The following is a 144,179-nucleotide window of genomic DNA, read 5'->3' as shown; positions in this document are numbered from 1 at the left end:
TCAGATTTGAGAGAAAGATGAACGGAGCAGCTTTGCACACTCTTGGCGTTCTCTCAACCAGCTTCATGAGGTAGGCACGTGGAATGCATTTCAATTAATAGGTGTGCCTTGTTAAAAGTTAAATTGTGGAATTTCTTTCCTTCTTAATGCGTTTGAGCCAATCAGTTGTGTTGTGACAAGGTAGGGGTGGTATACAGAATATAGCCCTATTTGGTAAAAGACCAAGTCCATATTATGGCAAGAACATCTCAAATAAGCAAAGAGAAACGACAGTCCATCATTACTTTATTAAGACATGTATGACAGTCAATTTGAAAAATGTCAAGAACTTTGACGGTTTCTTCAAGTGCAGTTGCAAAAACGATCAAGCGCTATGATGAAACTGGCTCTCATGAGGACTGACACAGGAAAGGAAGACCCAGAGTTACCTCTGCTACAGAGGATAAGTTCATTAAAGTTAACTGCACCGCAGATTACAGCCCAAATAAATGCTTCAGAGTTCAAGTAAGACACATCTCAACATCAACTGTTCAGAGGAGACTGCATGAATCAGGCCTTCATGGTCGAATTGCTGCAAAGAAACCAGTACTAAAGGACACCAATAAGAGGAAGAGACTTGCTTGGGCCAAGAAACACGAGCAATGGACATTAGACCGGTGGAAATCTGTCTTTTGGTCTGATGAGTCCAAATTTGGGATTTTTGGTTCCAACCACCGTGTCTTTGTGAGGCGCAGAGTAGGTTAAAACCTCTTGGGGCTAGGGGGCTGTATTTTCACGGCCGGATGAAAAACGTTCCCAATTTGAACAGGTTACTACTCTGGCCCAGAAACTAGAACATGCATATTATTAGTAGATTTGGATAGAAAATACTCTGAAGTTTCTAAAACTGTTTGAATGGTGTCTGTGAGTATAACAGAACTCATATGGCAGGCAAAAACCTGAGAAAAAGTCAAGCAGGAAATTGAAAATCTGAGGTTGTAGTTTTTTCAAGTGATTGCATTGACTGTATACAGTGACTTAGGGTTCATTTTGCACTTCCTAGAGCTTCCACTAGATGTCAGTAGTCTTTAGAACGGTGTTTGAAGATTCTATGGTGAATTTGATGGGAATTACAGCACAAGGAAGTAGGTGTCCCATTATAAGGCATGGGCTCAGTCACGCGCAATGACTTGGGAGCGAGCGGAGTTCATATTCACTGCTAAAGAGAACGTATAGGTCCGGTTGGAATTTTATTCAAGATATATGATAAAAGCAACCTAAAGATTGATTCTATACATTGTTTGACATGTTTCTACAAACTGTAGTATAACTTTTTTGACTTCGTCTGGACTAGGTAAGCATGCGCGTTGTGGATTTGGATAGTGAACCTAACGCGCAAACAAAATTGATTATTTGGACATAAATATGAACTTTATCGAACATTTATTGTGGAGCTGGGGTTCCTGGGAGTGCCTTCTGATGAAGATAATCAAAGGTAAGTGAATATTTATAATGTAATTTCTTAGTTTTATTGACTCCAAGATGGCGGGTTTCTGTTTGCTTGTTACTGGTGTCTTCTGGGCTGTACTCAGGTTATTGCAAATTGTGCTTTCGCCGTGAACCTTTTTTGAAATCTGACAAAGCGATTACATTTAGGAGAAGTGTATCTATAATTCTGTGCATAACACTTCTATATTGATCAAACATTTTGATGAGTATTTCTGTAATATGTGTGCTCATTGTGCTGATTCACCGGGAGGTTTGGAGGGAAAACATTTCTCAACATTACGCGCCAATGTAAAATGCTGTTTTTGGATATAGATATGAACTTTATCGAGCAGAACATACATGTATTGTGTAACATAATGTCCTAGGAGTGTCATCTGATGAAGATCGTCAAAGGTTAGTGCATCATTTAGCTGTTTTTTTTTTTTTTTTTTTATGCATCTAGTTTCTTGGAAAATGGCTGTGTGATTATTTTTGTCAATGCACTCTCCTAACATAATCAAATGTTATGCTTTTGCCGTAAAGCCTTTTTGAAATCGGACAATGTGGTTGGATTTACGAGAAGTTTATCTTTCAAATGGTGTAAAATAGTTGATTGTTTGAGAAAATGGAATTATGAGATTTTAGCTGTTTTGAATTTGGTTTTTGAATCTGATTTTCCACTGGCAGTTGTCAAAATCAATCCCGTTAACGGGATAAGAACGGGAAGGGGTCCCCTAGAGGTTAACGGATGATCTCCACGTGTGGTTCCCACCAGGAAGCATGGCGGAGGAGGTGTTATGGTGTGGGGGTGCTTTGCTGGTGACACTGTCTGTGATTTATTTAAAATTCAAGGCGCACTTAACCAGCATGGCTACCACAGCATTCTGCAGCAATACGCCATCCCATCTGGTTTGCGCTTAGTGGGACTGTCATTTGTTTTTCAACAGAACAATGACCCAACACACCTTCAGGTTGTGTAAGGGCTATTTGACCAAGGAGAGTGATGGAGTGCTGAATCAGATGACCTGGCCTCCACAATCACCAAACCTCAACCCAATTGAGATGGTTTGGGATGAGTTGGACCGCAGAGTGAAGGAAAAGCAGCCAACAAGTGCTCAGCATATGTGGGAACTCATTCAAGACTGTTGGAAAGGCATTCCAGGTGAAGCTGGTTGAGCGAATGCCAAGAGTGTGCAAAGCTGTCATCAAGGCAAAGGTTAGCTACTTTGAAGAATCTAAATGATAAAATACATTTTGAGTTGTTTAACACTTGTTTGCTAACTACATGTTTCCATATGTGTTATTTCATAGTTTTGATTTCTTCACTATTATTTTACAATGTAGAAAATAGTAAAAATAAAGGAAAACCCACGAATGAGTAGGTGTGTCCAAAACATTTCGCTGGTACTGCATATTTTACTCTGTTTGAGAAGATTGCCATATCCCTGAAATGGCCACGTGATATCTGGTCACTGCTCCTCCGAAGTGTTCTGGTGGGAAAAGTTCAGAAATTGTAAGTGATGAAAAAAGTACCCAATTGTCATACTTAAGTAAAAGTTAAGATGCATTAACAGAAAATTACTCAAGTAAGAGTCACCCAAGTGAAGAACTTATTGAGTAGAAGTCTAAAAGTATTTGGTTTTAAATTTACTTAAGTATCAAAAGTAAATTTAATTGCTAAAATATACTTCAGCATCAAAAGTAAAAGTCAAAATAATTTCAAATTCCTTATATTCAGCAAACCAGACGGCACAATGGTATTTTATTTTAGGATAGCTCGGGGCACACTCCAATACTTGGACATCATTTACAGTGATGCATTACTGAGTCCGACCAGATCAGAGGAAGTAGGGTTTACCAGGGATGTTCTCTTGATAAGTGCGTGAATTGAACCATTTTCCGGTCCCGCTAAGCATTCAAAATGTAACAAGTACTTTTGGGTGTCAGGGAAAATATATGGAGGAAAAAGTGCATTATTTTCTTTAGAAATGTGTGAAGTAAAAGTTGCCAAATTTTAATAATGAACGACAGTACAGATACCCCCATAAACTACTTAATTAGTACTTTAAAGTATTCTTACTTAAGTACTTTACACCACTGGAAAGTGTACGCCACTTTATCTCTTGACGAGAGTTTAGATTATGACATTGTTAAAGCTGCTGTCCTTCGGGCTTACGTGTTGGTTCCAGAGTCATACAGACAACAGTTATGTAAATTACTAAAGACAGAATCACAAAGCCATGTTAAATTCGCATAAGAATCTTAGCATGTCTTTTTGATTGGTAGTGCTAAGGTTAAGGACCATGAGAATTTAAAGTCAGTCATACTTCCCCATTTTGTGTTTAAAAAAGTATTCAGACCCCTTTACTTTTCCACATTTTGTTACATTACAGCCTTATTTTAAAATGGATTGCATTTTTTTCCCCTCATCAATCTACACACAATACCCTATCATGACAAAGCAAAAACTGGTTTTTAGAACTTTCTGCAAATGTATAAAACACTGAATATCACATTTACATAAGTATTCAGACCCTTTACTCAGTACTTTGTTGAAGCACCTTTGGCAGCAATTACAGCCTCAAGTCTTCTTAGGTATGACTCTACGAGCTTGGCACACCTGTATTTGGGAGGTTTCTCCCATTCTTCTCTGCAGATCCTCTCAAGCTCTGTCAGGTTGGATGGGGAGCGTGGCTACACAGCTATTTTCAGGTCTGTACAAAGATGTTCATTTGGGTTTAAGTCTGGGCTCTGGCTGGGCCACTCAAGGACATTCAGAGACTTGTACCAAAGCCACTCCTGCAATGTCTTGTCTGTGTGCTTAGGGTCGTTGTCCTATTGAAAGGTGAACCTTCGCCCCAGTCTGAGCGCTCTTGAGCAGGTTTTCATCAAGGATCTCTGTACTTTTCTCTGTTCATCTTTCCCTCGATCCTGACTAGTCTCCCAGTCCCTGCCGATGACAAACATCCCCACAGCATGATGCTGCCACCACCATGCTTCACCATAAGGGATGGTGCCAAGTTTCTTCCAGACGTGATGCTTGGCATTCAGGCCAAAGAGTTCAATCTTGGTTTCATCAGACCAGAGAATCTTGTTTTTTTATGGTCTGAAAGTTCATGAGGTGCCTTTTGGCAAACTCCAAGTGGGCTGTCATGCCTTTTTACTGATTCGTGGCTTCTGTCTGGCCACTCTACCATAAAGGCCTGATTGGTGGAGTGCTGCAGATATGAATGTCCTTCTGGAAGGTTCTCCCATCTCCACAGAGGATCTCTGGAGCTCTGTCAGAGTGACCATCGGGTCTTGGTCACCTCCTTGACCAATGCTCTTTTCCACGGATTGCTCAGTTTGACCCGGCGGCCAGCTCTAGGAAGAGTCTTGGTGGTTCCAAACCTCTTTAATTTAAGAATGATGGAGGCCATTGTATTCTTTGGGACCTTCGAATGCTGCAGAAATGTTTTGGTACCCTTCCCCAGATCTGTGCCTTGACACAATCCTGTTTTGGAGCTCTTCGGACAATTCCTTCGATTAATGGCTTGGTTTTTGCTCTGACATGCACAGTCAACTGTGAAACCTTATATAGACAGGTGTGTGCCTTTCCTAATCATGTCCAATCAATTGAATTTACCACAGGTGGACCCCAATTAAGTTGTAGAAACATGTCAAGGATGATCAATAGAAACAGGATGCACCTGAGCTCTCATAGCAAAGGGTCTGAATACTTATGTAAATACGTTATTTCTGTTTTTATTTTTAATACATTTGCACCAATTTCTAAAAACCTGTTTTAGGTTCGTCATTAAGTGGTATTGTGTGTAGATTTAGGAAATATGTACTTAATATATTTAGGAATCAAGCTGTAATATAACAAAATGTGGAAAAAGTATTCAGACCCCTTAACTTTTTCCACATTTTGTTACGTTACATGCTCATTCTAAAGGACATCAATGAGAAGAAGAGACTTGTTTAGGCCAAGAAAAATGAGCAATGGACATTAGACTGCTGTAAATCTGTCCTTTTTGTCTGATAGGTCCACATTTGAGATTTTTGATTCCAACCGCCATGTCTTTGTGAGACACAGAGTAAGTGAACGGATGATCTCCGCATGTGTGGTTCCCACCGTGAAGCATGGAGGACGAAGTGTGATGGTGTGGGGGTGCTTTGCTGGTGACTCTGTGATTTATTTAGTATTCAAGGCACATTAACCAGCATGGCTACCACAGCATTCTGCAGCAATACGCCATCTCATCTTATTTGCGCTTAGTGGGACTGTAATTTGTTTTTCAACAGGACAGTGACCCAACACACCTCCAGGCTGTGTATGGGATATTTGACCAAGAAGGAGGGTGATGGAGTGCTGCATCAGATGACCTGGCCTCCACAATCACCCAACCTCAACCCAATTTGAGATGGGATGAGTTGGACCGCAGAGTGAAGGAACTCCTTCAAGACTGTTGGAAAAGCATTCCTCATGAAGCTGATTGAGAGAATCTAATTATAAAATATATTTTGATTTCTTTAACACTTTCTTGGTTACTACGTGATTCCATATGGGTTATTTCATAATTTTGATGTCTTCACTATTATTCTACAATGTAGAAAATAGTAAAAATAAAGAAAACCCTTGAATGAGTAGTTGTGTACAAACTTTTGACTGGTACTGTACAGAAAAAGGTGGCTGTTTTGTCTTGTATTTAAGTGTTGACCGCCAGTAGACACCATGTTTGTATTGGAGAAGGTGACGCGTTTAAATAGTGACGCATTAACGTTGATCATGTTGTGAAATGGTAGTTGTTTTCTGATGGTTGTGAGAACTTGTCCAACCAAAAAAGTAGGAGATATTTGTTGTCTTAAGGGGGGAAGGTGTTACGAGCTTTGGTTTTTCCATTTATATTTTGAGGTTGGAAGTTAGCTAGTTGGGCACATCGATTAGTGTCACCTCGTTAGTCAGTATATGTTACACCTGTGCTGCCTTGTCATCTCATATGTCAGAAGGTGTTTCACCTGTGCCGGCACAGGTGAGATTTAAGATCGGCTGGCTCAGTGCTTCAGTCGGTGTGAGTGATGTGGAGGGTTAACACCTTAAGTTGGCTCTCCTTTATTGGTTTTTCCCTGTTTTCATTTTGCTCCACATTTTTTGGTTTGCTTCCTGTCTTTTAAGTTTGGTGTGAGTTTCAATTTAGTTTGCCTTCTCTTGGGAAAATTTAGTGGGCCCTCAATGTGGGTGTCTTTTAGGTCCCAGTTGTTGTTGCTAGTGGACACCCCCATGAGTGTCTTTCAGAAGCCCTCCTATAACTGCACTTGTTTTGTTTGTTATTGGTGACTCTGTTAGTTGCCTCCCTTCTGTTTGAGTGACAATTTTTGGTTTCTTGCTTGGAAATGTAACAAGGATAAAAAAAAATGCCATTCTAATCTGAGCACTTCTGGTGTTTTCAATAAGAAACTCAAATGTTTGTTTTCCATGCCCTATTGAACATCTGTCCAGTTGAAATTATGGGGACACAGCTGGATTGTCACAGAGAAAATGCATTGTTTCCTTCACAATGTTACTGTGTGGGTGAAACAGTGTAGGGCTAATGGACATACAGTGGTTCTTTTAAGAATTGTGTCGTATTGCAGAACACCTTGCGGGCTGCCGCAGAATTCTATGGCACGTTATTTAAGTGTCAGCCATTGTTGCCATAATGCTGATTAGTGTTAGTTAGACCACCAGAAGGCATCTTTGAGAAGCATTTGACTGTTTTAATATTGGCTGTACTAAAGAATTTAAAACTTTTTGTAAGAACATAGTATATGGGATTGATTTTAAGAAATGTAGCTTAATTCATTTGATTATTGTTTCTTTTCCAAGAAAAACGAAACCCTCAGGAAAATATGGCGCTGTACAACGTGACTGACCCAACCGGAGATTCAGTGAACATAATAATCTCATTGATTTATCAAGACCAGTCCCCATGCTTGTCTCAGAGCAGCGAGAAACGGTGCTGAAATAGTTGACCACACGTGGGTAGGCTATTGCTGCAAATCCTATTATAACAATTGTGTGTTCCAACTATTTGTTGCCTTCATTAGCCTACTTTATTCCAATATTTCTGTCATTCAGTGATATTTATTCCCATAGTAATTCGTTATGGGTCCATCCAGATGTGGTTAGAAAACAATGCATTTGATTAACTTGGTAAGGGTCTATTGTCCTGCTGATAGGCCATCAAGGTTGGATAGAATGATATAATTATTCAACAAGAGTTTTGTACTCAAATTCATATTTCATGAATCTTGGCTTAACAATTCTGTTTAATTCACCATATTTCAGTACATTCGCTCCATTACAATTAGCTGCCATGTCTTTAACATGAAACAATAATGCAGTGCACCATAATTTGCTCATTTCCTCATTATTCAGTAGTGTAATGAGTCTTTAGTAGTTGCAGGTAGAAACGATTGACTCTTTCTCAGTGTACATAATGTGTGGGTTGGTTGATGAAATGTATCTCCTGTGTGGCTCAGTTGGTAAGAAGATGTCACCAGCAATTCTGAGGTTGCGTTTCTATTGCCACAGATTCACATACTCTAAAAATACATGTCCCAAAAAATGTAAGCAATAAGGCACGAGGGGGTGTGGTATGCGGCCAGGGATGTTCTAAGGCACAATGCAACGCCAATCAGCATTCCGAGCTTGAACCACCCAGTTTATAATATGGAATCTACAACACAGATGTGGAAAATGTTTAGTGGTGTTAAGTACATATAAAGTATAGTCCTCGGGGGCCTGATTGGTCTTACACTTTTCCCCCATCCCTAGCAAACACACCTGATTTCAACTAATTGCATTTTTAACTGAAGATCATTATTAGTTCATTATTGGAGTCAGGTTTGTTAGCTGGGACTGGGGAAAAAGTGTGACACCAATCAGGCCCCGAGGACTGGAGTTGCCCAGGCTTGTGCTAGGCAGTAGTATATTCATAAGGCTATATTCTGTGTCCTGGCTGGTTTCTCCTCAGACTAGGGCTCCTGCTTCTTAATCAACACCTCTCTCTTTATCTCTCTCTCTCTGTGTGTTTGAGCCTCGGAAGGCTATTTTACACAATATGGGAAATGTGACTCTTCAGCTCTATCTGGTAATTACATTTAGATATGAAGCTGTTAGAAGCCCCAACACACACACACACACACACACACACAGCAGCCAGCTAATATCAAATTGACTAGTATAGAAATATATTCTCCAAACTGCTGTTTTGATCCTCAGTATTGATTTGGTATCCTCATGCGAAGGCCCCTTTTGCCTTGAATCGATAGCATTAAAATTGGATATAGGCTCCCCATGGTCTAATTGCAAACTTTCATAGATGAATGGTGGTGCACACAGACTGCGTACTATCAGAAACAAACACAGACACATACGGGAAAGCGCTTCCTCCCTGAGGGTCTGTTAAATCTCCTGCTAACTAACCTTTCTGCTATGATGGGCCCCAATGATGTTTCATTAGGCAGGTTCCTCTATACTGATTAGAGTCGTGACTATAAACCCCTCGGGACAATATATATCTTTGGTTCACATTTCTGTCAACCAGTCTAAATGGTTTGACTTGCCTAGTTAAAGGTTACATTAAATAAATAAACAATTCATTGTCAGGCTTTCAGTGATTTCAGTGTCTCATTTTGATTTGTGATTTTCTTTTTCTCTCGTTCTTTGAAGTTCCTGCCATCATTGCCACCAGCAGCTCAAGACAAGGCTCCCAGGTAAGGATACTTTTTTTGGTTCATTTTGTCATGGTGCCACAGTTATGCTAATTTCACTCAGATTTTATTTGGGTGCCTGTTACTAATTTGGGCTGATTGGTATGCTTCTCATATTTCTACCCAGTTCCCTCATCAACCCCTATTAAAGGTTTTGATTTCTTAAGCAACCTGAATCAAACCCAAAGATTTTCTGTCCTCTATCAACCGCTTGATCAATGGCCTCCCGGTCAAATCACCGCTATCACTACAAATCCATACCTTTTTTTCTCTTATTTTTCTCCCCCTCAAATAGTGGATCCTTTACTGTTGCTCTTGCTGTTCTTTTCCTTTTTTGTTTTCAATCAGTCCTGTGTACTCGCCTCTCAATAAATGAGGGTGTTCAGCCACTATAATTGTTATCAGTGTGAGGGGAACTCTGACAGAAGCGCTTGTGGCGGAGCTGCTTAGCTTCACACTCTCCCCCGAAAATTCTCTTTGTTTACCTGCTGTCAGCAGTTTCTGCCTCCCCCGTTCTCCGCCTCCCCACATGTTCAGTTTTATATAATATTTTTTCATTTGACTTTTATCAGTTTAAAACGGTGCCAGGCAGAGGAAAAAAATCACAAGGTGTAAAAAACTAGAGTGGAATCTAAAGGAGGGTTGCCTCTTGTTTGCATTTGTCTATGCGGCTCGAGCTGCAGTCACAGCCAACAGACTTTGACCACTGGTTTAAGCTTCAAAGGATCTTTATTTGACTCCAAACTTTGTTTGCTTTGAGAATCCATTTCACTAACGTTTTTTTTTTATGCGAGTAAAGTCCTACCGTATAAAACAAAATCATGACAGCTGGGATGGAAACAGGAAGTTTCGGTACAATTTGATAAATGCCAACAGATAATTAGTTTGTTCGACACGGTGGGATCGTTTTGTGTCTGTAAAATTAATTATGGGAGAAATGGAGGTGGAAAGACTTATGCGCAAAAATGTATATACTGAACAAAAAATATAAGTGCTACAATTCCAGGAATTATGTACAGATCCTTGTGACATGGGGTCGTGCATTATCATGCTGAAACATGAGGTGATGGCAGCGGATGACCGGCACGACAATGGGCCTCAGGATCTCGTCACGGTATCTCTGTACATTCAAATTGCCATCAATAAAAGGCAATTGTGTTCGTTGTCCATAGCTTTTGCCTGCCCATACCATAACCCCATCGCCTCCATGGGGCACTCTGTTCACCATGTTGACATTTGTAAACCGCTCGCCCCCACGACCCCATACATGTGGTTTGCGGTTGTGAGGTTGGTTGGACGTACTGCAAAATTATCTAAAATGACGTTGGAGGCGGCTTATGGTGGCGAAATTAACATTACATTCTCTGCCACCAGCTCTTGTGGGAATTCCTGCAGTCAGCATGCCAGTTGCACACTCACTCAAAACTTTAGACATCTGTGGTGTTGTGTGACAAAAGTGGCCTTTTATTGTCCCCATGCACAAGGTGCACCTGTGTAATGATCATGCTGTTTAATCTTGATATGCCACATGCTGTCAGGTCAATTATTATCTTGGCATAGGATCATTTTTTTACATTTTATTTCACCTTTATTTAACCAGGTAGGCCAGTTGAGAACAAGTTCTCATTTGCAGCTGCGACCTGGCCAAGATAAAGTAAAGCAGTGCGACACAAACAACACAGTTACACATGAAATAAACAAATGTACAGTCAATAACACAATAGAAAGTCTATACAGTGTGTGCAAATGGCTTAAGGAGGTAAGACAAATAGGCCATAGTAGCGACGTAATTACAATTTAGCAAATTAACACTGGTGTGATGGATGTGCAAGTAGAGATACTGGTGTGCAAAAGAGCAAAAAAGTAATAAAAACAATATGGGATGAGGTAGGTTGATTGGATGGGCTATTTACAGATGGGCTGTGTACTGTACAGCTGCAGCGATCGGTAAGCTGCTCAGATAGCTGATGCTTAAAGTTAGTGAGGGAGATATGTCTCCAACTTCAGCGAATTTTTTTTATTTTTTATTTTATTTTGTTTAATTTTTTAATTTTAAATTTTTTATTATTAAAAAAAAAATAAAAATTGCAATTCGTTCCAGTCATTGGCAGCAGAGAACTGGAAAGAAAGGCGCCAAAGGAGGTGTTGGCTTTGGGGATGACCAGTGAAATATACCTGCTGGATCGCGTGCTACGGGTGGGTGCTGCTATGGTGACCAGTGAGCTGAGATAAGGCGGAGCTTTACCTAGCAAAGGCTTATAGATGACCTGGAGCTGGTGGGTCTGGCAACGAATATGTAGCGAGGGCCAGCCGACGAGAGCATATAGGTCGCGGTGGTGTATGGGGCTTTGGTGACAAAACGGATGGCACTGTTATAGACTGCATCCAGCTTGCCTAGTAGAGTGTTGGAGGCTATTTTGTAAATGACATCATCGAGGATCGGTAGGATAGTCAATTTTACGAGGGTATGTTTGGCAGCATGAGTGAAGGAGGCTTTGTTGCGAAATACATTTTTATTTTGGATTGTAGATGTTTAATATGAGTCTGGAAGGAGAGTTTACAATCTAGCCAGACACCTAGGTATTTGTAGTTGTCCACATATTCTAAGTCAGAACCGTCCACAGTAGTCATGCTAGTCGGGCGGGTGCGGGCAGCGATTTGTGCACAACAGTTGAGAGAAATAAGCTTTTTGTGCGTATGCAACATTTCTGGGATCTTTTATTTAAAGTCATGGAACATGGGACCAACACTTAACATGTTGCGTTTATATTTTTGTTCAGGGTAAATTAACATCTGCTGCTGATGGCGCGGATGTGTGTGTGTGTGGAACATTTCTGGGATCTTTTATTTCAGCTCATAAATCATGCGTTTTATTTTTGTTCAGCATAATCATTATATCGAAATAAACTTGAAGTTGAGCGATGATGTGGTGTGTGGTCCTCCCGCTACGACTTGGTAAAGCATGCAGTTTATTAGGCGATAAGGGAAATAAGTTATGAGGAACTTCACGGGGTGATGAGCTTGATGCTGCTTTCCAAAAAATATCAAGGGTCTTATTCTGGTGACATGATGATTGATGTTGGACTGCCATTTGACAAATAAAAATATCCTCTTTCTTATCCATAATAATCTCATGTTACTAGACTAGTTTACCTGCACAGTATCTACTAGTTATTGGCTAGAGCGCAGGTTCCCAAGACCAGAGTAAGCACAGTTTGTGACAAAACTATCGGTATAATTGAAAATGTGATGGAAACACAAACTTTAATTTTTATTCGATACATATAATACATTGTTACGTTACAGCCTTATTCAAAAGTTGATTAAATTGTTTTTTTCCCCCTCATCAATCTACACACAATACCCCATAATGACAAAGCCAAAAAAATAAATGATATCACATTTGACATAATTCAGACACTTTACTGTTGAAGCACCTTTGGCAGCGATTACAGCCTTGATTATTCTTGGCTATGACGCTACAAGCTTGGAAAACCTGTATTTGGGGAGTTTCTCCCATTCTTCTCTGCAGAGCCTCTCAAGCTCTGTCAGGTTGGATGGGGAGCATCGCTGCCCAGCTATTTTCAGGTCTCTCCAGAGATGCTTGATCGGGTTCAAGTCCGGGCTCTGGCTGGGCCACTCAAGGACATTCAGAGACTTGTCCTGTTGGAAGGTGAACCTTCGCCCTAGTCTGAGGTCCTGAGCGCTCTGTAGAAGGTTTTCATCAAGGATCTCCTCTGTACTTTGCTCCCTTGATCCTGACTAGTCTCCCAGTTCCTGCCACTGAGTGACCATTGGGTTCTTGGTCACCCCCAAAACTTCTTCCATTTAAAAAGGATGGAGGCCATTGTGTTCTTAGGGACCTTCAATGCTGCAGACATTTTTTGGTACCCTTCCCCAGATCTGTTATTCGACACAATCCTGTCTCTGATCTCTCTGGACAATTCCTTCGAACTCATTTCTTGGTTTTTGTTCTGACATGCACTGTCAACTGTGGGACCTTATATAGACAGGTGTGTGCCTTTCCAAATCATGTCCAATCAATTGAATTTACCAGAAGTGGACTCCAACCAAGTTTTAGAAACATATCAAGGATGATCAATGGAAACAGGATGTACCTGAGCTCAATTTTGAGTCTTACAGCAAAGGGTCTGAATACCTATTTACATAAGGGATTTCTGTTTTAACTTTATTATACAGTTTCAAAAATGTCTAAACCTGTTTTCGCTTTGTCGTTATGGGGTATTGTGTGTAGATTGAGGATTTTTTTGTATTTTATTTAATCCATTTTAAAATAAGGCTGTAACGTAACAAAATGTGGAAAAAGGGAAGGGGTCTGAACACTTTCTGAATGCACTGTAGGTACACAGGTCGGGAGAGAAATTGGAGTAATCAATGTCAGTGACAGACAGTGACACATTCAACACCACTTTGCACTCTTGCATGCATCTAGCTGATCTAGGGTGTAATTATTAATCGAACTGTTGCAAACAAGAGTTTCTATTTGACAAATTCAGTTATGTTTTTAACAGAATCAGTGGAATGAATACACCCCTGATCACACGCAAATACAGTTCACTTTCATAGCAGCCACATACACATTACAGTGGAAAAGCAGCCAACAAGTGCTCAGCATATTTGGGAACTCCTTCAAGACTATTGGAAAAGCATTCCAGGTGAAGCTGGTTGAGAGAATGCCAAGAGTGTACAAAGCTGTCATCAAGGCAAAGGTTGGCTACTTTGAAGAATCTCAAATATAAAATAAATGTTGATTTGTTTCTTGGTTACTACATGATGTGTTATTTCATAGTTTCAATGTCTTCACTATTATTCTTCAATGTAGAAAATAGTAAAAATAAAGCAACCCTGGAATGAGTAGGTGTTTTTTGACTGGTGCTGTATGTTGTGCAGAAAAAAGTTGATTATTAATCCTTTTGTTTTAGTTAAGAACACTTTGTAATCCAGTATGCTTTGATAAAATTGCCACTATCCCCGTCCACATGGAAATTCTGTACGAGTTAAATGGAGGCCAATTTGGTATCCTATTAATACTTTTGATGCCAGCAAGAATGAGACCAGGAAGTATTTAAGAAGGCTAACTTCATTAAGCCTCCTCCATGTATATCTCACTAGGCCAGGGTTTTTCAACCTCTATATATCCACTAGTTCTAATGTATCCATGATCTTCATGATCTCCTTCAGTGCTTGAGGGTGATAGTTTGTAGAGTGATTTCCTTTACGATCTATTGAGGTAATTAAAACCGTATTATCATCTCCCACCATAATAGATTCATACGTTGCTTGTGAGCTCAATAGATTATTATATATATTTTTGAGGAAGTGTGGATCATCATTATTTGGCCCATATAGATTAATTAGCCAGATCTGTTTTTGGGCCAATAGCATATTTCAAAGGATCCTTTTTCCTTGAGGATCTGTTTTCAGAGTTTGCACAATTAGATCAAAATTGTTGTTAATTAACTCCTTTTGAGTTTCTTTGCCCATGACAACATATATTTCTCCCTCCCAGTCCTTTTCCCATCCAACCTCATCTATATTTGTAGATTGAGTTTCCTATAAACAATATATATATTATTTCTCTTTTTGCCAGGAAAACCTGTAGCTTCTTTTTTTTATGATCTGCTAAGTCATTGCAATTTTAACTGGCTATACTTATTTCCCCATTTACCATAATACCCAAGTGTCAATTATACTTAACACAACCAATGTTTTTAAACTTAACATTAAAAAGCACCATGATGATTAAGTGTCCATATAGTTGTACCATAGTACTTGCCCTGTTAAGAAAACTGTATCTGGAACTGTGTAAACCTCCAATTGTCTTTAATATTCAACCCACTGAAACCTCCCCCATATCTAGGGGTCTGTTGTCACTAAGACCTAAGAGAACTAACCAAATAACATGGCGAACAGTCACAAAAATAAAATAATAATAAATAATATTATAATTAATAAGAGCACAATATTATAGTTTCATGCTCATATTGAGAAAGTCCTAGCAAAGGCTATGAGCATGTCAGCCCAGTCTTGTTAGTTCATTGGATCCAATTGTTTGAAAACATTAAGATAAATGCCTATAAATATCGCAAGACCTTTTCTTTTGTCCGTTTACATGCACGCTGCCTTTCGGCAGAGAGACATATTTCATGTAGTCCTTATTATATCCTGTTATAGTCCAACAAGAAGGAATAAGGAACATGCATTCTAACAGCCGCTAATGACTGCAAGTAAAAATAAGTCTTAGTCATCACACTACCCATAAAGGGAAAATAATTTTAACTCGCAATCGACCCTGGCACGATAGCAAAGAATACATGCAGTACTGACAATCCAGAGCGAGTAAACCTGTAAATCCAACCCTCTCTCCACCCATACACATTTTGCTTTTTATTCCAGGTTCGTTGCTCTATCGCCTCGGCTGTTTTACACATACAGTTGAAGTTGGAGGTTTACATACACCTTAACCAAATACATTTGAACTCAGTTTTTCACAATTCCTGACTGTTAATCATAGTAAAAATTCCTTGTCTTTGTCACGGTTGTCGTAAGGAGAAGGGGACCAAAGTGCAGCGTGTGTGTCGTTCCACATTTTATTTACACTGTGAAACTATGCAATACATAAACAAAACAGCAAACCGTGACGCAGAGGTGAAACATACACTACTCAAAACACAATCTCCCACAAACCCAGGTGGGAAAAACCCTTACTTAAGTATGATCTCCAATTAGAGACAACGAGGACCAGCTGCCTCTAATTGGAGATCATCCCAAACAAACACCAACATAGAAATACAAAGCTAGAACCTAACAACATAGAAATAGAAAACATAGAATACAACAAAGAACTACAAATCTCAAATGCCCACCCATATCACACCCTGACCTAATTAAAATAAAGAACCAAAACGTCTTTCTCAGGTAATGGCATGACAGTCTTAGGTCAGTTAGGATCACCATTTTATTTTAATAATGTGAAATGTCAGAATAATAGTAGTGATTTATTTCAGGTTTTATTTCTTTCATCACATTCCCAGTGGCTCAGAAGTTTACATACACTCAATTAGTATTTGGTAGCATTAGCATTGCCTTTAAATTGTTTAACTTGGGTCAAACGTTTCGGGTAGCCTTCCACATGCTTCCCACAATAAGTTGGGTGAATTTTGGCCCATTCCTCCTGACAGAGCTGGTGTAACTGAGTCAGGTTTGTAGGCCTCCTTGCTCACACACGTTTTTTCAGTTCTGCCCTCAAATCTTCTATAGGATTGAAGTCAGGGCTTTGTGATGGCCACTCCAATACCTTGACTTTGTTGTCCTTAAGCCATTTAACCATAACCCTCATGATGCCATCTATTTTGTGAAATGCATCAGTCCCTCCTGCAGCAAAGCACCCCCATAGCCAAACAGTTCTATTGTTGTTTCATCAGACCAGAGGACATTTCTCCAAAAAGTACAATCTTTGTCCCCATGTGCAGCTGCAAACTGTGGTCTGTTTTTTTTATGGCGGTTTTGGAGCAGTCGCTTCTTCCTGGCTGAGCGGCCTTTCATGTTATGGCGATATAGGACTCGTTTTACTGTGGATATAGATACTTTTGTACCTGTTTCCTCCAGCATCTTCACAAGGTCCTTTACTGTTGTTCTGGGATTGATTCACACTTTTCTCACCAAAGTACGTTCATCTCTAGGAGACAGAACGTGTCTCCTTCCTGAGCGGTATGACGGCTGCGTGGTCCCATGGTGTTTATACTTGCGTACTATTATTTGTACAGATGAACATGCTACCTTCAGGCGTTTGGACATTTCTCCCAGGGATGAACCAGACTTGTGGAGGTCTACAATTTTTTTCTTCTGATGTCTTGGCTGATTTCTTTTGATTTTCCCATGATGTCAAGCAAAGAGGCACTGAGTTTGAAGGTAGGCCTTGAAATGCATCCACAGGTACGCCTCCAATTGACTCAAATGATGTCAATTAGCCTATCAGAAGCTTCTAAAGCCATGGCATCATTTTCTGGAATTTTCCAAGCTGTTTAAAGGCACAATCAACTTCTGACCCACTGGAATTGTGATACAGTGAAATAATCTGTCTGTAAATGATTATTGGAAAAATTACTTGTTGTGCACAAAGCAGATGTCCTAACTGACTTGCCAAAACTATAGTTTATTAACAAGAAATTTGTGAAAAAACAAGTTTTAATGACTCCAACCTAAGTGTATGTAAACCCCCGACTTATTTATTTATTTATTTATTTATATATATATATATACACATACACAGTTGAAGTCGGAAGTTTACATACACTTAGGTTGGAGTCATTAAAACTCGTTTTTCAATCACTCCACAGATTTCTTGTTAACAAACTATAGTTGTGGCAAGTCGGTTAGGGCATCTACTTTGTGCATGAGACAAGTCATTTTTCCAACAGTTGTTTACAGATTATTTCACTTACAATTCACTGTATCACAATTCCAGTGGGTCAGAAGTTGATTGTGCCTTTAAACAGCTTGGAAAATTCCAGAAAATGATGTCATGGCAAACATCTCAAGACATCAGTCAGGAAGTTGAAGCTTGGTCGCAAATGGGTCCTCCAAATGGACAATGACCCCCAAGCGTACATGGCTTAAGGACAAAGTCAAGGTATTGGAGTGGCCATCACAAAGCCCTGACCTCAATCCTAATAGAACATTCTTCAGCTCCCTACCCTGTTGTAACAAGGCAATCTCCATTTTGTTGTGAGTTAGCATAGGTGAGTGGTGGTTTTCAGATTGAACACGGGTGGGCGTGAAAAATACATCCCTTTATGTGAATCGGTGAAAGCTGCCGAGGGGAGGACGGCTCATATTAATGGCCGGAACGGAGTCAATGGAATGGTTTGATGTATTTGATATCCTACTACTCATTTCGCTGCAGCCTTTACCACAAGCCTGTCCTCCCCAATTAAGGTGCCACCAACTTCCTGTGATGTGAATAGGCCTGTGGCCAGTCACAGGTAAAGATCTGAAGGAAGGAAGTGGGGTTGCATCCCAAATGGCACCTTATTACCTACAACGTGCACTACTTTTGACCAGAGTCCTATAGGCCCTGGTCAAAAGTAGTACACCCTATAGGGAATAAGGTGCCATTTGGGATAAACACTAGGTCTCAGCATCAGAAGGTGTCCTTGATTGGAATGCACGTATTAACCAGGCTCTGGAAGACGTGGCTGTCAGCTGACTCGCCATTAACCCCAATTTCAATAATATTGAAATTTAGAACTACTTTCTCTCCAGGCCTCCTAGAAGTAATGCCCCTGATCTTTCTCCACCCCTGTAACCCCAATTTATATATAGATTGCAATAGATGTATTATAGATGTGTAGTATGTATGCGATGTATAGGCTGCATCCCAGAATGGCACCCTATTCCTATAGTGCACTACTTTGGACCAGAGCCCTATGGGCCCAGAGTAGGAAATAGAGTACCACTCTCTCCAGCCCTGTCTGTGCCATGGGTGAGGGCTATACAGATACATCTTCCCATGTCAAGAGACACTGCAGATTAACAGACTACAGTCAATCAGTCCTACATTTTGCTACTAGCCATGTTTTGAGGCTAACATTCGATGGGTGTCAGAGATAGTCAGCCTCCATCTGTCTCTCTCTGTTTCTCTTTCTCTCTGTATCTTCACTGCAGTGGCCGACACTCTCACTACTCCCCCGCTCGATGGATAACCATTCCAGGGGGGGAGAGAGATGGTCAAGGAAGAAATGTTTTACTGAGAGATGTATCTAAGCCTACGAGATGGGTTGAGTGGTGTGGACTCAATCTTATGTGTTTTTAACACCACAGGTTCCTGCAAAATGGCTGACAACCTCCTGTCAGATAGGATTACCAGGCCTAGATAGATAGATAGATAGATAGATAGATAGACAGACGGAGTGCTATCTATGCTCCAGCCCTGGCTGGCAGCAGACACTGGCTCCAGACGCTGAGAAAAAAAGTAAAAGGAGCCGATCGGCTACAGCTCTGAGCCGAGAATAATCCATCTCTGGGATAATGGTGAAAATGCTGCTGGATTTGACCTCAGCGCTCTCTGCCACTGTCCATCAAATCATTTACTGTGAGGGAGATTTGCACGCCAGTGTTATGCCAGTCCGCCTGTATGAGGTCTGCAGAGAGGTGCACTCCTGGAATGTGCTCTGAATGGACCGGCGTTTCTTTGCTTTAACGATGCCGTCCAGATAGCAACTGCACATCGCCTTGATTCAGCAATACTCTGGCTGCCGACTTTGTGCTAAACGCCTGCCGGGGGGTGAAATTACCCCCCCCCCCCAGACTTTTACTGAAGCCAAGCAGAGGAATATTCAGATCACTTAATTGCTATCCTGCAATAACAGATTAATATAACTATTCAGTTCTCCAAATGACTGGAGTGTATTCTCAGTGATGGGTCAAGGTTGTCTGTTAACTAAGCCCTTAGATCGCACATGGTTTTTTATTGTTATTTAACTTGTATTTAACTAGCAAGTTAGGTAACAACAAATTCTTATTTACAATGACAGCCTACACCGTCCCAATCCTGACCAGGACGACACTGGGCCAATTGTGCGTCGCCCTATGCGACTCCCGATCACAGCCAGATGTGATACAACCCAGGATTGAACCAGGGTCTGTAGTGACACCTCACCCACCACATTTCCCTCCATTAAAATGCAAATCAATTTAACATTTTTGACATGCGTTTTTCTGGATTTTTTTGTTATTATTCTGTCTCTACCATTAAAATTATAGACTGATCATTTCTTTGTCAGTGGGAAAACGTACAAAATCAGCAGGGGATCAAATACTTTTTTCCCTCACTGTACATACACATACCTACATACATAGAAATATACACACACAAACTCTTCCACTCCCCCCTAATTGGAGTAAACTAATAAATAACAGCACTTAGGCTTCTACTTCCAGCTTATACATACTAAATCAATTTTACAATAGTTATATTTTGTTTGTTTTTAGTCCGTCCACCTCTCCTCATCTGTCCATTCAGTTTGATTTCCATTTGCCAAATGTTTTTTAATGTGCTGTTTCAAAGTTCTGAACCGATTTACATTTTACGTACACAGTCTTTTACATGTGTTATCTTGTTATTAGTCCCACCCTTCAGCTCCATTCAACCCCTCCCATCTATCTCTTAACACCATCCATATTGGATTTCTATTTGCCATATATTTCTGACGCTAACTTTATATCGGCGGAAAGAGGGGATTGAGCTGCAGCCACTACAAGAAACGTTAAGTCTGTAGCATCAACACAGGGCGCTATTCAATATTCTAAATTATGTCTCTGTGTGATTCTAGGGGGTTTAATACCTGAACGTCTTTAAAACTAAGAGCATTGTATTTGGTACAAATCATTCCCTAAATTCTAGACCTCAGCTGAATCTAGTAATGACTGGTGTGGCTGTTGAACAAGTTGAGGAGACTAAATTACTTGGTGTTACCTTAGATTGTAAACTGTTATGGTCAAAACATATAGATTCAATGGTTGTAAAGATGGGGAGAGGTCTGGCCGTAATAAAGAGATACTCTGCTTTTTTGACACCACACTCCAAAAAGCAAATTCTGCAGGCTCTAGTTTTGTCTAATCTTGATTATTGTCCAGTCGTGTAGTCCAGTGCGGCAAGGAAAGACCTAGTTAAGCTGCAGCTGGCCCAGAACAGAGTGGCACGTCTTGCTCTTCATTGTAGTCAGAGGGCTTATATAAATCATATGCATGCCAGTCTCTCTTGGCTAAAAGTTGAGGAGAGACTGACACCATCGCTTCTTTTATAAGAAACATTAATGTGTTGAAAATCCCAAATTGTTTGCATAGTCAACTTACACACAGCTTTGACACACACTTACCCCACCATGCCCCCAGGAGTCTTTTCACAGTCCCCAAATTCAAGAAAGCGTACTGTATTACATAAAGCCATTATTGCATGGAACTTCGTTCCATATCATATTGCTCAAATAAACAGCAAACCTGGTTTAAACAACCCAGATAAAGCAACACCTCACGGCACAACACCTCTCCCCTATTTGACCTAGATAGTTTGTGTATGTATTGATATGTAGGCTGTGTGCCTTTTTTAGTTCTGTCCTTGAGCTGTTCTTGTCTATTAATGTTCTTTATTATGTCATGTTTTGTGTAGACCCCAGGAAGAAAGCAGCAGCTAATGGGGATCCTAATAAAATACCAAATACCTTATCTGTATTCCCCACCTGTCTTATTTTTTTCCTCTCATTGCAGTCTCACAGGATTGGGTTTTGGGGAGAACAACAGAACGAGAGGCCACACTCACACTCTGTCCATTTACTGGCAGCCCCTCTCTAACCAGTCAATGTATCATCGTCCTCACTTTGATTCACTCTGTGGCAGAGCAAAAATCTGCCATCTCTCTTCTGCTTTCGAGGCTGTGCTGCTGCTAAGGGAGATAGAGAGAGAGCACTGTCAGCTTGTGTGTGTGGGGTTGATGATAGTGGGGGGGATCGGTGCGCGCATGCGAGACTGGGACTCTGGCACAGATGGGATTATGGCTCCTGCTCTGCTCGGGCTCATCTGTGACAACTGTGAACTCCATCTGGGGACACAGTGAAGGACAATGACCTTTTCACCTCATTGGTATTCCAGTACGTTTTGAACTCATCAGAATTTACTGGCTTTATAGTGTTTCACCACTGTCTGTCGAAGCACTGTTGCAACATGTTATATTTTACCTCGAAGGCTGCAGCAGAAGCAAACTCCTTTGTCGGCGACTCTTTCGCACGCGACTGGCTGGGGAACAACACTTGTGTGTTGGTGGCTCCATGCACTTGTGAATGCTCTCGTATCTCTTCCGTGTGGAAACTCGCTTAACCTGTCTGAAGGCTCTCATATATATTGGTTAACTTATGCCCCTGGATACATTTGTTCATATGGGCAGAATATTGTATACAATAAATGCTGCATTTACCTTTCTTTTAGACAGAATAAATCAAACGGGGTTGGATGAAAAACTAGGTTTTAAAAAATCCATAAATCTACTAATACATTCATTAATAAAGTAAAGATGTGCACATAAATAAATGTTATTTCAACCTTGTAATAATTAGTAGATATAGAATCTAATGATCAATATAATAACACTAGGCCTATGATATTTTCTTGAATAGGCTTAGCCTACTCAAATATCACAATTGTCTTTAGCAAGAGCTGTGCAGATTCATTCATTTTCAACACATGACAGATTATAGATTCTGTCTGCACTGCAGTTTGTCAAAGTATTACCTGCTGACCACACTCCTCGGGTCGCAAAATCAATTTACACATGTTAGTCAATCATTGCACCCACACTGCTCGCACGCGCCAAAGAGCATCTGCGTAGCCAGGCGCTAAAATAGAACTTGATTCTATTTATGACGCTTGATGCGCTGCAAGTCCCACCTCTCCCATCTCATTGGTTTTTAGGAGCATATTCCCACGTGGGTGATTGAAAGTTGAAACTGAGGTCCACACTCCAGTCCAGTTGTTGGTGGTAATGCACCTTAAAGTTAGTTGTCAACTGCCATTTTAAGTCCAAAGAAGAATCCTGAAGTAGAGATTAATAGAAACAAACTCGGTTGACGGTTTTATCTGTGGATTAATTGTCGGAGTAGAGGACCTTGTGCATTTTCGGTAAAATAACAACCCAATGTTTATATCCCAGGACAACTTAGCAAGCTAGCTAGCTAAATTGCCATAAATGTTTAATGCTTTTTGACCTCTCTCCAAATGTTATGATATTTCAACCTGCGTGTCCTGTTCGCGTTTTGGTGGACAAAATCAACATGCGTGCTGTCTGGTCAGCATGTTAGGATATATTGATTGGCACCAATAGCTTATGCAAAGTCTGTATCAATAGGCTACCAGTTGCATTTTTTTTATGAAAAGGAGAGGGAAATATGACTGACCTGCACTGCACGTAGGAACCTGTCCATACGACTGTGAGCTTATTGACCAGTTGTGAATGTTCTGAAAGCTTATCTGAAAACAAAACCCATCGACCCCTTATGGGCCATCAGCGGGACAAAAGTATGAGATGGTGCGCTATTAACTCTAGCACTGCTTCATTAAATGTTCAAATTAATATTTTAGGCAACACCATATTTGTTTTCATGGGCACAGAAATCCAAAATTATGTACAGTCATGGCCAAACGTTTTGAGGATGACAAATATTAATTTTCACAAAGTCTGCTGCCTCAGTTTGTATAATGGTAATTTGCATATACTCCAGAATGTTATGAAGAGTGATCAGATGAATTGCAATTAATTGCAAAGTCCCTCATTGCCATGCAAATGAACTGAATCCCAAAAAACATTTCCACTGCATTTCAGCCCTGCCACAAAAGGACCAGCTGACGACGTCATGTCAGTGATTCTCTCGTTAACACAGGTGTGAGTGTTGACGAGGACAAGGCTGGAGATCACTGTCATGCTGATTTGAGTTCGAATAACAGACTGGAAGCTTCAAAAGGAGGGTGGTGCTTGGAATCATTGTTCTTCCTCTGTCATCCATGGTTACCTGCAAGGAAACACGTGCCGTCATTGCTTTGCACAAAAAGGGCTTCACAGGCAAGGATATTGCTGCCAGTAAGATTGCACCTAAATCAACCATTTATCGCATGATCAAGAACTTCAAGGAGAGCGGTTCAATTGTTGTGAAGAAGGCTTCAGGGCGCCCAAGAAAGTCCAGCAAGCGCCAGGACCGTCTCCTAAAGTTGATTCAGCTGCGGGATCGGGGCACCAACAGTAAACAGCTTGCTCAGGAATGGCAGCAGGCAGGTGTGAGTGCATCTGCACACACAGTGAGGCGAAGACTTTTGGAGGACGGCCTGGTGTCAAGAAGGGAAGCAAAGAAGCCACTTCTCTCCAGGAAAAACATCAGGGACAGACTGGTATTCTGCAAAAGGTACAGGGATTGGACTGCTGTGGACGGGGGTAAAAGTCATTTTCTCTGAATCCCCTTTCCGATTGTTTGGGGCATCTGGAAAAAAGCTTGTCCAGAGAAGACAAGGTGAGCACTACCATCAGTCCTGTGTCATGCCAACAGTAAAGCATCCTGAGACCATTCATGTGTGGGGTTGCTTCTCAGCCAAGGGAGCTCACTCACACTTTTGCCTAATTATACAGCCATGAATAAAGAATGGTACCAACACATCCTCCGAGAGCAACTTCTCCCAACCATCCAGGAACAGTTTGGTGACGAACAATGCCTTTTCCAGCATGATGGAGCACCTTGACATAAGGCAAAAGGTGATAACTAAGTGGCTCGGGGAACAAAACATCGATATTTTGGGTCCATGGCCAGGAAACTCCCCAGACCTTAATCCCATTGAGAACTTGTGGTCAATCCTCAAGAGGCGGGTGGACAAACAAAAACCCACAAATTCTGACAAACTCCAAGCATTGATTATGCAAGAATGGGCTGCCACCAGTCAGGATGTGGCCCAGAAGTTAATTGACAGCATGCCAGGCCGGATTGCAGAGGTCTTGAAAAAGAAGGGTTAACACTGCAAATATTGACTCTTTGCGTCAACTTCATGTAATTGTGAATAAAAGCATTTGACACTCATGAAAGGCTTGTAATTATACTTCACTATTCCATAGTAACATCTGACAAAAATATCTAAAGACACTGAGGCTGCAGACTCTCGCATTAAATGTTTATTTTCATTAATTATGTAGCCTATGCTACAAAATATTATATTCTGCCCATATGAACATATTTATTTTAGGCCATTGCCTAATGAACAGCTACATGATTTAATTAAAAGCAGGAAATAGACATTGTTTCACATTCTTTAATAAAAGACTCAAACACAAACAGCCAATAGGCTACAGCTCACTTCAGTTTCCCCCGCCAAATATGCCTAAGGAAACTCGGTGTCTTGATGACGTTGAGTGCGCGAGGGGAGAGGTCTGTACGAAGCTTAGTACCTTCCACAAAAGTTTTGCTTGACAAAAAGACACGTAAACGTCTGTATATAGAATTGGCATCAATGGTGTATAATAAAATTAGGTGGGAGCTTTTGTGTTTTGTGTGTTAATACGCATGTGTGAATTGGAAATGTTTTTTTTTTTTTATCTTGGAGAGTGGAGTCATGGCCAGGGTCTGCCATTCAACGGCGACCCTGGAGTAATTAGGGTTATGTACCTTGCTCAAGGGCACATCGACAGATTTTAACCTTCTCAGCTCGGGGATTTGAACCAGCGACCTTTTGTTTACTGGCCTAACGCTCTAACCACTATTCTACTTCCTCATTTCTCTACCCCAAACATACAATTATCTGTAAGGTCCCTCATTCTAGCATTGCAATTCAAAACACACATTCAACCACAAAGACCTGGGATGTTTTCCAATGCTTCGCAAAGAAGGGCACCTATTGGTGGAAAAAAACCCAGCTATTGAATATCCCTTTGAGCATGGTGAAGTAATTAATTACACTTTTGATGTTGTATCAATACACCCAGTCACTACAAAGATACAGGTGTCCTTAACTTGGTTGTCGGAGAGGAAGGAAACCGCTCAGGGATTTACCATCAATCAATCAAATTGATTTATAAAGCCCTTTTTTACATCAGACGATGTCACAAAGTGCCATACAGAAACCCAGCCTAAAACCCCAAACGGCAAGCAATGCAGATGTAGAAGCACGATGGCAAGGGGAAAAACTCTGTAGAAAGGCAGGAACCTAGGAAGAAACCTAGAGAGGAACCAGGCTCTGAGGGGTGGCCAGTCCTCCTCTGGCCATGCCGGGTGGAGATTATAACAGTACATGGCCAAGATGTTCAAACGTTCATAGATGACCAGCAGGGTCAAATAATAATCACAGTGGTTGTAGAGGGTGCAACAGGTCAGCACCTCAGGAGTAAATGTCAGTTGGCTTTTGATAGCTGATCATTCAGTTAGAGACAGCAGGTGCAGTAGAGGGAGAGAGTCGAAAACAGCAGGTCCGGGACAAGGTAGCGCATCCAGTGAACAGGGTAGGGTTCCATAGCCGCAGGCAGAACAGTTGAAACTATTAGCAGCACGACCAGGTGGACTGGGGACAGCAAGGAGTCATCAGGCCAGAGAGAGAATTAGAGGGAGCATGCTTAAATTCACACAGGACACCAGATGACAGGAGAAATACTCCAGATATAACAGACTGACCCTTGCCCGCCGACACAAACTTTTGCAGCATAATTACTGGAGGCTGAGTTAGGAAGGGTCGGGAGACACTGTGGCCCTGTCCGACTATACCCCCGGACAAGGCCAACCAGGCAGGATATAACCCCACCCACTTTGCCAAAGCACAGCCCCCACACCACTAGAGGGATATCTTCAACCACCAACTTACTACCCTGAGACAAGGCCGAGTATAGCCCATGAAGATCTCCACCACGGCACGAACCCGAGGGGGGCGCCAACCCGGACAGGAAGATCATGTCAGAGACTCAACCCTCTTAGGGATGGCATGGAAGAGCGCCAGTGACTCAGCCTCCGTAATAGGGTTAGATAGGCAGACCATTCCATAAAAATGGACCTCTAAAGGAGAAAGCCCTGCCTCTAGCTGTTTGCTTAGAAATTCTTGGGACTATAAAGAGGCCTGCGTCTTGTGACCGTAGTGTACGTGTAGGTATGTACGGCAGGACCAAATCGGAAAGATGGGTAGGAGCAAGCCCATGTAATGCTTTGTAGGTTAGCAGTAACAACTTGAAATCAGACTTCCTTAACAGGAACCCAGTGTAGAGAGGCTAGCACTGGAGTAATATGTTCACATTTTTGGGTTCTAGTCAAGATTATAGCAGCTGTGTTTAGCACTAACTGAAGTTTATTTAGTGCTTTATCCGGGTAGCCGGAAAGTAGAGCATTGCAGTAGTCTAATCTAGAAGTGACAAAAGCATGGATACATTTTTCTGCGTCATTTTTGGACAGAATTTCTGATTTTTGCAATGTTACGTAGATGGAAAAAAAGCTGTCCTTGAAACAGTCTTTATATGTTAGTCAAAAGAGAGATCAGGGTCCAGAGTAACGCCGAGGTCCTTCACAGTTTTATTTGAGACGACTGTACAACCATCAAGATTAATTGTCAGATCCAACAGAAGATCTCTTTTGTTTCTTGGAACCTCGATCAAGCATCTCTGTTTTGTCCGAGTTTAAAAGTAAAACATTTGCCTGAATGTCTGAAACACAGGCTTCCAGGGAGGGCAATTTTGGGGCTTCACCGTGTTTCATCGAAATGTTCAGCTGTGTATCGTCCGCATAGCAGTGAACGCTAAAATTATTTTTACGAATGACATCCCCAAGAGGTAAAATATATATTGAAAACAATAGTGGTCCTGAAACGGAACCTTGAGGAACACCGAAATGTACAGTTGATTTGTCAGAGGACAAACCATCCACAGAGACAAACTGATATCTTTCCGACAGATAAGATCTAAACCAGGCCAGAACTTGTCCGTGTAGACCAATTTGGGTTTCCAATCTCTCCAAAAGAATGTGGTGATCGATGGTATCAAAAGCAGCACTAAGGTCTAGGAGCACGAGGGCAGATGCAGAGCCTTGGTCTGACACCATTTAAAAGGTAATTTACCACCTTCACGAGTGCAGTCTCAGTGCTATGATGGGGTCTAAACCCAGACGGAAGCATTTTGTATACATTGTTTGTCTTCAGGAAAGCAGTGAGTTGTTTCGCAACAGCTTTGTCTAAAGTTTTTAAGAGGAGTAGGAGATTTGATGTAGGCCTATAGTTTTTTTTCAAGAGAGGCTTTATTACTGCCACTTTTAGGTTGGTAGAGTTTGGTACACATCCAGTGGATAGGGAGCTGTTTATTATGTTCAACATAGGAGGTCCAAACACAGGAAGCAGCTCTTTCAGTAGTGTATTTGGAATAGGGTCCAGTATGCAGTTTGAAGGTTTAGAGGGCATGACTGATTTCATCAATATGTGAAGATAACTTGATTCTCTCCCTTGATTCTAGGTCCTGGCAGTGTTGTGCAGACTCAGGACAACTGAGCTTCGGAGAAATACACAGATTTAAAGAGAAGTCCGTAATTTGCTTTCTAATGATCATGATCTTTTCCTGAAAGAAGTTAATGAATTTATCACTGCTGAAGTAATAGCCATCCTCTCTTGGGCAATGCTGCTTTTTAGTTAGCTTTGCGACAGTATCAAAAATGCATTTAGGATTGATACTGCACGGTACTGTCTTTCCAAGCTAGTCGGAAGACTTCCAGTTTGGTGTTGCACCATTTCCGTCCCAATTTTCTGTAAGCTTGCTTCAGGGCTCAGGTGTTTTATGTATACCAGGGAGCTAGTTTCTCATGACAAATGTTTTTCGGGGTGCGACTGCATCCTTCTGTTTGTTGTTTTCAATCTTTCCTGTGACCTGCCCTGTCTGGAACTGCAAGGAGTAACAGTGTAACCTACATTACTAGCTACCATGACAAAGACCGAAGCCGGAGGGACTACCGTTGAGGACAGTGGTGTCTCTATCACAGGTGAAGGATCTTTTTAAACAAACAAAAATAGTTATACAAGCAGTTGTTACAACATCAAGAAAATTGCATGAAGTGTTTTGTCCAAATACTGGTTGATTCAACTAATAAAAGAATGGACGACCAGACCAGAGAGGTCCAGGGCCTGAAGAACAGTTTGCAGTTCTAGGGTAAGCTCAATGAGTTGAAACCAGAGAACAGCAAGATGACAGCAATCTGTAAGACATTGAGAGAGGATCTCGATGGACGATCAAGGAAAAACAACATGGTTGTGGATGGAATTGCAGAATCTCCACATGAGACCTGGACGGAGTCTGTGGACAAAGTGAGGGATATGATCTCTGAGAAACAACAGAGAAATTGAGGTGGAGCACACCACAGGACTAGAAAACCCATCACCGGCCAAGGTGACAGGCCCAGGCCGATAGTGGTCAAGTTCCTGAGGTTCAAGGACAAGGTACCTGTTAGGAAAAGAGTCAAGAACTTGAGAGAAACCTACTTTATATCTTCCGCAACGAGGACTATCCTGAAGCTGTGCACCAGAAGAGGAAATAACTTATCCCAGCCATGAAAGCTGCCAGAGCGCTACGACAGGCTCATTGTCCACCCTCCCTCCCAGAAGCCTGGAATGGAACCCATAGTCAAGCCTGTGGGTTTGTAACTTTAACCACAAAGCACACAAACACACCTGCTGGATGTATATTTCTTTGTCTTACTTTTTTAGCTTGTTTCCATATCTCATTTATTTATTTAATTTATTTAAAATTGTATATATATATATATATATATATATATATATATATATATATATATATATATATATATATATATATATACAATTTTAAATAAATTAAATAAATAAATGAGATATGGAAACAAGCAAAAAAAGTAGAGCCATGCGTCCTCCGAAACACAACCCTGCTAAGTCACACTGCTTCTTGACACTCCTCAGAGCCACACAGTACAATGGAAGTCAGTTTGCAGGCGCCCGGCCCGCCACAAGGAGTTGCTAGAGCGCGATGGGACAAGAACGTTACGGCCGGCCGAACCCTCTCCTAACCCAGACAATTGTGCGCCGCCTCATTGGTCTCCCAGTCACGGCCGGCTGTGACAAAGCACTAAGGTAACCTGCCTAAATGACTTCCCGACCCGTAGCACTAATGTCTGTAGCCATGAAGTGCTTTGAAAGGCTGGTCATGGCTCACATCAACACCGTTATCCCAGAAACCCTAGAACCAGTCCAATTTGTGTACCGCCGAAACAGATCCACAGATGATGCAATCTCTATTGCACTGCACACTGCCCTTTCCCACTTGGAAAAAGGAACTCCTACGTGAGAATGCTATTCATTGACTACAGCTCAGTGTAGTCAATGCTCATCATTAAGCTAATGGTCCTGGGACTAAACACCTCCCTTTGCAACTGGATCCTGGACTTCCTCATGGGCCGCCAGGTGGCCTTGTCGTGCCAGGATAACAACCTTTCCCTCAACGTGATCAAGACAAAGGAGATGATTGTGGACTACAGGAAAAGGAGGACCGGGCACACCCCCATTCTCATCGACAGGGCTGTAATGGAGCAGGTTGAGAGCTTCAAGTTCCTTGGTGTCCACATCACCAACAAAGTATCGTGCTTCAAACACACCAAGACATTTGTGAAGAGGGCACGACAAAGCCTATTCCCCCTCAGGAGACTGAAAAGATTTGGCATGAGTCCTCAGATCCTCAAAAAGTTCTACAGCTGCACCATTGAGAGCATCCTGGCTGGTTGCATTACTGCCAGGTATGGCAACTGCTCACCCTCCAAACGCAAGGCACTACCTAGGGTGGTGCGTACGGCCTAGTACATCACTGGGGCCAAGCTTCCTGCCATCCAGGATCTCTATACTAGGCGGTGTCAGAGGAGGGCCCTAAAAACTCTGACTCCAGCCACCATAGCCATAGAACCTTCTCTCTGCTACCGCATGGCAAGTGGTACCAGAGCGCCAATTCAAGGTCCCTGAGGCTTCTTAACAGCTTCTATCCCCAAGCTATAAGACTCCTGAACAGCTAATCAAATGGCTAACCAGACTATTTGCATTGTGCCCCCCCTCCTTTTACGTTGCTGCTACTCAAATCAAATTAAATGTATTTATATAGCCCTTCTTACATCAGCTGATATCTCAAAGTGCTGTACAGAAACCCAGCCTAAAACCCCAAACAGCAAGCAATGCGGGTGTAGAAGCACGGTGGCTAGGAAAAACTCCCTAGAAAGGCCAAAACCTAGGAAGAAACCTAGAGAGGAACCAGGCTATGAGGGGTGGCCAATCCTCTTCTGGCTGTGCCGGGTGGAGATTATAACAGCACATGTCCAAGATGTTCAAATGTTCATAAATGACCAGCATGGTCAAATAATAATAATCATAGTAGTTGCCGAGGGTGCAACAAGTCAGAAACTCAAGAGTAAGTGTCAATTGGCTTTTTCATAGCCGATCTTTGAGAGTATCTCTACCGCACCTGCTGTCTCTAGAGAGTTGAAAACAGCAAGTCTGGGACAGGTAGCACGTCCGGTGAACAGGTCAGGGTTCCAGCAGGTCTGGGACAGCAGGTCTGGGACAGGTAGCACGTCCGGTGAACAGGTCAGGGTTCCATAGCCGCAGGCAGAACAGTTGAAACTGGAGCAGCAGCACGGCCAGGTGGACTGGGGACAGCAAGGAGTCATCATGCCAGGTCCTCCGAGAGAGAGAAAGAGAGAATTAAAGAGAGCATATTTAAATTCACACAGGACACCAGATAAGACAAGAGAAATACTCCAGATGTAACAGACTGACCCTAGCCCCCCGACACATAAACTACTGCAGCATAAATACTGGAGACAGGAGGGGTCAGGAGACACTGTGGCCCCATCCGTTGAAACCCCCGGACAGGGCCAAACAGGCAGGATATAACCCCACCCACTTTGCCAAAGCACAGCCCCCACACCACTGGAGGGATATCTCCAACCACCAACTTACCATCCTGAGACAAGGCCGAGTATAGCCCACAAAGATCTCCGCCACGGCACAACCCAAGGGGGGGCGCCAACCCAGACAGGAAGACCACGTCAGTGACTCAACCCACTCAAGTGATGCACCCCTCCTAGGGACGGCATGGAAGAACACCAGTAAGCCAGTGACTCAGCCCCTGTAATAGGGTTAGAGGCAGAGAATCCCAGTGGAGAGAGGGGAACTGGCCAGGCAGAGACAGCAAGGGCGGTTCGTTGCTCCAGCCTTTCCGTTCACCTTCACACCCCTGGGCCAGCTACTCTGTTTATTATCTATGCATAGTCACTTCATCCCTACCTACATGTACATATTACCTCCATTACCTGTGCCCCCACACATTCACTCTGTACCGGTACCTCCTGTATATAGCCTCACTACTGTTATTTTACTGTTGCTCTTTAATTATTTGTTTATTTTTATTTTTACTTCACTTTATTTTTCTTAACTGCATTGTTGGTTAAGGGCTTGTAAGTAAGCATTTCACTGTAAGGTCTACACCTATTGTATTCAGCGCATGTGAGAAATACAATTTGATTTGATGTAAACAAAACTACTTTCTTGGGGACCTGAATATTGACTGGTTCTCATCAAGCTGCCCGCTCAAGTGCAAGCTTCTCACAGTAACCAGTGCCTGTAATCTGGTCCAGGTTATTAATCAATTTACCAGGGTGTTGACAAACACTACAGGAACAAGATCATCCACATGTATCGATCACATTTTTACTAATACTGTAGAACTATGTTCTAGCTGTTTCCATACCCGTTGGATCACAGTGATCGGCAGTTAGCCTAGTGGTTAGAGCGTTGGGCCAGTAACTGAAAGGTTACAAGGTAAAAATCTGTTGTTCTCACCCTGAACAAGGCAGTTAACCCACTGTTCCCCGGTAGGCCATCATTGTAAATAAGAATTTGTAATTAACTGACTTGCCTAGTTAAATAAATAAAATAATTGTGGCTATGTCCAGTACTTTAAATGAAATTCATTCAACTCCATCTTTCATCGAATCATAAGGCTTATTCATCACAAAACCATTTGATGTTGCCAATTATTTTAATGATTACTTCCATCGTATTCATGCATAAAAATGCATTAAAAAAAACTAATAATGAAAGAAAAGCATTGCACGTTACAATTTTGTAAAGTTAGTGTGGGAGACGTGGAAAAATTGTTTCGATCAGTAATGACAAAGCTCCTGGCATTATTAACTCAGATGGAACGCTACTGGGGATGGTAGCTGACTCTATTGCCACTCCTACAGTATATGTCATATCTTTAATCTGAGCCTAGAGGAAAGTCTTTGTCCTCAGGCCTGGAGGGAAACCAAAATAATTCCGCTACCCAAGATTGGTCAAGTGGCCTTTATCGATTCTAACAGCAGACCTATCATCTGTAAACAAATGAACAACAGACTTTCAGCAAGTTTATAGAGAAGGGCACTCACCATGTACAGCACTGACACAAATTATTGATTGGTTGAAATAAATTGATAATAAGATTGTGGGAGCTGTACTGTTAGATTTCAGCGCAGCCTTTGATATTATTCACCATAACTTGTTGTTGAAAAAATTTATGTGTTATGGCTTTTCAACCTCTGTCATATCGTGGATTTAGAGCCATCTATCAAATAGAAGTTCTAGACCTAAGCTGACTCTGGTAATGAATGGTGTGGGTGTTGAACTTGTTGAGGAGACTAAATTGCTTGGCGTTACCTTAGATTGTAAACTGTCATGGTCAAAACCTATAGAATCAATGGTTGTAAAGAGTCTGTCCGTAATAAAGAGACGCTCACCACATGCCAAAAAGCAAGTCCTGTAGGCTCTAGTTTTGTCTTACCTTGATTAGTGGGCGGCAGGTAGCCTAGTGGTTAGAGCATTGGACTTGTAACCGAAAGGTTGCAAGATCGAATCCCCGAGCTGACAAGGTAAAAACAAGGCAGCTGACAGGCAGTTAACCCTGTTCCTAGGCCATCATTGAAAATAAGAATTTGTTCTTAACTGACTTGCCTAGTTAAATAAAGGTCAAAAATAAGGAAAGACCTAGTTAAGCTCAGCTGGCCCAGAACAGGGTGGTACCTCTTGCTCTTCATTGTAATCAGAGGGCTGAATTTAAATGTTATGCATGCCAGTCTCTCTTGGTGTAACAGTATAGCTTCCGTCCCTCTCCTTGCCCCAACCTGGGCTTGAACCAGGGACCCTCTGCGCACATCAACAACTGACACCCCACTAAGCATCGTTACCCATCGCGCCACAAAAGCTGCGGCCCTTGCAGCGCAAGGGGAACAACTACTTAAGGTCGCAGAGCGAGTGACGTCACCAATTGAAACGCTATTAGCGCGCACCACCGCTAACTAACTAGCCATTTCACATCGGTTACATTGGCTAAGAGTTGAGGAGAGACTTACTGCATCACTTTTTATTAGAAACATTGTGTTGAAAATATTCTAAAAGGCAGAGATGGGATGATTATTATATATAGGCTATTCTTCTCATATAATGCAGTCTGAGGATGTTAGCGTCTCTCCTTAGAAACGGGCTTCAGAGGAAAGCAGTATGAGGATTGAGAAACCCATGGGCCTGACTGACTTAAGCTACTGAGCCCAATTAAGCCAATGTCTTTTTATCCACCAATGGCACTGAATTAAATCAGCTCTGGATGTATCTTGTCTTCAGATGCATAAATCTCTTTCTCACTCTGATCACACCCAAATCTGACAACACAAAGTTCATGCAAGTGAACAAGCATCATGGAAGATATGTCATTCTTTTGCTCCCTGCCGCTTGTCTTCAATCTTAGCATCCTATTATTCAAATGTCTCTGCTATATACAGTACTTGTTAGACTCATATTATGGTTTGATGAATATTATAGGGAATGAAGGGAATAGGGAGAAGCAAGTGACAGGTGAGTAAAAGGGAGGTGCTGTTGTGACAGGAGCCAGGCAGCAGCTCAGCCAGGGTTAAGACATCTCTCTCTATGAGCTAAATGACCATCTCTGGTCGGTGTTGTTCTAATAGTTCTTAGTGGTCATCTCCTGAGGGAAGGTAATAGATGGCTTTCCTCTGATGGCTCCGTTGACTGTCCTCACCCCTCCCCTGGTCGCCCCGGTGATGCCAAAACGAGGTGCCACACCCGCCTCACTTTGAATTTACGACTTGTTTAAATTGTGCTCCTCTCCAAAGGGACCTGCCGAGCCCAGGAGGGGAGTAATTGTTAGTCTGGAGGAAGTCATAAATCAAAACATTTCTTTCTCTCTCTCCTCATTATCTGTTACTGCTCTGCTTTTGCTGCAGAGTTCCTGAGACTTAACAGAACTGTAGGCTATACAGTCTTCCTTCCTCCCCAAAGACTGAAACCTGACTTCTGAAAGATGGGAGGTGAAAAGACTCTTCAAAGCTGTGATTGATTTCCTCATTGTTCCATGGTCTGTTGCAGGCAGCTACAGGTTGACAGCCATGGTGGAGGAATTGCTCTCTGACTGTGTCTTAATTGAGCCGAGTGCTGGTTTGTTTTGCTGCTGGTTTGTTTTGTTACATTCAATTGAAAAGTCAACCGTGCCACTAGGCCTTCTAATAAGTCTTTCTCTCCTCAGAACCAAGATGCAAAGGCAGTCCTCTATGACAGCCAACCTGGTGAGTCTCATTGATTATTCCCCATTCAGCTAGAAATGGTTCAATAGAAAGGACCACTTTTAAAGGTGCAGTAAGTATGAATTTATTTAGCTGTTTGCTAATCTAATCTTCTGAAATGTCTCACTTGATTCAACCAATGTTGCATACATTATGATTGCACTGAACAAAACCTATTTACCTGTTGTCATAAGACAATGTAGTACAAAACGAAAGTGAAACAACGGAACTGCCAACTTCCTGAATCAGAAGCCCATAGGGGGTGAAAATGAAAACCAAACCCAATTGCAATCCGTAGCAGAGTTAGACAAACAACTGGGCAGTGAAATAAGAAAACAAGTTGCTGCTAGCCTAGCAGGGGCTGCTCCATTCCCTCCCCAGCCCATAAGACAAATACCTGAATGATCAAATTTCAACCTAATTCTGAAATCAGACGTCAAAGAACCACCACTTCAGGGGTGATTGCACATTGACTGAATGGCAAGAAATGATGCAAGCTTACTTGAAAAATAAGGGATGCAGTATATTAGAACAGGGGCAAGAGATACAGGACAGACTAATGGGGCGGTCTAAAGACATAGTCAGGATTGGGCACCGTGGAAACCCCCTCGTTAATATAAACAGAGACCCTGAAGCCATATACAACATCCTGAGCGCCACTTTGGAGGCAATCTAATCCACAATTCCATTAGGATACTTCTATGAAACCTTCCCAAGACAGTCAGCGAGCTGCTTGGATTATTGGGTCAGACTGAACAAAGCAATTGACCTTGCCAATGAGTGCTTGCAAAGACAGGGAAAAAGAGTGGCTGATCCAGGTCATGAGGTGACAATGTTTCTAATACACTAGCCTGACCCATCACTATACGTGCACTAACAGTGATCAGGCTTCATTGAACAAAGTGATTTCTCTCCTGGAAAAGCTTCTCTCAAACCAGGAACATTTCACTGTTACGGACAATTTATGTTTCACGAGAGCCCAAGCAATTCCCCAGTGTTTCCCCAGATCAAGTATGAAGACATTGCACACCTCTAGTCAGAACAGGCCTTGCACAAACTTTTCCCCCCTGGCACATTTTCTGGCTAGCGCCCACATTGCCTTCATTGTTGTTTTCCTTACTTTGATAGGAAGTTATTATTTGTAAGTGCCTTTTTTTCTGTATATCGTGTTGTCGTTTCTACTGTAGCATACTGTATGCTACATTCGGAAAGTATTCAGACCCCTTTTCCACATTGTTACTTTAGTCTTATTCTAAAATTAATGAAATATTTTTTTCACCCTCAATCGACACACAATACCTCATAATGACAATAATTTTGCAAATATATACAAATCTGAAATCACAGTTTAAATAAGTATTTAGACCCTTTACTCAGCACTTTGTTGAAGCACCATTGGCAGCGATTACAGCCTAAAGTCTTCTTTGGTATGACGATACAAGCTTGGCACACCTGTATTTGGGGAGTTTCTCCCATTCTTCTCTGCAGATCCTGTCAAGCTCTATCAGCTTGGATTGGGAACGTTGCTGCACAGCTATTTCCAGGTATCTCTGGAGATGTTCGAACGGGTTCAAGTCTGGGCTCTAGCTGGACCACTCAATGACATTCAGAGACTTGTCCCGAAGCCACTCCTGTGTTGTCTTTGCTTTGTGCTTAGGGTTGTTGTCCTTTTGGAAGGTGAACCTTCCCCCAGTCTAAGGTCCTGAGCCCTCTGGAGCAGGTTTCATCCAGGAACTCTCTGTGCTTTGCTCTGTTCATCTTTCCCTTGATCCTGACTAGTCTCCCAATTCCTGCCGCTTAAAAACATTCCCACAGCATGATGCTGCCACAACCATGCTTCACCGTAGGGATGGTATTGGCCAGGTGATGAGCGGTGCCTTGTTTCCTCCAGACTTGATGCTTGGCATTTAGCCCAAAGAGTTCAATCTTGGTTTCATCAGACCAGATAATCTTGTTTCTCATGGTCTTAGAGTCCTTTAGGTGCCTTTTGGCAAATTCCAAGCGGGCTGTCATGTGCCTTTTACTGAGGAGTGGCTTCCGTCTGGCCACCCTATGATAAAGGCCTGATTGGTGGAGTGCTGCAGAGATGGTTGTTCTTCTGGAACGTTCTCCAATCTCCACTGTCAACTGTGGGACCTTATATAGACAGGTGTGTGCCTTTCCAAATCATGTCCAATCAATTGAATTTACCACAGGTGGACTCCAATCAAGTTGTAGAAACATCTCAAGGATGATCAATAGAAACAGGATGCACCTGAGCTCAATTTCAAGTCTCATAGCAAAGGGTCTAAATACTTATGTAAATAATGTGTTGATAGTAATGATGGTGCAGGAGGGGATGGCTGCTGTTTTACGGGCTCCTAACCAACTGTGCTATTTTGTGTTTTTTTTTAAAGTTTGAAACTTATTTTGTAAATAATATTTCTGCTACCATCTCTTATGACAGCAAAGAGCTTCTTAATATCAGAACAGCTATTACTCCCCTCGAACTGGACAAAGATTTTTTTCTTTAATGAGTTGGAAGCGAAGGATATACTCCTTCTCCGAGACCAGGCCCAAATCCCTGTCATTTGCGTGAAGAAAATATGGAAATACAGGGGGCGGAGATCAGGGTGCTATGTGAGAATTCGTCGGCGAGTGGGTAAGCCGCCTCTACCATCTGTTCTATTGGCCAATGTGCAATCACTGTAGAATAAACTGGATGATCTCCGTTCGAGACTGTAATATCTTATGTTTCACCGAGTCGTGCTGAACGACGACACAGTTAATATACAGTTGGCTGGGTTTTCCGTGCATCAGCAGGACAGAAACGCTACATCTGGTAAGACGAGCGGTGGGGGTGTGTATTTGTTAATAACAGCTGTTGCGCAATGTCTAATATTAAGGAAGTCTCTCAAGGTATTGCTCGCTTGAGGTAGAGTACCTAATGATAAGCTGTAGACCACACTATCTACCAAGAGTTTATCTGTATTTTTTGTAGCTGCCTATTTACCACCACAAACCAGTGCTGGTACTAAGACCTCATTCAACGAGCTGTATAAGGCCATAAGCAAACAAGAAAATGCTCATCCAGAAGCGGTGCTCCTAATGGCCGGGAATTTACTGTAGGCAAACTTAAATCCTTTTTACCTAATTTCTACCAGAAAGTCACATGTGCATCCAGAGAGGAAAAAAACTCTAGACCACCTTGACTCTACTTCACATAGAGACACGTACAAAGCTCTCCCTCGCCCTCCATTTGGCAAATCTGATCATAATTCTATCTTAAAAGTAGGAAGTACCAGTGACTCGCACAATACAGAAGTGGTCAGATGATGCTAATGCTATGCTACAGGACTGTTTTGCTAACACAGACTGGAATATGTTCCGGAATTCATAAAATGGTATTGAGGAATTTACCACCTCAGTCACCGTCTTCATCAATAATTGCATCGACCACTTGTCACGGCTCCTCCTCTGCAGTGCAGTGCCGTTCCTCCTGCAGGCAGAGGAGGGTCATTAGTGATTGGAGCTGGTGTGATTGGAGCCACCTGGGCTCAGGGTATTTAAAACCTGTTGGGGAAAGGGGGCAGTATTAGCACGGCCGGATAAAAAACGTACCCGATTTAATCTGGTTACTACTCCTGCCCAGACACTAGAATATGCATATCATTAGTAGATTTGGATAGAAAACACTCTAAAGTTTCTAAAACTGTTTGAATGGTGTCTGTGAGTATAACAGAACGCATATGGCAGTCAAAACCCTGAGACAAATCCTAACACGAAGTGGAAATCTGATGTGTGGAATCACTTCAAGCCTTTGCCATTGAAACACACAGTGAGTTAGGATTCATTTTTCCACTAAATGTAAACAGTCTTTACAAAGTGGTTTGAGTGTTCTGTAAAAACTGACCGAACGGGAAGGCTGTAAACTAGGTCACAGGGGGATGGCCATGTCTACTATGACGCGCATGCGTGTGGGGACCCTTTCTTTCTGAAACGTTTTATAAGACAATGCAATCGTCCGCCTTGAATATTATTGAAGTTCTGATTGAAAAAGGCCCTAAAGACTTATGCTATACAACGTTTGACATGTTTGAACGAACGTAAATATTTTTTTTTTGCTCTTTCGTGGCGACAAGTCCCGCGCGCTTCGGTACATTTTGAGTAGCCTACAGAACGCGCTAACAAGAAGGAGCTATTGGGACATAAATTATTAACTTTTTCGAACAAAACTACATTTCTTGTGGACCTGGGATTCATGGAAGAGCCTTCTGATGAAGATAATCAAGGGTAAGTGAATATTTACAATAGTATATTTGATTTTAGATGGTTCCAAGATGGCGCTAACCTGTATCGCCTAGCATAGCACCTCGTTTATTGCAAAGTGTGATTTCCCAGTAAAGTTATTTTGAAATCTGGCAATGCGGTTGCATTCACGAGATGTTAATCTATAATTCTTTGAATGACAATATTATAATTTACCAATGTTTTTGAATAGTAATTTTGTAAATTGTAGCGCTGATTCACCGGCAGCATTTGAGGGAAAATATATTCTGAATTTCACCGCCACTGTAAAATGCTGTTTTTGGATATAAATATGAACTTGATAGAACAAAAAATGCATGTATTGTCTAACATAATGTCCTAGGAGTGTCATCTGATGAAGATTGTCAAAGGTTAGTGCATCATTTTAGCTGGTTTTCTGCTTTTGGTGACGCCTGTCTTTGCATTGAAAATAGCTGTGTGTAATGTTTTGTCAATGTACTGTCCTAACATAATCTAACTTTATGCTTTCGCCGTAAAGCCTTTTTGAAATCGGACAACGTGGTTAGATTAAGGAGATGTTTATCTTTCAAAGGGTGTAAGATAGTTGATTGTTTGAGAAATTTAAATTATTCAATTTATTCTGTTTTGAGTTTCGCGCGATGTATCTTGTGAAACAATCCCGTTAACGGGATCCGAACGGGAAGGGGTATCCCCAACAGGTTAACAAACTGCTCCACTAACCTCTGTCTCGCTTGGCTTGCTCCCTCTCTCCCTGCTCCTCCAGGTATGATCCTGTTTTGTTTGTTCCTTTGTTGGTTTATTTAGTTTCCACACACATATTCACACATCCATGCACCCTACATACACCCTACATTATGACATTTCCACACCTCATTCCTTTTTCTTTGTTTAGAATTAATAGTTTTGTTTTATAATAAAGAACTTTTTGAATTGGCCTATACCGGTTGTTGATGTCCTCTCATTTTTGCCACAGGCTATGAGCCGGCTATGAGCCCCACAGTGACCATACGTACATATCCCAACCAGAAGCAATGGATTACAGGCAACATCCGCATCGAGCTAAAGGCTAGAGCTGCCGCTTTCAAGGAGCAGGGCACTAATCTGGACGGCTGTAAGAAATTCTCCTATGCCCTCAGACGAACAGGCAAAGCGTCAATACAGGACTGAGATTGAATCCTACTACACCTGCTCTGACGCTCGTTGCATGTGGCAGGGCTTGCAAACTATTACAGACTAGAAAGGGAGCTGCCCAGTGACGAGAGCCTACCAGTTGAGCTTAAAGCCTTTTATGCTCGCTTCGAGTCAAGCAACACTGAACCATGCATGAGAGCACCAGCTGTTCCTGACGACTGTGTGATCACTCTCCCTAGCCGATATGAGCAACACCTTTTAAACAGGTCAACATTCACAAGGCCGTGGCACCAGACGGATTACCAGGACGTGTACTCAGAGCATGTCTGGACAAACTGGCAAGTGTCTTCACTGACATTTTCAACCTCTCCCTGACTGAGTCTGTAATACCTACATGTTTCAAGCTGACCACCATCCCTGTGCCCAACAAAACGAAAGTAACCTGCCTAAATGACTACCGCCCCGTAGCACTCACATCGGTAGCCATTAAGTGCTTTGAAAGGCTGGTTGTGGCTCACATCAACAGCATCCTCCTGGATACCCAAGACCCACTCCAATTTGCATACCGCCCAAACAGATCCACAGATGATGCAATCTCTATTGCACTCCACACTGCCCTTTCCCACCTGGACAAAAGGAACACTTATGTGAGAATGCTATTCATTGACTACAGCTCAGCGTTCAACACCATAGTACCCTCAAAGCTCATCACTAAGCTAAGGATCCTGGGACTAAACACCTTCTGTAACTGGATCATGGATTTCCTGATGGGCCGCCCCCAGGTGGTGAGGGTAGGTAGCAACACAGGGGTGTGTGCTCAGTCCCCTCCTGTACTCCCTGTTCACCCATGACTGCATAGCCAGGCATGACTCCAACAGACGACCACAGTGGTAGGCCTGAACAACGACGAGACAGCCTATAGGGAGGAGGTCAGAGACCTGGCCTGGTGGTGCCATTCTCTTCGACGGGGCTGTAGTGGAGCAGGTTGAGAGCTTCAAGTTCCTTGGTTTCCACATCACCAACAAACTAGAATGGCCCAAACACATCAAGACAGTCGTGAGGACGGCACGACAAAGCCTATTCCCCCTCAGGAAACTAAAGATTTGACATGGGTCCTGAGATCCTCAAAACGTTCTACAGCTGCAACATCGAGAGCATCCTGACTGGCTGCATCACTGCCTGGTATGGCAATTGCTTGGCCTCCGACTGCAAGGCACTACAGAGGGTAGTGCGTACGGCCCAGTACATCACTGGGGCTAAGCTGCCTGCCATCCAGGACCTCTACACCAGGCGGTGTCAGATGAAGGCCCTAAAAATTGTCAGACACCAGCCACCCCAGTCATAGACTGTTCTCTCTGCTACTGCATAGCAAGCGGTACCGGAGTGCCAAGTCTAGGACAAAAAGGCTTCTCAACAGTTTTTACCCCCAAGCCATAAGACTCCTGAACCGGTAATCAAATGGCTACCAGGACTATCTGCAATGTGTTCCCCCCCCAAACCCCCCCAAACCCCTCTTTTACGCTGCTGCTACTCTCTGTTTATCATATATGTGTAGTCACTTTAACTATACATTCATGTACATACTACCTCAATCAGGCCGACTATCCGGTGTCTGTATGTAGCCTCGCTACTGTATATAGCCTCGCTACTGTTTTTCAGTCTTTTTATTTTATTGTTTTATTTCTTTACCAAATACCTTTTTTGCACTATTGGTTAGAGTCTGTAAGTAAGCATTTCACTGTAAGTATTGTTGTATTCGGCGCACGTGACAAATAAACTTTTTGATTTGAGTAAACATGAGAGGACATAATGTCCGGAGACACGGCTACCTCAAGCACATGGAGCTCCTCAAGGATGCCTAGTGATGATTCAAGTGCTCTTTCTGAAGATGACACAAGTAGGAAAGAGACATCAGTGAGCATTTGAGGTGGCGTCAGCAGTAGAAGTGCATCAGTCAGCGGCTCTGGATGCATCAGATCTACTAAAAAGAGCACGAGTAACCAGAGAGAGGAAGAGCACAGAAACGGCCCAACAGCTGAGCTCACTGATGCAGTCCTGAGACCCAGTGAAGGCACCTTGAGAACTCGAACTGTAAGAGTCAATGAGTCAAGTGATCGTTGAGCCTGAAAAAAGAGCATCTTGCTGCCCTGATAACGTTTTTATTGTTTTTAATTTAATCTTTATTTAACTAGGCAAGTCAGTTAAGAACAAATTCTTATTTACAATGACGGGCTACACCGGCCAAACCCGGACGACGCTGGGCCAATTGTGTGTTGCCCTATGGGACTCCCAATCACGGCATTGAAAATAAGAATTTGTTCTTAACTGACTTGCCTAGTTAAATAAAGGTAAAATAAAATTGCCTTTTCCTTTTCAATTAGGATAAAACATTTTGATTGCACTTCGTCTCACGTTGGTTGAGTGCACACCACTTCTTTCAATGATCAATATTTATTTACAGACAGTGTAGGAAACTACGCTCTGATCATATTCAAGTTAACTGCCACGTGATTCTCCGCCCATATAGGCAGCCTACTCTATTTCAATGAGACCACACATACTTGGCGCACTTGAACTTTCATGCCCAGGTAAAATGCAGACTGCGCTGCAATGATCTCTGTTGGGACCCGCAGCCCTCTAATGCAGTCAGTACACAACACTATGCTCATCATGTATTAGCAGGATCAGATGATGACAGGGGTCCCAGCAGGATAAGACACCCAGGGGAAGACCAGTCTACGGGGGTCAGGTGAATTTTGCTGTATATTAACTATCAGTGAATGATACAAAGTTCCATCTTGAATTGATGGGTAGCTACAGGAAAGCAGTTTAAGCTTAAAGCTACAGTCTGGGATCTGGGAATAATCGTAACTTCAATTATTTAACAACTGATTCTATTATTGGATAATATGATGTATAAATGTACACCAAGGTAATTGTCATGCCTCATCTTAGGTGGATCAGATGATGACGGTTTAAGCAGGGTCAGGCAGCCAGGGAAGACCAGTCTGACGGCGCTGAGGTGAATTTTTGCAGATACAACACATTATTCTCTCTGTGAAGAAAATGTTAGACATGCCAGAAGCTATTTTAATGCAAACCTCCAAAGTTGATTTCCAAACTGAATCAAGGCTTTTCCCAATGACACAAAACATGTAAAAACAAATGTGAGGAAGACCTGGTATAAGCTGTTTGAATGACCAGTCATGTTCGTATAATCTCAGGCATAAATTACTGCAGTTTAAGGCCATCCATAGAAAGTACTATATGCCAGTGAAACTGAATTACATGCACTCCGAAATGTCATTCCTCTGCTGAAGGTGTAAACACAAAAGGGGAACCATTTGCATATGTTATGGTCTTGTGAAGGCTGGCTGAATTCTTTCAAAGAGTATGTTCTTTTATCTCTGGATGTCTATAGATTCTCCCTGTTTTTGTTTGCTTGGAAATGTTGATACTGGAGACTTATCTGAAGAAACTGTTTAACCAAGCATTTATAGCAGCTAAGAAACATGCCCATTAATTGGAAGGTTGGTTATGTATCACTAGCTTTGATTTATTACCAGATTTAATATATACTGGGCAACTTTCATAAGGTCTGGATGCCTAATATGGAATACATTATGACTGAAGGAGTCTGTATTGAAAACATGCCTACTTCAGGGGAGATACCTATTTAAGCAATCCCTAGCTGCTGGGCTGCTCAGTACGTGCCCTGTGGGTTGTCTCACTGGCAAATGAACTGAATCCCAAAAAACATTTCCACTGCATTTCAGCCCTGCCACAAAAGGACCAGCTGACATCATGTCAGTGATTCTCTCGTTAACACAGGCGTGAGTGTTGACGAGGACAAGGCTGGAGATCACTCTGTCATGCTGATTGAGTTTGAATAACAGACTGGAAGCTTCAAAAGGATGGCGGTGCTTGGAATCATTGTTCTTCCTCTGTCAATCATAGTTACCTGCAAGGAAACACGTGCTGTCATCATTGCTTTGCACAAAAAGGGCTTCACAGGCAAGGATATTGCTGCCAGTAAGATTGCACCTAAATCAACCATTTATCGGATCATCAAGAACTTCAAGGAGAGCGGTTCAATTGTTGTGAAGAAGGCTTCAGGGCGCCCAAGAAAGTCCAGCAAGCGCCAGGACCGTCTCCTAAAGTTGATTCAGCTGCGGGATCGGTGCACCCCCAGTACAGAGCTTTTTCAGGATGGCAGCAGGCAGGTGTGAGTGCATCTGCACGCACAGTGAGGCGAAGATTTTTGGAGGACGGCCTGGTGTCAAGAAGGGCAGCAAAGAAGCCACTTCTCTCCAGGAAAAACATCAGGGACAGACTGGTATTCTGCAAAAGGTACAGGGATTGGACTGCTGTGGACGGGAGTAAAGTCATTTTCTCTGAATCCCCTTTCTGATTGTTTGGGGCATCCGGAAAAAAGCTTGTCCAGAGAAGACGAGGTGAGCACTACCATCAGTCCTGTGTCATGCCAACAGTAAAGCATCTTGAGACCATTCATGTGTGGGGTTGCTTCTCAGCCAACGGAGTGGGCTCACTCACACTTTTGCCTAAGAACACAGCCATGAATAAAGAATGGTACCAACACATCCTCCGAGAGCAACTTCTCCCAACCATCCAGGAACAGTTTGGTGACGAACAAAACCTTTTCCAGCATGATGGAGCACCTTGACATAAGGCAAAAGTGATAACTAAGTGGCTTGGGGAACAAAACATTGATATTTTGGGTCCATGGCCAGGAAACTCCCCAGACCTTAATCCCATTGAGAACTTGTTGTCAATCCTCGAGGCGGGTGGACAAACAAAAACCCACAAATTCTGACAAACTCCAAGCATTGATTTATGCAAGAATTGGCTGCCATCAGTCAGGATGTGCCTCAGAAGTTATTGACAGCATGCCAGGGCGGATTGCAGAGGTCTTGAAAAAGAAGGGTCAACACTGCAAATATTGACTTTGCATCAACTTCATGTAATTGTGAATAAAAGCCATTGACACTTATGAAAGGCTTGTAATTATACTTCAGTATTCCATAGTAACATCTGACAAAAATATCTAAAGACACTGAGGCAGCAGACTTTGTGAAAATTAATATTTGTCATTCTCCAAACTTTTGGCCACGACTGTACTATTAGTCCGATGAGATTAATTATATTGAGGATTTGCTGTTTATGTGTGTTAATGTACATTTGAGGTGTATGTGTTTTTTTGTTTCCAAAACCTTCCCTTGGTAAAAAATGTTTTTAAGGTGTGAACTGGGAAGGAACTTGTGTTGCGGCGAGAGTAGAGTTTTTGACTAGACTGGTGGGGGTCGGGCGTGCAGGTGGCTCGGGCTGGCTGGTCCCCTGCCGATTTTGTTCGTTTGCCCACTGACAAAGAAAGGTTCAGTCTATAATTTTAATGGTAGGTTTATTTGAACAGTGAGAGACAGAATAACAACACAAATATCCAGAAAAACGCAAAAATGAATTAATGCATTTTAATGAGGGAAATAAGTATTTGACCCCCTCTCAATCAGAAAGATTTCTGGCTCCCAGGTGTCTTTTATACAGGTAACGAGCTGAGATTAGGAGCACACTCTTAAAGGGAGTGCTCCTAACCGCAGCTTGTTACCTGTACAAAAGACACCTGTCCACAGAAGCAATCAATCAATCAGATTCCAAACTCTCCACCATGGCCAAGACCAAAGAGCTCTCCAAGGATGTCAGGGACAAGATTGTAGACCTACACAAGGCTGGAATGGGCTACAAAACCATCGCCAAGCAGCTTGGTGAGAAGGTGACAACATTTGGTGCGATTATTCGCAAATGGAAGAAACACAAAAGAACTGTCAATATCCCTCAGCCTGGGGCTCCATGCAAGGTCTCACCTCGTGGAGTTGCAATGATCATGAGAACGGTGAGGAATCAGCCCAGAACTACACGGGAGGATCTTGTCAATGATCTCAAGGCAGCTGGGACCATAGTCACCAAGAAAACAATTGGTAACACACTACGCCGTGAAGGACTGAAATCCTGCAGCGCCCGCAAGGTCCCCCTGCTCAAGAATACATATACATCTCCGTCTGAAGTTTGCCAATGAACATCTGAATGATTCAGAGGACAACTGGGTGAAAGTGTTGTGGTCAGATGAGATCAAAATGAAGCTCTTTGACATCAACTCAACTCACCGTGTTTGGAGGAGGAGGAATGCTGCCTATGACCCCAAGAAGACCATCTCCACCGTCAAACATGGAGGTGGAAACATTATGCTTTGGGGATGTTTTTCTGCTAAGGGGACAGGACAACTTCACCGCATCAAAGGGATGATGGACGGGGCCATGTACCGTCAAATCTTGGGTGAGAACCTTCTTCCCTCAGCCAGGGCATTGAAAATGGGTCGTGGATGGGTATTCCAGCATGACAATGACCCAAAACACACGGCCAAGGCAACAAAGGAGTGGCTCAAGAAGAAGCACATTAAGGTCCTGGAGTGGCCTAGCCAGTCTCCAGACCTTAATCCCATAGAAAATCTGTGGAGGGAGCTGAAGGTTCGAATTGCCAAATGTCAGCCTCGAAACCTTAATGACTTGGAGAAGATCTGCAAAGAGGAGTGGGACAAAATCCCTCCTGAGATGTGTGCAAACCTGGTGGCCAACTTCAAGAAACATCTGACCTCTGTGATTGCCAACAAGGGTTTTGCCACCAAGTACTAAGTCATGTTTTGCAGAGGGGTCAAATACTTATTTCCCTCATTAAAATGCAAATCATTTTATAACATTTTTCACATGCATTTTTCTGGATTTTTTTGTTGTTATTCTGTCTCTCACTGTTCAAATAAACCTACTATTAAAATTATAGACTGATCATTTCTTTGTAAGTGGGCAAACGTACAAAATCAGCAGGGGATCAAATACTTTTTTCTCCCACTGTAGAAGATGTCTTTATTAAAGTCAATCAAAAGTCTTTGTAGTTTTTCAAGAGTTGTTCATTTGTTAGTCTGTTGGTTTAAGGTGCAACAATATTTATTATTGAATTACCTTTGATCTAGTTTAGTCTGATTAATCACATTAAACATATTTAATAATGATCTCTTACCTAGCTTGATGACTGTGGGCTTTTTGTTCTAAATAGAGACGGCATATTGGATATAGAAAATAGCTTTAGATGTCCAAAACAATTCTGGGGGAGGACCACCAGACCCCCTGCCAGGTTATGTCCCCCCCACTTCTAAAACCAAAGTGGTGCCCCTGGTGTACAGTAAGTGTATATTTTTGCATTTGTGAAATTATTTTGACGTGATAGTATAGGGCTTTATATTTCTAGAACCATATTGCAATTGAGAAATCAATTCATGTTCAGATGGAGTAATTGGCTGTTTTGGCTGCCAGTCTACCTCTGAAAATAACCATGGACCTTAAAATTAAGGATACCTCTTGGGCTAAGTGGTTCCCAACCTTTATCGGTTACTGTACCACTGTCGGGTAAATACATTTTGGTCCCTCATGTGCATTTTACCAGTAGACTTAAGATCTCATGAGACTTCTCAATTACCCACTGTGGCTAGGCCAAGTACCCTTGGTTGAGAACTAGGCTGGAAACAACTGCATTAGTACATATACTCTAGCTAGCCTAAAGAAACCGCTCTACGTTAAAACTATAACCACAAATTCAACAGAGAACATCTTCGCGTAGCATACTCACTTAAATTTGTATCGCGTTCAATCGGCAACATTGTAACAATTTAACATCATAATTACCGTAAATACTTCTGCTGGCCAATTTATCATGTTGGCTACATGTCAGCAATGAAGGAAAGATGTACAAATAGGTTGGCAGCGTTGACAAAGGCTGAGTGAAATTGGCGTTCTGATTCAGTCCTATTTTTACTAGAAGGGATACAGTTTGTCAGAATTGACTTTCTGTAGCAGGTTAGGATAATTTACGCTGCAGGTAAAGCAAATTAATGTAGCAGGTTAGGATAATTCGATTAAGGTTATGAAAATGGTTCTGTTTAGCTAGAATGAAAAATTATTCAACTTTATTAGACGTCAATTTGACAGTCTCCCATCTAGTCATGACCATTATGTCCGCGGTCAAGGCACACTGGCGGCGTCTAATCCACGACTGCCATTGGTTAGCTGTCTCACATGACCAACACACACACAGTGCCTATAGAAAGTCTACACCCCATGAATTTTTACATTTTGTTGTGTTACAAAGTGGGATTGAAATATGTTGACATGACAAGACATTACAATTAAAAGTGAAAATAAAATTATACACATTTTTACATTAATATCTAATCTGAGAACATAGCAATCATGTTCTGTGTACGTTTGGTGGAACGTTGATGGGATATTCTCCTAACCCACAGAGAACTGGATACATGAATATTCTTGCAACATTCTCATGAAACGTGTAATATTAATATCTTAAATTCTGGGAACATGGTAACCACACTGTGTAAATTCAACTTGGAATTGAGGAGATGGTCTCTTGGAAACATTACTTGCACATCACAGTAACATTCCTATGAAAATGATAGTTAATGACCTAATGAGACTCTTAAAGGAATGTTCTCTAAAATTGTGGGAAAGTTTGTTGTTAACTGGGAACTCACCGGTCCTGTCAAACAAAACTGTTCAAAGGAGCATGGTTTATGCTCTCTCTCTCCCTCAAATGCACACTGATCTGCATGTACAATCATCACAATACTACAGGAACAATAAACAAATCACTGCTAATATGCAGGAAGGTGCTTTTCCGTGAACCAAGGCTGGGATTACCAATTACTAGCACGAGATTAGAATATATACCTGGCAGGTTAAGGACATTCCATTAAGACGTGCCATACACATTCTGGGATGTTTGGCCGTTAGTTTTGTATTCAAGAAGGCAAGTTATATCTGCAGCAACTGGGGCAGTGATGTTGTGTCCCTTGTAATGGCAGTGATGTGAGTGTTCAGAACACAAGTTGCGTCCCAAATGGCACCCTATTCCATATACAGTGCATTCAGAAAGTATTCAGACCCCTTGACGTTTTCCACATTTTGTTACGTTACAGCCTTGTTCTAAAATGAATTACATTGTTTTCCCCCCTCATCAATCTACACACAATACCCAGAATGGAGTACGTTTATAAAAAACACTGACATATTACATTTACTTAAGTATTCAGCCCCTTTACTCAGTACTTTGTTGAAGCACCTTTGGCAGCGATTACAGCCTCGAGTCTTCTTGGGTATGACGCTATAAGCTTGGTACACCTGTATTTGTGGAGTTTCTCCCATTATTCTCTGCAGATCCTCTCAAGCTCTGTCAGGTTGGATGGGGAGCGTCGCTGCACAGCTATTTTCAGGTCTCTCCAAATATGTTCGATCGGGCTCTGGCCGGGCCACTCAAGGACATTCAGAAGACACTGCTGTCTTGGAGAGAGAGTTCAATCTTGGTTTCGTCAGACCAGAGAATCTTGTTTCTCATTGTCTGAGAATCTTTTAGGTGCCTTTTGGCAAACTGCAAGCGGGCTGTGATGTGCCTTTTACTGAGGATTGGCTTCCGTCTGGCCACTCTACCATAAGGCCTGATTGGTGGAGTGGTGCAGTGACGGTTGTTCTTCTGGAAGGTTCTCCCATCTCCACAGAGGAACTCTGGAGCTCTGTCAGAGTGACCATTGGGTTCTTGGTCACCTACCTGACCAAGACCTTTCTCCACCGATTGCTCAGTTTGGCCAGGCAGCCAGCAGAAGGAAGAGTTTTGGTGGTTTCAAACTCCTTCCATTTAAGAATGATGGAGGCCACTGTATTCTCATGGACCTTCAACGCTGCAGACTTTTTTTGGTACCCTTCCCCAGATCTGTGCCTCAACACAATCCTGTCTCGGAGCTCTATGGACAATTCCTTTGACTTTATGGCTTTGTTTTTGATCTGACATGCACTGTCAACTGTGGGACCTTATATAGACTGGTGTGTGCCTTTCCAAATCATGTCCAAACAATTGAATTTACCACAGGTGACTCCCAGTGAAGTTGTAGAAACATCTCAAGGATGATCAATGGAAATAGGATGTACCTGAGCTCAATTTCAAGTCTTACAGGTCTTATACCCCAATGAGGTACTGGGGTATTGTGTGTAGATTGATGAGGAAAAATATGTATTGAATACATTTTAGAATAAGGCTGTAACTTCAAAAAATGTGGAAAAAGTGAATGAGTCTTAATACTTCCCGAATGCACTGTAATTGTATCTGTGTGGATCTCCTTTAGCAATTGTAAATGTGCTTATGGCCCTGAAGATAATTAGGCCAGGCTAAGCCTGGCCAGGCTTAGCCATCTATTGTTCTTCGAGCCAGCGGCCTCATATCCATGCTACTGTATGACAGGGAGCCAGCCCATGATGAGAGTTCTCCGTGATGCCCTCCTAGGATGCACGCTCACAAGTTGCTGACAGAAACCTTATTGTAGGCTACACCACCAAAAGCTCTCGTCTAAAATATGTAGCAGCTTACAATAGTCTAACATGTTTCAACACACTACACATCAGGGCCACTGTGGGAGTACTTGTCAAAAGTGCTCGGCTGTGTGTGTGCCTCTCGAGGAAAAATCATACGAATAAAATCTCGCCTCTCATGTCTTCCCACTCGGTTTGTCTCCTGTTTTTTTCCTGAACTCATCTGACCTTCGCTTTATTTCTTAGATCAAGGCATCAAGCACTCCCACCAAACACAAAATGTTAGAAACATTATCCCACACTAGTCTATTAAGGAAACACTCTCCCCCTGTACTTCCTCTGTGTTCTCTCTCTCTCGAACTATGCAGAAACATGCTGTGTCGGTACTAAGTGGCGATGATGTTGACTAGATCCACAGTGCTCATATAAGGCGTTGAGGTTTAAAGCAGATGATGGGAATGAGGATTTGGAATCTGTTAAAACTGAATAGCCTCTGGGTCCTGAATTATTGATGCAAAGTAGGGGGTTTAAAGCTGCCTTCAACACTCATTTGCTGAGTTGTCCACGGAGACCTGGACTGCAGCATTTATAATGAGTGTGATTAAAGTAGGCGTACAGACCCCTCTGAACTCCAGGAGTTGATTCTGCCCGGCTCTCATTCTGTGCCCATTACTCTCTGAGAATCGTAATAAGGACCTTGTGTTTTTCTCTCTCCCCAATAACGAGTCAGGGGGAGACTGACTCATTCTCTTTCTCTCTCCCAATCGCTCTCTCTGTCCCCCAGCTCCCTATCTCCCTCCTCTCCAAATCACGGAGAGATATTTATGACACTGACCTTTCCCGCTGTAAACTGAAAGTTAAACACACCACGCTTCTATTGGTCCCTGCGCCGGGCAATTAGAACTCGCTATGAGTGGAAATCGTTTGCACTTTCTGTATGACACATGGGCCGGTGGCCTGCCGAAATGCCCCTATTGGAATATAAATTCTCTTCATCCGACTGAATCGAACCCCCTCAGCAGGCCTGAAAGTTGGCCATATTGAATTTGTACTTTTGGATAGAATATCCCTTAGCGCCTGGGGATCGGTATTAGATTGTGGCGCTATCTGGCGTAACGGACACGCTTGAGCAGCTCAATTCTCTCCTGTGTGCCCTATCTCTTTGGAGCTCCCAATTGGATCCCTAGCAACAGAGAGAGACATGCAGTGGGTTTTTATGGCGAGAGATGGATAATTCCGGAGTGGGATAATTCCAAAGTGCCAACTGATGCAAGCCATCGGAACGCGGCATCTTCCTACACCGACCCAATCAGAGGCGGCGGCGAGGACGCGGGGCCCTCCGCTTATGGAAATCAGCTATTGACATCCTCCGTGTCTGTCTGCGCTGATGGCTCCAATAGAGAGCTTTACATCTGCAATGACACATCTATTGTTCTCCACACAACACACTAATGGCCTCAACGGTGGCAGTGGAGCTCTGTCCTTCTCAACAGAAGCCGAATGTCATTTGACAAAGAAATCGGTCTCATTGAAATCGCACGATTGATCTGCCTCGATCTTTCCCTTTCTGTGTTTTGTCTATGCTTTGTGCAGTCAGAATTTTCTGGCAGGCTACACCGCTATTGTCACATCCTGACCAGTAAAAGTTGTTTGTTATTGTAGTTTGGTCAGGGCGTGGCAGGGGGTGTTTGTTTAATGTGTTTTGGATTTTTTTGGTTAATGTTCTATGTTAATATATTTCTATGTTCGTTCTAGTTTTTCTATTTCTATGTTTAGTTTATTGGGTTGACCTTCAATTGGAGGCAGCTGTTCCTCGTTGCCTCAAATAGAAGGTCCTATTTAGTAGGTGTTTTTTTCCATGGGTTTTTATGGGTAGTTGTTCCAAGTGTAGCTGTGTGCCTCACAGGACTGTTTTTTCATCGTTGTTTTTGATTAAGTGTTTGTTTTGGTTTTCTTCGAGTTAAAGAAGATGAGTATACACATTCCCGCTGCGTTTTGGTCCCATCCTTAAGATGAACGTGACAGCTATAGCTGTCACACAGTTAGTCATGCTATTTCATCCCTTTTTCTTTTCCCCCCTAGTTGTGCTGCTGTGTGTGTTTAACCACTCGCGGGGGGTGAAGTTGGGCCCTGAGCTGTGTGAAGGGTTAAACGCCAGTGAGCTGTAGTTAGGACTACCACACCTGCAGCACTGATGGGGTGACCCGTCCCCTCTCTCTACCCTCATGCTGCACTGTTTCCTGTCCCCTCACCCCCTGCCACTCTGTCCCTCCCTGCTCAGTTGACACAAATCCATGTGTCAGTATGGATTTGTGTCAACGAGGTGACAGCACTGCAGGGCCAGGCAACCACATGCACAAACTCAATTTGTATGCTACATTTTAGCATGTATGTGTGCCCACGCATGAACACAGACTTACTTTACAGTGCAGTCATGATCTGCTCTTGTGCATAGTCGACTGATCATCACCATAAACACACTTGGCTTTGCTTTTCCATCTTCTTCTTTCTATCTATTTCTCTATCTCTCACTCACACCCAGAGCGCATCGAGTATCAACTCTAACACACTCCACTGGCTTCACTGACCAGAGAGGGTGATTGTGTTTTTGCCATTTATCAGAGTGTGATATTGTAGGAAGGCTGGCTCCATGTGATGAGAAAAAGTATAGGAATGGAGAGGGGCAGAGCTTTCTGGTCTCTCCTTCCAGGCTATATATATATATATATACTGCTCAAAAAAATAAAGGGAACACTTAAACAACACATCCTAGATCTGAATGAAAGAAATAATCTTATTAAATACTTTTTTCTTTACGTGGTTGAATGTGCTGACAACAAAATCACACAAAAATAATCAATGGAAATCCAATTTATCAACCCATGAAGGTCTGGATTTGGAGTCACACTCAAAATTAAAGTGGAAAACCACACTACAGGCTAATCCAACTTTGATGTAATGTCCTTAAAACAAGTCAAAATGAAGCTCAGTAGTGTGTGTGGCCTCCACGTGCCTGTATGACCTCCCTACAATGCCTGGGCATGCTCCTGATGAGGTGGCGGATGGTCTCCTGAGGGATCTCCTCCCAGACCTGGACTAAAGCATCCGCCAACTCCTGGACAGTCTGTGGTGCAACGTGGCGTTGGTGGATGGAGCGAGACATGATGTCCCAGATGTGTTCAATTGGATTCAGGTCTGGGGAACGGGCGGGCCGGTCCATAGCATCAATGCCTTCCTCTTGCAGGAACTGCTGACACACTCCAGCCACATGAGGTCTAGCATTGTCTTGCATTAGGAGGAACCCAGGGCCAACTGCACCAGCATATGGTCTCACAAGGGGTCTGAGGATCTCATCTCGGTACCTAATGGCAGTCAGGCTACCTCTGGCGACCCCACAAAGAAATGCCACCCCACACCATGACTGACCCACCGCCAAACCGGTCATGCTGGAGGATATTGCAGGCAGCAGAACATTCTCCACGGTGTCTCCAGACTCTGTCACGTCTGCTCAGTGTGAACCTGCTTCATCTGTGAAGAGCACAGGGCGCCAGTGGCGAATTTGCCAATCTTGGTGTTCTCTGGCAAATGCCAACCGTCCTGCACGGTGTTGGGCTGTAAGCACAACCCCCACCTGTGGACGTCGGGCCCTCATACCACCCTCATGGAGTCTCTTTCTGACCGTTTGAGCAGACACATGCACATTTGTGGCCTGCTGGAGGTCATTTTGCAGGGCTCTGGCAGTGCTCCTCCTGCTCCTCCTTGCACAAAGGCGGAGGTAGCGGTCCTGCTGCTGGGTTGTTGCCCTCCTACGGCCTCCTCCACGTCTCCTGATGTACTGGCCTGTCTCCTGGTAGCGCCTCCATGCTCTGGACACTACGCTGACAGACACAGCAAACCTTCTTGCCACAGCTCGCATTGATGTGCCATCCTGGATGAGCTGCACTACCTGAGCCACTTGTGTGGGTTGTAGACTCCGTCTCATGCTACCACTAGAGTGAAAGCACCGCCAGCATTCAAAAGTGACCAAAACATCAGCCAGGAAGCATAGGAACTGAGAAGTGGGGGTGTCTTGCTAATTGCCTATCATTTCCACCTGTTGTCTATTCCATTTGCACAACAGCATGTGAACATCTATCTATCTATCTATCTCTATAAATAATCTTTGGACTGCCCCCACCTCCTGTAGAATACAGAGCGAGAGGAAGAGGAGATCAACAAACAGACTCATATGCTCGGTGATCAGACAACGACCTGGCAAAATAAATAATCTGAATATGGTGTGAGGTTAACGACTCTGCCTGTGCGTGTTTGCTTGCGTGCATTTGTGTGTCTGTGGTGTCTCTGTCCGTCTGAATGTATGACCGTGCGACCGCACAACCAGTGCCAAGGGTCTCTACTATCTCCCTAGCCACCTTCTTTCCTCTTCAGCATCGCTCCACACCCCTCTCAGCCGCTAGCCATCACAGAGCAAAGCGGGGAAATCCACTTACGTTTGTCATTGAGAGGCATCTCTTTGTGTTTTGAAGTGTCTTTGGGATGGGAGCCGCCATTTTAAATCAACTCTGCCGTAATTCGATAGATTTATCGATCCCTCACTTCCCCTGGGCCTGCCTGCTGTGGCTGTCGGGATATTAAAAGAGGAATGTGGAGAGGCATTCGGGGCTAAAGGGCTAAATGGAGAGGACGGGAGGACAAGGCATGATGGAGATCAGGTTTGAAGGGGGACTGTACCAGGATTCATCATTTTCCTCCCTTCATGTGTGTACTGCAAGGCACCCTATCCCCTAAATAGTGCTCTATGTAGGGACACATCCTCCGCACATCCGGCGTTGAAAGAGATGGCTGCCTCGCTTCTCGTTCTTAGGAAACTATGCAGTATTTCGTTTTTTTATGTATTATTTCTTACTCTGTTACCCCAGAAAATCTTAAGTCTTATTACATACAGCCGGGAGGAACTATTGGATATAAGAGCAACGTCAACTTACCAACATTATGACCAGAAATACGACTTTCCCGAAGCGGATCCTCGGTTTGGTCCACCACCCAGGACAATGGATCGGATCTCAGCAGAAGACCCAAAACAATGGCGCCGCAGAAGGGGCAGACGGAGCGGTCTTTTGGTCAGGCTCCATAGACGGGCTCACCGCTCCTGAGTATACTACTTGCCAATGTCCAGTCTCTCGACAAGGTAGACGAAATCCGAGCAAGGGTTGCCTTCCAGAGAGACATCAGAGAATGCAACATTCTCTGCTTCACGGAAACATGGCTCACTCGGGATACGTTATCGGAGTCGGTACAGCCACCTGGTATCTTCACGCATCGCGCCGACAGAAACAAACATCTCTCTGGCAAGAAGGGCGGGGGTGTATGCGTTATGATTAACGAGACGTGGTGTGATCATAACAACATACAGGAACTCAAGTCCTTTTGTTCACCTGACCTAGAATTCCTTACAATCAAATGCCGACCGCATTATCTACCAAAATAATTCTCATCGATTATAATCACAGTCGTGTATATCCCCCCCCCAAGCAGACACCTCTGGCTCTGAAAGAACTTCAATGCACTCTATGTAAACTGGAAACCACATATCCCGAGGCTGCATTTATTATAGCTGGGGATTTTAACAATGCTAATCTGAAAACAAGGCTCCCTTAATTTTATCAGCATATTAAATGCGCAACCCGGGCTGGCAAAATCCTGGATTATTGTTACTCTAACTTCCGTGACGCATACAAAGCCCTCCCTCGCCCACCTTTCGGCAAATCTGACCACGACTCCACTTTGTTGCTCCCAGCCTATAGACAGAAACTAAAACAGGAAACGCCCGTGCTCAGGTCTGTTCAACGCTGGTCCGACCAATCTGATTCCACGCTTCAAGATTGCTTCGATCACGTGGACTGGTATATGTTCCAGATAGCGCCGAACAACAACATTGATGTATACGCTGATTCGGTGAGCGAGTTTATTAGCAAGTGCATCGGTGATGTTGTACCCACGGCGACTATTAAAACCTTCCCCAACCAGAAACCGTGGATTGATAGCAGCATTCACGTGAACCACTACTTTTAATCAGGGCAAGGCGACCGGAAACATGACCAAATACAAACAGTGTAGCTATTCCCTCCGCAAGGCAATCAAACAAGCTAAGCGTCAGTATAGAGACAAAGTAGAGTCGCAATTCAATGGCTCAGACACGAGAGGTATGTGGCAGGGTCTACAATCAATCACGGACTACAAAAAGAATACCAGCCCCGTTGCGGACCCCGATGTCTTGCTCCCAGACAAACTAAACAGCTTCTTTGCTCGCTTTGAGGACAATAGTGCCACCGACACGGTGCGCTACCAAAACCTGCGGGCTCTCCTTCACTGCAGCCAACGTGAATAAAACATATAAACGTGTTAAACCTCACAAGGCTGCCGGTTCAGACGGCATCCCTAGCCGCATCCTCAGAGCATGTGTAGACCAGCTGGCTGTTGTGTTTGCGGACATATTCAATCAATCCCTATCCCAGTCTGCTGTTCCCACATGCTTCAAAAGGGCCACCATTGTTCCTGTTCCCAAGAAAGCTAAGGTAACTGAGCTAAACGACTATAGCACTCACTTCTGTCATCATGAAGTGCTTTGAGAGACTAGTCAAGGATCATATCACCTCCACCCTAGACCCACTCCAATTTGCTTACCGCCCCAATAGGTCCACAGACGACGCAATCGCAATCACACTGCACACTGCCCTAACCCATCTGGACAAGAGGAATACCTATGTAAGAATACTGTTCGACTACAGCTCAGCATTTTACACCATAGTACCCTCCAAACTCGTCATTAAGCTCTAGACCCTGGGTCTCGACCCTGCCCTGTGCAACTGGGTCCTGGACTTTCTGACTGGACGCCGCCAGGTAGTGAGGGTAGGAAACAACATCTCCAACCCACTGATCCTCAACACTGGGGCCCTGCAATGGTGCGTTCTCAGCCCTCTCCTGTACTCCCTATTCACCTATGGCTGCGTGGCCACGTACGCCCCCAACTCAATCAAGTTTGCAGACGACACTACAGTGGTAGGCTTGATTACCAGCAACGACGAGACGGCCTACAGGGAAGAGGTGAGGGCCCTCGGAGTGTGGTGTCAGGAAAATAACCTCACACTCAACGTCAACAAAACAAAGGAGATCGTGACCTTCAGGAAACAGCACAGGGAGCATCCCCCTATCCACATTGACGGGACAGTAGTGGAGAAGGTGGAAAGTTGGGTTCCTCGGCGTACACATCACGGACAAACTGAAATGGTCCACCCACCCAGACAGCGTGGTGAAGAAGGCGCAACAGCGCCTCTTCAATCTCAGGAGGCTGAAGAAATGTGGCTTGTCACCTAAAACACTCACAAACTTTTACAGATGCACAATCGAGAGCATCCTGTCAGGCTGTATCACCGCCTGGTACGGCAACTGCTCCGCCCACAACTGTAAGGCTCTCCAGAAGGTAGTGAGGTCTGCACAACGCATCACCGGGGGCAAACTACCTGCCTTCCAGGACACCTACACCACCCGATGTCACAGGAAGGCCAAAAATATAATCAATGACAACAACCACTCCGAGCCACTGCCTGTTCACCCCGCTATCATAAAGAAGGCGAGGTCAGTACATGTGCATCAAAGCTGCGACTGAAAAACAGCTCAAGGCCATCAGACTGTTAAACAGCCATCACTAACATTGAATGGCTGCTGCCAACATACTGACTCAAATCTCTAGCCACTTAATAATTAAAAATTGGATGTAATACATGTATCTAGTCACTTTAAACAATGCCACTTTATATAATGTTTACATTTCTCATCTCATATGTATATTCTGTACCATCTACTGCATCTTGCCTATGCCGTTCGGCCATGGCTCATCCATATATTTATATGTACATATTCTTATTCATTCCTTTACTCTTGTGTGTGTATAAGGTAGTTGTTGTGAAATTGTTAATTACTTGTTAGATATTACTGCATGGTCGGAACTGGAAGCACAAGCATTTCGCTACATGTGGCACCAGGGCCTGTGAATTCACTATTAATGAGTTAATTTTTTTTACCCCCGCTTTCTCCTCTTCTTTGACATGGGGGGGGGGGGGGGGGGATTTATTTACACAATGGGAGATTGGCACACAGCTTATCTGATGATTGAACTAGTCGCAGGCAGCTGGTGTAAAATTGCTGTTTGGTGTAGTATCAGGACGCTAAGCCGCTGTGGAACGGCACCTAGGGTTTTAGAATACAGTACAAGGATGTGCGTACACACAGGCACAGAGTCAAACAGACATTACACTCAAACTAAGTGAACTGAGCAGAAGGGCGTTTAGAGGTGATCTAGAGGTACAAGAGACGGATTTTGGCTCTAACCTGATCTTTCAGAGGTTGTGTGTGTGTGTATAGGAGAAACGGTAAACAAAAGCCTTTTAATCTATTGGGGATCTTTGATGGGGTGTGGGTAACCATGGTGGAGAAACAGGTTGCACACCCAGAGCAACACGCACTACATTAAAAAGATATGACACCGATCCAGTGTTTTACCCTTTGTTATGTTTGTTCCTTGTATAATGACAAACCGGGGGCGTAGGTGTAACTACTTTTAATGAACCTATACTTCAGCTAGAAAACTCCTTGTTTAGCCATGCAAGGCATTCTTCAACCACCTGCCCCCCTCCCGTATAGCCTGCTGGGTAACAAAGTCTAAATGTTATTAACACAACAACACATCTTTATTCCTTTAATAGAAAACTACTTTTCTATGTAACTACACATGTCACATCATGTTTGTTTAATCAACCTGCATAACACACATTTCTTTTCCCCCAAGTTTTTTTGTTTTACATTGCTCTCATCCACTTGAGGCAATAAACATATTCTGATGTATTTTGTTTTCAACTAAATATAGTCTGTCCAACAGTACTCTATTGTGGCTCTATTTCTTTTCACATAAACAAAACATTCAGTCCAGGTGCCCCTTTTTTAAGCAATTCACAATAATCAGGGGCTCTGACAGTCCTTTTTGGTCATTCTGCTGAAGTGCTTCCTGAAACAGTTGGACAGCTTTCGTTGTCAGTCAGGGTGTTCTGACTGAATTGTCCATTGCTAAAGGCATTTGATGCTTCAGCAGTATCCTCCTGATAATCCTCAGTCCCTTGAGTGAATGGCTGAAGCCGTAGGTCCACTCTGTTTCATCTGTTGTGATCCATGCTCTGTTTGGATCTCATAGGATCGTGGTGCAACTTCTCTCTGCACACACCCTTGCTGCATCCAGGTTCCTGTAGTGATGTCTCGGAGTCGTACATGATCTCCAGGTTTCAGTTCAGGTAAGTGTCTTGCACTTTTGTCTTGTTTTTGTTTGTCTTTCTGTTTTTCCTTGGTGAGTTTGACTTTGTGAGCACCTCTGGGTGTTAGCAAGTCCTCATGGATGGGTAGGTTGGTTCTGATGCGACGTCCCATCAACATTTGTGCAGGAGAAAGTCCGTTCTGCAGCGGTGCGCTGCTGTAGAGCATCAGATTTTTGAGGAAATACTCCTTTTCATCAGACCTTTGACAATTTTGACTGAACTCTCTGCTAAGCCCTTTGGACCTTGGGTAGTTGGGGCTGGAGGTGTTGTCGGAATCCCCAGTCGTTAACGAATGATCGGAACTTGAGAATTGCGGGCCATTGTCCGAGTACAGTTCAGACGCAACCCCATGTGTTGCAAAGACTGATTTCAGGTAGGTGATTACAGCTTTGCTGGAGGTAGTTGGCACTGTTGCTACTTCAGGATAGTTTGAGTTGTAGTCGGTAACAACAATGGGACTTTGCAGTCAAAAAGGTCAACTCGACCTTTGTGGTAGGGTCTGTTGTGTACTGGATGAGGCATTAGCGGCTCTGCGTGCTGCTTTGGCCAGTAGGTCAAACACAGTTCACATGAAGCAGTGGTCTGGCTGATTTCCTGGTTCATTCTTGGCCAGTACATTACTTCTCGTGCTCGTCATTTGCATTTTTCCTCACCCAAGTGGCCCTCGTATTTTCTGTAGCATTTCTTTGCATAGTGTCATGGGAATGACAATCTTGTTGCCTTTGAACACTGTTATCCAACATGGTGAGCTCTGCTCTGCACATCCAGTAATCCTGTATTCTCCTTGGAAAGTTGTTTTTCTGTGCGGGCCATCCTGTCAGTGTTGTTTCTTTCAACTCTGTCATTGTTTGGTCAGCTGCGGGGTCTCTTTTGATCTGCTCCATTCTCTCAGAAGACACAGGAAGTGATGCTGCGATCATGTTGACGTAGGCCTGAATCTCAGTGTTTTTCTGTGTGTCGAAGCTCTCTTTCTTGTCGACTGCTTGAGAGAGTGTCGGTGGCAAACATGAACTTTCCCGGGGTATAGATCATCTTCACATCATACTTTTTCAGTCTGATCACCATTCTCTGGATTCTCATTGGACAATCATTCAGTGGCTTATACATGATTGACACCAATGGTTTGTGGTCGGTTTCTACTTCGAAGTCTCGTCCGTAGACGTATTGGTGAAACCTTTCGCAAGCGTATGTGCTCGCCAGTAGTTCTTTCTCTATTTGTGCATACCTTGTCTCTGTGCCTGTAAAGGCTCTGGATGCATAAGCGACGGGTTGCCATCTGTCATCATGCTGTTGCAGAAGATCTGCTCCCAGGCCAAACTGTGACGCATCTGCAGAAATCCTTGTGCTTTTCTCTGGATCATAGAACCTGAGCACTAGCTCTTCTGTGATTGTCTTCTTTAGGTTTTTGAAGCAGTTTTCCTGTTCATGGGACCATTCCCATTCATTTTTCTGTTCCAGAAGACATCTGAGTGGAGCGGACTGTGCTGACAGTTGAGGTAGGAACTTTTCAAGGTAGGTGATCATGCCCGTGAAGCGTCTCACGTCGTCCTTGTTCTTCGGGTGCTCCATGCTGTTGATGGCTGACGTTTTCCTCGGGTCTGGTTTGACTCCATCCTCTGAAAGTACGTCTCCCACGAAGGTAAGTGTTTTCACACCAAACTCGCATTTGTCCTTGTTTAGTTTTAGGTTGACTTTCCGTGTCAGGTCCAGCACTTCTCACTCTCGCATCATGTTCTTCTTTTGTGGACCCCCAGATGATGATGTCATCCATCATGGTCTCCACTCCTGGAATGTGCTCGAAGATCATGTGGATTGTCTTGTGGTAGACCTCTGGGGCTGAGAGAATCTCATATGGTAGACAAAGAAATCTGTACCTGCCCTCAGGTGTTTTGAATGTGCATAGCTTTGAGCTTGCATCGTCTAGCTTCATTTGCCAGAATCCTGATGAGGCATCAAGCTTACTGAACCACTTTCCTCCAGCAAACTGTGACATTATCTCTTCTCTGGTTGGCAACTTGAAATGCTCTCTCGGGTCTAGACATATCCTGAGATCGCCGTTCTTTTTCACCACAATAACCAGTGAGCTTACCCAGTCTGTAGGTTCATACATTTTTGTGATGACGTCCATCTTTTCCATGCGTCCAAGTTCCTCCTTGAGCTTTTTCCTCAGTGCAAATGGAACTTTTCTGCATGCATGCACAACTGGAGTAATTTTGTCATCAGTACATATTTTGTGTTCTCCTGGTAAACATCCAAGACCCTCGAACACATCCTCATACTCAGCTAGTAGAGATTCTTGGTCATTTTCAGTCAGTGATGTTATTACATACTCTTTTCAACAAATTGAGCTTTTCACATGCATTGATTCCTAGAATAGGCTGTACACTCTTCCACAATCAGCAGCTGTGCTCTGAACTGTTTTCCTTTGTGCTGTAAAGTTACTTTGCAGCTTCCTTTGACTGGTACGTTCTCCCCTGTATAACCAGTAACATCCATTTTCACTGGGTGTATTTTGCTCTTCACCTTCAGTGTTTTGTAGTCATCCAGCGACAACAGGTTTACCTGTGCTCCAGTATCAAGCTTGAATGGTATTATAGTTTCATTCAGTCTATGGCACAATCCATTCAGCTTTTACTGCATTGCATATTTCCACAGAATCAACAAAGAATTATTCAATCTCCTCCTTGACTGTGTGAATCTTTTTCTTTGTAGCCTCAGCTTTGCAGCATTTTGAGAAATGATTATCTTTCCCACGGTTGTTACGTCATTTGCCATATGCAGGGCAATTTTTTGGCTTGTGAATAAATCCACATTTTCTACATGTATTGTTTTGATTTCTCTCTCTTGCTTGTTTTTGTTTTGCAAGGCGTTGTGTGTGGTGCTCCTCTCTTTTTATTGCATACACTGACGTCTCATCCCTGCATAGCTCTTTAGCTTGTGCTCTGGTGGTTTCAGCTGCTCGACACTTATTCACTGCTTTATCCAAAGTTATATCTTGCTCACGCAGCAATCTCTCCTTGAGTCCATTATCAAGTATGCCACAGACTATCCTGTCTTTCACTAGTGAGTCTTTCAGATTTTCAAATTCACACGTTTTGCTCTGTTTTCAGCTCAGGTCAAAACTGACTCCCTATTTCTGATCATGAGAGAGAACCTTATCTCTCAAACGTGACGTTCTAGCTTGGTACAAAGTACTCCTCAAATTTATCCATTAGCACAGTCATTGTCATGTTTGCCTCGTCTTGCTGAAAGCTATTGTAAATGTCCAATGCATCCTCTCCAATAACATGCAGAAAAATGGAAGCTTTCAATTTGTCATCTCCCCCTGCTCCACTGGCTGCTAGGTAGATATTGAATCTCTGCTTGAAATGTTTCCAATTGTCAGCTAGATTGCCTGTTAACTGCATAGGAGTAGGAGGACTAAGCCTATCCATGACGGCGAACAGGAACAGTGTCAATTACTCTTACTTCAGTATGTTGCTCATCAACTTGCTCGTCAACAGATTCCAATGCAGCCTTGCTCTCGCTGCTGTCACTCTCGCTGCTGCGGCTCGTTGCCCTAGCTCTTGCAAGCTAGCATCTTCGACTACTCACGTCACTTGACTTGTGGTAGAATGTTACGTTTTCGTCGCGGAAATTTGCAGAGTTAAACCTTTCTTTTCTGTCTCGTCATAGCGACTACCAATCTGACACCATTGTTATGTTTGTTCCTTGTATAATGCCAAACCGGGGCGTAGGTCTAACTACTTTTAATGAACATATACTTCAGCTAGAAAACTCCTTGTTTAGCCATGCAAGGCATTCTTCAACCACCTGCCCCCCCCCCCCCGCATAGCCTGCTGGGTAACGTAGTCTAAATGTTATTAACACATAACACACCCTTGATCCCAGTGCTGTTTTTTCAGGCCCTGTGTGGGAATGGGTTCAAGTGCCATCCAGTGTGCTTGCATCAGCTTTTTTTCCTCCCCCTCTTCCCCTCTCTCTCTATTCCCCGTGTTGCTCTGCCATCACTACTCGCCAGAGGAAGATTACAGACCCGACAACTAGCTGCTGTGACTTGTTTGTGTTTAAAAAAATCCCCCTGTGTTACTGTTTGTTAAAAAAAGCTTTACAGAAACACAAACCTCCCCGCCGGTAATCATAATTTACGACACGCGATACCTTTGACTACATTGTGTGCAAATACTTCAGCGGCTAATTAAAATGTCCAGGACTTCAAAATGGTTTGTTTGTGCCCTAATGCGAGAGCATGTACGAGTCCAAGAGCTCTAAAGTGTAGCCAATTTGGTCGGATGTGCAATGAAATATTGTGACGTGTGACCAGGAGTTTTATTTTGGGAGCACTGTGCGACTATGAAAAAAAATCTCCCAGTTAATAATTGTTGTAATGTTAAGGCTACGCTGTACCGTTGTTTCCTGAGTGCCCTAGTGAAACAAGCAAGTCCAGACTCGTACGTGTCATGGTAGCACCATTACTACAGCGAAAACGGCTTGCAGCTAGCCCAACTAGCTCATATGATCTGACCTATATTACCGCCGTAATATTTTTTTCTTCCTATACAGCGGATCACTGGGACCACATTTTACATCCATAAACCATGTCGTGGGCCGTTCTAAAACTACTCGTGCGTCGACGTTGTTAACCATTTGTTTACACTTTGATTAGACGTTACTTCATTGGCTAGCTGGCTAACAACCTGGTTACTTTACCAGTATAACACAAACATTTGGGGCCACAGAAAGAAAGGAAAAGGGATAGCTTCTTCAGGAGATCAATGATCATAGCAATGTTTTTCATAGTCGCACAGTGGCAGTTATCTTGCATGTGGTCATCACAAACCTGACGTTTTTAAAGAAACTGTGTACAATTTTCAATGTAATGTATCTCAATAGGAAAAGTGTGCTTTTATACAATTTAGAAACCTAATATTCCACAAATGACATTGTAATTTCAATGACAGGTATTCGTGTCAACGTTGTAGCTTTTATATTAAACGGATGTGTTTACAGTGTTTCATATTAGTTTCTAGGGCACAACATGTGCTTCAGAAGTAGCTAGAAATCATATAGGTCCAATATACAGTGAGGGGAAAAAAGTATTTGATCCCCTGCTGATTTTGTACGTTTGCCCACTGACAAAGAAATTATCAGTCTATAATTTTAATGCTAGGTTTATTTAAACAGTGAGAGACAGAATAACATCAAAAGAATCCAGAAAAACACATGTCAAAAATGTTATATTGATTTGCATTTTAATGAGGGAAATAAGTATTTGACCCCCTCTCAATCAGAAAGATTTCTGGATCCCAGGTGTATTTTATACAGGTAACGAGCTGATATTAGGAGCACACTCTTAAAGGGAGTGCTCCTAATCTCAGCTTGTTACCTGTATAAAAGACACCTGTCCACAGAAGATATCAATCAGATTCCAAACTCTCCACCATGGAGTTGCAATGATCATGAGAACGGTGAGGAATCAACCCAGAACTACACGGGAGGATCTTGTCAATGATCTCAAGGCAGCTGGGACCATAGTCACCAAGAAAACAATTGGTAACACACTACGCCGTGAAGGACTGAAATCCTGCAGCGCCTGCAAGGTCCCCCTGCTCAAGAAAGCACATATACATGACCGTCTGAAGTTTGCCAATGAACATCTGAATGATTCAGAGGACAACTGGGTGAAAGTGTTGTGGTAAGATGAGACCAAAATGGAGCTCTTTGGCATCAACTCAACTCGCCGTGTTTGGAGGAATGCTGCCTATGACCCCAAGAAGACCATCCCCACCATCAAACATGGAGGTGGAGACATTATGCTTTGGGGGTGTTTTTCTGCTAAAGGGACAGGACAACTTCACTGCATCAAAGGGACGATGGACGGGGCCATGTACCATCAAATCTTGGGTGAGAACCTCCTTGCCTCAGCCAGGGCATTGAAAATGGGTCGTGGATGGGTATTCCAGCATGACAATGACCCAAAACACACGGCCAAGGCAACAAAGGAGTGGCTCAAGAAGAAGCACATTAAAGTCCTGGAGTGGCCTAGCCAGTCTCCAGACCTTAATCCCATAGAAAATCAGTGGAGGGAGCTGAAGGTTCGAGTTGCCAAACGTCAGCCTCGAAACCTTAATGACTTGGAGAAGATCTGCAGAGAGGAGTGGGACAAAATCTCTCCTGAGATGTGTGCAAACCTGGTGGCCAACTACAAGAAACGTCTGACCTCTGTGATTGCCAACAAGGGTTTTGCCACCAAGTACTAAGTCATGTTTTGCAGAGGGGTCAAATACTTATTTCCCTCATTAAAATGCAAATCATTTTATAACATTTTTGACATGCGTTTTTCTGGATTTCTTTGTTGTTATTCTGTCTCTCACTGTTCAAATAAACCTACCATTAAAATTACAGACTGATCATTTTTTGTCAGTGGGCAAACGTACAAAATCAGCAGGGGATCAAATACTTTTTTCCCTCACTGTAGGCTGTATCTCCATCAATTCAAACAAACTTATTTGAAGTGCTCCTAACTTTTTAAAGTTGGGAGCACCAGTGCTGCCAATGAGAGATGTTAATTTAGAACCCTGACGAGGCCCCAGAAGGTTACAAGGAGTGCTGCCTGAGAGGCTTGGCTGCAGCCTCCTGCTACCTCTCTAGTCAGTCAGTATACCTGGCCAATTTGCTTCTCTCTAGTTTCTACACCTGGATGTGGCTTGTTTCCCTACTGCGGCGGCCCCGTAGACATATTGTGTTTTTATAGGCTAGGCCTATATCATGTAGCCTAGGTTCCAGAGATTTAGAGACCTGTTGAAGAGGTTAGAAAGGGAGACCAATATCCCGAAGGTTGCTGGTTCAAATCCTGGTATGGACAATGAAAAGTGGGAGAGGATCTGACAATCTCAAGGAAGGCTGCTGGTTTAAAATCCCAGGTTTCATCCATCCATTCAGTGAGTCAGACAGTACAGCTGGATGTGGCCTACTGTCCCAATGTGTGAGACAACTATACTGAACAAAAATATAAACGCAACATGCAACTATTTCAAAGATTTGACTGAGGAAGGAAATCAGTGAATTGAAATACATTTATTAGGTCCTAATCTATGGATTTCACATGACTGGGAATACAGATATGCATCTGTTGGTCACAAATACCTTTAAAAAAGGTAGGGGCATGGACCCTAAAATCAGTCAGTGTCTGGTGTGACCGCCTCATGCAGCGCGACTCAACTTCTTTGCGTAGATTTGATTAGGCTGTTGATTGTAGCCTGTGGAATGTTGTCCCACTCCTCTTCAATGGCTGTGAGAAGTTGCTGGATTTGGTGGGAACTGGAACATGCTGTTGTACACGTCGATCCAAAGCATCCCAAACATGCTCAATGGATGACATGTCTGGTGAGTATGCAGGCCATGGAAGAATATAAATGCTACAATTCCAGGAATTTTGTACAGATCCTTGTGACATGGGGCTGTGCATTATCATGCTGAAACATGAGGTGATGGCAGTGGATGAATGGCACAACAATGGGCCTCACGATCTTATCACGGTATCTCTGTGCATTGAAATTGCCATCGTTAAAATGCAATTGTGGTTGTTGTCCGTAGCTTATGCCTGTCCACACCATAACCATGAGCGGTTTGACATCAGCAAACCACTCGCCCACACAACACTATACCCGTGGTCTGCGGTTGTGAGGCCGGTTTGGACGTACTGCCAATTCTCTAAAATGAGGCAACTTATGGTAGATTAATTAATTAAATGCACTGGCAACAGCTCAGGTGGACATTCCTGCAGTCAGAATGTCAATTGCACACTCCCTCAAAACTTGAGACATCTGTGGCATTGTGTTTGTGACAAAATCGCACATTTTAGAGTGGCCTTTTATTTTCCCCAGCACAAGGTGTGTCAGTTTGTTGATATGTCATACTTGTCACGTGGATGAATTATCTTGGAAAAGGAGAAATGCTCACTAACAGGGATGTAAACAAATTTGGAACATTTCAGGTATCTTTTATTTCAGCTCATGAAACATGGGACCAACACTTTACATGTTGCGTTTATATTATTGTTCAGTGTATATTTTCACAATCCTCAGAGCAAAGGGCTGTAAAATTGTCAGACAGTTTAGGGGATTTGATGCGGGTCGTTGGGTATATTTCCAATGAACTGTGTGATGGGGCCAAAATTGCACACATTCTTCACTCCATTAATCCTTCAGCCAGGTTGTTATTCCGTTGGCAAGCGAGAGAGACTGAGAGCTTATGTAGCTTAGTCGTTCCAATGGCCACCGATGTGATTCGTCACCCAGGCAAGGCCCCCATTCCATCATTACTATTCTGTAAATGGATTCCGCATTAAGGCCGACTGCATTAGTAGGGCCTGTAATATGAGCCCTATAAAGGTGACTAATGATATGTAAACGTTTCACACACTGAGGCGGCCCACTTCCCTGAAGAGCGATCAAGGCTGTTAAAGAGACATTGTCGAGCGGCTACAGCAAACTATCAGCAGGCTCCCTGTTACGCTCAGGCTCGTTACACACTGGAGAAACTCAATAATATTTACTAGGCTGCCCATCTTGTTTCTCTGCCCTTGCCACACAGTGGACAGCTGGGCTTTAGTCTGATTCAGCTATCTGTTGTGTTCTGCCACTACATAAGTTAGTCCCCGTCTGACTGATCATCTTTATTGTCGTGTGTGTGTGTGTGTGTGTGTGTGTGTGTGTGTGTGTGTGTGTGTGAGACAGTGACATTTGTCACTCAGGCCAAATGAAATTCTTATTAAGGGGATGGTGATTGTCAACAGAGGTCAGAGTAAGGTAGTGTTTGTGTTGGAATTTAAGAGAGCTGTTAATTATCCCTAGAATATCTTTAGAAAGGGCTTGTGTTGGTTTGGCACAAATTCACATCCTGTGCTGTGTTTTTATGACAATGTCTGAAAAAAATGTATGCGTATTTCTTTTTTTAACCTGGTCTGTGCATGTCTCTGATCTGTTCCTGTGCTGTTTGTGTGTTGCAGACCTGCGAGAGATAGTGTTTGTGATCCAGAGCCAGAGAAACTCATTCCACGTGAGTCGGGCGGAGAGACAGAGAGCAGACCTGTTACACCAGACTCAGAGCCTCACACAGGTACCACCAATGCCACTTAGTCACACACACAGCATATGTTTTACTATCCTCAAAATCCTATTTTCCCTGAACCCTAACCTTAACGCCTACCCCTAATTGTAACCCTAACCTGGGAAATGTCCCCATGAGGGAGTATTCCTTGTTTTACTATCCTTGTGGGGACATTTGTGGATTTCCGCTACCCACAATGATAGTAATATATATACACACACACACACACACACACACACAGGTTTTTAGAGAAACAACAGCATCCCTTAACTTCAACCATCTTCTCTAAGCAATATGGTTCATGGTCAAAAATAGCTGTTACTTACCTACTTATTCCTCTTTGCTCCCTGTGGACCATATAGCCGTTACTCTTTTGGAATAATTTGTGTGGAAAACCATCAGTTTAGTGTAACCGTGTCAAGTTCAACACTTCACGTTGAAAAACCACCATTGAATTGCTTTTCGGTGAAGCTTCCAGCTAAAGTGTTTCAAAATGGTGGTCAAGTGTGTTAGTGAGACAGAGGATGCCAGATCAAATACCAGTGCAGGCTTGTGAGCGAGAAAGCTAGACTTTTAAATTAATTCAATAAAGCCATTCAGAGTGGTTACATTTCTCCAGCCCCATCCCTTACCAAAACAGTGGTGGGGTGCCTGCTTTGTTGTTTGCAGATTGTTTCTTTAACAGTGTTATAAAACCTAATTAAGGAGTGGAGTTGATAAGTTCTGTACATATACCGTAGACAACCAATGAAATAAAGGATATGTCTTTTCACAACAAACATAATCAACATCAATTAGACATGAAAGAGGCACCAGTGCAGCCCATGCTTTTTGCCACATGGTGTCAGCATTGCTTTTTATGTGAAGGAAATGATCATTGTCTAAGTTTGTATCCCCATCTGAGAGGTAAAGAAAACTAGGTACTTGTAGCATAGTGTATTGTCCAGTAGTGCAATAAAATAAAGTAGCTTTCACCTGGTCAGTCTGTCATGGAAAGAGTTCTTAATGTTTTGTATACTCAGTGTATAACCCCTATATGACATCCAGGCCCAAGGGGACATTGAGACTGACTTCCTGTGTCAACACAGGGAGGCCAGCTAGATCTATTAGAGACAGCTATCATTGAAGTTGTTTGTGGTGACGAAGGACACGAGGGGCTTTGTACAAAACTAAGTAATCAGTGATTGGATTGTTTCTAACCAATCACTCTAATAGATCTGGCTGGCCTCCCTATAGGGGTTATACACTTAGTATACAAAACATTAAGAACACCTGCTCTTTCCATGACATAGACTGATCAGGTGAATCCAGGTGAAAGCTAGGATCCCTTATTGATGTCATCTGTTAAATCCACTTCAATCAGTGTAGATGAAGGGAAGGAGACAGGTTAAATAATGATTTTTAAGCCTTGATTAAAAAAACACATGGATTGTGTGCCATTCAGAGGGTGAATTGGCAACACAAAATATTTAAGTGCCTTTGAACGGAGTATGGTGGTAGGTGCCAGGCACCCCAGTTTGCGCTGCTGATTTTTCATGCTCAAAAGTTTCCTGTGTGTATAAAGAATGGTCCACCACCCAAAGGACATCCAGCCAACCTGACACAACTATGGGAATCATTGGCATCAACATGGGCCAGCATCCCTGTGGAACGCTTTTGACACCTTGTAGAGTCCGTAACCCGACCAATTGAGGCTGGCTGTTCTGAGGGGAGGGGGGGTGCACAACTCCGTATTAGGAAGGTTTTTCTGAATGTTTGGTATACTCAGTGTATATGTAACAGTGTAGGTTCCGTCCCTCTCTTCGCCCCAACCTGGGCTTGAACCAGGGACCCTTGCACACATCAACAACTGACACCCACGAAGCATCATTACCCATCGCGCCACAAAAGCCACGGCCCTTGCAACGCAAGGGGAACAACCACTTCAGGTCTCAGAGCGAGTGACGTCACTGATTGAAACGCTATTAGCGCGCACCACCGCTAACTAGCCATTTCACATCGGTTACATATAGTCAGATTGATTCAGCTGCATATTTCTATAAAAAGTGGCTGTGTGTAAGGCAGTCACTTGCAGGAGCTCGCAGAGTTTGTGCGTGTGTGTGGGTGCGTGCGTGTGAGCATGCATGTACGTATGAGTGTGGAGGCTCTGGCTGTTGCAGGGACCAAGCCACCCCACCCTTTCCACACACACCCCACCCAGTCTACTCCATGAGTAAAGCTTAGCATACTGTGTGTCTGTGATGGCTGTGTCTCTCTGAAGTGGTGTAAAGCGATGGGTTTTTGTCCCTGCAGCTTGCCTGGTGTTTGAACTTACTTGTTTCTTACTACCGGAGGTGAAAGTCAAGTTTAGACTGGTGAATATGCCATTATGAGCCTCATTATGTTGTTAGTGTGTATATGGGGCTTGACTGAGCTGCTGGCAAACCCCCGGCTGACTCGTGGTTAACATACTGGACACAGGCTAGGGTTTTACAGTCCAGTACTATGATGGTGGGATGCTAGGTATTTGTGGGGCATTGCTGTTGAGTAGCCTGAGTATTTAAATCAATCTGTAGAGAGGCTATGTGTCTATGAGCAGCATGGTCCCCCTTGGTTTCCAGTCTGCTGGGTGGAGTGGATGCAGTCATGAACCCTTGTTTTCCTCTCTGTGTGAGATTACCTCAGGCCACTACTGAATACCTCACATGCCCTTGAACTCGGAATCAGAGAAGGTTTGATTGAAACCCATGTTTCGTGTTTTCACGAAAGTGGATAGGGCAGTCAAATACTTCAATACTTTGTGGCAATCTTTTGCACACCGGAGTACCTTTTAGGCTACACACAGTTAGTTTGTTTTAAAATAACCATTCTATAGGTACTTAGTAGAGCTGGGCGATATGAACAAAAATCCATATTGTGATAAATTGCCTGAAATTGTGATAAAAGGATGACCCTTTAAACTACTAACAGTAGTTTCATGGTTGTAGCTGTCAATTGTCCATTTAACAATCGCCCATATTAGCAAACATTCAAACTTCACATTTCTCTAGTATAGGCTACTTATTGTAATGAACAACATCAGCAAAATGCCTGCGACAAGTGATCGCTATGGTCGGTGTTGAATGTCCGGTTTATCGTCCCAGCTCTAGTATTTAGGCTGTGTCTCTGCTGTCTCCAACTAAACAAACACAATTTCTTCTAATTTAGAACCAGATTCTTTGAGGACTGTCCTTCCTTAGGTTGTCTTTCCTCCTGCTGTAAACTAAAGACTTTGGTTACTCTGCTCTAAATTGAAGAGTTTCTTCCTTAGTTACTCTGCTCGAGATTACTGCTGTAAAGTAAAGACGAACTCCTAGGTTACTGTTTTAAAGTAAATACTATTTTAGTTAATCTGCTGTAAAGAAAATACTTCCTTGGGTTACTACTGTGAACACTTCCTTAGTTACTCTGCTCTGAAGTCAATACTTCTTTAGGTTACTGCTGTAAAGTAAAGATTTCCAGAGATCCCGCTGTTGGGCTTGACTTAAACACTCTTTCGCTTTTCAGACACCGCCTCCGGTCCTGCTCCTCCACAGTCTGACAGACAATGAGGGAGACTGGAGCATCCTTCCTGTGCTGCCTTAGTAAGTGCTTGGGCCTGTCAGCTCTCAAAAGAGCGGCCATTATCCACATTCACAAAGACTTCCATCTTGTACTTCCCATCCATACAGTACAGTAGGGATGTAACAATTCACCGATTAAAGTTTACGAATCGGCGGTAAAAAATAATTTGGGCCTCAAATTACTTTCTTTCTACCTTCCGAAAATACCACTCATATTTTTTGACAACTGCGTCCTCTCCTTCAGTGTTGAACTAAGAATGTAATTATGTTGATGGTCATTGATCTGCAAGTCATTTTGCATGCCGAACAACCCCGGGCAATATCAGTAGCCTATTCAAACTGCGCACTGTTTGCAGCCTTGTGCGCTGACCAACGAGAGTTAGGCCTATTTCTGATCTACGAGTCACATTCAGCATTTAAATGTTTGTAAAATGGCCTTCACAATATTAGGCTTTATTTGTTGAGTGACAACCAACATAATTCGATAGGTAATTTTATTCAAATGCATTTTAGAAAATTGTGATTTACTGGAATATAAATAGCTTAAGCTACTGCCGGAGACAACTCAAGCATGCATGCACATAGTTTCCCTAATGGCCGGGCTCAGGTGCCTACATACACCATAGACATATATGTCATTCACACACGCGTGCACTCACTCACACACAAACACATTCACTCACACGCAGATTTTTATTTACACTGAATAAAAATATAAATGCAACATGTTAAGTGTTGGTCCTATGTTTTATGAGCTGAAATAAAAGATCCCAGAAATGTTACATACGCACAAATAACATATTTCTCTCAAATTTTGTGCACAAATTTGTTTACATTCCTTTCAGTGAGCAGTTCTCCTTTGCCAAGATAATTCATCCCCCTGACAGGTGTGGCATATCAATAAGCTGATTAAACAGCATGATCACTACATAGGTGTCCCTTGTGCTGGGGACAATAAAAGGTCACTCTAAAATGTGCAGTTTTGTCACACAACACAATGCCACAGATTTCTCAAGTTTTGAGGGAGCGTGCAATTGGCATGCTGACTGCAGGAATGTCCACCAGAGGTCTTGCCAGAGAATTGAACGTTAATTTCACTACCATAAGCCACCTCCAACGTAATTTTAGAGAATTTGGCAGTACATCCAACCGGCCTCACAACCGCAGACCACGTGTGTATGGCGTCATGTGGGCGAACAGTTTACGGATGTCAACGTTGAGAACAGAGTGCCACATGGTGGCGGTGGGGTAAAGTCTTTGAAATCGTTTCAAACTAAAACGTGTAGTTCTTGTATCCTATCAGAGCTCATGTATCTAGATACGTATTGAATCGCCTTGTAAGGGAAAGATGCACATCCCTACTATACAGCATATGGCTGTCTCCACCTGCTAGGGTCAGGCAAAAACATATAATCTCTGGCAAATAATAATGTAGCAATATTGGAGGTTATATTAAAGTATTATTTATTTAGTACAGCATGACCAATACACACAATACTTAATTCATTTGAATTTTAGAAGGTATTTCTCCTATTGTATAACAGGATTAGCTATCATACTATGATAGTTACCTATAGCCGCCCGTCAACTTATGCCCTGTTTTGCCTTTTGCTAGCCTGGTTATCAGTCTGTTTCTGCTCTCTTGCCAACTATTTATTGAATTCTCATGCCAAACAATGACAACAATGATGGAGTAGGCAAGAGCGTAATACCGATCTGGGACCTGGCTATCCTTTTTCCTACAATGAGGTCAAAACGAAAGGTCATGTCATGAATGTATCCACTGGTTCAATAAGCTGTACAAAGGTCTGGTGACCCTGAGTATTTCTGCTTTCTCAGCTTATCCTTGTTGTTTGGGAAGAACTCATCCTGGTTGGTGTTTCTGGAAGAGGAGACTAACGTCAAGGTGACCAAACTGCTCCAGGCCCTCAGGAAGTTTGACAGGAGAAAAGTAAGTGACCCACAGACTTAGGATTGTAATAATAATATTTTTATACGGAGGGACCACTCTGTACCAGTCTTTACTTACCGTATTCACAGTACTTCACTTCTCCTCAGCCAACGACAGGGGAATTTCCCCACTGAGCATCAGCCTTCTGTCTCAGCAGCTGTAATAGAGTCAGTGGGTTGGACCTAGTCTTGGAAACCCACACCTTAGGCAACAGCAGTGACTAGGGTCTGGAATTAATGATGGACTTTCTTGGTAACTTCGAAAAGGAAAAAACTATTCCGGTATGGTCCTCTTCAGCAGAATACCGTCTCTGAAATACTAACCCTGGTTATGGTAAAATTAAAGTGAGTATTGGACATCATTTTTCATTCCAACTTTAAGTATTGGGTTGGATCCTGTATCTGGGCCCATATAAGCCTAGTCTCTAGACAGACAGGTTGCTTCCGGCAATATACCAATGCTTCAGCTTAACACATCTGTAGAAGTTTCAGCATCAGTTGGGACAGAGTGGTCGGGTCAGAAATAGGAATCGTGTTACCGGTAACGTCTCTGCAGGATCCGCTTGTTGTCCTAGGTCAGGGATGGGCAACTCCAGAACCCAGCTAACACACTTGACTCCAATAATCAACTTCAGTTTAGAATGCAATTAATTTAATATGCTGTGTTTGCTAAGGATGGAGAAAAAGTGTGATACCACTCTGGCATCCCAGGACTGGAGTTGCTCATCTCTGCTCTAGCTAAACACAATTCCTGCCTGCATTTTAAGCTCTGCCTACCCTTTAAGCTCTGCCTACCCAAACTCATTATTTGTTGGGAGAGTTGTCTGTCTGAAGAGGAATTTTACAAAATGTTAGCTAGAAGTCGACATCCTCCCCAGACCTTGTGCCGTTGCCTAGCTTGCGCTGCTCCTAGTTCTGGAATATCTGAGACGAATGTAGGCCTGCAGTCCAACCAGCCTGTAAAGCAGGCTGTCTGTCAAACACAGTATGAGCTGCTTTAGCCGCCCCGCTCTCCGGAGGCCTATTTTAATCTGTCTCACTCCAACAATAATAATGATGTTAAGATTGTATTTTAGTGGCAGCACAGATGCAGGCAGGGTTTATTAAGGTGTCATCATTTGGGGCGGCAGGTGGTGGTTAGTGGTTAGAGCATTGGGCCAGTAACCGAAAGGTTGCTAGATCGAATCCCCGTCGTTCTGCCCCTGAACAAGGCAGTTAACCCACTGTTCCTAGGCCGTCATTGTAAATAAGAACTTGTTCTGAACTGACTTGCCTGGTTAAATAAATTAAACTTTTATTATATATATATATACTGTTTTTTTATTTTTTATTCTACCATTTTACTTCTAGCTCGTCTCCAGAGCCACTCTCTCTGAGGTTCAGGATCCAGGTGTTGCAGGTTGATTAGCTAGTTGTTTTAAACCACGAGCACAGGGTGCCAATAGAAAAGGTTTTGTCCTCCATAGAGTTATTGAGTTAATATTAATTTTGTTTTAAAAAAGTGGATTCTGAGGATAAAACCAGATAATGACAGTTGAAAGAGGTGTTGCTTAATTTGTTTTTGAATCAACACCTGTCATCCTATTGACTGCAGCAAAGTGAATGCTTAAACTTTCTGGATTTTGTTACCATCAATAATTTGTGTAGGTTTTATCAATGTTTCAAATTTACTTGGCTTTCCTACGGTCAAATATATATTTCCTGTTGTCTTGGGAGTTCAAAAATAATTTGTTGTTGCTTATTTTCATGGATGAAAGATTTGTTTTTTGATAAGCCTGGACCGTTGAAACAGGCTTTAAACCAAAGCATGAGATAGAGAATTCAAAGCCCAATATCATCCAACGGCCATCCTGATTAGTACATCCCGATACCGCCCAATGAACAACATCAAACTAATTACACCTCCCGGTGGTACACCAGATCTTCACAAAGAATGGTTTTGATCTTATTAACAGAGAACAGAGGTTCAAGTTATTCTTGCTCTGAAAAACTATGCATAATAATTAAGTGAACCTTCCATCTGCTAGCCTGGAACCTGTAAGGGATTCCAATTCCAAGTGAGAAATAGAATTCATTGTTATCTCATCATCCACACACAGCCCTGAGCTCTGTGCACAGCTCTATATCAGGGATGAGGAAAGGATGTAGGCTGTCTTATAACTCATTTTAATAAATCACTCTATGTGTGACTTCAATTCAGACTCAATTCGATTCAGTATTAACGCAGGGACCATCTTTACTATGGTCAAATAAAGTCCCAGAATAGTTTTGGGTACTTTAAAAAACAGCTACTACTTTAATAACTGGTAGACTCCCCTCAGAGATATGCTTCCATTTATCAGAATAAAATAAGTGTATGCATGCAAGCAGTAGTTGGTTAACAAAGACATGAGTGCATTTGCTTGTCATGTCTAATTGGGAATCATGTTTGCTCTTTTTATAAAATGTCTTTCTGCAATGTTTCTAATGTTTATCACCTCAATGAATACAGCCCAGATGTGTGGCGCGTTAGCAGCAATCTCACTCTGATACTGATGATATCACATCCATCCCTTAGGAGTGGTTCCTGGGTAAACCTCTTCATGATGAGGAGCCAACCATCATCCACCACTACGCCTTTGCAGAGAACCCCTCCATCTTTAAATACCCAGACTTCTCTGCTGCCTGGGCCCTTAGCATCCCCCTGCTTGACAGGTCAGGTCCTAATCTATATCTACCATGTTTAACTCTTGTCTCCATCTACCTTTATTTAAAGGTGCAATCTGTGATTTGTACATCCATTTTTTTTACTTCTAAATTAATTAAATAGCTACTGTATTTCTTCTTGGAAAATATAACTTATGAATGCCTCGTGAGATTAGTTCAACTGTCTTATCTGATCAGAACCCAGAATATAAACTGCTTTAGTCCATTGTTTGTAAACAATGTACACTGAACAAAAATGTAAAGTGTTGGTCCCATGTTCCATGAGCTGAAATAAAAAATCCCAGAAATGTTCCATACGCACAAAAAGCGTATTTCTCTAAAATGTTGTGCACAAATTTGTTTATATCCTTCTTAGCGAGCATTTCTTATTTGCCAAGATAATTCATCTAACTGACAGATGTGGCATATAAAGAAGCTGATTAAACCGCATGATCATTACACAGGTGCACCTTGTGGTGGGGACAATAAAAGGGCACTTTAAACACAGTGCCACTGATGTCAAGTTTTGAGGGAGCGAGCAATTGGCATGCTGACTGCAGCAATGTCCACCAGAGCTGTTGCCAGATAATTGAATGTTAATTTCTCTACCAACTTCGTTTTAGAGAATTTGGCAGTGCGTCCAACAGGCCTCACAACCGCGGACCACGTGTAATATCCGGCTTCTTCACCTTTGGCATAAAGCCCTCCCAGGCCCACCCCTGGCTGCACCCCTGCCCAGTCATGTGAAATCCATAGATTAGGGCCTAATGATTTTATTTCAACTGATTTCCTTATATGAACTGTAACTTAGTCAAATCTTTGAAATTGTTGCATGTTGCATTGATATTTTTGGTCAGCATAAGTTGAAAACAAACACTTTATAGCTTTAAAACCTAGTTAAAACTATCAGTTTGATCTGATGGATGCACCCATAGATCTATTTTCCCTATTGGTCTTTAGAAACCTGAATAGCGACCACATCTCAGCAATAATGGGCTCTACTGGACAATAACTTATTTTATACTGTTTATTTCATTCTATCATTACTCATTGTTCAATTCTTAGTGGTCTAGGGAAATAATAATATTTATAACTGCAAATTCTAATAGATAGTGATTTGATCTTGCAGGCTCGCAAACAAAGTGAGAGATGACCCACTCAAGTCTGACTTCACTATCGATCTGAAGCATGAGGTAAGATTTATATCTGACCGCTTTATCACTGTGAGTTCTGATGGTTCTAATGGAAATCTGTATTAAGAGTAATTAAATGAAATAAAAAATTACGTTTTGAAATATCGGCTACAGTTTGACGGCATAGGGTAAAGCAGATGTTTTAATTTCATCATAATTTGTGTCACTAATCACGAATCCCTCCACAGTTTTTATGCACATATAAAACCCATATTAAAAAAAATCACTACAGCTGTGATGGAAACAGGAAGTTTGGGTACAATTTTAGAAATGCAAACAGATAATTGTTCGTTCGACATGGTGGGATCTTTTTGTGTCTAAAATTAATTATGCGAGAAATGGCTGTGGAAAGGTTTTAATGCGCAAATATTGATATAACCATCATATTGGGAAACATGATCACATATTGGTCACATGATGATAAGGTAGTGTGGTCCTCCCACTACGACTCGGGAAAGAATGCAGTTTATTAGGCTACAGATTAAATAAATTATGATGACATTCAGAGTATGGTGTGAGTGCACAGTGAGTTTGATGCTCCTTTCCCAAAAATATTGAGGATCTTATTCTGGTGACATGATGATTATTGCTTGACTGCCATTTGACAAATAAAAATATCCTTGCTCTTATCCATAATAATCTCATCATGTAACTAGCCTACCGGCACTGTATCTGCAAGCTGTTGGTTAGAGCACACGTGCCAAGACCAGAGTAGGCACATTTGCTATTTAACGCAACAGTTTTTGACAAAACTATCGGTAGATTTGAAAATGTGATGGAAACATTGAACTTTTGATTTTTTTTCCGGACATGAAAACTTAAGTGTTAAAAGTATTGTACATTTTCAGTGCGCTACGTCATCACACACTGATTGTTGCCTGCAACAAGTCCATTTGATGGAAACACACCACTGGTGGGAAAATGTGCATATTTTCTTTTTGTGGATTCTACAATATTCTCATGAAAATCTGTTGCCAATTGGATGGAAACCTAGTTTATCTTCAATTTCTATTATCCTTCTCTGCTGTCCCCTGCCCTTTCCTGCTGCTGTTGACTGGAGAGCCAAACAGATGCTAATCAAGTGAAGTATAATTTAATATATCCAGGTGTCAAAAACTCATTACATCTGACAATAGCCCAATAGAAGCAGCTTCCTCCTCATATCTCCCTCCTCATAAAGCCCAGGTGGCTGTCACATTGTTGTCTGAGGACACTCTGTCCCTGTGACTTTGCCTTTCCATTCTGTTTCTTTAGCCCATCTCAGAGCATCTTCAGTCCTTCATTCAGAAGAGAAATTGAATTGCACTCACTGTATCCCTGTCTCACTCCCTATCTCGGCTGGGTGTTTCTCCCAACTGTCTGGACTCATATTGCCTGTCACATTTCTCTGCCTCATGGATTTAGCCTCAGATATGAAAGACAGGGAATGGTAACACTTTATAATGAGGATACATTAACATTAGTTAATGCATTAGTTAACCTGAATAAATAATTAATTCATATATCCACTAAGCAATTATTCATGGTATGTATGTTTACTAAGCCATCAACAATCCAAGAATAAATTATTTATCAAGCTTATAGTTCATGTTAGTTAATAGGTTAGACTTCAGTGAGGTTTTTGACGTTATTGATCATAGTCTGCTGATGGAAAAACGTACAGTTGAAGTCGGAAGTTTACATACACTTTAGCCAAATACATTTAAACTCAGTTTTTCATGTCATTTAATCATTTAATCCTAGTAAAAATTCCCCGTCTTAGGTCAGTTAGGATCACCACTTTATTTTAAGAATGTGAAATGTCAGAATAGTAGTAGAGTGAATGATTTATTTCAGCTTTTATTTGTTTCATCACCTTCCCAGTGGGTCAGAAGTTTACATACACACAATTAGTATTTGGTAGCATTGCCTTTAAATTGTTTCACTTGGGTCAAACGTTTCGGGTAGCCTTCCACAAGCTACCCACAATAAGTTGGGTGAATTTTGGCCCATTCCTCCTGACAAAGCTGGTGTAACTGAGTCAGGTTTGTAGGCCTCCTTGCTCTCACACGCTTTTTCAGTTCTGCCCACAAATTCTCTATAGGATTGAGGTCAGTGCTTTGTGATGGCCACTCCAATACCTTGACTTTGTTGTCCTTAAGCCATTTTACCACAACTTTGGAAGTATGCTTGGAGTCATTGTCCATTTGGAAGACCCATTTCCAACAAGCTTTAACTTCCTGACTGATGTCTTGAAATGTTGCCTCAATATATCCACATAATGTTCCTACCTCATGAGGCCATCTATTTTGTGAAGTGCACCAGTCCCTCCTGCAGCAAAGCACCCCCACAACATGATGCTGCCACCCTCGTGCTTCATGGTTGGGATGGTGTTCTTCGGCTTGCAAGCCTCCCCCTTTTTCTCCAAACATAACGATGGCCAAACAGTTCTGGTTTTGTTTCATCAGACCAGAGGACATTTCTCCAAAAGTACGATCTTTGTCCCCATGTGCAGTTGCAAACCGTGTCTGGCTTTTTTTATGGCGGTTTTGGAGCACTGGCTTCTTCCTTGCTGAGCGGCCTTTCAGGTTATGTCGATATAGGACTCGCTTTACTGTGGATATAGATAACTTTGTACCTGTTTCCTCCAGCATCTTCACAACGTCCTTTGCTGTTGTTCTGGGATTGATTTGCACTTTTCGCACTAAAGTACGTTCATCTCTAGGAGACAGAACGCGTCTCCTTCCTGAGCGGTATGACGGCTGCGTGGTCCCATGGTGTTTATACTTGTGTATTATCGTTTGTACAGATGAACGTGGTACCTTCTGGCGTTTGAAAATTGCTCTCAATGATGAACCAGACTTGTGGAGGTCTACAATTTTTTTTCTGAGGTCTTGACTGATTTCTTTTGATTTTCCCATGATGTCAAGTAAAGAGGCACTGAGTTTGAAGGTAGGCCTTGAAATACATCCACAGATACACCTCCAATTGACTCAAATGATGTCAATTAGCCTATCAGAAGCTTCTAAAGCCATGACATCATTTTCTGGAATTTTCCAAGCTGTTTAATTAAAGGCACTGTCAACTTAGTGTATGTAAACCTCTGACCCAGTGCAATTGTGAAATAATCTGTCTGTAAACAATTGTTGGAACAATTACTTGTGTCATGCACAAAGTAGATATCCTAACCGACTTGCCAAAACTATAGTTTGTTAACAAGACATTTGTGGAGTGGTTGAAAAACAAGTTTTAATGACTACAACCTAAGTGTATGTAAACTTCAGACTTCAACTATATGTGTTATGGCTGTACACCCCCTGCTATATTGTGGATAAAAAGTTACCTGTACCTGGCTGTACACCCCCTGCTATATTGTGGATAAAAAGTTACCAGTGTTCTTTAACAGTGGGGACTGTGAAGTGGCACACACACAGGCACAGATGCACATGATAAGACACGGACTCTACACACATGTAACAATGGATGTTGTATTGTAAATGTGGAGTAGTGGCTTGAGGGAACATACTACATGCATTGGGTAAAGTGTTGTGAAATGTAATGTCATGCAATATTTTTTGTTATATATAACTGCCTTAATGTTGCTGGACCCCAAGAAGAGTAGCTGCTGCCTTGGCAGCAATGGGGATCCCTAATAAGTACAAATACAAATAAGTCCCTGCATCTAAAACATTCATTAACAAATGGTCTGTTAGGACAGTTTCATGTCAGTAAAGAGTTAATAATGAATATTGATGGTATGTTAAGGGTTTATTATTAATATGTTATTTGTAGTGATGGTAGTTCATGTTATTGAGAGATTATCTTTATTGTTTAAAAATAGCTTGTGTGTGTGCTATAAGTATTATTTTGTTATTAATGTTAAATAGCTACTTTTCTTTGACACACATTTACCATTGACTAACTAATGTGCCATGACAACTTGTTAATCATTAGCGAACTAATGGTACTGCATAAAAAAGTATGTCATTTATCTTTCATTTCAAAAGCAGAATTATCAACATCACAGTTTCATCACTAACTAACGTTAGCTAACTTGAAAGATTAGCCTACCAAAACAGTAGCTAGCTAACAGCAGATAATGACTTGGTATAAATGTATGCATTGAACTTCAAAGACCATTTCATTTTGGTAGCTAAATGTTTGCCGTTTGTTGTAAATACTGCTGTCACAGTGTTTTGAAATGTTAGACATGGCATGCTAGCTAATAATTAGCTTGGTGGCTAGCTTCTTTTTTTGTGAATACAGGTTTTATTTGTCATTATGGTGAGCTGCAGTGATTGGCAGATGTTGGTTTGATATTGAAGTGTAGTCTGTTGTCCCCTGGAGGTGAAGTAGCTGTGCCATTTCGTAGCCTACATTCTTCTGGAACAGAGAGAGGCAAACACGAACTCACAGGGCACGTCAAACCAGCGCTTCTCACTTGCAGCGTTCATCTCCAAACAGTCCTTTCCTACTCCAGTGTTATTGGGCTCGGAAGTGTTGCGGTTAGTGTAATAAAATCTGGACCAATCTGACCACATCCATGTTTCCTCCTTGACTGCATCAAAACCTCCAACGCAAGTCCTAGGTAGCTGGCCAGTGGTATCCTGTATCAGTGCTTGCATGGACTGGTACTTTAAAAAGCTCTGCACGGATGCTAGGTTTCCACTAAGTGCCAAACAGTTTTGCTCCAAATTGGCCCATGACCGCTGACAAACTTGAAACAGCGTGATCCATAGGTTTTCATCAAGGATGCTGCCACCACTATGCTTCACCATAGGGATTGTGCCAGGTTTTCTCCAGACGTGACGCTTGACATTCAGGCCAAAGAGTTCAATCTTGGTTTCATCAGCCCCGATAATCTTGTTTCTCATGGTCTGAGAGTGTAGATTGATGAGGAAAAATGTACATTCTATCCATTTTATAATAAGGCTGTAACGTAACAAAATGTGGAAAAAGTAAAGGGGTCTGAATACTTTCCGAATGCACTGTATATCAGACCGTATAGCACTGGTATGACAAACCATTTATTTTTACTGCTCTAATTACATTGGTAACCAGTTAATAATAGTAATAAGGCACCTTGGGGGTTTGTGGTATATGACCAATATACAACGGCTAAGGGCTGTATCCAGCACTCCGCTTTGCGTCGTGCGTAAGAACAGCCCTTAGCCGCGGTATATTGGCCATATACCACACCCCCTCGGCCTTATTGTTTAAATAGAGTATTGAGTGAATTTCATTCTCTACCTCTCGAGGTCACTGTAGTTACAAACTCTCTCCTCTTCCATTTCACCGCAATACCGTCCCTGATCTTACCTGTCCACATAGGTAAGATTGTATATTAGCCGTTGTATATTGGTCATATACCACAAACCCCCAAGGTGCCTTATTACTATTATTAACTGGTTACCAATGTAATTAGAGCAGTAAAAATAAATGGTTTGTCATACCAGTGCTATACGGTCTGATATACAGTGCATTCGGAAAGTATTCAGACCCCTTTACTTTTTCCACATTTTGTTACGTTACAGCCTTATTATAAAATGGATAGAATGTACATTTTTCCTCATCAATCTACACTCTCAGACCATGAGAAACAAGATTATCGGGGCTGATGAAACCAAGATTGAACTCTTTGGCCTGAATGTCAAGCGTCACGTCTGGAGAAAACCTGGCACAATCCCTATGGTGAAGCATAGTTGTGGCAGGTAGCCTAGTGGTTAGAGCTTTGGACTAGCAACCGAAAGGTTGCAAGATCGAATCCCCGAGCTGACAAGGTAAAAATCTGTCATTCTGCCCCTGAACAAGGCAGTTAACCCACTGTTCCTAGGCCGTCATTGAAAATAAGAATTTGTTCTTAATGGACTTAAATAAAGGTTAAAAAAATATAATCTCCTGCTTTTAAGTAGGGTGTACATATCATGCACTATGGACACCCCTTCAAATTGGTGCATTTGGCTATTAAAGCCACACCCAATTGAGCACACAGCCATGTTTCTCTATAGACAAACATTGTCAGTAGAATGGCCTTACTGAAGAGCTCAGTGACTTTCAACGTGGCACCGTCAGAGGATGCCACCTTTCCAACAACACAGTTTTTCAAATTTCTGCCCTGCTAGAGCTGCCCCGGTCAACTGCAAGTGCTGTTATGTCTATGAACAACAATGGCTCAGTCGCGAAGTGGTAGGCCATCAAGCTCACAGAACGAGACCGTCAAGTGCTGAAGCGTGTAGTGCGTAGATATCGTCTGTCTTCGGTTGCAACACTCACTACTGAGTTCCAAACTGCCTCTGGAAGCAATGTCAGCACAATAACTGTTTGTCGGGAGCTTCATGAAATGGGTTTCCATGACCAAACAGCCGTGCTAAGATAATAATCATGCTCCAAGTGTTGGCTGGAGTGGTGTAAAGCTTGCCGCTATTGGACTCATTGGAAATGCATTTTCTGGAGTAATAAATCACGCTTCACTTATGGCCATGTAGTGTATCTCTCACACAACATTTACATTTACATTTAAGTCATTTAGCAGAATTAATCATCTTAATTAATTAATTAATCTTAATCAAACAAAAGTTTGTCAATAATTATTTAGGTTCATGATTAATCTCCAACCATTTTCTTTTCATATTGCATCGTCAGTTTGCTTTTTTAACCTCTTGGGGCTAGGTGGGACGCTAGCGTGCCACCCGTGGTGCACTCCATCAACAGCAGGTGCATTTCAAGAGCGGCAAATTTGAATCCAAATAAATGTCAAAATTCAAATTTTTCAAAAATACAACTATGTTACACCATTTGAAAGATAAACATCTCCTTAATCTAACCACGTTTTACGATTTCAAAAAGGTTTTACGGCGAAAGCATAAATTTAGAGTATGTTAGGACAGTACATTTACAAGAGTTGTGTGTAATGTTTTGTCAAGTCAAAGACAGGGTCACCAAAACCATAAAACCAGCTAAAATGATGCACTAACCTTTTACAATCTCCATCAGATGACACTCCTAGGACATTATGTTAGACAATGCATGCATTTTTAGTTCTATCAAGTTCATATTTATATACAAAAACAGCGTTTTACTATGGCATTGATGTTGAGGAAATCGTTTCCCTCCAATAACCGGCAGTCAAGTCAGCGTCAGAAATTAAATAATTAAAATTAGAAAACATTGGTAAAATATTATATTGTCATTTAAAGAATTATAGATTTACATCTCTTGAACGCAATCAACTTGCCAGATTTAAAAATAACCTTACTGGGAAATCACACTTTGCAATAATCTGAGCACTGCGCCCAGAAAAATACGCGTTGCGATACAGACTAGACGTCATGTTGGGGAGATCTAAAATCGAAAATACTATGTAAATAATCCATTACCTTTGATTCTCTTCATCAGATGTCACTTCCAGGTATCACAGGTCCATAACGAATGTAGTTTTGTTCAAAAAAGCTCATCATTTATGTCCAAAAATCTCCGTCTCGTTAGCACATGATGTAAGCCAGCCGGACTTCTCGTCATGAACGAGGGGAAAAAATATATTTCCGTTCGTTCAAACATGTCAAACGTTGTATAGCATAAATCATTAGGGCCTTTTTTAACCAGAACATGAATAATATTCAAGGTGGACGAATGCATACTCTTTTATAACGTATTGGAACGAGGGTACCCAACATGAAGTAGCGCGCCAGGTGTCTAATGGGACATCACCGTTCCATGGCTCTTGTTCGGTCAGATCTCCCTCCAGAAGACTCAAAACACTTTGTAAAGGCTGGTGACATCTAGTGGAAGCAATAGGAAGTGCCAAAATATTCCTAAACCCCTGTGTTTTTCAATGGGATAGGTTTAAAGTCAATACAACACATCAGGTATCCACTTCCTGTCAGAAAATGTCTCAGGGTTTTGCCTGCCAAATGAGTTCTGTTATACTCACAGACACCATTCAAACAGTTTTGGAAACTTTAGAGTGTTTTCTATCCATATATAATAAGTATATGCATATTCTAGTTACTGGGTAGGATTAGTAACCAGATTAAATCGGGTACATTTTTTTTATCCAGACGTGCAAATGCTGCCCCCTAGACCCAACAGGTTAAAGCATCTCCCTTAATTTGGTTTTCGTATGTATGTTCACAGTCAGACTGTTAGAAAAAGTCAGACGTTTTGGATTTTTGCTGGCTATTCTGGCAATTGGCATATCCAACAGTCGATTACAAAGTCTCACCATGCATGCCTTCCATCTCAGCTCACAGGGTTCCCAACCCAGGTCCCCAGTTATTCCCAGTATAGGTGCAAACTTGTGGACACATAAAAAAAATTACCTACTGCTTTATTTCTGCTATATTTCTATAAAACCTGTATTTCTATGGAAGGCCGGGCAACGGTGGATAACCGTTACCTAAATAACTTATTAACTTAACTCATACCTTATTAACCGTTGAAAAGATTTGGTGGAATTCACAGGGAGGGGAGGGTTTGGGAATTTCTCTCAAACCTCCAAATTAAAATGGTTTTATTACTTGATTATTAATTATGATAATGATGCCGATATGTCTGTTTATGTATATATTTCACTTTATTATTAGAACATTCAAATTTACAGCAGTAAGGCAACAGTTTATACAATGACATAACGTGATAGTTCAGTGATTTTTGCATACTTAGATATTTGCTTCCTTACCTTGAAAGGACTTGGAGTGATTGCTAGTGTCCTGCTAGGTGACCTAAACTGGGACATGCCTCTTAAGGATCCGTCCCTTTAAAAAAAAAATTGTCACCTAAAATATTGTCACCTAGGATATGCCTATTCTTGATACCATTTGAAAGGAAACACTTTGAAGTTTGTGGAAATGTGAAATGAATGTAGGAGAATATAACACATTAGATATGGTAAAAGATAATAGAAAGAAAAAAACATGATTTTTGTACAATTATCTTTGAAATGCAAGAGAAAGGCCATAATGTATTATTCAAGGCCAGTCGCGATTTTGAGAAACCAGGGGAGACTAAACTAGCTGTTAATTGCTTAGTAGCGGTGAAGAGAACACTTTCCTGTACTAATTGCTGATTACCTAGGAGAGGAGAAACCACTCCCCCTCCAATACAGCCACTGATTACCAAAGCAAGTTACAAATCGCCCTGCCCCTTGATCCTGGTTTATGTGTCAACAATCATCTGCAAGTTATGAGCAGTCAGCTGTTCACACACCAACTAGGCTACTGGGAAGACAGGTAGGACTTAAAGTAGATGGCCATAGCTTGCAAAAAGACAGTAATAGACAATAGATCAAGACAAAAAATATACTTATCACACCTGGCGATATCAGGAGTCCTCTAGATATAAAAACTACCATGAAGTCTGAAAGACAGACTGAGTGGGCGGGGAGCTAGTAGGCTAAGTGGGTGGGGTGGTCACCTTGACTGACGGTTCTTTGAAAACGCCTATGTCAAGCAACATGGATGTGGTGTTGCAGTGAGATTATCTCCAGCAAATTTTCTGCTACACAATGCAAATCAAACAACATTGAAATTGCATGCAACATCCAATCCTATCATCCATCACATCATGGTTTCATAATTATACTTTTTTTATCCAAATGTTTGGTTATTGTAACAGCATCAATATAGACAGAGTGTTGGCTGTATAATTAAGCTAGCAAGCCTAAATGGAATTGTCAGCACTGTTATCAAGCTAGCTAGCTAGTTCATTTTGGACAATTTCAGTTGAAAATGTACAGCTTGAGGTCTGGGTACTTTTCATTAAATATACTGTGTATGTTGACTGCCAGACAATGTTCATATATCATGACTATCAACGATGTCAAGAAGTTTGTATGAATCTTATGTTTGATGTGTCTCTTGATGTAATGACATGACAACTGCATTGGAGTTTTGGGAAGCCCTTCCCTCGCTTTTGTTCTATGCTGGCTGTAGACCTAGCTAACACCAGACAGAAAAAAGCAAAAACCTATAAGTATCTTTTCCTTAGGGGAAACCTGTAATTATATTTGCTGACATGCTGCAGTAAAATTGACACCAGTTGACTAGCTACTTAGCTATGTAAACCACACCCCTCTGCAAAAACTCCTGCGATGTTGGTTACAAGGCGGTACCTATTTAAATGATGTAAGAGAATAATATGTTACCATTAGTGTATTCAAATGAGAGATTTTGTGATATCACAAAAAAATATATTTTAATAATCCCACCTCCTGAATCCAAGTTTTTGACATGTGGGAGTCGAACAGTAACTTGATGATCAAACTTTATCAATGTAGAAGCAAATACATTTTTTCCTACTTTGGTCATCCTGCTTTGATCTGGTTTTATCCAAATATCATCAAATTTGATGAAAAACATGATTTGGGCTGTGCAGGACCTCTTTAATCATAAATTTAAATAACTATTGTATGGCTTCCTGTTTCACTGGGGTATTAAAAAATAGGAAACACGCATGTAAAATCCAAATAACTCAAAAATGAAAAGAGACACATGGTTTTTGACTTTCATAAATCAGGCAATGGGTACGTAAAAACAACTGAAAAACTAAATATACCACTTACCACTATTAGGGCAACAATTAAGGAGTGTGTTGTGTTTAGCTAAACTTACTAAACACACAGTGAGGAAGATTGTTCGGGAGGCAAAGAAAAGTCCAAGGGCCACAGTTGGAGAAATACAGAACTTGGTCGCATCTTGGGGTCACCACATCTCGAAATCTAATATTAGATGCCACATCCATGCCAATAGGCTATTTGGAAGGGTTGCCATAAAAATGCCTTTATTGAGAGCAACCAACAAATGTAAACATCTAGAGTTTGCTAAATGTCATTGGCATTTGGATTGGAACCGGGTGCTAGTGTCAGATGAGATGAAAATAGAGCTCTTTCTCTACGCACAACAGTGGTGGGTTTGGCCTCGACAGAAGGATGCATATGTGGAAAATAACCTAATACCTACTGTAAAATATGGTGGTTGATCTTTGATGTTATTGGAGCTTTTTTGCTTCCCCTGGTCCTGGGGCCCTTTCTGAAGTCTACCAAGTAGTTTCATGAACTCTACCAAGTAGTAGGACATTTTAGCCAAAAATCTGGTTGCCTCTGCCGGGAGGCTGAAACTTGGCATCAAGTGGATCTTCCAGCAAGACAATGACCGCAGGCACACATCAAAGTCCACACAGAAATGTTTAATTGACCACAAAAGAAAAATGTTGCAATGGCCATCAGTCTCCAGACATGAACTCCATTGAAAACCTGTGGTTTGAATTGAGGAGGGCAGTCCATAAGTGCAGACTGAAGGATATCAACGTTCTGGAAAGTTTCTGTATAGTGGAATAGTCTAAGATCCCTCCCAGTGTGTTCTTATCATCTCATAAAACATTATAGAAAAAGGCTAAGTGACATTATTCTCACAAGGGGAGGATGTACAAAGTATTGAAAACAAGGGTGCAAATAATTTCGAAACTTTTTTTTGATTTATTTTATTACTTGTTGAACAAAATCTTTTTCTCAGAGCAATTTGTATTGCTCTGAGCAAAATGCTTCGGTTTGGCTGGCGCCTAACTGAATGAGTGTGCTCGCATACTCCTTTAAGAGACTTAAGCTAGAAAATCAAGAAAAAGCAGTGATAGTACTGTTTGTACACGTTGAGACGCCATAGCCACTTCCTCAAAAAAGTTTGAATTATTCTAAAATAACTCAAGAAATCTCATCATTTTGACGTTTTTGTCGAGTAGATCCTAAGAAGTTTGGTGCAGTATTTCTCAAGTCAAAAAATGTGCATGAAAACGATTCGTCTCTCGTTGAATGACAAACATTTAATTGAAGAATCCCTACTGTTGACAAATTACCGACGAAGGGGCGTAGACTTCAACTACCGATTTCGGCTTGCCTCAAGAAAAAATGGTGTGTGCATGAGCAGCTGAAAAAAACAGTAACAGTGTCTTCCCATGTTGTTGCAGGTAGCTCTGTATATCTGGGAGAATGGCCAAGGCCCTCGTCTGACGGCAATCCCAGAGCTGTGTACTGAGCCAGAACACTCTCCCACTGCCCAACACTGTGCTACCACCCTCAGCAGTCCTGCTCCCCTGTGTGTAGGTACCAAGTTGTGCATCACAGGTCCATTATTGACCACAGATCTGGGTTGAATAGTATATATATGTTTTCTTACTTGGTGCACTTGATTGGGGTTTAAACGGCATTGCACCAATGGAATAGTCCCAAAAGTGCCGATACATGCTTTTGGCCCAAATCTGCAACACCCCCCTGGTCTCACACAGGAACGATGATTATGTCGGTCTTTATGCATGCAAACTATCAGAGAGTTGGAGAGGAGTCTCAGGATTACTTCATTGTCCAAATCCTCTTTCTCCCTCAAGCGTTATTTTAGAGAACCCTATAATCTTCTTCCAGTACTTTACATTCCTGGATGAGACACTCTTCAGCAGGAAATTCCATGCTGCAATTCTGTTTCACTGTGTCGGGCAGCTGGCGTCCTCAAGAGCCGTGTTGGTATCACACCTTGTACCACTTTTCGTGATTCATGTGTCCAAAGAAAACAACAACACGGCCTGTTAAATCAAAATAACAAATAAATGAGAATTACAACCCTTGATGACTCCATCTTAACTTAATTCTATCCTATAAGGTTATTCAAGCAATAGTAAAATAGACTACAGACAAGTGTTCCCTCATTCAGGGGCAGCGATCTCTCTCTGTTCTTCTCGTGGTCCCAATCACACGTAGGACTGTTTACATAGCCAGTTTAAATCTCACCCATTTAAGTCTCTAGTCTTTTTAGTGAGAGTAATCAAGCCTCACCAGAAAGTCATAACAGAGGTCAGAGGTCATTCAACCCCATTAAGTGAGTGTTTCTTTCCCTGTACCTCAGACATTACTTAAAGATATTTCAAACATTTTGTGTATCAGGTTTACATTGGATTTTTCAGTACATTTCTTATCAAGAGAATGTATATGTGTGCAACCAAAACTCTGACAATAGATACTTTCATTTGTGTGCCCTTTAGGGTGTATCTTTTCTAACCTGTGAAAAACCAATTAAAACCAAAATAACTAGACCCCACACAATAAATCCGTATAAACACCACTAACAAATATTCATAACAGGTAAAAACAAACAAAATGGTTAGGCCTTACTTAATATGGGAGTTCCCTTAACAACTGAATCTGGGTAGCTTCATACAAACTCCCAAGGCACCTGCCTCAGAAAGCATTTGACATGATAAACATGTTAAAAAAAACTTGGTAGCAGACATTCCATCAGTCCTGGAAGAAAGAAAATAAACATGTACTTAGTTTGCACATCATAATCAGTCCAAAATATTCTTAATCTTAATTGAGTTCACTGTATCTTGGGCAGGAAGTCTTGATTAAGCCATGCCTACACAGAATTATACTTCAGACACATCAGATGATACGGTTTCCCGTAAGCTGAATAGGCACCTTCTAAAGTAAACAATCCCAGCGCCCCTCTCTTGTAATCTTAATATGTTTTACCTGTTGCATTGACATACCGTTTTGTACTAACTGTCCCTGAGACCTAAACTAGTCAAAATATGAAACCTGTTGTTTAACAAATCTGCTAGGACCTTCAAAAAGTTGGTGCTGGCTTAGCTTAATATTCGGTACTAAAACATTTATTTGAATCTACTTCAAATCTGAACACAGTTCCACGCAATGGAATCAAATTGTTTTAGATGACATTACATTTGATCTACCCAAACTATAGAATTTAAGTAATAATAATTGGAATTTGTCAAAAACTTATCTTATTCAATTCTTCATACCTCTGTCCCAAATTTCCCCACTGTGTCCCTTAGTCTGTTTGAGTTCAGTTAGTACTGGCTGCTATCTATTGTTCCACAAGAAATGTATCTCTAACCCAAACACCAGATGGTGGCCTCTAATATCAGTCCCAATGCTCAATCCCTCTGTTCGTAATGTGACCTTATATTGAGTGCTATCTGAAAGCCACTAATATTACCACTCACTTTGTTACTTTCACGAGTCTCCATGACTGTTTCCCTCAACTTGGATTCTCTTCTTCCCAATAGGAAGACGTTCTTAATCTCTACTGCTAATATACTTGGATCACTCTCAAACAATGTTCTGCTTTTCCCCCTATTGCAAGGTTTAAAACAAAACAAACATGATAACTTTCTCCATATTGGAATACATTGTTTATAATTTTGTCTACCCTAACTATGTTATTCTATATTTATTTCAAATTCCTGTTGGATATTCACTTTCTGCTTCACACTTATTAAATGTCTATTATTTTAAGATGAACATCTAATGCCCTGAATTTATAAAATACATCTGCTAATTCAGAAGGGACGAGATACACTTTGGAGGGAGCTTCCTTTTTTAGCTCTCGAGACAAGAATCTCTTTCTGGGATCAACTTTCACTATAACTGGGCTGGCACTGTCTATCAGTCCCTAATGGATGGTGTGCTCTGTCCATACTAAGTGTCTCCCTAGCAAGTTAAACTCTAGTAACCCATTATACATTCATACATTGTTACTTTATCAAATCTAGTAAACCATTATGCTATTAATTTCTCTGAATTATTTTAACACACTTACGTACGTCTACGTGTGAGTGTGCAAGTTGTATGTTATTATTATTTCCATTATTACTTCATCAAAACTCTAGTAACCCATGATACGCTTCATACAGTTGAAGTCGGATGTTTGCATACACCTTAGCCAACTACATTTAAACTCAGTTTTTCACAATTACTGACATTTAGTCCCAGTAAACATTCCCTGTCTTAGGTCAGTTAGGATCACCACTTTTATTTTAAGAATGTGAAATGTCAGAATAGTAGTTGAGAGAATGATTTATTTCAGCTTTTATTTCTTTCATCACATTCCCAGTGGGTCAGAAGTTTACATACACTCAATTAGTATTTGGTAGCATTGCATTTAAATTGTTTCACTTGGGTCAAACGTGTCTGGTAGCCTTCCACAAGCTTCCCACAATAAGTTGGGTGAATTTTGGCCCATTCCTCCAGACAGAGCTGATGTAACTGAGTCAGGTTTGTAGGCCTCCTTGCTCGCACATGCTTTTTCATTTCTGCCGACAAATGTTCTATAGGATTGAGGAGAGTGCTTTGTGATGGCCACTCCAATACCTTGACTTTGTTGTCCTTAAGCCATTTTGCCACAACTTTGGAAGAATGCTTGTGGTCATTGTCCATTTGGAAGACCCATTTGCCACAAGCTTTAACTTCCTGACTGATGCCTTGAGATGTTTTGTGAAGTGCACCAGTCCCTCCTGCTTCACGGTTGGGATGGTGTTCTTCGGCTTGCAAGCCTCCCCCTTTTCCTCCATACATAATGATGGTCATTATGGCCAAACAGTTATATTTTTGTTTCATCAGACCAGAAGACATTTCTCCAAAAAGTACGATCTATGTCCCCATGTGCAGTTGCAAACCGTAGTCTGGCTTTTTTTATGGTGGTTTTGGAGCAGCGGCCTTTAAGGCTATGTCAATATAGGACTCGTTTTACTGTGGATATAGGTACTTTTGAACCTGTTTCCTCCAACATCTTCACAAGGTCCTTTGCTATAGTTCTGGGATTGATCACCAAAGTACATTCATCTCTAGGAGACAGAACGCATCTCCTTCCTGAGCGGTATGACGACTGCGTGGTCCCATGGTGTTTATACTTACGTACTATTGTTTGTACAGATGAACGTGGTACCTTCAGGCATTTGAAAATTGTTCCGAAGGATGAACCAGACTTGTGGAGGTATACCATTTTTTTGGCTGATTTCTTTAGATTTTCCCATGATGTCAAGCAAAGAGGCACTGAGTTTGAAGGTAGGCCTTGAAATACATCCACAGGTAGACTTCCAATTGACTCAAATGATGCCAATTAGCCTATCAGAAGCTTCTAAAGCCATGACATTATTTTCTGGAATTTTCCAAGCTGTTTAATTAAAGGCACTGTCAACTTAGTGTATGTAAACTTCTGACCCACTGGAATTGTGATACAGTGAATTATAAGTGAAATAATCTGTCAGTAAACAATTGATGGAACAATTAATTGTGTCATGCACAAAGTAAATGTCCTAACCGACTTGCCAAATCTATAGTTTGTTAATTTAATTGCCCTTTTTTTCTCCATTTCCTGTCTGAATGACGTGCCCAAAGTAAACTGCCTGTAGCTCAGGCCCTGATGCCAGGATATGCATATAATTGGTACCATTGGAAGGAAAACCCTTTGAATTTGGTATAAATGTTAAAATAATGTAGGAGAATATAACACAATAGATATGGTATGAGATAATCCAAAGAAAAACCAACCGGAATTTATTTTCTTTTTTTTGTAGAGACTAGACTAGACTCTTAGAAATGCAAGAGAAAGGTCATATTGAAAGTTAGCTCCCTGGATGCAATTCCTATGGCTTCCACAGGGTGTCAGCAGTCTATGTTCAGGCTTGTAACTTCAAATAAGAAATTACAGTTTTAGTAGAAGGACACAGTCTTGGAAATTCGTGTTTGCGCACGCCATGAAGACATTAAGCACCTGCTAAAATCGGTTTCCTATTGAACATACTTCTTTCCGAAAGAAATATTATAGTTTGATTACATTTTAGGGTATATGAGGATTAAAGTGAAATGTATTTTGACTTGTTGAAACAAAGTTTAGGGGTAGATTTTCAGATTCATTTCTCTGCATGTTGAACGAGTGGATTACTCAAATCGATGGCGCCAACTAAACTGACTTTTTGGGATATAAAGAAGGATTTTATCTAACAAAACGACACTACATGTTATAGCTGGGGCCCTTTGGATGACAAATCAGAGGAAGATTTTCAAAAAGTAAGTGAATATTTAATATTTATATGTGAATGTATGAAACCTGTGCCGGTGGAAATATATTCTGATGTGGGGCGCCATCATCAAACAATCACATGGCATGTTTTCGCTCTAATAGCTACTGTAAATCGGACAGTGCAGTTAGATTAACAATAATTTAAGCTTTCAGCCGATATAAGACACTTATATGTACCTAAATGTTTAAAATCCATAATATTTATGATTATTTATTTGAATTGTGCGCCTTCCAGTTTCACCGGAAGTTGTCCCGCTAGCGGGACACCGATCCTTAAGAAGTTTTTAAACCTCATAAGGCTAGGGCTGATTTCAAGGTTTTACTGCTAACCTACAAAGCATTACATGGGCTTGCTCACACCTATCCCTCCGATTTGGTCCTGCCGTACATACCTACACATCCGCTATGGTCAAAACTGTTAGCTGCTCTGGCACCCCTATGGTGGAACAAGCTCCCTCACGACACCAGGACAGCGGAGTCGATCACCACCTTCCGGAGACACCTGAAACCCCACCTCTTTAACCTGTTGGGGCTAGGGGGCAGTATTTTCACGGCTGGATAAAAAAACGTACCCGATTTAATCTGGTTACTAATCCTACCCAGTAACTAGAATATGCATATACTTATTATATATGGATAGAAAACACCCTAAAGTTTCTAAAACTGTTTGAATGGTGTCTGTGAGTATCATTTGGCAGGCAAAACCCTGAGACATTTTCTGACAGGAAGTGGATACCTGATGTGTTGAATGACCTTTAAGCCTATGCCATTGAAACACACAGGGGTTGATTAATGTTTTGGCACTTCCTATTGCTTCCACTAGATGTCACCAGCCTTTACAAAGTGTTTTGAGTCTTTTACTGTGAGATCTGACCGAACAAGAGCCATGGAACGGTGATGGCCGATTAGACTCTGGCGCGCGAGTTCATGTTGGGTACCCTCGTTCAAATACGTTATAAAAGAGAATGCATTCGTCCACCTTGAATATTATTCATGTTCTGGTTAAAAAAGGCACTAATGATTTATGCTATACAACGTTTGACATGTTTGAACGAACGTAAATATATTTTTTCCCCTCGTTCATGACGAAAGTCCGGCTGGCTTAGATCATGTGCTAACAACACGGAGCTTTTTGGATATAAATGATGAGCTTTTTTGAACAAAACTACATTCGTTATGGACCTGGGATTCCTGGAAGTGACATCTGATGAAGAGAATCAAAGGTAATGGATTATTTACATAGTATTTTCGATTTTAGATCTCTCCAACATGGCCGTTTGTCTGTATAGCAAAGCATATTTTTCTGGGCGCAGTGCTCAGATTATTGCAAAGTGTGATTTCCCAGTAAGGTTATTTTTAAATCTGGCAAGTTGATTGCGTTCAAGAGATGTAAATCTATAATTCTTTAAATGACAATATAATATTTTACCAATGTTTTCTAATTTTAATTATTTAATTTGTGGTGCTGACTTGACTGCCGGTTATTGGAGGGAAACGATTTCCTCAACATCAATGCCATAGTAAAACGCTGTTTTTGGATATAAATATGAACTTGATAGAACTAAAAATGCATGCATTGTCTAACATAATGTCCTAGGAGTGTCATCTGATGGAGATTGTAAAAGGTTAGTGCATCATTTTAGCTGGTTTTATGGTTTGGTGACGCCTGTCTTTGAATTGACAAAACATTACACACAGCTATTGTCAATGTACTCTCCTAACATAATCTAACTTTATGCTTTCGCCGTAAAACCTTTTTGAAATCGGACAACGTGGTTAGATTAAGGAGATGTTTATCTTTCAAAGGGTGTAAGATAGTTGTATGTTTGAAAAATGTGAATTTTGACATTTATTTGGTTTCAAATTTGCCGCTCTTGAAATGCACCTGCTGTTGATAGGGTGCACCACGGGTGGCACGCTAGCGTCCCACATAGCCCCAAGAAGTTAAGGAATACCTGGGATAGGACAAAGTAATCCTTCTAACCCCCATCCCCTTAAAAGATTTAGATGCACTATTGTAAAGTGGTTGTTCCACTGGATATCATAAGGTGAATGCACCAATTTGTAAGTCGCTCTGGATAAGAGCGTCTGCTAAATGACTTAAATGTAAAAAATGTAAAAGACGCAGTCCTCCGTATTGTCCCTAGAATTTCTAAGCCAACAGCTGGATGCAGGGCTTTCTCCTATAGAGCTCCATTTTTATGGAATGATCTGCCTGTCCATGTGAGAGACGCGGACTCGGTTTCAAACTTTAACTTCTTGGGGCTATGTGGGACGCTAGCGTGCCACCCGTGGTGCACCCTATCAACAGCAGGTGCATTTCAAGAGCGGCAAATTTGAAACCAAATAAATGTCAAAATTCACATTTTTCAAACATACAACTATCTTACACCCTTTGAAAGATAAACATCTCCTTAATCTAACCACGTTGTCCGATTTCAAAAAGGTTTTACGGCGAAATCATAAAGTTAGATTATGTTAGGAGAGTACATTGACAATAGCTGTGTGTAATGTTTTGTCAATTCAAAGACAGGCGTCACCAAAACCATAAAACCAGCTAAAATGATGCACTAACCTTTTACAATCTCCATCAGATGACACTCCTAGGACATTATGTTAGACAATAAATGCATTTTTAGTTCTATCAAGTTCATATTTATATCCAAAAACAGCGGTTTACTATGGCGTTGATGTTCAGGAAATCGTTTCCCTCCAATAACCGGCAGTCAAGTCAGCACCACAAATTAAATAATTAAAATTAGAAAACATTGGTAAGATATTATATTGTCATTTAAAGAATTATAGATTTACATCTCTTGAACGCAATCAACTTGCCAGATTTAAAAATAACCTTACTGGGAAATCACACTTTGCAATAATCTGAGCACTGCGCCCAGAAAAATACGCTTTGCTATACAGACAAACGGCCATGTTGGAGAGATCTAAAATCGAAAATACTATGTAAATAATCCATTACCTTTGATTCTCTTCATCAGATGTCACTTCCAGGAATCCCAGGTCCATAACGAATGTAGTTTTGTTCAAAAAAGCTCATCATTTATGTCCAAAAAGCTCCGTGTTGTTAGCACATGATCTAAGCCAGCCGGACTTCTCGTCAGGAACGAGGGGAAAAAATATATTTACGTTCGTTCAAACATGTCAAACGTTGTATAGCATAAATCATTAGTGCCTTTTTTAACCAGAACATGAATAATATTCAAGGTGGACGAATGCATTCTCTTTTATAACGTATTGGAACGAGGGTACCCAACATGAACTTGCGCGCCAGAGTCTAATCGGCCATCACCGTTCCAAGGCTCTTGTTCGGTCAGATCTCACAGTAAAAGACTCAAAACACTTTGTAAAGGCTGGTGACATCTAGTGGAAGCAATAGGAAGTGCCAAAACATTAATCAACCCCTGTGTGTTTCAATGGCATAGGCTTAAAGGTAATTCAACACATCAGGTATCCACTTCCTGTCAGAAAATGTCTCAGGGTTTTGCCTGCCAAATGAGTTCTGTTATACTCACAGACACCATTCAAACAGTTTTAGAAACTTTAGGGTGTTTTCTATCCATATATAATAAGTATATGCATATTCTAGTTACTGGGTAGGATTAGTAACCAGATTAAATCGGGTACGTTTTTTTATCCAGCCGTGAAAATACTGCCCCCAGCCCCAACAGGTTAAGTCTTTACTGAAGACTCATCTCTTCAGTAGGTCCTATGATTGAGTGTAGTGTGGCCCTGGGGTGCGAAGATGAACAGAAAGAAACTGGAGGGACGAACTGTCCTTGCTGTCTCTGTCTCTGCCTCGCCAGCTCACCTCTCTCCACTGGGATTCTCTGCCTCTGACCCTATTACGGGGGCTGAGTCACTGGCTTACTCGTGATCTTCCATGCCGTCCCTAAGAGGGTTGAGTCACAGACATGAACTTCCTGTCTGGTTTTGCTCCCCCTCAGGCTCGTGCGGTGGAGTAGATCTTTGTGGGCTATACTCAGCCTACTCATGGTAGTAAGTCTGTTGGTATCCCTCTAGTGGTGTGGGGGCTGTGCTTTGGCAAAGTGGGTGGGGTTATATCCTGCCTGTTTGGCCCTGTCCGGGGCTATCATCAGACGGGGTCACAGTGTCCCCCGACCCACCCCGTCTCAGTCTCCAGTATCTATGCTGCAATAGTCTATGTGCAGGGGGGCTTGGGTCAGTCTGTTAAGTCAGGAGAATTTCACCAGATATATCTGGTGTCCTGTGTGAATTTAAGTATGCTCCTTCTAATTCTCCTTCTCTCCCTTCCTTCCCAGAGGACCTGAGCCCTAGGATCATGCCTCAGGACTGCCTGGCCTGATGACTCCTGGCTGTCCCCAGTCCACCTGGTCGTGCTGCTGCTCCAGTTTCAACTGTTCTGCTTGCGACTAGGGAACCCTGACCTGTTTACAGGATATGCTACCTATCCAGGACCTGCTGTTTTTGACTCTCTCTCTCTCTCTCTCTCTCTCTACCGCACCAGCTTTCTCGACCTCTGAATGCTTGGCTATGAAAAATCAACTGACATTTACTCCTGAGGCACTGACCTGTTGCACCCTCTACAACCACTGTGATTATTATCCTGCTGGTCATCTATGAACATTTGAATATCAAGTAGAAATATCTGGCCTTAATGGCTATGTACTCTTAAAATCTCCACCCGGCACAGCCAGAAGAGGACTGGCCACCCCTTAGAGCCTGGTTCCTCTCTAGGTTCCTTCCTAGGTTCCTGCCTTTCTAGGGAGTCTTTTCTAGCCACTGTGCTTCTACATCTGCATTGCTTGCTGTTTGGGGTTTTAGGCTGGGTTTCTCTATAGCACTTTGTGACATCTGCTGATGTAAAAAGGGCTTTATGAATAAATGTAGTTGATTGATTGCTAGAGCCGATGGGCAGTGGTGGACTTAGGTATTTACATCCACAACCCCCCCATGTGCATCTTCAACGATTCCTAAATACCTCCAATAATAATAACACTTGTGCTATTATCAGTGGTTCAGACCACGTAGACATTTGTCATTACGTCCTATGCCTCATATGTATCTTCAATGATTCTCTTTCTGCTTCTTCCTATGCATATAAAACACCCCGTGCTCAATGACACTCGTGCTAGTAGTCCCAGACTACGATGGGTGGTGGTGGACGGAATCCCTAGATAACCATAGTTAGCGTTATAGATCGAAAAACGTCTTTCACACAGCTCTCATTCACTCAGAAGCTAAATTTCATTCCTTTAATTATCCAAATTTCAAGCCACTTATTATCCAAATTTCAATCAATCAGCTTATCCAAATTTCATCCTCTTGTTATGCAAATTTTTATCAGTTTAACATGTCCTTTCCACTCTCACACCAACTTTCACATCCACATTTACTCCCAAACACACTCGGTAATCTCCATTATTACCCATTTGCACCATATGTATCTTTCACAAACTATTAGAAGTGGCTGCAGACCACTTAGACACTTCTCCTATAAATGCCTACAGACAGCTGTCAGCGGGGCTTTCCATGGTACCGTTACGCCCATGCTCTAGTCTTCTCATAAGACTAGTGAATAGCCTTTCTCTCTATAAGACTATGGGTACCTTATTATGCGTTATTCGCCTTTATTTTATTTGTTTTATTATAATATTTCTTTTACACATTCATTTAAATTGACTTGAAGACAGTCCCTCAATTGTTCGCGGATGATGTGTCTCCTCCTGGGCAGCTCACCGTAAGGGTCCGGTTTGGGCGGGTCTCATCCTCTTTTGGTCAGACGGGTGTGTGCCACCGGTTTTCCTCACAGACCCCCACTGGAAAGCTCTGCAGGCAGAATCAATCATCCTGTTCTTGACGCCAAATTTTTGTGGAAATTCTTCACAGGGACGTTCAAAGTCAATCTTCAATGAATCATTGTTTATTAACAGTGTGGCGTACAGCTGGTCAGCCACCAGGGGGAGACTCGTCGAGGACTGCAAACCCATGGAGAAACGGCTGGGGTAGGGCCGACCCGTCCCCAACGACCCCAGGTAGATGGAGACCAAAGGAGGTGTTTTGAGTGTGGCGCATTGCCTGAAATTGCCCGGGTCGAGAGGAGTAGATGCCATCAGCTAGCCCTGGCGGCGAGGTGGGTCACGCCGTGAAATATGTCACCTCCTGTTGGGCGCACCCAGAATCAACTGCACCCATGATCCCGGTGAAGGTTGACGGACACGACACGGAAGCGCTATTGGACTCCGGAAGTATGGTTACGCTCGTAACCACGAGCCTGCTGAACCGGGAGACCAAAAGGAGTAGGGAGGTCCATTTCCTGTGTTCACGGTGACACAAAGCGGTATCCAACCGTATGGACCACCATCGTGACGCCACAAGGGAGCTGCCAGATGACGGTGGGTGCAGTGCCAGAGCTGCCGGTACCTCTCCTAGTGGGATGGGATTGTCCACTGTTCGCGGCCCTATGGGGGCATGAGTTGAGGTAGAAGGTACGAGCCGGCCTAAGAAGAAAGCGGGGATGACCAATATCCTGTGCGGCCCGGAAGCAACCGGTTAACCAGCATGGGTCTACGGCTCCGGAGTCGGAGGGGGCACCGGAACTTTAATAAACGCTCAAACAGATGCTGCGGAAGGTCATCGAGCAGGATGGGAAGAACCAGGACGAGCTACTACCCCACCTAATGTTCTCAATCCGAGAAGGGCCGCACGACCCTCATTGAACACCACATCCATACCCGGCCCGTGAAACGGTAAGAAAGAGTCCATATCGGATTCCGGAGGCCCGAAGGAAGGCCATGAAACAAGAAGTGGAGGCTATGCTGAGGATGGGGTTCATTGAAAAGTCCCACAGTGCATGGTGCAGCCCCATTGTGTTGGTGCCCAAACCGGACGGTAGCCTCTGCTTCTGTAACGATTTCCGGGGGGTGAACGACATCAGCTTGTTCAACACATATCCCATGCCGAGGGTGGACGAGCTCATCGACCGATTGGGAAAGGACCGGTACATCAGCTCCCTTGAACCTGACCAAAGGATATTGGCAGGTACCATTGGCAGCCTCCTCCCGGGAGAAGACGGCGTTTTCGACACCAGACGGTTGTATCAGTACCGGGTGCTCCCGTTCGGATCTCCATGGCGCCCTGCCCACATTTCAACGGCTGATGAACAAAGTACTTCGACCCCACCAGCTGTACGCAGCAGCCTATTTGGATGACATCATCATCCACAGCCAAGTTTGGGAAGAGCACTTGACGTGCCTCCAGGCGGTGCTGGATGCGCTCAGACAAGCCGGGTTGACCGCGAACCCCGAAGAAGTGCAAAGTAGGTTTCGAGGAGGTGGAGTACCTGGGGTACTTGATCGGACGGGGGAACATCAAGCCCCAGGAGAGGAAGGTTCATGTGGTGCGTGACTGGCCCGTTCCACGCACCAAGACACAGGTCAAGTCCTTCCTGGGACTGGCAGGATACTATAGCCAATTTATCCCCAACATTGCGGCTATAGCTTCCCCCTTCACCGATCTAACCAGGGCCCGCCTCCCGAAATCAGTGAAATGGACAAACGAGACAGAAGCGCTGTGCTCCCATCCTATTCTCGTAACGCCTGATTTCCAGGTGCTGATGGTGGTCCAGACGGATGCGTGTGATACGGGACTAGGCGCCGTTCTGTCACAGATACACGATGGGGAGGAGCACCCCATCATGTACATCAGCAGAAAGCTGGTTCCTAGAGTGAAAAAGTACTTCATCTTGGATAAAGAGTGTCTAGCGGTGAAGTGGGTGCTAAACACTCAACTATTACCTGTTGTGTACCCACTTCACCCTGGTCACGGAGCATGCTCCCCTGGTCTGGATGGCTGCCAGGGGAAAGGACACAAACGATCGGGTTACCAGGTGGTTCTTGTACCTTCAACGCTTCTCTTTTTCTGTTGTGCACAGGTCAGGGGCGAAGCATGAAAACGTAGATGCCCTATCGAGAAGGGAGACGTACTTCGCACTGACGACAGTCCCTTCCGACACATAGCTGTGTGGCGTACAGCTGGTCAGCCACCAGGGGGAGACTTGTCGAGGCCTGGTGACAGACGGAGTATACATCATGAGGCGATGATTTCATCTGCTGGACGTGCCAGGTCTCGACGGGCTCTCTGCCCAGGACTAATTGGGGGCTGATTTGGGAGTTTGTGAGTAATCAAGGGCTGATTGCTCACCAGCTGTACAAGCCCCATAAAGCTGCCAGAAGGGCAGCACACAGGGGAGGACTGGGGGAAGTAAGGTGACTTCCATGTAGTTGGAGACGGTGCCCGAGCTAAGACGAGGGAGTTTGAGTTTATGTGCCCGACAGGATACAGCAAGACCCAGAGCCCAGAAGACGGTATCCCGGATAGGGTCTCATGGGGAGACCTATCCTTTTCTTTTGATTTATTATTTAATAAACACCCTTGAAACCGAGCTAATCATACTCTGTCTGTGTCTGATCTGTGTAAACGTCTTGACCCAACCCCCTGGTCTGCCACAACAGGTAACTGGAGAGGTTCCAACAAACTTGATGCACCATAGTACGCATCTGTCAGGAGCTCTTCTGGGGCAGTCCCGTTAGATTTCTTATATACTGCAGACAAGTTATATTTGCATGATTTAGCTTATTCATGATTCATAATTAATTCATCATTAACGTTTGCTTCATTCATGTGACTCACCAATACCGGTTCATGCATGTGACAGACCAATACCTGATGAGGCTTCTTCTCTAATTTTTTATTTATTTATTTTATTTCACCTTTATTTAACCAGGTAGGCTAGTTGAGAACAAGTTCTCATTTGCAACTACGACCTGGCCAAGATAAAGCATAGCAATTTGACACGTACAACAACACAGAGTTACACATGGAATAAACAAAACATACAGTCAATAATACAGTAGAACAAAAGAAAACAAAAAGTCTATATACAGTGAGTGCAAATGAGGTGAGGCAATAAATAGACCATGGTGGCGAATTAATTACAATATAGCAATTAAACACTGGAATGGTAGATGTGCAGAAGATGAATGTGCAAGTAGAGATACTGGAGTGCAAAGGAGCAAGATAAATACAGTATGGGGATGAGGTAGGTACAGTGGGGCAAAAAAGTATTTAGTCAGCCACCAATTGTGCAAGTTCTCCCACTTAAAAAGATGAGAGAGGCCTGTAATTTTCATCATAGGTACACTTCAACTATGACGGACAAAATGAGAAAAAAAAATCCAGAAAATCACATTGTAGGATTTTTAATGAATTTATTTGCAAATTATGGTGGAAAATAAGTGTTTGGTCAATAACAAAATACTCAATACTTTGTTATATACCCTTTGTTGGCAATGACACAGGTCAAACGTTTTCTGTAAGTCTTCACAAGGTTTTCACACACTGTTGCTGGTATTTTGGCCCATTCCTCCATGCAGATCTCCTCTAGAGCAGTGATGTTTTGGGGCTGTAGCTGGGCAACACGGACTTTCAACTCCCTCCAAAGATTTTCTATGGGGTTGAGATCTGGAGACTGGCTAGGCCACTCCAGGACCTTGAAATGCTTCTTATGAAGCCACTCCTTCGTTGCCCGGGCGGTGTGTTTGGGATCATTGTCATGCTGAAAGACCCAGCCACGTTTCATCTTCAATGCCCTTGCTGATGGAAGGAGGTTTTCACTCAAAATCTCACGATACATGGCCCCATTCATTCTTTCCTTTACACGGATCAGTCGTCCTGGTCCCTTTGCAGAAAAACAGCCCCAAAGCATGATGTTTCCACCCCCATGCTTCACAGTAGGTATGGTGTTCTTTGGATGCAACTCAGCATTCTTTGTCCTCCAAACACGACGAGTTGAGTTTTTACCAAAAAGTTCTATTTTGGTTTCATCTGACCATATGACATTCTCCCAATCCTCTTCTGGATCATCCAAATGCTCTCTAGCAAAATTCAGACGGGCCTGGACATGTACTGGCTTAAGCAAGGGGACACGTTTGGCACTGCAGGATTTGAGTCCCTGGCGGCGTAGTGTGTTACTGATGGTAGCCTTTGTTACTTTGGTCCCAGCTCTCTGCAGGTCATTCACTAGGTCCCCCCGTGTGGTTCTGAGATTTTTGCTCACCGTTCTTGTGATCATTTTGACCCCACGGGGTGAGATCTTGCGTGGAGCCCCAGATCGAGGGAGATTATCAGTGGTCTTGTATGTCTTCCATTTCCTAATAATTGCTCCCACAGTTGGTTTCTTCAAACCAAGCTGCTTACCTATTGCAGATTCAGTCTTCCCAGCCTGGTGCAGGTCTACAATTCTGTTTCCCAGCCGATTCTAGATTGAATTTTGGATTGGAGATGCTTAATGCGAGTCTGGAAGGAGAGTTTACAGTCTAACCAGACACCCAGGTATTTGTAGTTGTCCACGTATTCTAAGTCAGAGCCGTCCAGAGTAGTGATGCTAGACGGGCGAGCAGGTGCGGGCAGTGATCGATTGAATAGCATGCATTTAGTTTTACCTGCGTTTAAGAGCAGTTGGAGGCCACGGAAGGAGAGTTGTATGGCATTGAAGCTCATCTGGAGGTTAGTTAACACAGTGTCCAAAGAGGGGCCAGAAGTATACAGAATGGTGTCGTCTGCGCTGAGACCTTGAAACTGATATCTTTCTTTCTCAAAACAAAGGTCTCGGCGTACTGCTAAATTGCAGACACTGATAGTGAGGATTCATTCAATCAGTCACTAGCATGAACACAGAAATTGGTTATTAGAAAAGCACGAACATAAAATGTTCATCACATACGCTTTCTCCTTCTCTCATTCCCCTTAGGGAGAGAGATCCAGGGCTATTTTGTATCTCTCTCTCCAGTTAGTCTTTCTTCTATCCTTCCTCCCTCCTACCCCTAGTCCCTCATTTTAATTGAAATTACAATTTTTTATTTAATTACGTTTTAATTACATTTTTTGTCATTTAGCAGATGCTCTTATCCAGAGCGAGTGCATACATTTTCATAATTTCATAACTCCCTCCTACCCTTTCTCCCCCTCTCATTTCTGCCTAACCTGGCTTGTTCCTTTTATTCTCTCTTCTATTTTTCCTCCCTCCTATCCTTTCTCACCATTTCATCTCTGACTATGCTGGCTCTCTCCTTTTAGTCTTCCTCCTACCCTTCCTCCCTCCTACCCTTTCTCCACGTCATCTTCCCACTAACCTGGTTGTTGCCAGAACTCTAATATGCCGAGAAGATGGTGATAACACATTGGGTGTGTCCCAAATTCCACCCTGGCCCTGCTCAAAAGTAGTGCACCACATGGGGAATAGTGTGCCGTTTGAGATGCAGCCATAAAGCAGAAGGCCTTGAGCCTCACAGAGAGGCCTCATCAGCCTGAGAGCCATAGACAGACAGGCAGGAGACCTGAGCACTTAAATAAAGACGGCCAATTCACATTTCACTCTCAACTAATAACCTAATAATACCGCATGTGTCATCTTGAGGAGATATTGAAATATTCACGAGGACAATTCAACACGGGGCAGGGAATTTGAAAAATTCACCATCTCAATAATGCTTCAACAATGATAACAGCTCCCCTCTTAGGATGTATGTTCCTTAAATAGGGTGCAGTGTTTTTCCTGACCACGTGACCTGACCAGGAAAAACTCCCTAAAATATGTCTTATTTATTTATTTATTTATTTTTTTACAGGGGGAGCCTGTAAAGAAGGAAGACATCTTTGTCGCTGTGAAAACTTGTAAGAAGTTTCACACTGAGAGGGGTGAGTCAGATCTTTGAAGTTCATCTGAAGCTCTGGGGTCCATAATGGGTCCAGAATGTTCGTAAAATATTAATGTCAACATTTTCAATATTCTTCTAAAAGAGTGTATTTTTAGCCTTTGAGATGTGTGCCTGGTAAAGTGCTGAATCTGTCAGGTCTGGTTTAACTCTCAGCACAAGATGTCAGTCACAAACTTGCTTTGACTTGGCTGTTTGAATTTCGGAAGCACCCGGAAAATTCTACATCAGCTCCAGCTGACAAGTCGGTCACAGCTAATTGTTCTGATTATAATAATTAAATAATGTTTATTTCAAAAAGTTCTGTAAAAGACAAGTTATATGTTTTTAATATTCATAATTAATAATGCTGTAAGTTTTCTGTGTACAGAAGCCTGATTATTCTTACTATGGTAGTGTGGAAGTGTTGAGCTGTATTGTTTTACCTGTCATCCTTTTGTCCTGCCCCAGTCCCAGTGGTGAAGAAGACGTGGGAGAGAGAGGCATTTCTGTTGGAGTATTACAGTGACCACACTGACCCTTCCATACCTACCATCGACCTAGGAGTCCCCAACACAGAGAGAGGTGAGTTAGTCCAGGGCCTGCATCCATAAAATGTCTCAGAGTTGGAGTGCTAATCTAGGATCACTTTTGCCTAATTTAGATATTAATAATTATTAAGATTACATGGACGGGGAGGACCTGATCCTAGATCAGCACACTTAATCTGAGATGCAATGTGAATACAGGCCCTACTCCCATCCACATATCCACTCTAGTTAGGACCTGTTGCATTTGAGACAATTTGATGCAATTTCAAAAGCACAGTTGAAAAGTTCAGAGTTGATTTTGTTCAAAGATAAAGATCGCTAAATAATGTGTATGAAGCTAAGATTCAGTCTGACAAACTCTGGCAGATGGCAAGTCTGATGCTACAGGTACAACAAGGCATGTTATACCAGTCTACCAATTGCACTACACGTTATATTGTGTTGTTATTAGTTAATAAAGCATAATTTGGCTTCCTGTCTGATCCTGCTCTCATAACATTTGGGATGCAACAAAGGGCTGTGGGAACATTATGTGCCTCTGTTTTGCCACTGCTTTTTCATGAGGTTGTTAATTGGGTGTCTTGTCTGTGACTGAGAATGCGCAATCTGCGCATTTACTAAAATGTCAGCTCTCATCTTTTCCACGGTTCTCAATGTCAAACGACGAAAGCCGGATTGTTTGTTTTTTCATGATTGCGACCTGGGTCATTTTAATTCAGGATTCTTGTGACAGACTGCATCCATTGAAGTGTAAGAGATAGTATCAATGTCAGCATGACTTCAGGTAGACCTGTTAATAATGTCGAATATGCCCACAGTAGCAGGAATTTGAATATGGTGGCTCGATCAGATTTTGTATGATTTGATAGATTTAGTCTTAAATACTATGAATGAATATAGAAGGGTTCAAGTAAACTCTGAGTCTTAAGATACTGTAAGATTTCGATAAGATTTAGCCTTATCAGGTGGAAATGCCCAACTTTTAGGATGGTTTTGGAATTAATATGGAAACCTCCGATTCAACCAGTACCACTGCTCTGCGAGTAAATTACTGTTATTGACTTGAGTTTTATAGAAGAGTTCAAGTAAACTCCGAATAGGGTTGTTAGCTATCAACCTTGCTCTCATCTGATTTTATCTTATGACAATTTCACCTATCAACTCTCCAATGGGAAAGGGGCAGGGGAAGGGAATAGTGTGTAATGGAATGCTTGTGCTGTAATATGCAGTAAATCAGTGTATCTGGAACAGATGAAGCCAACACTCTTTCTTTCACGCACAATCCAACAGAGCCGGGGCTGTGTAATCACCCTAATTATCATTATTCAACGGCACGCTAAATCGGATATCAAAAACCTTGGTTGGCCTTGGCGTAGCGCTGCATGGAAAGCTCATTCACCACTCTGTCATTCCAAATGGCACCCTATTCCCTACATAATGCACTACTTTTGACCAGACACTTATTTCATTTGTGTCTACATTCAACTGGTAAAAGTTGATTGTCATATGATTAAGAGAAAATAATCCCTATTAGGGTGTGATGCCTGGCCTTAAAAGGGGCAGCTCCCTCTTTTAATGTTGATGTCTATTTAACAGACTGTTAAATTCTGTTAAATAGCCATCACTAACACATTAGAGGCTGCTGCCATATATACGTATACTTGGAATCACTGGTCACTTTAATAATGGAACACTAGTCACTTTAATAATGTTTACATATTTTGCATTACTCATCTCATGTATATACTGTATTCTATCCTATTCTACTGTATCTACAGTTGAAGTCGGAAGTTTACATACACTTAGGTTGGAGTCATTAATAAATCCTCTTGGAACGCTCGTCCCGTATGCGGGATCAACATCCAGCGTAAAATCATTTCGCCATATTCATAACGGAACAATCGGAAAATTTCATTTTTTATTTTTCAAATATAGGACTATTTTATATCGTTTTATAGATACGCCTCTCCTGAATCGAACCACGTTGTCCGATTTCAAAAAGGCTTTACAGCAAAAGCAAAACATTAGATAATGTTAGAGGAGTATATTGTCAAAGTATTCACATAGCCATTTTCCGACCAACCACATGCATCACAAATAACCAAAAAACAGCTAAATGCAGCACTAACCTTTGACAATCTTCATCAGATGACACTCCTAGGACATCATGTTACACAATACATGTATTCTTTTGTTCGATAAAGTTCATATTTATATATAAAAACAGCATTTTACATCCGCGCGTGACGTTGAGAAACTATTTTCCCTCAAATGCATCCGATGAATCAGCACTACAATGTACTAAATTACTATTCGAAAACATTTTTAAAATGTAATATTGTCATTCAAAGAATTATAGATGAACATCTCGTGAAAGCACCTGCATTGCCAGATTTAAAAATAACTTTACTGGGAAATCGCACTTTGCAATAAAAGGGGATGCTATACTCAGAAAAATAGGCTAGCAATACAGGTCTGCGCCATCTTGGAACAATCGAATATCAAATCTACTCTTGTATACTATTGTAAATACTCCCTTACCTTTGATTATCTTCATCAGAAGGCACTTTCAGGAATCCCAGGTCCACAACAAATGTAGTTTTGTTCGAAAAAGTTACTAATTTATGTCCCAATAGCTTCTTCTTGTTAGCGCGTTCCGAAGGCTACACAAAATGTTCCGTCGTGCGCGGGACTTCTCATCACGAAAGCGCAAAAAAAATAATATTTAAGTTCGTTCAAACATGTCAAACGTTGTATAACATAAATCATTAGGGCCTTTTTCAACCAGAGCTTCAATAATATTCCATGGGGACAGTTGCATTGTCTTTCAAAACGTTTCGAAAGGGGAGGGTAGCCAGGGGCGTCCGCGTCATAATGGTAATGGCCCTCCCCATGTGACCAAGATCAATAGCCTCTCATTCGGTCAGTTTGTACTGTAGAAGACTCAAAGTGGAAGCCATAGGAAGTGCTCAATGAATCCTAACTCACGGTGTGATTTATAGGCAAAGTGCTGAAGTTGAGTCCGCAAATCAGATTTCCACATCCTGTTAGAAACTGTCTCGGGGTTTTGACTGCCATATGAGTTCTGTTATACTCAGACACCATTCAAACAGTTTTAGAAACTTTAGGGTGTTTTCTATCCACATCTATTAATTATATGCATATCCTAGCTTCTGAGTTTGAGTAGGAGGCCGTTTAAAATGGGCACGTATTTTTTTCAAAAATCGCTGTAGCGCCCTCTATCCTGGGCGTGCGTCAAGAGGTTTAAAACTCGTTTTTCAACCACTCCACAAATTTATTGTTAACAAACTATAGTTTTTACAAGTCGGTTAGGACATCTACTTGGTGCATGACGCAAGTAATTTTTCCAATAATTGTTTACAGACAGATTATTTCACTTATAATTCACTGCATCACAATTCCAGTGGGTCAGACATTTACATACACTAAGTTGACTGTGCCTTGAAACATCTTGGAACATCAAAATGATGGCATGGCTTTATAAGCTTCTGATAGGCTAATTGACATCATTTGAGTCAATTGGAGGTGTACCAAGGATGTATTTCAAGGTCTACTTTCAAACTCGGTGCCTATTTGCTTGACATCAAAGGAAAATCTAAAGAAATCAGCCAAGACCTCAAAAAAACTGTAGACCTCAACAAGTCTGGTTCATCCTTGGGAGCAATTTCCAAATGCCTGAAGGTACCACGTTCATCTGTACAAACAATAGTACGCAAGTATAAACACCATGGGACCACTCAGTCGCCATACCGCTCAGGAAGGAGAGGCGTTCTGTCTCCTAGAGATGAACGTACTTTGGTGCAAAAAGTGCAAATCAATCCCAGAACAACAGCAAAAGACCTTGTGAAGATGCTGGAGGAAACAGGTACAAAAGTATCTATATCCACAGTAAAACGAGTCCTATATCGACATAATCTGAAAGGCCGCTCAGCAAGGAAGAAGCCACTGCTCCAAAACCGCCCTAAAAAAGCCAGACTACGGTTTGCAACTGCAAATGGGGACAAATATCGTACTTTTTGGAGAAATGTCCTCTGGTCTGATGAAACAAAAATAGAACTGTTTGGCTATAATGACCATTGTTATGTTTGGAGGAAAAAAGGGGAGGGCTTGCAAGCTGAAGAACACTCTCCCAAACGTGAAGCACGGGGGTGGCAACATCATGTTGTGGGGGTGCGTTGCTGCAGGAGGGACTGGTGCACTTCACAAAATAGATGGCATCATGAGGAAAGGGAAACTATGTGGATATATTGAAGCAACATCTCAAGACATCAGTCTGGAAGTTAAAACTTGGTCGTAAATGGGTCTTCCAAATGGACAATGACCCCAACCATACTTCCAAAGTTGTGGCAAAATGGCTTAAGGACAACAAAGTCAAGGTATTGGAGTGGCCATCACAATGCCCTGACCTCAATCCCATAGAACATTTGTGGGCAGAACTGAAAAAGCATGTGCGAGCAAGGAGGCCTACAAACATTTACACCAGCTCTGTCAGGAGGAATGGGCCAAAATTCACCCAACTTATTGTGGGAAGCTTGTGGAAGGCTACCAGACACGTTTGACCCAAGTGAAACAATTTAAAGGCAATGCTACCAAATACTAATTGAGTGTATGTAAACTTCTGACCCACTGGGAATGTGATGAAAGAAATAAAAGCTGAAATAAATCATTCTCTCTACTATTATTCTGACATTTCATATTCTTAAAATAAAGTGGTGATCTTAACTGACCTAAGACAGGGAATTTTTACTAGGATTAAATATCAGGAATTGTGAAAACTGAGTTTAAATGTATTTGGCTAAGGTGTATGTAAACTTCCGACTTCAACTGTAAGTCTATGCCGCTCTGACAGTGCTCGCCCAATGTTTATATATTCTTAATTCCTTTACTTTTGATTTGTGTGTGTTGTGAAATTGTTAGATATTACCTCGCTGTTGGAGCTAGAAACTCTAGCATTTTGCTACACCCGCTATAACATCTGCTAAACACATGTACTGTATGTGACAAATAACATTTGATTTGATGTTATTTGACCCAATATTATGGCCATAGGATGAGCAAATGTATCTTGTTGAGATTTAATTGTAAAATGACTTTGTGTGATCTGAGTCTCATTTATGAGTTTCTCTTATTTTAACTACAGTAGTCATGTCACCACCCGATTAGCTACAGTGAGTCCTCCTACCATTACCTCCTACCATTACATTTGTTCATATCCTTTGCAAGTTAGTGAGCTATTAGCCTAGTTATAAATGTGTGTATAGTCAGCAATAGAGGAGTGATTGCTTCTTACAAGAGCACAAAACATGTACATTTCTAGACATCTTTGAAAGCGAGTCAGGGAAAGAGCTTTTTTTGTTCTGAAGAGGCAGTGTTGTATTTTGAGACTGACTTGAATAAGCTAAGTAGCCAATAGACAGAGGGTAGCATAATTTCTATGATTTTCTGTAATAATGGAATGGGAATAATAATGGGTTTTATTTTGTAAAGTGTTTTTTTTTTCTTCTTCAAAGGCCAAAGGTAGGCCTAGATTGAACACCACACATTGGCCGCTACTGTAGGCTGAATGATAGCACAGCTATTTCCATGTTAAAATGTTATGGGATGCATTTCCTCCATTGTTTTTGATGGTAGGCCACTCTGTTAGGCCTACATTCTGATCAGGCTAAATAAATACAACAGAATAGTGCAAGTTATAAGAATAGTAATAAAGGAAGCGAAATATGCTGTGTAGATCATGCCCCAAGCTCAAGGGGTGGCAGGTAGCCTAGTGGTTAGACTGTTGGACTAGTAACCGAAAGGTTGCAAGATCGAATCCCCGAGCCGACCAAGGTAAAAATCTGTCCTTCTGCCCCTGAGCAAGGCAGTTAACCCACTGTTCCTAGGCCGTCATTGACAATAAGAATTTGTTCTTAACTGACTTGCCTAGTTAAATAAAGGTTAAAAAAAATGGTTGAGCTGTAGCAAAGTTAGAGGTGGAGAGTGGGCCAACACTCCCAACTTTAAAAAAAATTCTCTCAGCACTCCAGCCAAATTACGCATGCGCGGCTCCTCACTTAACTCAACTCACATGCTCTGGTGTTGTATTAAAAAATATTATTCTTGTCTCCATTCATGTAAAATTACATGAAATGTTTATCAAAGGCTATTTTTTCTCGGATCCCCAAATACGATGATAGATTTAAGCAATGCTTTTATTACACTGAACAAAAATAGAAATGCAACATGCAACAATTTTATTGGTTGGGAATACAGATGTGTATCAGATACCTAAAAAAAAAAGGTAAGGGCGTGGATCAGAAAATCAGTCAGTATCTGCTGTGACCACCATTTGCCTCATGCAGCAAGACATACAGTTTATCAGGGTGTCAACTGTGGCCTGTGGAATGTTGTCCCACTCCTCTTCAATGGATGTGCGAAGTTGCTGAATATTGGCGGGAACTGGAACATGCTGTTTTACATGCCGATCCAGAGCATCCGGAACATGCTCAATGGGTTACATGTCTGGTGAGTATGGTATCAGCAAACCGCTCGCCCACACTACGCCATACACGCTGTCACACAAATCAGGCCTTCATGGTCGAATTTCTGCAAAAAAACACACTACTAAAGGACACCAATAAGAAGAAGAGACTTGCTTGGGCCAAGAAACACGAGCAATGGACATTAGACCGGTGGAAATCTGTCCTTTGGTCTGATGAGTCCAAATTTGAGATTTTTGGTTCCAACCGCAGTGTCTTTGTGAGACGCAGAGTAGGTGAACGGATGATCTCCGCATGTGTGGTTCCCACCGTGACATGGAGGAGGTGTGAGGGTGTGGGGTTGCTTTGCTGGTGACACTGTCTGTGATTTATTTAGAATTCAAGGCACACTTAACCAGCATGGCAACCACAGCATTCTGAAGCGATACGCCATCCTATCTAGTTTGCACTTAGTGACCCAAAACAAACCTTAAGTCTGTGTAAGTGCTATTTGACCAAGAAGGAGAGTGATGGTGCTTCATCAGATGACCTGGCCTCCACAATCACCCGACCTTAACCCAATTGAGATGGTTTGGGATGAGTTGTATCGCAGAGTGAAGGAAAGCAGCCAACAAGCACTCAGCATATGTAGGAACTCATTCAAGACTGTTGGAAAAGCATTCCTCCTGAAGAAAATGTCAAGAGTGTGCAAAGCTGTCATCAAGGCAAAGGGTTTGAAGAATCTGAAATATAAAATATGTTTTGACTTTTTAAACACTTTGTTTGGTTACTACATCATTCCATATGTGTTATTTCATAGTGTTGATGTCTTCACTATTATTCTACAATGTAGAAAATAGTAAAAATAAAGAAAAACCCTTAAATGAGTAGGTGTGTCCAAACTTTTGACTTGTACTCTATCTACAGTAATGAAATTGCATTCTATTGGTGCATCCTACTTATTAGTCAACCAAAGACAGATCGGCTGTTGTTGTCAAATTGACTGGGTCTGAGCCGCACGCTAACCGAATCAGTTAGCTTACGGAGACGCTCAAATTGACTGGAGCCACTCAAGTTGACTGGGCCTAAGACTAACGCTAACCGATTGTGGCACAATCCATTAGCGTGCGGTACTCAGGAAGTGTAAAGTGGATGTTGTTCCCACTGTGACAATTAAAACCTATCCGAACCAAAAGCCGTGGATAGATGGCAGCATTTCGCCCAAAACTGAAAATGTGAATCACCACATGTTGGTAAAGCATTCATCCTGAAGCTTCTTGAGAAAATGCCAAGAGTGTGCAAAGCTGTCATTAAGGCAAAGGGTGGCTACTTTGAAGAATCTGAAATATAAAAGGTATTTTGATTTGTTTGACACTTTTTTGGTTTCTACATGATTCCATATGTGTTATGTTATAGTTTTGAAGTCTTCACTATTATTCTACAATGTAGAAAATTTTACAAAATAAAGAAAAACCCTTGAATGAGTACATGTGTCCAAACCTTTGGCTGGTACTGTATATTTATACTCTTTTTGTGTATATTATTGTGTACTGTTATATATTTCTGCAATATTTGAGTTAGGAACACAAGCATTTTGCTACACCCGCAATAGCATCTGCTAAATATGTGTATCCGACCAATGACATTTGATTTATACAAATTGCTCAGCCCCAGTCAATTTGACAGCAAGAGATTTGTTGGCCACAAAAATATTACATTTATCTCCTTTAAAATTAACTTTAAAACTTAAACGTTTCACTACGCCGCAAAGATGGGTGGGGGAACTAAAATGTTTTGCCCGAGAGGTGGTTTGCAAGCCCTGATACATCTGACAAACGTCAGAGCCGTTGTAGTACGATTCAATCTTAGTCCTGTGATGATGCTTTGCCTGTCTGATGGTTCGTCAGTGGACAACGCGTGATTTCTTATAAGCGTCTGGATTAGTATCCCGCTCCTTGAAAGCGGCAGCTCTAGCCTTTAGCTCGGTGCAGATGTTTCCTGTAATCAATGGCTTCTGGTTGGGATATGTACATACAGTCACTGTGGGGACGACATCGTCAATGCACTTATTGATGAAGCCGGTGACTGAGGTGGTATACTCCTCAATTTTTATTTTATTTTTTATTTTACCTTTATTTAACAATGACGGCCTAGGAACAGTGGGTTAACTGCCTTATTCAGGGGCAGAACGACAGATTTTTACCTTGTCAGCTTGGGGATTCGATCTTGAAACCTTTCGGTTACTAGTCCAACGCTCTAACCACTAGGCTATCTGCCGCCCCAATGCCATGGGATGAATCACGGGAACATATTCCAGTGTGTGTTAGTAAAACAGTCCTGTAGCGTAGCATCCACGTCATCAGACCACTTCCGTATTGAGTGAGTCACTGGTACTTCCTGCTTTAGTTTTTGCTTGTAAGCAGGAATCACGAGGATAAAGTTATGGTCAGATTTGCCAAATGGAGGGCGAGGCTGCCCGGAGCCCTGTTCTGTGAGCTCGCAACGAGTCATCAAGCCACGGAGCAGGAGGGGAGGACCGAGCCGGCCGGGAGAATAGGGGACATAGAGAGTCAAAGGATGCAGAAAGGGAGGAGAGGAGGGTTGAGTAGGCAGAATCAGGAGATTGGTTGGAGAAGGATTGAGCAGAGGGAAGAGATGATAGGATGGAAGAGGAGAGAGTAGCTGGAGAGAGAGCGAAGGTTGCGACGGCGCAATATTATCTGAGTAGGGGCAGAGTGAGTAGTGTTGGAGGAGAGGGAAAAGGATACAAGGTAGTGGTCGGAGACTTGGAGGGGAGTTGCAGTGAGATTGGTAGAAGAACAGCATCTAGTAAAGATGAGGTCAAGCCTTGTGAGTAGGGGGGGACGGTGAGAGGGTGAGGCCAAAAGAGGAGAGGAGTGGAAAGGAGGCAGAGAGAAATGAGTCAAAGGTAGACGTAGGGAGGTTAAAGTCACCCAGAATTGGGAGGGGTGAGCCATCCTCAGGAAAGGAACTTATCAAGGCGTCAAGCTCATTGATGAACTCTCCAAGGGAACCTGGAGGGCGATAAATGATAAGGATGTTAAGCTTGAATGGGCTAGTGATTGTGACAGCATGGAATTCAAAGGAGGAGATAGACAGATGGGTCAGGGGAGAAAGAGAGAATGTCCACTTGGGAGAGATGAGGATTCCAGTCCCGCCACCCCGCTGACCAGATGCTCTCGGGGTATGCGAGAACATGTGGTCAGACGAGGAGAGAGCAGTAGGAGTAGCAGTGTTTTCTGTGGTAATCCATGTTTCCGTCAGCGCCAAGAAGTCGAGGGACTGGAGGGTAGCATAGGCTGAGATGAACTCTGCCTTGTTGGCCGCAGACCGGCAGTTCCAGAGGCTGCCGGAGACCTGGAACTCCACGTGGGTCGTGCGCGCTGGGACCACCAGGTTAGAGTGGTAGCATAGGCTGACCATAGGCTGACCATGCGGTGTGAAGCGTTTGTGTGGCCTGTGCAGAGAGGAGAGAACAGGGATAGACAGACACATAGTTGACAGGCTACAGGAGAGGCTACGCTAATGCAAAGGAGATTGGAATGGAAATTAACTAAACAACTGGGGAAGCGAGAGAGCAGGGCCTCCCTCACTAACCATTCGCTGAAACACTCAAATATAACTATTCCAACTTCCACTTAGAAATAATAATTGATGTAAGCTACAGTGGTTCAATGTTTCCAGGAATAGGCTCAAACTTAGTTTATTCAGCTAGGTAACTTGGTACAGTATTCTTCCGTGAAACCCACCCAGTGCACCGTGTCCTATGACGCCGTAGCTAACTAGCATGCTAGCATCCAATAACACACGGTTAGCACCAATACTTGGTTACAACAAACTAACAATGGATCATTCGTGTCCGTGTCTAGTTCCTTTCATAACGCAGAAGTAATTAAACGTTGGCTAGCTAACACAAAGTCAGTCCTGCTAGCTACACAAGTGGACTACACAACTCGAAAGCTTACGTTGCAAACATCTTATTGACAAAAAATGATACAGTACTGCTAGCTGGTAGCTGGTAGAGTTGGCTAGCTAGCAGTGGCTGCGTTTACCTTTATCTTTGATGCAAAGACAACTATGTAGCTAGCTAACATAATCAAATCATTCCGTTGTAATGTATTTAGTTTCTACAGTACCGCTAGTTGGTAAAGTTGGCTAGCTAGCAGTGGCTGTGGTGTTGTGATGTTGATGCCGTTTTGAAAACGGCGCGAACGAACGAATACAGCTGGCTAGCTAACCTTTGTCGTTTCTCAAAGTTAGTTTCTCAAAGTTACACCTACACCTTTAGCTACACCTTTATCCTTGATGCACTATGTAGCTAACTGTAGCTAACTAGCTAACATTACACTAATCAAATCGTTCCGTTGTAATGTAAGGAAATGTAATATTACCCGCGGAGCGAAGAACACGACTATTCACTCCAGCATCCGGAAGTACACACATCCTACCATACCCTTGTCTGTACATTATGCCTTGAATCTATTCTTCCGCACCCAGAAACCTGCTCCTTTTACTCTGTTCCAAACGCACTAGATGACCAGTTCCTACACCACCTCTGTTCCTCTGGTAATGTAGAGGTCAACCCAGGCCCTGCAGCCTCCAGCACCACTCCCATTCCGCAGGCGCTCTCATTTGTTGACTTCTGTAACTGTAAAAGTCGTGGTTTCATGCATGTTAAACCTCTTACATCTAGACGTTCCGCTAGCGGAACACCTGCTCCAATATCCAATGATAGGCGTGGCGCGAATTACAAATTCCTCAAAAAATACAAAAACTTCCATTTTTCAAACATATGACTATTTCACAGCATTTTAAAGACAAGACTCTCCTTTATCTAACCACACGGTCCGATTTCAAAAAGGCTTTACAGCGAAAGCAAAACATTAGATTATGTCAGCAGAGTACCAAGCCAGAAATAATCAGACACCCATTTTTCAAGCTAGCATATAATGTCACAAAAACCCAGAAGACAGCTAAATGCAGCACTAACCTTTGATGATCTTCATCAGATGACACACCTAGGACATTATGTTATACAATACATGCATGTTTTGTTCAATCAAGTTCATATTTATATCAAAAAACTGCTTTTTACATTAGCATGTGACGTTCAGAACTAGCATACCCCCCGCAAACTTCCGGAGGAATTTGCTAACAATTTACTAAATTACTCACAATAAACGTTCACAAAAAGCATAACAATTATTTTAAGAATTATAGATACAGAACTCCTCTATGCACTCGATATGTCCGATTTTAAAATAGCTTTTTGGTGAAAGCACATTTTGCAATATTCTAAGTACATAGCCCAGCCATCACGGGCTAGCTATTTAGACACCCGACAGGTTTAGCCTTCACCAAAATCAGATTTACTATTATAAAAGTTTGATTACCTTTTGTTGTCTTCGTCAGAATGCACTCCCAGGACTGCTACTTCAATAACAAATGTTGGTTTGGTCCAAAATAATCCATCGTTATATCCAAATTGCGGCGTTTTGTTCGTGCGTTCCAGACACTATCTGAAAGGGTAAATAAGGGTCGTGCGCATGGCGCAATTCGTGACAAAAAAAATCGAAATATTCCATTACCGTACTTCGAAGCATGTCAACCGCTGTTTAAAATCCATTTTTATGCAATTTTTCTCGTAAAAAAGCGATAATATTCCGACCGGGAATGTCCATTTAGCTAAACAGAGGAAAGTAAACAAAGCTTTCGGTCAACGCGGGCACGAGCCTGAGTCTCACAGTACTGTAACCAGCCACTACCCAAACGCGCTACTTTTTTTCAGCCAGAGCCTGCAAAGCCACGTTTCAGCTTTTTACCGCCTTCTGAGACCCTATGGCAGCCGTAGGAAGTGTCACGGGACAGCTAAGATCCTCACTCTTCAATAAACAGAGACAAGAAGAACGACACCTTGTCAGACAGGCCACTTCCTGAATGAAACCTTCTCAGATTTTGGCCTGCCATATGAGTTCTGTTATACTCACAGACACCATTCAAACAGTTTTAGAAACGTTAGGGTGTTTTCTATCCATATGTAATAAGTATATGCATATTCTAGTTACTGGGTAGGAGTGGTAACCAGATTAAATCGGGTACGTTTTTTATCCAGCCGTGAAAATACTGCCCCCTAGCCATAACAGGTTAACATTAGAAGCCTCCTCCCGAAGTTTGATTTATTCACAGCTTTAGCACACTCCGCCAACCCGGATGTCCTAGCCGTGTCTGAATCCTGGCTTAGGAAGGCCACCAAAAATGCTGAAATGTCCATCCCTAACTATAACATTTTCCGACAAGATAGAACTGCCAAAGGGGATGAAGTTGCATTCTACTGCAGAGATAGCCTGCAGAGTTCTGTCATACTATCCAGGTCTGTGCCCAAACAATTTGAGCTTCTACTTCTACTAAATCCACCTTTTCAGAAATAAGTCTCTCACCGTTGCCGCTTGTTATAGACCCCCTTCAGCCCCCAGCTGTGCCCTGGACACCATATGTGAATTGATATCTTCAGAGTTCGTACTGTTAGGTGACCTAAACTGGGACATGCTTAACACCCCCCGGCCATCCTACAATCTAAGCTAGATGCCCTCAATTATCAAGGAACCTACCAGGTACAACCCTAACTCTGTAACCATGGGCACCCTCTGAGATATCATGCTGACCAACTTGCCCTCTAAATACACCTCTGCTGTCTTCAACCAGGATCTCAGCGATCACTGCCTCATTGCCTGCATGTGTAATGGGTCTGCGGTCAAACGACCACCCCTCATCACTGTCAAACGCTAAAACACTTCAACGAGCAGGCCTTTCTAATCGACCTGGCCCAGGAATCCTGGAAGGATATTGACCTCATCCCGTCAGTAGAGGATGCCTGGTTGCTCTTTAAAAGTGCTTTCCTCACCACCTTAAATAAGCATGCCAAATTCAAAAAATGTAGAACTAAAACAGATATAGCCCTTGATTCTCTCCAGACTTGACTGCCCTTGACCAGCACAAAAACATCCTGTGGCGTTCTGCATTAGCATCGAATAGCCCCCGCGATATATGACTTTTCAGGGAAGTCGGGAACCAATATACACAGTCAGTTAAGAAAGCTAAGGCTAGCTTTTTCAAGCAGAAATTTGCATCCCGTAGCACTAATTCCAATAAGTTTTGGGACACTGTAAAGTCCATGGAGAATAAGAGCACTTCCTCCCAGCTGCCCACTGCACTGAGGATAGGAAACACTGTCACCACCTATAAATCTACGATAATCGATAATTTCAATAAGCATTTTTCTATGGCTGGCATGCTTTCCACTTGGCTACCCCTACCCTGGCCAACATCTCAGCACCCCCTTTAGCAACTTGCCCAAGCCCCCCCCCTCCTTCACCAAAATCCAGACCGCTGATGTTTTGAAAGCGCTGCAAAATCTGGATCCCTACAAATCAGCTGGGCTAGACCATCTGGACCCTCTCTTTCTAAAATTATCAGCCAAAATTGTTGCAACCCCATTACTAGCCAATTCGACCTCTCTTTCATATCATCTGAGATACCCAAAGATTGGAAAGCTGCGGTGGTCACTCTAGACCCAAACTGTTATAGACCTATATCCATCCTGCCCTGCCTTTCTAAAATTTTCGAAAGCCAAGTTAACAAACAGATCACCGACCATTTCACCGACCATTTCGAATCCCACCATTTCGAATCCCACCTTACCTTCTCCACTATGCAATCTGGTTTCCGAGCTGGTCATGGGTGCACCTCAGGCATGCCCAAGGTCCTAAACGATATCATAACCGCCATCGATAAAAGACAGTACTGTGCAGCCGTCTTCAACGACCTGGCCAAGGCTTTCAACTCTGTCAATCACCGCATTCTTATCGGCAGACTCAACAGCCTTGGTTTCTCAAATGACTGCCTCGCCTGGTTCACCAACTACTTCTCAGATAGAGGTCAGTGTGTCAAATTGGAGGGCCTTTTGTCTGGACCCCTGACAGTCTCTATGGGGGTGCCACAGGGTTCAATTCTGGGGCCAACTCTTTTCTCTGTATATATCAATGATGTCACTCTTGCTGCCGGTGATTCTCTGATCCACCTCTACGCTGACGACACCGTTCTGTATACATCTGTCCCTTCTCTGGACACTGTGCTAACAAACCTCCAAACGAGCTTCAACGCCATACAACACTCCTTCTGTGGCCTCCAACTGCTTTTAAATGCTAGTAAAACTAAGTGCATGCTCTTCAACCGATTGCTGCCCGCACCCTCCTGCCCGACTAGCATCACTACTCTGGACGGGTCTGACTTAGAATATGTGGACAACTACAAATACCTAGGTGTCTGGTTAGACTGTAAACCTTTCTTCCAGACTCACATTAAGCATCTCAAATCCAAAATTAAATCTAGAATTGGCTTCCTATTTCGCAACAAATCCTCCTTCACTCATGCTGCCAAACATACCCTCGTAAAACTGACTATCCTATCGATCCTTGACTTCGGCGATGTCATTTACAAAACAGCCTCCAACACTCTACTCAGCAAACTGGATGTAGTCTATCACAGTGCCATCCGTTTTGTCACCAAAGCCCCATATACTACCCACCATTGCGACCTGTATGCTCTCGTTGGCTGGCCCTCACTACATACTCGTCGCCAAACCCACTGGCTCCAGGTCATCTATAAGTCTTTGCTAGGTAAAGCCCCACCTTATCTCAGCTCACTGGTCACCATAGCAACACCCACCTGTAGCACGCACTCCAGCAGGTATATTGCACTGGTCATCCCCAAAGCCAACACTTTGGCCACCTTTCCTTCCAGTTCTCTGCTGCCAATGACTGGAACGAATTGCAAAAATCACTGAAGCTAGAGACTTATATCTCCCTCTCTAACTTTAAGCATCAGCTGTCAGAGCAGCTTTCCGATCACTGTACCTGTACACAGCCAATCTGTAAATAGCACACCCGACTACCTCATCCCCATATTGTTACTTATCCTCTTGCTCTTTTGCACCCCAGTATCTCTACTTGCACATCATCATCTGCACATCTATCACTCCAGTATTAATGCTAAATTGTAATTATTTCGCCTCTATGGCCTTACCTCCCTACTCTTCTACATTTCCACACACTGTACATAGATTTTTCTATTGTGTTATTGACTGTACGTTTGTTTATGTGTAACTTTGTGTTGTTGTTTATGTCGCACTGCTTTGCTTTATCTTGGCCAGGTTGCAGTTGTAAATGAGAACTTGTTCTCAACTGGCCCACCTGGTTAAATAAAGGTGAAATAAAAAATAAATAAATAAAAAAGTTATATCCCACAGTCAATCTTAATCCTAACTCGGGATCCATGTGCACAATTATTTTTACTTCTAGTTCTTCAGTGAGGATTCTAGATCTCAAATTAAGATCCGGACCTTTTAATGTCCTGTCAAATGATGGGCAACCTTACATCCTAGAGTTACAGAAATGGTACTCTGTTTGTTTTGTTCTGCAGGTCATTGTGGGAAGACGTTTGCCATCTTGAAGAGGTATGTCAGCGACGCAGTGCCAAAGACGAGATGGCTTCTGGTGGTGGATGATGACACACTCATCAGGTAAAGCTCTCAGTACACATACACACATATATGTACACACGCACGCACACACACACACACACACATGCACGCAGCCAGACACACATACACACACATGCACGCAGCCAGACACACATACAGACAGACAGACAAACAGACACAATGGCTGATGGTGTGTCTGAGTGATAGTTCCTCCTCAGTCCAAAATGTGTGTGTGTACACTTATGCCAAAACCCCTGATGCAGTGAAAAAGCAGTCAAATAAAAAAGTACAAAAGTTGAAAAAACTCTTGTCAGGACTGCCTCCTGAGGGCAAAGTCAGCAAACGTATTATATTTTATTTAGTGCGGAATTTACTGGATGTAGAGAGCAGCGGTGTCAGAATTGGGGGGTTTTGATGAGGAATATCCTACCAATGTACAGGTGTGTGTAAGTGTGTGTGTGCGCTGTTTGTGTGTGCACACCTGTGTGAAGAGAGAGAGAATATGTGTGTGTGTGCACATGTGTGTGTGCACGTGTGTGTGTGCACGTGTGTGTGTGCGCGTGTGTGTGTGCGTGTGTGTGTGTGCGTGTGTGTGTGTGTGTGTGTGTGTGCACATGTGTGTTTGTTTGCATTCGGTGTGTGTTTGTTTGTACATGCATGTGTACCCTCCCCAGCCTGCCCAGACTGCAGATGCTGCTGAGCTGCTACGACCCCTCTGAACCGGTGTGTCTTGGGGAGAGGTACGGCTACGGACTGGGCCAGGGAGGCTACAGCTACATCACCGGAGGAGGGGGGTGAGTCACTTACAACACCTACATCCAAAATGGCACCCTATTCCCTTCACCATATACTACTTTTGATGGCCCTGGTCAAAGTAGTGTATTATGTAAGGGATAGGGTGCCTTTTGGGACTAAGCTAACATCTGACACAGACATTTTGGATTCAGCAATTGATGTTAATTGAGACAGAGGCCATACTTTTAGAGCAGTGGTTCCCAACTCCGGTCCTCGAGTACCTCCAACTAGAGGTCTTCATGGGTCCAACGGACCAGAAATTCCGAGATCTGACCAGGGACCTGAGCGGGTCCGGGTCCTATATTCTCACTTTTGTCTCGGATCACGTGCGCCTGCTGCTGAGGAGAGAGCAAGCGAGTGAGAGGGGCCTTGGCCTATAGGCTACTCTTGATTGCGCAGATGGAGGCCTTTTTCATTGAAGTAAAACTAAAGTTAGAGGAGAAAGAGTACAGTGAAAAGTAGTCGACAAGTGGAACGTCCTCTGTGGGTACAAGTTGTAATATTGTAGTGAACAAAGGTGAGAAGAACATTGGTGCGGCCAAATGGACTGTGTGCAACTCGCTATTCAGGTTTGATGCAATTTTGTATTTATCATTATTATTATTATTGTGTATCATTATTATTATTATTATTGTAGGCATATTTAAAAATCTAAACCAGTTCTTTAAATATGTAGTGTTTAGATTCCTTTTGTTGAGGCATTTTCATTGGATAAGTTGTTCGAACTGTCTTTTTTACTTTGTGCTCCGTGTTTGTGCTTTAGTTTAAGATAGGTTACAAGTAGGCCTGTTGTAAAATAAATATTATTTGTCTATAGAGCTCGCCAGCTTGTAGTCCTAAAAAACAGAAATTGGTTACCTCTGGTTCATTCAACCATTCCTAAGGGGAAAAGAATTGGAATAATTATAACATATAAGATCTCTTAAGCCTGGATAATCGGGCTCCCACGCCTCAACGGGATCGACAGGCTCCCATGCCTCTGCCGGTTCGTCGGTATTTTACACCCAGTCGGCTTGTCCAGCATCCGTGCCTCGGCCGGCCCGTCAGGCTCGCCCAGGTGGGACGCAGGGTGGCACCCCTAGAGGGGAGGTATTGTCACACCTTCTCCCGCTCCCCCTCCCTGGCGCTCAAAGGTGCCAGGCTCCCACCATTATGCACTACTGCAACAATCATTACGCACACCTGCCTTCCCCCGGTCATGCGCATCAACGATTATTGGACTCACCTGGACATTGTGTCATTACCTCCGCTATATCTGTCTGTTCCAAGCTCTGTTCCCAGTTTCAGGATTAATGTTTGTTTGTCTTTGCATACCCGGTTCTGACGCTGTCTCTGTCCTGTTTGATGTCTGTTCTTTATTAAATGTTCAACTCCCCGTACCTGCTTCTCATCTCCAGCATCGGTTCTTAGAATAACTAAAGAAATCTGCAATTAATTTGGACATTTTTGGTGTCGTTTAGTGGTGGTTTCTTTGCAGCAATTCGACCATGAAGGCCTGATTCAGGCTGTCTCCTCTGAACAGCTGATGTTGAGATATGTCTGTTACTTGAACTCTGAGGTGCAATCTGAGGTGCTGTTAATTGCCGATTTCTGAGGCTGGTAGCACTAATGAACTTATCTTCTGCAGCAGAGGTAATTCTGGGTCTTTCTTTCCTGTGGTGGTCCTCATGAAAGCCAGTTTCATCATAGCGCTTGATGGTTGTTGCGACTGCACTTGAAGAAACTTTCAAAGTTCTTGACTGACCTTCATGTCTAAAAGTATTGATGGACTGTCGTTTCTCTTTGCTTATTTGAGCTGTTCTTGTCATAATATGTAACCTGTTTCAGGAAACTAGGCGTATGTCACAGGTCACTACTTCACACGAGAGCCATTTGATCGTAATCTTTTTTTAAATCAAAATGCATTTTTTGGAAGAAATGCCTTCTGGAACATGTAAACTTTCATGTGTCTTAATAACAAACTTGTATGCCATCTGTTAATACAAATAAAATTGTTAAATTACAAACCAGTTGGTTTAGCCACAGAAAAAGGGAGCAACAATCCCGCTAGCCATGATTGGCTGAGATAATGAGTGGGCTGGACATGCCCGAGCGATGAGTTCAGATTGGTCTGCCATATAGCACACTTCTGTCTATTTGAGCTGGTTAGTATGTGTAGATAATCCTGTCTAACGCGTTTAAAAATATATATATATAAGTTGAAGTTGGAAGTTTACATACACTTAGGTTGGAGTCATTAAAACTCGTTTTTCAACCACTACACTAATTTCTTGTTAACAAGCTATGTTTTGGGCAAGTTGGTTAGGATATCTACTTTGTGCATGACACAAGTAATTTTTCCAACAATTGTTTAGAGACAGATTATTTCACTTAAAATTCACTGTATCACAATTCCAGTGGGTCAGAAGTTTACATACACTAAGTTGACTGTGCCTTTAAAAAGCTTGGAAAATTCCAGAAAATGACATCATGGCTTTATAAGCTTCTGATAGGCTAATTGACATAATTTGAGTCAATTGGAGGTATACCTGTGGATGTATTTCAAGACCTACCTTCAAACTCGGTGCCTCTTTGCTTGACATCATGGGAAAATCTAAAGAAATCAGCCAAGACCTCAGAAAAAAAATTGTAGACCTCCACAAGTCTGAATATTGCTGGTGTCAGTAAACGTCGCCAGAAAAGTGTAATTAAATTGTTGCCAGCAGCACAGTTAGTCACCAACGCTCTGGATAACATGAAAACAGCCTAACCAGCTCTGCTAGGGTGAGTAAAATGGTCAGAGTGGGGTGTTCTCTCATTTGTGTCTGGAATGCACGGATCAACCCTACTCATCGGCCAGAGTGTCCAGTGTGCACTCTAAACGCTCTGAGAGCGAAACACTGAATTTACGAACGGACAATCTGACAGCCCAGTTGCAGTCCCCAACACTCTAACATAAAAACAGCCTAACCAGCTCTGCTCGGGCGAGTAATGTTCACTCTCATTTGTGTCTGGAAGTAGCTAGCAAGTTAGCCAGTTAACTTTGGTGCTTGACTGCTGCTGTTAGTACAGAATGCTCGGATCAACCTTTGAAGAGATGGTTCGGGCTAAAGCTTAAGAGGGTGTGAATGATGCTGAATGGGTGAAGACAAAGAAGAGCTCTCCAGTTGGTACCACAACATTCAAAGGCCATTTTCTCAGAAGTGAGGTTACAAGTTTATCAACTTTCAAAGCAGAATTACTTTCCCATTGTTCCTCAAATGCAGTGTATGATATACCATTTTATTGCTCTCTACGTCTCTGCTTTTATCCAATGTAAAATACACCATTTCAAATTTTGCTACATAAGACTGGATCAAGGCGGTCGGTCACATATGGACTTGGTCTTTTACCAAATAGGGCTATCTTCTGTATATCACCCCTACCATGTCAAAACCCAACTGATTGGCTCAAATGCATTAAGAAGGAAAGAAATTCCCCAAATTAACTTTTAACAAGGCACACCTGTTAATTGAAATGTATTCCAGGTTGACTACCTCATTAAGCTGGTTGATAGAATGCGAAGACAAAGGGTGGCTACTTTGAAAAATCTAAAATAAAAACACTTTTTTTTGGTTACTACATGATTCCATATGTGTCATTTCATGGTTTTGATGTCTTCATTATTATTTTACAATGTAGAAAATAGTACAAATAAAGGAAAAACTCTGAGTAGGTGTGTCCAATGCACAAAATGTTTCGAATGGGAAGCATGCGGACGCCTTAAGACAGATTGCAGACTTTTTTTCAGACGATTTTGTAATACATTAATGATTTTACTTGTCTGAATCGAATATTCCCGTTTCTTATCATGAGGGGAAAAGGAAATATTCCTGAACTTTAGGCTACACATATGATATTTGAAACAAAATCATGATTGTGTTGTATTTTGAATCAAACAATATTGTATTCTAATATTGTGAGGATAGTGGAGATGATTTAATGAATGATGAAGCTAGCTAGCTAACGAAGAACAACAAAGAATATCTAGTTAACAGAAGAAAAGAAAGAGAAAATCAGGACAGAAGAAAAAGGATATCAAAGTGAAACAGTTCTCTAAAGACACAGGAGACAATAATACAAGAAACAACACTTCTGTAGCTTGTCAACTATGTGTCTGTCTATCCCTGTTCTCTCCTCTCTGCACAGGCCATACAAACGCTTCACACCGCGTGGCCGCTGCCACTCTAACCTGGTGGTCCCAGCGCGCACGACCCACGTGGAGTTCCAGGTCTCCGGCAGCCTCTGGAACTGCCGGTCTGCAGCCAACAAGGCTGAGTTCATCTCAGCCTATGCTACCCTCCAGTCCCTAGACTTCCTGGCGCTGACGGAAACATGGATTACCACAGATAACACTGCTACTCCTACTGCTCTCTCTTCGTCTGCCCACGTGTTCTCGCATACCCCTAGAGCATCGAGCCAGCGGGGTGGTGGCACTGGAATCCTCATCTCTCCCAAGTGGACATTCTCTCTTTCTCCCCTGACCCATCTGTCTATCTCCTCATTTGAATTCCATGCTGTCACAGTTACCAGCCCTTTCAAGCTTAACATCCTTATCATTTATCGCCCTCCAGGTTCCCTTGGAGAGTTCATCAATGAGCTTGACGCCTTGATAAGTTCCTTTCCTGAGGATGGCTCACCTCTCACAGTTCTGGGTGACTTTAACCTCCCCACGTCTACCTTTGACTCATTCCTCTCTGCCTCCTTCTTTCCACTCCTCCTCTTTTGACCTCACCCTCTCACCTTCCCCCCTACTCACAAGGCAGGCAATACGCTTGACCTCATCTTTACTAGATGCTGTTCTTCCACTAATCTCATTGCAACTCCCCTCCAAATCTCCGACCACTACCTTGTATCCTTTTCCCTCTTGCTCTCATCCAACACTTCTCACTCTGCCCCTACTCGGATGGTATTGCGCCGTCCCAACCTTCGCTCTCTCTCTCCCGCTACTCTCTCCTCTTCCATCCTATCATCTCTTCCCTCTGCTCAAACCTTCTCCAACCTATCTCCTGATTCTGCCTCCTCAACCCTCCTCTCCTCCCTTTCTGCATCTTTTGATTTTCTCTGTCCCCTATCCTCCAGGCCGGCTCGGTCCTCCCCTCCTGCTCCGTGGCTCGACGACTCACTACGAGCTCACAGAACAAGGCTCCGGGCAGCCGAGCGGAAATGGAGGAAAACTCGCCTCCCCTGCGGACCTGGCATCCTTTCACTCACTCCTCTCTACATTCTCCTCTTCTGTCTCTGCTGCTAAAGCCACTTTCTACCACTCTAAATTCCAAGCATCTGCCTCTAACCCTAGGGAAGCTCTTTGCTACCTTCTCCTCCCTCCTGAATCCTCCTCCCCCTCCCCCCTCCTCCCTCTCTGCGGATGACTTCGTCAACCATTTTGAAAAGAAGGTTGACGATATCCGATCCTCGTTTGCTAAGTCAAACGACACCGCTGGTCCTGCTCACACTGCCCTACCCTGTGCTTTGACCTCTTTCTCCCCTCTCTCTCCAGATGAAATCTCGCATCTTGTGACGGCCGGCCGCCCAACAACCTGCCCACTTGACCCTATCCCCTCCTCTCTTCTCCAGACCATTTCCGGAGACCTTCTCCCCTTCCTCACCTCGCTCATCAACTCATCCTTGACTGCTGGCTACGTCCCTTCCGTCTTCAAGAGAGCGAGAGTTGCACCCCTTCTGAAAAAACCTACACTCGATCCCTCCGATGTCAACAACTACAGACCAGTATCCCTTCTTTCTTTTCTCTCCAAAACTCTTGAACGTGCCGTCCTTGGCCAGCTCTCCTGCTATCTCTCTCAGAATGACCTTCTTGATCCTAATCAGTCAGGTTTCAAGACTTGGCATTCAACTGAGACTGCTCTTCTCTGTGTCACGGAGGCTCTCCGCACTGCTAAAGCTAACTATCTCTCCTCTGCTCTCATCCTTCTAGACCTATCTGCTGCCTTTGATACTGTGAACCATCAGATCCTCCTCTCCACCCTCTCCGAGTTGGGCATCTCCGGCGCGGCCCACGCTTGGATTGCGTCCTACCTGACAGGTCGCTCCTACCAGGTGGCGTGGCGAGAATCTGTCTCCGCACCATGCGCTCTCACCACTGGTGACCCCAGGGCTCTGTTCTAGGCCCTCTCCTATTCTCGCTATACACCAAGTCACTTGGCTCTGTCATATCCTCACACGGTCTCTCCTATCATTGCTATGCAGACGACACACAATTAATCTTCTCCTTTCCCCCCTTCTGATAACCAGGCGGCGAATCGCATCTCTGCATGTCTGTCAGACATATCAGTGTGGATGACGGATCACCAGCTCAAGCTGAACCTCGGCAAGACGGAGCTGCTCTTCCTCCCGGGGAAGGACTGCCCGTTCCATGATCTCGCCATCACGGTTGACAACTCCCTTGTGTCCTCCTCCCAGAGTGCTAAGAACCTTGGCGTGATCCTGGACAACACCCTGTCGTTCTCCACTAACATCAAGGCGGTGACCCGATCCTGTAGGTTCATGCTCTACAACATTCGCAGAGTACGACCCTGCCTCACACAGGAAGCGGCGCAGGTCCTAATCCAGGCACTTGTCATCTCCCGTCTGGATTACTGCAACTCGCTGTTGGCTGGGCTCCCTGCCTGTGCCATTAAACCCCTACAACTCATCCAGAACGCCGCAGCCCGTCTGGTGTTCAACCCTCCCAAGTTCTCTCACGTCACCCCGCTCCTCCGCTCTCTCCACTGGCTTCCAGTTGAAGCTCGCATCCGCTACAAGACCATGGTGATTGCCTACGGAGCTGTGAAGGGAACGGCACCTCCATACCTTCAGGCTCTGATCAGGCCCTACACCCAAACAAGGGCACTGCATTCATCCACCACTGGCCTGCTGGCCCCCCTACCTCTGAGGAAGCACAGTTCCCGCTCAGCCCAGTCAAAACTGTTCGCTGCTCTGGCACCCCAATGGTGGAACAAGCTCCCTCACGACGCCAGGACAGCGGAGTCAATCACCACCTTCCGGAGACACCTGAAACCCCACCTCTTTAAGGAATACCTAGGATAGGATAAAGTAATCCTTCTAACCCCCCCCTAAAAGATTTAGATGCACTATTGTAAAGTGGTTGTTCCACTGGATATCATAAGGTGAATGCACCAATTTGTAAGTCGCTCTGGATAAGAGCATCTGCTAAATGACTTAAATGTAATGTAAATGTAAATGATTTATTTAAGCTATTAGTAGAACAACGTGATAAGACTCAATAGTGAACCTTTATAATTTAGTACAGGGCTACTGTACAACATAGTAATTAGGCCAGAAGGCCTAACGTGGCATATGGTAGCCTACTTTATTGAAGAAACTTCAGAATATGGAAAAAATGTAGTAGGGAGAGTGATTTCGTGTTATTTGGAAGTCTTTATCCAAAGAAACAGATGCAAAGTGTTAGGTTTTATAATTATATTTTAAAAAATTATCACAGTCATTGCTGCAATCAATATCACTTTAATTTACAATGTGGTAGGCTAATTTGTTTTTTTAATAACTTTCTTTTCTCCAAGTTATTGACATGGGTTACATTTCCAGTTTAATCATGTTATTTCAGTTGTAATATGTCACATTCTTCCATTTATCTTTTTCATATTTCGATTTCATTGTTCTTAATAAGATGTTTTTTCATTGGGGCGGAAGTAGTGAAGGCAGACAATGACCATTTCCCATGCCATTTCTGCTGTCTAGTATTAAGCTGGTTTGACACAATAACAGTGTCAGATCAGCTGGTCTAGTAGTTTTATTGTGCAGATTTTTTGTTGCAAAAATAGTTATTTTAGCTCAGAGCTACGTGTAATCTCCCGTTTAGTAGCGTGTCAATAAATCCAGCGGCAACCTGCAGGTAATTTGCAGGTTCGGCGTCTTCGTTGCAATCAGGCCATTCATTCATAAATATTTGTGGGATCTGTGTGTGTACAGTACATGTGATATTACCTGACTACCATGCAAAGGGTCGCTCTTCACTGGAAATATTCAACATAAACCTTTAAAGTCCTACTCCAGTCTCCTTTTCAACTCCTTTATCACCTAGTTCTTAACAAAAGGCACATCTCTATAGGTGGTCCACGTGTCCTCTGACATGGCACAAATGGAGGTGGGGGGGTTTTTCCTCTTTTGTTCTCTATTGCTCCTATTTTGTTCCTCAAGCAAGTATTTTTGCTTGAGTTGTTTTCTCCTGAAAGTGATTTAAGGTGGACAGGGTTTGATTAGCAGACTGATCGTGGACCACATGGAGAGTTTGCTGACTTTTTAAGTGAGTTTGTTTTGTCGTTTGGCCTATGACGTCAGAGCGCACCACCAGACCTTTAATGGCCTACTCCATGAATTTTGCACTTGTGTCTAAAAAACCACAATTTTGCTCAAAACACATTTGTTTACCTGTGTGTACATTACTGTATTTGTACATGTGATATTGTTTTTCAACCAAAAACAAATAGCTGGAATGCGTCTAAATTGTCAATCCACCTTGTTTTCCCTCAATTGTGTTGGTCAGAGTAGTGATGTTGATGTGTGTGTTAATAATAATAATAATAATTGATTGGATTCTCCACCTAGGTGCTCAATCATTTTCTGTGCCAGAATGATCAACACACACAAGCTAATGTGTGTGTTTTGTGTCCTGTCAGGATGGTGTTCAGTAGGGCTGCGGTGGTGAGGCTCCTGGCCAGTGACTGCAAGTGTTACAGTAATGACGCCCCTGATGACATGGTGCTGGGGATGTGTCTCAATGCTCTGGGGCTCCCTGTCACACATAGCTCCCTCTTCCACCAGGTAAAACACTGGCCTTACCCATTACCCTTATGCCAGGAACCTACAGTTTGGAATTTTATTGGCATGATTCATGTCACATACTATTTTCATGATTGTTCATTCATGATCGTATATGAAAAATGAGAGCTCTAGAGTCGCTCAGTGTGGCAGGGTCAACAATAGCCGATTTACTGCACTTGTGATTTCCTGACAACAGCAAATCTTCCCAAACAAAAGTCTAGCATGTCAGAAGTGTCTGTGCTGTGTGAACCCTGCTACAAAGGAGATTCCACGCCAATAGGAACGCTGTGTTCTGGCATGCACTGTAGAAAAGATGAAGCAATTGGGATATCTTTTTACACAGCATGTTATCTAACATTTTCAACACCTTAAATGACACTTTCTAGGTATCCGATTTTATTAACCATATTGTAGACCTACTAGAACAGATTATTGCAGATGACAAATAAGCACTTTCTGCTATCATCTATTTTGAAAAGACAAATTCAAATCAAAAGAAATGTAACTTAATTTATACAAGTGGTAAGTGAGAACACCCTTCAGATAGCAAATCCTAAAGATGTATCAGCTGTTATGTCGTACAGTGGCGCACATCCACTGCACGACATAGCGAAGAAGTTTGGATGATCAAAACTGCACTTTGGGAGAGAGCCATTACCTTATAAATGTTTATCCATTACCCTTACCTAATACCAACTACAGTTGCGCACAAGTACTACATAGAGCCATGACTACATGGAACTCTATTCCACATCAAGCAGTACAATTTTAAAAACAGATAGAAATATACCTTATGGAACAGCGGGGACTGTGAAGCAACACAAACATAGGCACATGCATACTCACACATGATAACATACACACACATACACATGGATTTTGTACTTTAGATATGTGGAAGTGGTGGAGTAGGGGCCTGAGGGCAGACAGTGTGTTGTGAATGTATTGTAATGTTTTAAATGCTTGCTGGACCCCAGGAAGAGTAGCTGCTGCCTTGGCAACAGCTAATAGGGATCCATAATAAATACAAAACCAATTACCCTTCGCTAATAAGTTACCTAAGACCTAATATTCTTTACCCAAAACTAAAAAAAAATCACAGTACGTCAATTTCCCAGTTCAACAATGGTTGTTTGTAGCAAGGCTCAGGTTACAAAGACACACTAGTCTTTGGTATCCAATAGCCAATATCCCTCCTTAGTTTCCTCCTCACTTTCTCCTCATCCCCTGGGGGACTGGTTGTCTCTGATTGTACCAGTGTATTTATTAACCCTGTTTAAGAGTAGCAATTACAGCAGTCTCCAGTGCAGTCTCCTGTGGCTGACAGAAATGGAAGGTGTTGAAAGGAATTGTTCACTCAAATTACTAAATGGCATATTTGTTTTCTTGCCCTGTAAGCGGTCTATGGACAAGGTAAGGGAGGCAGGTATAATAATTGTTATGTCCCTTCAGGCTCGACCTGAAGACTACTCCAGAGACTTCCTAGCCCACCAGGTGCCCATCTCCTTCCACAAACACTGGAACATCGACCCCATCGCAGTCTTCAACAGGTGGCTAAAGGATGAGTCGAGGTCAACAAGCCCACACGGACTAAACCAAAGCACCAAGGAAGAATTATAGTCACTCAGACAGTATCAGTCTTAGTGTGTGTGTGTGTGGAGTCATGGACAAACAAATTGTCAGCATGTTTCCTCCGTCGGTGTAAATGTTTTCTATATTGTTAATCTTGCGGAGATATAATTTGGAAGGTTCATGCAAGTCTATGTCCATGACTGTGTGTTTGGGAACTTATTCATGACTGAGGCCAGGCACGTTAGAGCAGCCCACTACTATGGACTTTCAAAGGTAATTTACGCTTGGGCCAACATGCTCAACATTTACCATGAATGCCATCTCCGCAAACTTCGGGGAAAACACCTTTAGAAGACACATTGTCGGCTGTCTAGCGCGCAGTATTGTATTGAATCCCGGCCACAGTTTCAATAGATTTGCATGTTGAGGTTGTCAGTGTGTGTTTGGATCTTGTCTGTGTATATTTATAATATGATCCATTTCTTGCCAAATTGAACAAAGAAACTCATTTTTTTCTTAAGGACATATCTCAATATTATTGCTACATGATGTACAATGTGTACTATTTTTATAAAAACGTGTTTGTGCTGTCTTAATGGAGTTTTATTTCTGCCATTTGGTTTCAGGATTAATTCAGACTGTAAATATCACACACAAAACAAGTACTGTTTAATGGAATTTTAAATAGAATCTTAGAGAAATGTGTCCAGATGTTTTGTTGATGATAACTTTGAAAGCAAAGGGCCTTGCGCTGGGCTTGGGGGGGGCACGTGTCTGTCATGACACACTAGCTTTCCTCATTACTTCATGAATGATCAGTTTTAACTTGTAACTTTATTTATGGAAGGCTTATCAGTACAGGGATGTGGTTAAATTAACTCCTTCCATGGAGGTCCTAGTGTCTGCAAGTTTTTGTTTTTTCCTTTTCAATTAAGCCCTAGACAACCAGGTGTGGGGACCTTACTAATTAGTGAACTTAATTCATCAATCAACTACAAGGGAGGAGGGAAAACCAGCGGACATTCGGCCCTCCACGGAATGAGTTTGACACCTGCTTTATATGGTGTAAAGTCAAGATTGAGTCATTCACCAAGAATAGAGTGGCCTCTTGTATTTGTATTTATTATGGCAAAATTAGTTAGTGGGTATCAAAACTGAACTCACTCCTGTTACCTCTGCAACCATCCCCCACGCTCTCTCCCATGTGCTGCCCTTCTGGCAGTCTTATGGGACTTGTACAGCTGGTGAGCAATCAGCCCTTGATTACTCACCAACTCCCAATCAGCCCCAATTAGTCCTGGCCGGAGAGCCCGTCGAGACCTGGCACGTCCAGCAGATGGAGCCTTCGCCTCGTGATGTATACTCCATCTGTGCTAGTCATTTAAACAGACAGCTCTGTGCTTTCAACATGTCAATACCTCTCACAAATACATTGCTAAATTTCCACATTATTTATTACAAGATATAGTTGAGGTTTATGGTTCAGTGAATGATTTGTCCCAAATACAATGCTTTTCGTTTTTGAAATATTTAGGACTAACTTATTCCTTGCCACCCATTCTGAAACTAACCGCAGCTCTTTAAGTGTTGCAGTCATTTCAGTAGGTGTAGTAGCTGACGTGTATAGGGTGAGTCATCCGCATACATAGGCTTTACTCAAAGCCAGTGGATTGTCATTAGTAAAGATTGAAAAAAGTAAGGAATTCCTTATTCTACCTTGAATATGTTAGAGCCTTCAATTAAAGAACACTCTTTGTGTTCTGTTAGACAGGTAACTCATCTCCACAGTATAGCAGGTTGTGTAAAGCAATAAACTCCAAAGCTTTTTACTGTTATTCTTTTTTTCATATATCTTTGTTTCATAGTGTAGTTTCTTATTTTTATTTAGTTTAGTCACATGATTTCTCAATTTGCAGTACGTTTACCAATCGGTTGTGCAGCCAGACTTATTTGCCATCGCTTTTGCCTCATCCCTCTCAACCATAACATTTTTCAATTTCTCATCAATCCATGGGGATTTACCAGTTTTTACAGGCATTTTCTTAATGGGTGCATGCTTATCAGTAACTGCGTAAGCAATTTCATAAATGTGTCAAGTGCAGCGTCTGGTTGATCCTCATTACACACCATGGACCAACAAATATTCTTTACATCAACAATATAGGAATCACTACAAAACGTATTGTTTGACCTCTTATACACTATTAGGCCCAGCCTTTGGAACTTTGGTTTTCCTAGATACGGCTACTATATTGTGATCACTACATCCGATGGATCTGGATACTGCTTTCAAGCAGATTTCTGCAGCATTAGTAAAGATGTGATCGATACATGTTGATGATTTCATTCCTGTGCTGTTTGTAATTACCCTGATACTGATAACCTAAACAAGATTGCAGGCACTGGTTACAGTTTGAAGCTTTTTCTTGAGTGGGCAGCTTGATTAATGCGAGTCAATATTTAAATGAATTGAATTCAATTAGCTTTATTGGCATGAAGTAACAATGTACATATTGCCAAAGCTTACTTTAGAGATTTATAATAATAACATAATACAAATAATAATAGTCAATATTGTCAATGGGACAACAGAAACAACAATAATCAAGGGTCAAAATAACCATACGTTGATCAATAACAATAAGCATAGAGGACGTGTGCAGGTTGGTTGGTCTGTCAGACACTGTCCCTCATCTTATGGCAGGTAGCAATGTAGTGCGCTGCCAACCCACAGTTCTCTGCGTCGTCTCCCAACAGGACGGGTAGCCTATTCTCATCAGAGTGGTCTTTCAAACCTTGAATAAAGGTTTTACATTTGGGGAAATTAAACTCTAATTGTTTAATATTTTTTACATTTTGTCAGGAAATGCAGCTCTGTCTCGGGTTCTGCTGTGGTGCAGTGGTTGCACAGCCTTTCCTCTACAGGGAGCCAGGTTTTCCTGTGTCTACCCTTCTCAATGGCAAGGCTGTGCTCACTGAGCCTGTACTTTGTCAAGGTTTTTCTAAGGTTTTGATCAGTAACCATGGTCAAATAGTTAGCAACGGTGTAGTCGATTTAGGGCCAGATAGCACTGCATTTTGCTTTGTGCTTGTGTTTTCCAATAAGCAATGTAGTTTTGTTTATTCTGATTGATTGGATGTTCTGGTCCTGAGGCTTCAGTGTATTAGTAGAACAGGTTTGTGAACTCAGCCCCAGGATCAGCTGGATGAGGGGACTCTTATTTTTGCTCAGCTCTTGGCATTGCAGGGCTTGGTAAGAGGGGGTCACTGTATTTTAGATGTTTCCAAAACGTAATTGCTTTTTGTTTTTGTTTCTATTATTAGTGGATATTGGCCTAATTCTGCTCTGCGTGCATTGTTTGTAATTTTCCTCTGGACATGTAGGAGAATCTTACAGAACTCTGCATGCAGGGTTTCAATGGGGTGTTTGTCCCATTGGGTGAAATCTTGTTTTAAAAGTGGACCCCACACCTCACTATCATGAACTGCAATTGGTTCAATGACACATTCAATTCGTTTTAGCCAAATTTTAATAGGTATTTCAATTTGAATTAGGTTTTTAATGGCGTAGAATGCCCTGCGTGCTTTCTCAGTTCTTTCACTACCTTATTAAGGTGTCCAGTTGAGCTTATTTTTAAACCTAAGTAGTATGTGCAGTACTTTATATATTTGGTACCAATTGAGAACTTTTGGCTTCGGCTTTGTCTCCTGTTTGCAGGTACTGTAACACAATGATCTGTTTCATCTGTCTTTGTGCTTGTCTCCACCCACCTCCCCAGTGTATTTATACCTGTGTTTTCTGTTTGTCTGTTGCCTGTTCGTCTTGTCTTGTCAGGTCTTACCAGCGTGTTTTCCCGTCTCCCTGCTTTCTCATATTCTGTTTCCTAGTTTCCCCGGTTCTGACCATTCTGCCTGCCCTGACCCCGAGCCTGCCTGCCGTTCTGTACCTGCCATTCTGTACCTGCCTAACTCTGAGCTGTTTACGAACCTCTGCCTGTCCTGACCCTGAGCCTGCCTGCTGTTCTGTACCTTATTGACTCTGCCCTGGATTACGGACCTCTGCCTGCCTTTGACCTGTCTTCTGCCTGCCCCCTGTTTGGGTCAATAAACATCTTTAACTCTAGCTGTCTGCATCTGGGTCTTATCCTGAGTTCTGTTAGTACCAGTGACTCGCTGAATACGGAAGTGGTCAGATGACGTGGAGGCTATGTTACAGGACTGTTTTGCTAGCACAGACTAGAATATGTTCCGGGATTCATCCAATGGCATTGAGGAGTATACGACCTCAGTCTCTGGCTTCATCAATAAGTGCGTCGATGATGTCGTCCCCACATATCCCAACCAGAAGCCATGGATTACAGGCAACATCCGCACCAAGCTAAAGGCTAGAGCTGACGCTTTCAAGGAGCGGGACACTAATCTGGACGTTTTAAGAAATCCTGCTATGCCCTCAGACGAACCATCAAACAGGCAAAGCGTAAGTACAGGACTAAGATTGAATCGTACTACACCGGCTCTGATGCTCGTCAAATGTGGGAGGGTGTGCAAACAATTACGGACTACTAAGGGAAATCCAGCCATGAGCTGCCCAGTGACGCAAGCCTACCAGATGTGCTAAATGCCTTTTATGCTCGCTTCAAGGAAAGCAACACTGAAGCATGCATGAGACACCAGCTATTCTGGATGACTGTGTGATCACGCTCTCCGTAGCCATTGTGAGCAAGACCTTTGTCCCCATGTGCAGTTGCAAACCCTAGTCTGGCTTTTTTATGGCGGTGTTGGAGCAGTGGCTTCTTCCTTGCTGAGCGGCCTTACAGGTTATGTCAATATAGGACTCGTTTTACTGTGGATATAGATACGTTTGTACCTGTTTCCTTCAGCATCTTCACCAGGTCCTTTGCTGTTGTTCTGGGATTGATTTGCTCTTTTCGCACCAAAGTAAATTCATCTCTAGGAGTCAGAACACGTCTCCTTCCTGAGCGGTATGATGGCTGCGTGGTCCCATGGTGTTTATACTTGCGTACTCTTGTTTGTACAGATGAACGTGGTACCTTCAGGCATTTGGATGAACCAGATGTGTGAATGTCTACAAAAAAACATTTTCTGAGGTCTTGGCTGATTTCTGTTGATTTTCCCATGATGTCTAGCAGAGAGGCACTGGGTTTGAAGGTAGGCCTTGAAATACATCCATATGTACACCTCCAATTGACTCAGATGATGTCAATTAGCCTGTCAGAAGATTCTAAAGCCATGACATCATTTTCTGGAATTTTCCAAGCTGTTTAAAGGCACAGTCAACTTAGTGTATGTAAACTTCTGACCCACTGTAATTGTGATACAGTGAAATATAAGTGAAATAATCTGTCTGTAAACAATTGTTCGAAAAATGACTTGTGTCAGGCACAAAGTAGATGTCCTAACCGACTTGCCCAAACTATAGTTTGTTAACAAGAAATTAGTGTAGTGGTTGAAAAACGAGTTTTATTGACTCCAAGATAAGTGTATGTAAACTTCAGACTTCAACTGTACATGGTACTTTTATATAAAGCAGTCACATATAATAATAATAATAAAAATAATAATAATAATTATAATACATTTCCAAACATAAGCTCTTTAATCCCAACCCTCAGCCACTCTCAGCCCATCCCACCTATCACCATAGACCACCCTCGTTTGGTTTCCATGTGCCATATATTTTCAATTGTGCTGTGATGTTTTACAAAATATATTATCCACAGATTGTGAGCTAAAGAGTACTTTTTTCAGTACTTTCATATTATTTATTTACTGACTATGGCTTTCCAAATCACCCAACACTGCTATTTGTAAGGTTAATTTTAATTGCATGTTGTGATTTTTTTTTAACCATTCCTGAACCTGTGACCAGAAACAAGCTACATCGGGGCAATACCAGAATAAATTATCTATTGATTCTGTCTCTTCGCAGACAAATCTACAGAGCTGAGATTGTTGTATGCCCTATATATATATATATATAGGGCATACATATATATATATATATAACATTCTGTTGGTGACAAGAATTTTATATAATAATTTAAATTGAAAAACTTGTTGAATCAAGTGTAGTATTTTGTACCAGTTCATAACTCCTCTGTTTCTATTCATAATATCATTAACATATATAATTTAAAAAAATGTAATCCATAAAGAATGTTTTTTTATTAATCAGTATATTTGAATTTAACCATAACATTTGTTTTATTATTTGTTCTATATTTTCTGGAGGATAAAACTGAAATTGTAACAAGCTTTGTATGGCTTGTTTAAGAAAGGGTGATCATTTAAACTACATTTCATTTTCAATTAGTCGGAAATGAGAAGTTGTAATCTGTATAAAGGCAAAAAGGCAATTTTTGAACGAAGGATGAGCCTTTCTTAATAATTTACCCGAGAACCATTTTAGGTTTAAGTATAACTTATGTATGAGTGAAGCTTTTAGTGAGAGCTTTATTTTACTTTCATTTTAGCCCCCCAAACTCATATGCATTATATAAATAGGCACGTTTCATTTTGTCTGGCTTAGCATTCCAAATAAAATGAAATATTTTTTGCTCATAGGATTTAAAAAATGAGTAATCTGGAGTAGGCAGTGCCATTAGTAAGTAAGTAAACTGTGATAGGACCAAAGAGTTAATCAATGTGATTTTTCCATAAATAGACAAGTATTTACCTCTCCATGGTTGCAGAATCTTATCTATTTTTGTTAATTGTGGTAAGTGAATTTATATTTTGAGATGTGAATACCAAGCACGTCTACTTCACCATCCGCCCATTTTATTGGTAAACTATAAGGTAGTGTAAACACAATTTATTTGTACTATCCAATATGGTACACTTGTCATAATTTGGTTTTAATCCAGAGAGGCTAGAAAAGTGATCAAGATCTTCAATGAGACTGTGCAGGGATCCAGATTGCGGACTGAAGAAAAAACTAGAATCATTGACATACATGGTCACTTTTGTTTTTATCCCCTGGATTTCTAACCCCTTGATGTTCTTGTTGGATCTAATTTTAATAGCTAGCATTTCAATGGCCATGATAAATAGATATGGAGACAACGGACAGCTTTGTTTTACTCTTCTTTAAAGCTCAATACTTTCTGAGAAGTAACCATTATTTACTATTTTACACCTGGGTTTTCTGAACATAACTTTAACCCATTGTATAAGAGATTCACCAATTAAAGTAAACCAGGCATTTATATATACATTCTAGTCGTACTTTATCAAACACCTTTTCAAGATCTGCTATGAAGACCAAGCCTGATATCTTCAATGTTTCATAATGTTAAATTGTCTCAAGTAACTGTCGTACATTATCTCCAATATATCGTCCATGGAAAAAACCTGTCTGATCAGGATGAACAATATCTGGTGAAACCTTTTTTATTCTATGTACTATGCATTTCGCCAGGATTTTCATATCGCAACATTGAAGTGTTAGAGGCCTCCAGTTTTTTAAATGTACTGGATCTTTATACTTACCCCCTGGGTCCTGTTTTAGTAGTAATGAAATCAGACCTTCTTGTTGCGTACCTGAAAGTCTACCATTTGTATAAAAGTAATTAAAACATGCTAATAATGGATCTTACATCAAAAAAGGTCTGATATACCTCTACTGGTATACCGTCAAGCCGTGGTGTTTTTCCAGACTGAATAGATTTTATAGCCTCAAAAAGTTCCTCTTCTGTAAGTTGGCCTTCACACAGGTCTTTCTGTAAATTTGTTAATTTTACATTATTATTAGGAAAGAAATCCTTACAGTTAGCATCATTCAGTGGAAATGGAGGAGACTGAAAATAAAAAATATCCTTAAAATATTTTGCTTCCTCTTTCAAAATATCATTTGGTGAATCATGGATAACTCCATCATTTGTAACACGTTTCTGTAAATTATTTTTGGTAGAATTTTTATGTTGAAGATTCAAGAAACATTTTGTGCATTTCACAATTTTCCATCCAATTCGCTTTATTTTTGTAATACATTACAGTTGATGGTTCTTGAATAAGTACCTCCAATTATTTTAGTTTTTCCTCTAACATATGTTGTGCCTCTATAGTACAGTTTCCATTACATCTACCTGTGCTGTTACTTCCTCTATTTCCTTTATTAGTCTAATCTCCTTTTGACCTAAACTGCTTTTGTTTTAACGATGAGTATTGTATTGAATGGCCTCTAAAAGTACATTTGAAAGTGTCCCATACAATAAGGGGATCTGCTGTACCTATGTTGTACAAAAAAAGTAAATTATGAAATATTTTGTCTTAGTTAAGAACAAATTGTTTTCCATTGGGCTTTGATTAAATTTCCAATAACCCCGGCAACGTGAAAAATTCTGTAAGAGTTATATGGAGACCAATTAGATCCGATCGTATTCGGTCTCCTATTAACACTTTTTTAAACTTTTGATGCCAGGAAGAATGAGACTAGGAAGTAGTCAAGACGGCTAGCTTGATTAAGCCTCCTCCATGTATATCTCACTACGTTAGGATTTTTCAACCTCAATATATCCACTAGTACTAATGTATCCATGATCTTTGTGATCTCTTAAGTGCTTGAGGGTGATAGTTTGGTCTGGGTGTCTTTAGGTGCCTTTTGGCAAAATCCAAGCGGGCTGTCATGTGCCTTTTAATACTGAGGAGTGGCTTCCGTCTGGCCACTCTACCATAAAGGCCT

General features: G+C 42.3%; 1 protein-coding gene across 1 annotated transcript; it reads left to right on the top strand.

Moving 5' to 3' along the window:
* Nucleotides 1-55,281: 55,281 nt before the first annotated feature.
* On the top strand, nucleotides 55,282-136,071 carry b3glt (Beta-1,3-glucosyltransferase; the record flags this gene model as incomplete). The annotated part of the gene is given in 13 exon segments (NM_001173800.1): nucleotides 55,282-55,290; nucleotides 69,601-69,708; nucleotides 73,225-73,301; nucleotides 75,120-75,231; nucleotides 77,788-77,924; nucleotides 79,045-79,108; nucleotides 91,043-91,174; nucleotides 107,634-107,703; nucleotides 108,171-108,284; nucleotides 124,228-124,327; nucleotides 124,963-125,082; nucleotides 133,759-133,903; nucleotides 135,356-136,071. Coding segments are annotated over 13 exon segments (1,356 nt in total), but the record flags the coding sequence as incomplete, so codon positions are not given.
* Nucleotides 136,072-144,179: the final 8,108 nt, after the last annotated feature.

The sequence above is a fragment of the Salmo salar genome, chromosome ssa20 (assembly GCF_905237065.1).
Source record: "Salmo salar chromosome ssa20, Ssal_v3.1, whole genome shotgun sequence".
NCBI lineage: Eukaryota > Metazoa > Chordata > Actinopteri > Salmoniformes > Salmonidae > Salmo > Salmo salar.
This window is presented reverse-complemented; position numbering and strand designations above follow the sequence as displayed.